At 43.6% G+C, this 128,480-nt stretch overlaps 1 protein-coding gene across 8 annotated transcripts; it reads left to right on the top strand.

Annotated features, from left to right (window-relative positions):
- Positions 1-6,888: 6,888 nt before the first annotated feature.
- On the top strand, positions 6,889-89,007 carry CMPK2 (cytidine/uridine monophosphate kinase 2). 8 transcript variants are annotated; one of them, XR_009209373.1, is made up of 9 exons: positions 6,889-7,793; positions 9,255-9,369; positions 11,438-11,639; positions 20,843-21,076; positions 22,109-22,193; positions 29,881-29,994; positions 31,446-31,832; positions 86,041-86,145; positions 88,911-89,007. XR_009209373.1 is itself a non-coding variant. In XM_032172131.2 (5 exons), the coding sequence occupies exons 1-5, from the start codon at positions 7,119-7,121 to the stop codon at positions 22,230-22,232; spliced, it is 1,350 nt and encodes a 449-aa protein (XP_032028022.1). In that variant the 5' UTR covers positions 6,889-7,118; the 3' UTR covers positions 22,233-23,912. The 8 variants fall into 8 exon arrangements, 1 of the variants encoding a protein (XP_032028022.1); XR_009209372.1 differs by lacking the exon at positions 86,041-86,145; XR_009209374.1 differs by lacking the exon at positions 86,041-86,145 and having other exon boundaries at positions 88,890-89,007.
- Positions 89,008-128,480: the final 39,473 nt, after the last annotated feature.

Raw genomic sequence — 128,480 nt, 5'->3', positions numbered from 1 at the left:
TTCTGTATCAGTGTATTTTTAACATCAACGTTTAATCCTGAGAAAGACTCATATACGATTTCTTTTCAATTGTAGCCAACCTGATTGCACAGAAAATTGCTTTTATAAACTTGATTTTCATGCAGCTTATGATTTACTTAGACCTTTGATGACATGCTTAGACTTTCTTCTCTGTTCCATACTTCCTTTCTTAAATAACCAGTCATTTTACTGTAAGACAAAAATTTATCACACAAGGTTCTTTCTCATTTCTCTTTTCTTTTCAACCTTCTTTATCAAAAACACATTCTACCCTCCTCAAACACTTGCAAACAGAATGCCCTCTGCCCTAGTAGCTTAATCACACACTCTAATCACCATACTATTTCTTAGCAATCCTAATTTTCAGCGAAAATCTGCCATACCAACAATCCAAGAATACACGTTTTACAATTTCAAGAGACACAAGCTTTCTAACAGAACATCTTTTTAATATGAAAAAGGACATTTTTACTAACAAATCCAAAGAACTTTTGTTCTTCTGAATTAAGAAGCCAAAAATATGTAAGCCTAAACTCATATTTAGCAATAATGTCTTAGCATTATCTTATTTCTAAATGATCTAGATATGCAATGAATATTAACCATTTAATTTAGCTCAGAAAAATTCTATAGCTATAGTTACTAAAAAGATTTGGAGAAGCCTTCCTAAGTAAATATATTACAAAACATAACCATTACCAAAAGTTCATTTAAAAACTTTTATCCCATCTGCATCCACCCCATCTATTCATTTTTAATAATTATGCCTGGAAAATTTCATGATACTTCAGGCAAATCTAGCATAATCTCAAGCTGTTTTCTATCAACCAACTTTATACTACTGAATGGCAGGCAAGTATAATAAAATTAAAAATCTTAATGTTAAATATATGCATATTTTTCGATAACTCAAAGACATAGCCATTCCCATCAAACGAACAATATTACACTAGTTTTATCCACCTAAAAATTACTAAGTGATATGAACTTGAAAAGCATTTTGACTTATTTGCTTAATTTATGAGTACCCATTTTTAGAAGCCAATCTGGTAGACGATATACTAACAGACATGTATACACACACACACACACACACAAATACAGGTAGGCACAAGTAATGATCTTTTAGCTTTAATTTTAAAACTTGAGCCATGAGTCAGGTAAAACCCCCTTGTTTAGAAGACAGTTGGATTCAACCAGCATTTCTGTAAATAAAATAAGTTGAAATGTATCTGTCCCACATAGCAAAATCCCTTACCAAATTTTAGAGAAAAGAGGGTGACAAATTTACATCTCAAATACAGAAAGAATTTAAGCTTTCTCAAGAAGGAGTCTGCGTGTGCTAGAGGAGGATTAAAATTAATGCCAAAGTAACATAAATCACAGGAATTCATCACAGGACAAGAAAACACACAGATGAGTCTAGAGAAATAGTTTAGAACCTTTTCTTAAAATAACTAGGTGAAAACCTGAAAGAGGAAGGAGGGAATGAAGGATAAAGCTGGTGAAGAAAGGTGCAGAAGACAGGTAGAGCAACAGGCAAGGCAGCTAGTGGAACAATGGTTTCAGTGGTGTTTCTACAGCTTTGGTGTTGGTCCTGCAAACGCTGATCTTTCTATCTCACTGATGTGCTCACTCACTTTGTAGTTATTTTCCCTAAGAGAGGTGATGACTGCCTTGATTCCACTGAGGACTTTCAAAGTACCAACAACTGAAAAAGGCTTCCCATTGTCTCTGGGAGGTTTGGTATTTTCTTTTTTCCAGTTGTGTGTGTAGACTGGCAAGTCTCGGAATTTTAAAGGAGTCCCACTTTGGCCAGTAAAGTTTCAGATTATTCTGGGTAATTTGTGTCCAGAGACTTAGCCAATTACAACACCTCAAACCGTAATTTTGGCTCATAAATCCAGCTGGAGTGCCAGAAGGCAGCTGACCAGATAGGAAGAACTGAAAGCATGGACTACTCATTGCAGTGACCTGACAAACTTGTTCCTTTCAGTGCCCTTACTGTGAGCATCCCCACAAAACCTTACAGACTGGCATAGCCTGACTGATAAGCCCTTCCTAAACCCTGGGCCAACAGGGAAAGTCCTCTCCAGGGCCTGGATGGAGGGAACTGGCTGGAAAGGCTCCCTCCTAAACTTGGGGTCAAGAGGAAATGTCCCCTTTGCAGTCTAGATGGGGGGAATGGCTGAGAATGCTCCCTTACTCAAGCCCATGGCTAAAAGAAGTTTCTCTTTGAGGTTCCAATACATGGGACCTATGGGGGAAAAATAGTCTCCGAGACCTCATCCAAAGCATGGAAGGTATAAATTCAGGAAGACTTACCAGAGGACCTCTCGACCCTCATTCCCCCAACGTCATGGTCCCAAAGTTGTAATCGTGTTTGTGTGTCTGTGTATTTACATGCATGAAATGAAATATCAAAATACTCTGAAATAACAGTGAGTACTGTTCCTTGAAATTATTTAAGACAATTGAGCTCAAAGACTTCTTGGAGGCACAAAGGAGTTGGTTAAGGACTGTGCTGGGAGAAAAATCAAGATTCTTTTCTTATTCCACTTCTGACACTATAAATGTGAACAAAAGTTCTCTGAAAAGGAATCTGTAAGAAAGAGATTTTATTTCAGTGAATAATTTGCACCAGCCTTCAGTGTGAAACAGAGGTGTTTTCCAGAGAACAAAAGGAAGTCTAGGGTTTTATAGCAAAAATCCCACCTAGGGTCCCAATCAGGTGTATTTATGCAAATGAAGGATTTAAACTCACTTAGTCCTGATTGGGTGACACGGCTGCATCCTGATTGTTTTATACAACTGAGCTCTGATTAATCAATACCATTGTGTTTTGATTGGTTGATCCAGGAGAGCTCTCAAAGCCCCAAAGTTAGAACGGGTGGGCTTTCCAGGAAGTCACAGTACTCGTGTGACCTCTAGTCAGCAAATGGCTACTTGGCTTTATTTTAAATTCAGACCTAGTTGGCCACTTGGGCTCCGTCTTGAAGGACTATTTCTGTTTCACATTTGTTCACATCACAAATTTGTAGGCCTGCTGTTCCTATCATTATGGTTGTAATTTCCAGTTCCCTTATGACCAATGATATTAAGTATCTTTTCCTCTGTTAGCCATTTGAATATTTTTTGTGTGTGATGTGCTTGTTCCAATCCTTTGCCTATTAGGTTTCCTGCATTTTATCACTAATTCGTAGAAATTCATCGTATATTATACACTTTGTTGGTGATTGTACACAGATGTTGGTTGCAGACAACTTCTTTAACCTCTTTGCCTTTCCCTTTCACTCCTTCATGGGCCCAACGTTGTATTTGTGTTTATGTGTGTGTGTATTTACATGCATAAAATGGAATATCAACATGCTCTGAAATAACAGTGGGCTCTAATCTTGGAAATTTTTTTTCTTTTCATGAGTGGGTATGTGTGTGTGCGCATGTGTGGACGTCTCAAGACCATCTTTATGCTTGCTAATTCACAAACAGGACTCATAAGACTCAGTAGCATGTTAGACTCCCATCTGGGCTTTATTCCTCTAAAAGGCTGTAGAGTAAGAATAGGAAAAAGGTGTAAGTCAAGCAGTCTGGAGAGGGTAGCCATAAGCTTTTGAGTCCTTCACCACCTGAGTTGCACAGGGTGTGCTCCCTCCAGCAGTGAACTACCAGGACGTGTTTGAAACCACTGGCCAGGAAAAGCCTGTTTGAGTCTCAGGGTCTGCCATTATATGAAGGGCTAGGCACGCAGGCACATCCTGCCACGTGCCTAGCTATGGTAACCAAATATCAGGACCCCAACAATGAATGAGGTGCACATCGTTAATCTTGACGTTTGTGCAAAATGATTGCAAGCTGGCATGTCATGGAGTATTGCCCCAGGTGTACATGACAGAATCACCAACCATTAATATAAAGAGCCTCTGGAGGGTCATCTTTCCAAAGTTTGGCCTAACAATCATGGTTAGAGGCTCCTGTGGAGATATGCAAGGGGTGAGCAGCTAGACCTGTTATGGCAATTCTTCCCTCAAAGGTAGCTGTATCAATAGCATTTCTTTGTGAGAAAACCAACTCCATGAGACAGTAGAATACTCTTCAAATTGTAAGCCCACAAATGTGCTACAATGAATTTTTATTTAAAAAAGAAACAGAAGGTTATGTGGGAGACAGCTTATCTGTTCCTCCATAACCAAGTGATCGCTGAAACTTCTTCAGTGCTTTTTAGCCCTTTCATTAATTTCTAGCCTAGGATTTGGGTTACAGAGTCATAGAATCAACATTCTATCCTGGGCTCATTTTATTAATTCTTATTTTCTGAGCTCATCATTTATTTTATAATATTCACTTTTATGAATGTGGAATTGTTTGTAATATTCTCTTTTGGGTATCCTTTTCAACTTGTGATTCTATCATCTCATTGATTCCTATTCTGATTTGCATTTTCTTTCTTTTTCCAATTGAATTAAACTACCTAGAAACATATCTGTTTAAACATGTTTTCAAAAACTAAGCTCTTTCTCAAAGTGTTATTTTTTCTTATTTATTAATTGCCATTTATATTTTTAATTCTCCCATTTTGTTTCTTTTTTTTCTTACGAGCAGAATGGCTAGAAAAGTTTCATTTTCTCTTGTTTAATACTGTGAGTGTTGAACATTATGGCTTTTCCTATGATACAGCTGTGCTATTCATTCATTTAAAGACACCTCTTTGAAGTATCTTCCCCAGCTGCAGCTTCTCTCCTTTCCACCTGCAAGGGTGGGTGGCTACAGGCATGTTTAGTCAATATAAACATCCAGCTGTGGCTCACAGAGTCTCTGTCCTACAAATTTGAAGGGGCTTGAAAATCTAACAGAAATTTTTCTTTATGAATGAAGATATATCTTCAACATCTTCAACACTTATATAATATTGACTAAGCCCAAATACTGCAGTGTTATTAACTTTACATCTCTTTGTAGGGCGAAGGTAGGTGAAAAATAGAGAGAAAACTTAAATTAAAAAAAGATAGGATGCTTCATTTAGCAAACTGTGTGTCAGGTTTTCTTTCAGTTGGAGGCTCAGAGAAAAGTTAGGAAGAAGCTGGTCTTCCTACTTACCCTGAAGGTGCTCAGTGGTGGGAAAGAGACTGGCAAGTGACTGTGGAGTGTCAAGGACAGAGGATACAAATAGCCTTGGTGGGGGACACAGGAGAGGCTACTAACCCAGATATGTGGGGAGTTATAGGCTATATCATGTCCCCCAAAATTCATGTTCAGCCCTAGTCCCCAGTGCCTCACAGTATGACTGTATTTCAAAATAAGGCTTTCAATAGGTGATTACATTAAAATGAGAACATTATGGTGGGCCCTAACCCAATCTGACTGGTGTCCTTCCTAGAAGAGGAAATTTGGACCTTCAAGGAGACGCCAAGGATGCAAGCACAGAGGAAAGGCCCTGTGAGAACACAGAGAGAAGGAGGCCGTCTGCATGCCAGAAAGAGAGGCGGTCTGCACGCTAGAAAGGGAGGCCTCAGAAAAAGCAAACCCTGCTGGCAACTTGATCTCCAGCTTCTCTGGCCACCTGAACATTGAGAAAACAAATTTTCTATAGTTTAGGCTGCCCTGTCCGTGGTATTTTGTTATGGTAGCCAGGATAGACTAATACATCCAGAGAGGTGGATGGCATAGGGAAAAGGTCAAGCAGGCTTGAGGATGCAGTACTGTCTTAGAGAAGAAAAGGGAGTGACTGGAAGACTCTTACTTTCATATACTACATACACATGAAACCACTGGCACATGCTAAATGTCCAAAAGTGAAAATCCTGATAGAGAATAAAAACAATTCTATTCTCAAAGAGCTAAAAAATTTTAAACTCCTAATTCTTCTTAGCCTATTAACCCTCATTCCAACCACCTATCTATATTTCACGTTTGTTAAGACTTTTTTTTCAGAATTAAACATAATCCCAAGTTTAAGTCCAATACTATTAAGACATAAAAAAAAAACTGCTTTCAGCTCATCTAATGTTTTCAATCTTTGTCTCAATTCTATTTTTTTGAAAGAGTTTCCCTGGAGAATATTGTCCTTTTGTTTCTTTTTGGTTTGCTTGACATCATTTTTAAAAGGCATCACTTAACGAGTAAACACAGAATAAAACATCCAAATAACTGGGCAAACACTGTTACACTGTTAGGCAGTTACACTGTTAGGCAGCAACAGTGCTGATGCTGGACCGTGGCAGGCAGAGGGTGCTATCCTGACACACTTCACCTTAGTGCAGGAAACTTCCATTTGGTGGAAGAAAGGCGATTTCGAGGTGCCAATCTGGGCGACACTTCCTAGTTGGAGAGTCAGCAAAAGGGAGAGGGCAATTCCAAGAAGAGGGAAAAGCTTGTGCACAGGTGAGTGTGTGCACAGGTGAGTGAGTGCACAGGTGAGATAAGGACACAGGAGAGGGAAGAGCCAGAACTGCGCCCTGTTCCCGCAGGAAAGCAGCTCTGCAGGATTAGAGGGGCGGGGACGCGTGGTCAGAGCTAGGAGTTGAGGTCGGGGAGGGCCATGGTCTGCAGGCTCTGGTCAGTCATCCAAGCGCAGTAGTGCGCCTGCACGTGGGCGTTGAAGAGCCAGTTACACCGGGAAGGGACTTCTCTGTCCCTCTGTCCCTCGCGCGTGCACCCCCGCCCCCCTCCATGCACCCGGCATAAGCCGCAGAAGAGGAACTCAAACCAGAGTCGGGGCCGCCAGCCACCCGCAGAACGCACACGGAGGTACCTTGGGGCCGACGGCGCGGGGCCTCATTCGGTGTCAGCCCCGGGAGCCGGCGCCTGGGGACCGCGCAGGCCGGCGGAGCCGCGCACCTGGGGCCCCGGGGCCGAGCGTTTGCTCCCGAGCGCCGGCCGTTTATCGCGCAAATCTCGCGGCGAGGAGGAGAGGCCGGAAGGGCGCCTCAGCCCCAGGGCTCCCGCCCCGCCGGGGCCTGCGGCTTTCGTTTCCCCGCAACGCTTCGCTTTCGTTTCCCGCTGGCGCCTGGCTCCCTCCAGGTTTCGTTTCCCGCCGGCGCCTGGCTGCCGCCGGGTTTCGTTTCCGAGGCGGGGCCGAGGGCGGTGTCGCTGAGGCGCCCATGGCCTTCGCCCGCCCGCTCCTGCGCAGGCCACTGTCGGGGCCGCTGCTCGGGCGGCGCGGGGTCTGCGCTGGGGCCATGGCTCCGCCGCGCCGCTTCGTCCTGGAGCTTCCCGACTGCACCCTGGCTCACTTCGCCCTAGGCGCCGACGCCCCCGGCGACGCAGACGCCCCCGACCCCCGCCTGGCGGCGCTGCTGGGGCCCCCGGAGCGCAGCTACTCGCTGTGCGTGCCGGTGACCCCGGACGCCGGCTGCGGGGCCCGGGTCCGGGCGGCGCGGCTGCACCAGCGCCTGCTGCACCAGCTTCGCCGCGGCCCCTTCCAGCGGTGCCAGCTGCTCAGGCTGCTCTGCTACTGCCCGGGCGGCCAGGCCGGCGGCGCGCAGCAAGGCTTCCTGCTGCGCGACCCCCTGGATGACCCTGACACCCGGCAAGCGCTGCTCGAGCTGCTGGGCGCCTGCCAGGAGGCACCACGCCCGCACCTGGGCGAGTTCGAGGCCGACCCACGCGGCCAGCTGTGGCAGCGCCTCTGGGAGGTGCAAGACGGCAGGCGGCTGCAGGTGGGCTGCGCACAGGTCGTGCCCGCCCCGGAGCCCCCGCTGCACCCGGTGGTGCCAGACTTGCCCAGTTCCGTGGTCTTCCCGGACCGGGAAGCCGCCCGGGCCGTTTTGGAGGAGGTAAGAGTTCTGTCCCTTTCCAGCTCCCAGCGTGGCATCTGAACCCTTCAGACCAGAGAGCTGGACCAAGAGGCTGGTCTGTAAAGCCGGTTCTTGCCTGGGTGGTTTGTTTATTTCCGTTAACAAATCAGGTAGGGAAGGTGTCCTGTAAGCCAGGCAACTCTTTTAAGATGCTTGTTTGCAAGGGTCTTCCAACCTGACGTGGAACATAGACTTACACCAAGCCGCGCGATGCTTGCTGTAAAAGCATCCCAACAGCAGTACAGAGGGAATAAAGGGGCTGCCGGGAGTGAGGGAAAATAATGTCAGCTGGGAAGTAATTTTATTTGCTGATGATCACCATTCAAGGATCTTGGGGTGAAAAAGAAAATGCATGAGTTTAGGGGGTTTTAGAAATTTAGACTTAAATAGTGTTTACCTACCGACTGGCCATGAACCTTGTGCAGGTTACTCAACTACTCTTAAGTTTTGCCCTTTGACATGTAAAATTCCCATCTTGTGGTGTTGTCCTGACGATTAAGGAAACATCTGACTCGCAGCAGGTACTTACAGAAAGAGACTGAAAATTCTTTCTGATCGCGGGCTAGGCAGATGTCTTCCTGTGACACAGATGACCCCTGAGGATGCCCCATGGAGCTTGGGAATATTTTCCAAGCTTACGGGACAGCGTTGTGGAGCAGTTAAGAGTGCAAGATCAACCACGTGCGTTTAAATTCAAACTCTGGCATTTATTAACTGTGTCACTTTGAGCAAGTTTCTTCAACTCTCTGCCTCGGTTTCCTTAATTCATATGATGGGAATAATAATAGTACCCCCCCCACACCCACCTCAAAGCTATCACAGAGATTGGCAACTGAATACTTGTAAAGCACTTAGAAGATTGCCTTGCTCAGAGCGAGCACATAAGTAAGTGTCTGAGCCTCGCTCTGAGATGCTGTGAGCATGCAGTGAGATAATGCACATTCAGGAACTGGGAATTCCCAGGGGGGCGCTGCTCTGCTGGCTTCATGATTGCACTGCTTGGCTCTTTATCTCAGCTCCCTGAATGGCTAGGAGAGGACACACTGCAGATGAAGACTGCTCTCTTCAACCCACTGTGTAGCTGATTTCCCATTCTTGTGACACAATGTTCCCAGCGGGCCTGTAGTTCCGTGGTTGCTGTGTCACAGGACATTGTGGTGATGTGCGTTGCCTGGCCTTTCTAAAAGCTGCTCAGTGAGGACTGCAGGCCACCAAGCGATCCAGACAGGGACAGCTGTTTCAAGCCTCGGCTACTCAATATAAAATAAAACACTCCAGTCCATCCTAGCATCGAAATACTCTGAATTCCCATGGCCTGGCACAGTGCTCAGTATAACTTAGGCCTTATTAGCATGCGGCAATATTATGCTCAGCCATTTAGGTGTGATTTCGGCAAAAGCCCCCTGGCTTCGTTGCTGATGGATAGACGTTGTTTTACAGTGTACCTCCTTTATTCCTGAAGCCCGGGCGGTGCTTGACCTGGTCGACCAGTGCCCAAAACAGGTCCAGAAAGGAAAGTTCCAGGTTGTTGCCATCGAAGGACTGGATGCCACGGGTAAGATAATATTACCTTTTAGTTATAGGCAATGACACTAACTGATTAGTTGCAGAAACAAATACTTCTTGCAAAACCAAACTTTATATGGAGCCTTATGTGTGCCCCTACTGTGTGGCAGGCCCTGTGCTAGGCAGGCCCTGGGATGCAGAGATGAATAAGACCTTCAATATGAAGCAGCATGATGTGTGGGCACGGACCCTCAGTGCTCTGGCAGAACACAGGAAGGGCACTGAATCTGGCCTCTGTGGGGCTTTGTCGGCTGGCGTGCATGGTCAGGGGTGATACCTGGATTGTATTTTAAATACAGATAGGAGTTGGTCAGGTGATGAAAGCAGGTAACATCCTCCAGACAGAAGAAATAGCATGGGCAAAGGTTCAGGGGCTTGAACCAGGGTGGTGTGTCCAGGAACCATAGGCAATTCAGAGATTCTTCTGGAGCAAAATGTGGAAGAACTAGGAAATGAAGAAAAAAAAGCCTTCTGAGCTGTCAAACTGAGTTCAAAATACAATGTGTGCTCACATTAGACCAAAGTACAAAAGGGGCAGACATGCTGCTCCTATGGCCCAGGATACACTGAGGAGAGGGTTGATGTTGGAGAACTAGCATCCGAGTGGTTCAGCACAGGAGTTTCTCCTCCTGTGTAAACTTGAGGAGTACAGACTTTTAATAATATAGAAGGCAATTTCCATATAGAGGCACTTGTGTACCCAGCGAGGGAGACGTGGCACAGGTGATGGCCCATGTTGACCATCCTGGCTCCATGTGAAGGATCGGGCCGTGTCCTGGCCTTCAGGGAGACCAGCTGTCATCACTCAAATGTACTGGCTGTGCCCAGGACCAATCATAGTTTCTTTCAGCTGCAGAGGGAATTGTAACACCATCGGTCCTTCAGCTGATGTGTTTTGTTGATCATTTATTTTGTACCCACAGCTAATTTAGGTTTGGTGGGATTACAGGAGACATAAAAATTCAGCCTCAACACAAACTCCACACATACAAATGTTACAAGGAGTTAGCACAGAGTGGCAGAAAGAACACAGGCTAGTGGTTCTGTCTGCCTTGCGTTTGCATCCTGCACCAAGGCCTGTCAGGAGGGTGAGTTTGGGTAAATTTGTTAACTTCTCCAGTGCTCAGTTTCTTCATCTGTAAGATGATTAAATAATAACTGTTTTGCAGGGTCACTGGGAGAATTAGGAGTATAACGTGCTGAGTACTTGGCTCCTAGTAGACACTGAGAAATGGTAGCTACTGTTAGGGTCTGTCCTGACAACCCAAGAAAAAAGGAAAATAGATAGTTGGCAATAAAGTGTTAAGTGTGTGATAGAGAAACTTAAAAATAAATCGAAACAGTAGGAGCTCAGAGAAACTAGTGCACAGTGTGCTGGAGTAGATCTTCTCATCACCACCTGTCCTGAGCTCCAGGCAGCAGCTGAGAATTGTGAGATGGGCTCTGGGAAGGGGCTAATCTGTCACCCGAGGCTGTGCAAGGCAGAGTCAGAAAGTCAATGAGGCCTAAGCAGTGCCTTTGAGGAGAAAGCTGAAGCCCAAAGCAGATACAAAAGCTCTAAAGGCCAAGCCCAAAGGGGCAAGCACAGGAGTGAGTGGTAGAACCAGGGCTGGAAATTGGAAAGGGATTGCACATAAGTGGAAGCAGGGTATGAAGAAGGTGGAAAGAGAGGAGGGGCGAGAAGAGTCGCTGTGGATGCCAGGCGTGGGTTCATCAGCTATAGACAGTAAGAGGAGAGAAAGTCTTCAGGGTGGGGAACGTGGTAAGCGGGTGAGCAGTAGCTGGGCTGCCAGGAATAAAAGTCACACGTAAAAGGGGCTCTTGTGTCCAGACTCCCAATATCAGATTTGATCACTAACCGAAATTTTTCCTCCAGGTTTCCTAATACCACACAGAGGAATCCGAACTTCCTATGGGTCTACAGCTTTTTATAAAGAATCCTGTTATTTGGTCTACTCATTTGATTTGCAGGTTGAGAGAATGTCTGTGCTCTTTCTCAGTCAATATTAACTTTTCGGCTGTGGTTAAGATGTATATACTTTGTGTATGACCTGCAGGTAAAACCACGGTGACCCAGTCAGTGGCAGATTCACTTAAGGCTGTCCTCTTAAAGTCACCACCCTCTTGCATTGGCCAGTGGAGGAAGATCTTTGATGATGAACCAACTATCATTAGAAGAGCTTTTTACTCTTTGGGCAATTATATCGTGGCCTCCGAAATAGCTAAAGAATCTGCCAAATCTCCTGTGATTGTGGACAGGTAGGTATAAAGATACCTTGAATTGGACATTTTCTCCCTAATATATGAGAGTGTGTGTGTGTGTGTGTGTGTGTGTGTGCGTGTACGTACATGTATATGCCAGGAAAAAATTGTATTATGATAATAATAGGAATTCTGCTTATGAATTGTTAATTACCTATACCAGGCACTGGCATTTGCTAGAGAATTACATATATAATACTAGTATCTGGAACTATAACTTGGGTAGGTGAATGTTACATGTTATTCCCAGTTTACTGATGAGAACTATAGATCTCAGAAAGGTAAAAAAACTTGCCAAGGGAAGCTGGAAATAGCATACTGGGGACATTAATGAGTCTATACTTTCAGTCGTTCATTTGTTCACTGGCTTATTCAACAAATACTTACTGGACACCTCCTGTGTGCCAAAGACTAGTTTCAATTCAGAGGATTCAATGATAAACCAGTGTATTCGTCCATTTTCATGCTATTGATAAAGATATACCCGAGATTGGGCAATTTACAAAAGAAAGAGGTTTAATGGACTTACAGTTCCATGGGGCTGGGGAGGCCTCACAATCATGGTGGAAGGTAAAAAGTATGTCTTACATGGCGGTAGACAAGAGTAGAGAGCATGTGCAGGGAAACTCCCCTTTTTAAAACCATCAGAACTTCTGAGACTTATTCACAATCATGAGAACAGCATGGTAAAGACCTGCCCCCGTGATTCAATTACCTCCCACTGGGTCCTTCCCCACAACACATGGGAATTCAAGATGAGATTTGGGTGGGGACACAGCCAAATCATATAACTCCACTCCCGGCCTCTCCCAAATCTCATGTCCTCACATTTCAAAACCAGTCATGCCTTCCCAACAGTCCCACAAACTCTTAACTCATTTCAGCATTAACTCAAAAGTCCACAGCCAAAGTCTCATCTGAGACAAGGTAAGTCTGTTCCACCTATGAGCCTGTAAAATCAAAAGCAAGTTAGTTACTTCCTAGATACAATGAGGCTACAGGCATTGGGTAAATACAGCCATTACAAATGAGAGAAATTGACCAAAACAAAGGGGCTACAGGCTCCTTGCAAGTCTGAAATTCAGCTGGGCAGTCAAATCTTAAAGCTCCAAAATTATCTCCTTTGACTCCATTTCTCATGTCCAGATCATGCTGATGCAAGAGGTGGGTCCTCATGGTCTTGGACAGCTCCATCCCTGTGGCTTTGCAGGGTATAGCCCCCACTCCTCGCTGCTCTCACAAGCTGGTGTTGTCTGCAGCTTGTCCAGGTGCATGGTGCAAGCTGTCAGTGGATCTGCCATTCTGGGATCTGGTGGACAGTGGCTGTCTTCAAACAGGTCCACTAGGCAGTGCCCCAGTAGGGACTCTGTGTCAGGGCTCCAACCCCACATTTCCCTTCCGCACTGCCCTACCAGAGCTTCTCCATGAGGGCCCCACTCCTGTAGCAAACTTCTGCCTGGACATCCAGGCGTTTCCATGCATCCTCTGAAATCTAGGCGGAGGTTCCCAACCTCAATTCTTGACTTCTGTGTACCTGTAGGCTCAACACCACATGGAAGCTGCCAAGGCTTGGGGCTTTCCCCCTCTGAATCAAGAGCCTGAGCTGTACCTTGGCCTCTTTTACTCAAGGCTAGAGTGGCTGGGACACAGGGCACCAAGTCTCTAGGCTGCACACAGCAGAGGGACCCTGGGCCCATAAAACCATTTTTTTCCTCCTAAACCTCTGGGTCTGTGATGGGAGGGGCAGCAGCAGAGGTCTCTGACATGCCCTCGAGACATTTTCCCCATTGTCTTGGTGATTAACATTTGGCTTCTCATTGCTTATGCAAACTTTTGCAGCCAGCTTGAATTTCTCCTCAGAAAATGGGATTTTCTTTTCTGTCACATTGTCACGCTGCAAATCTTCCAAACTTTTATGCTGTTTCCATTTTAAAACCGAATACCTTTAACAGCATCCAAGTCCCCTCTTGAATGCTTTGCTGCTTAGAAATTTCTTCCACCAATTACCCTAAATTATTCTCTCAAGTTCAAAGTTCCACAAATCTCTAGGGCAAGGGCTAAATGCTGCCAATCTCTTTGCTAAAGCATAACGAGTTACCTTTGCTCCAGTTTTCAACAAGTTCCTCATTTCCATCTGAGACCACCTCAGCCTGGATTTCATTGTCCATATCATTATCAGCATTTTGGTCAAAGCCATTGAACAAATCTCTAGGGAGTTCAACCTTTCTCACATTTTCCTGTCTTCTTCTGAGCCCTCTAAACTGCTTCAGCCTCTATCTGTTACCCAGTTCCAAAGTTGCTTCCACATTTTTGGGTATCTTTTCAGCAGCACCCCACTTCTGGTACCAATTTACTGGATTGGTTCATTTTCACACTGCTGATAAAGACATATACGAGACTGGGCAATTTACAAAAGAAAGAAGTTTAATGGATTTACAGTTCCATGTCGCTGAGGAGGTCTCACAGTCATGGTGGAAGTTACGGCATATCTCACATGGCAGCAGACAAGAGCAGAGAGCTTGTGTGAGGAAACTCCCCTTTTTAAAACCATCAGATCTTGTAAGACTTAGTCACTATCATGAGAACAGCATGGGAAAGACCTGCCCCTGTGATTCAATTACCTCCCACTGTGTCCCTCCAACAACATGTGGGAATTCAAGATGAGATTTGAGTGGGATCACAGCCAAACCATATCAATGAGATAGATAATACCCTACTTTCATGGAGCAAACTTAACATTATAGAAGAAGAAAAGTATCAAGTGAACAAATACATAAAATAATACATAAGATGAGGTAAGATAATATCAAAGCATGATAAATGCAGGGAAGAGGAAAAATCAAAGTGATGTGCTAAAAAATGGCTAACCCCCCGCTAGATATGGTTTAGGAAGTCCTGTCTGAGAAAGCACCATTAGTCAGAGCCGTGATTTAAAAAAAAAAAAAAAGCCAAATGTGAAAATTCCTGGATAACAGAAAGCACTGTGGAGAAAGAAATCTGCAAGAATGAAGCTAAGACTGAAATAAGCTAACAAATCTGACAACTAGAAAATGTTCTATGTTCTGGAATCATAGTAGATGAGGAGGTGCTTTGTGGATAAATGGGAAGAGGAAGGTTGGGGCAGGTCTATAGGGCTCGTACGCCGTGGCATAGAGTGGATTTTATTCTGAGTGCACGGGGGAGCCATTGGAATGTTTCTGATAAAGGAGAGACATAAACTGATTTATACTTTAAAAATTCACCTGTAAGAAATAGCTTTAGGTCAGGTGCAGTGGCTCACACCTGTAATCCAAGCACTTTGGAAGGCTGAGTTGGGAAAGGTGCTTAAGCCCAAGAATTCAAGACCAGCCTTGATAACATAGTGAGACCTCATCTCTACAAAAAATATTAAAAAAAATAGCTGGGTATGGTGGCACCCACTTGTAGTCCCAGCTACTTAGGAGACTCAAGAAGGAGAATCCCTTAAGCCCAGGAGGTCGTGGCTGCAATGACAAAGCAAGAGGATGACAGAGCAAGAGGGGCCTTGTTTCAAAAAAAAAAAAAATCCCAAAAACAATAAAACAAAAAACACAAAAAAGAAAAAAAATAGCTTTAAAAATACTATAAGAAAGGGGAAAGGATATGATAAGCAGGTCATACTGAACTTACATCACGATGGCAAAGGGATGAGAAGATTACAGTCACCGTGAGATTCCATTTTACTCCCATCTGGATTTCATTTTACTCCCATCCAGTCAGTGAAACTACTACAACTAAAAGTTTCCTCATATGATATGGATCAACAGAAACTCTCATAAGATGCTGGTCAGAGCATATCATATGATACTAGCATAATCACTTAGAGAGCAGTTTGAGAAGATGTAGCAAAGTGGAAGATTGCTCCTGCCCACTGAAGAAACACTCATGAAAGTTTCTTTCCGTTTCCTTTATACTCTTGCAAAATTTGAAGAACCTAAAGCCCATCAAAAGGAGAAAGCATAAATAAATACCAGCATATGTATAAGGTGGAGAACCATACAGCAGCAGTGTAAATATGTTGTGCAATGCATGAGGCCACACACATTACAAAACCATAATGTTGAATGAAAATGTCAAGTTGCCAAAAGATGTTTGTTCAGTAGAATACATGCACAGTTATCCATACTGCAAAGAGTAGGGAGATGAAAAGATGTTGAACAGCACATTTAACAAAGTTGTTCTCTGGGAAGTAGAGATAAATGTGGTTGATAATGAGTTCCGAAGGACTTTGATTGTGATTGGATTATTTCTTAACATTTCTTGAATGTTCATTTTCTCCAAAGATTTACTTATTTTTATAAATATAAGCAATTGCATTTAAGTACGGCATAGTTGGTAAAGAACATTAATCATAGATGTAAATCTCAAGGAATTTCAAGAAGTGAACACAGTCAAGTCACCTGTACCCAGATCAAGAATGAGAGCCTGCCACAGCCCCTACACCACTGTTCTGCCCCCCCACGCAGTCACTGCCCATTTCCTCCCCAGGGGTAGCGACTGTCCTAACTGCCATAGCCATATATTAGTTCTGCCTGTTTTTAAACTGCCTACAAATGCAACTGTTTGTTGGATATGGAGTTTTATTTGCACCTGACTTCTTTCATACCACATGTGTTTTGAAGATTTTCCTGTGTTGTTGTGAACTAAATTTTATGCATTTTTGGTGCACATATGGATGCAGTTCTGTTGCATAGGTTCCCAGGAGCAGAACTACAGGGGCATGGGGTTTGTGGCTGTTCAGGTTTGGTAGGTGTTGCAAAAAGTATTCTAAAGGGGTTGAAAGCATGTTGAGTCTCCTCCCCTCCCCACAGCAGTATTTGCCAATTCCCTGTGACTAACAGCCCTGTTGACATTTAGTATTACCAGGCTTTAATTTTGACTCCTCTAGCTTTTCCACTTGTTCCTGGTGGGTAAACTGGTCACTGAAAAGCCGATTTGTCCTATCTGGACACAGAACTACTACTCCTTTCTTGAAAGTATAACTTTTTCTGTACACTTTTCTGTATGTCTGAAATATTCCATCAAGAGACCACCCTGACTGTATGTGGAGAATAAAGTGTGTGGTGGGGGAGGGGCAAGAAAGGAAAAAGAATCAGCTAGAAGGCTGTTGCTGCAGTCTAGGCTGTGATGGCCCATGAGTAGTTTTAACCCTGGGATGACAATGGGGATGGCAATGGTTATAACACAATAATAATTTCAAGGTTGGCAAGTTATGTGGAATCTTAGGATGAACTGAGAAGGATACAAAATCTTGTTCCTTCATGGGAAGGCTTTGCCTGGAAAATGTTTTTGCCCTATTGTTAACAGGCCTGATGTTATCATACGTGATATCTGTATTAGTTCTTTCTCACACTGCTATAAAGACATACCTGAGACTGGGTAATCTATAAAGAAAAGAGGTTTAGTTGACTGACAGTTCCTCATGGCTATATGGGAGGCATGGCTGGGGAGGCCTCAGGAAACGTACAATCATGGCGGAAGTTGAAGAGAAAACAATGGCAACGAGAGGGAGAGAGAGAGAGAGAGGCAGGGGCAGGGGCAGAGGCAAGAGAGCAGGGGGAAGTGCTACACATTTTAAACACCCAGATCTCATGACAACTCACCATCATGAGAACAGAAAGGGAGATGTCTGCCCCCATGATACAATCAACTCCCACCAGGCCTTATCTCCAACAATGAGAATTATTAGGTTGCTGCAAAAGTCATTGTGGTTTTTGATATTATTCTTAATGGCAAAAACCGCAATGACTTTTGCACCAACCTAATACACTTTGGCATGAGATTTTGGTGGGGACAAAAAACCAAACCATACTGACATCTTTTTTGATACAGTCCCCTTTATGTCAAAGAGAAAGACTAAGGTTTTCCTAGTAGGGTATGACTTTCAAGGTCCATTATGTCCTAGGATGCCTATGGATCCTGAAGCAGCTGTGGTCACTGTGTGCAGGCAGGGATTTCTGCACTCTGTCCTCCAGTCTTCTGATCTGTTAAGTGGGGATACTCATGCCCCCTTCCCTGCCTACTGTCAAGAGTTGTGATGAAGATTCAGTGAGTGGATGTGTGTGGAAGTGCCTTGAAAATAGGAAATTGCTATTAAAAGATAAAGCGTTATTATATGAGCTGTGTATAATGTGTTGGCAAATTGCTTTTGATTTGAACTAATGTGGCTTCCCTGATGGCAGGATTGGAGAATACTAAATAGTGGGAAGCGTCTGAAATTGATGGGCTAAGGGTGTGATTATTTAAACAAGCAGCCGTATTGTCAATGGGAGAACTCTATAGGAAAGAGGTCCTTAATTCTTCCCTTGATTTGTCTTCTTTGTGTGTGTGAATTGTCTGCAATTTAGTTCTTTAAAGAAATGCTGTATCACCTTGTCAGATGAAAAGAAAAGAGCAGTTATTTGTTGTCTTTGTGGGTTTTGTTCATGTTTAAAGATTTTAATGAAATCCATTTTAGACAATACCATCATCTAGCTGAAAAATATGAGAGACAGTAATTTTTAATGGGGACTGTGGTAAAGGTTGGAGTCTTAATCACCCCTGTTACCTTTAAAAATCTATTCTTGCTGGTGATTTTTCTACAATAAAGAAGACTTTAAAAATAAGATAATATCAGACTCTGTATTCATAGGTGGGTATTTAATTCAGTGAATCTGGAGCATGTGCTGACCATGGTGTAAATTATAGTTTAAGTACCAGAAAAAGAAAACTGAGACCCTGATTGGCTTTTTTTGAGCTTGAGGGACAAAATCCATCCGGCAGAGAGAGTGAAAGTACAAGTTTGTGAGCAACAGGAGTTGGGTAAGTAACACGTAGGAAGGTGTCCAGGCAGAATTCACAGGAGCTGGCAGTGGCCTGAAGCTCTCAGAGCACACTTTTGGAGGTGAACAAGGGCTTTGAAGGATGGATGGTGTTGAGATTATCAACTCCCAAGTGAATTTTTTTTTTTTTAGATGGAGTCTCGCTCTGTCGCCCAGGCTGGAGTGCAGTGGCGTGATCTCAGCTCACTGCAAGCTCTGCCTTCCGGGTTCACGCCATTCTCCTGCCTCAGGCTACTGAATAGCTGGGACTACAGGCACCCGCCACCGCGCCTGGCTAATTTTTTGTATGTTTAGTAAAGACGGGGTTTCACCGTCTTAGCCAGGATGGTCTCGATCTCCTGACCTTGTGATCCGCCCACCTCGGCCTCCCAACCAAGTGAATTTTTTACTTGTGTCCTTTTCAGTGCTGTCCTGTGTTCTGTTATCATAATTTGCAATGATCCAGCTTTAGTTATAACCAGTGTCTGATAAGAATTAGATATTTATCTTATAGTAACACTGTGATACAGTTTTTTTTTAAGCACTTGTCTGTATTTGTAACAACTATGGAAGGAAAACAAACCTTGCATGATCTCTGTTTTCCAGATAAGGAGATGGAGGCTATATTAGCTTAGATGACTTTTACCTACATCTACAAAACAAGTGGGGCGGAGGGCACAGGCAGAATGATGTACAGTTCAGGTAACACAGGGAATTTATTATGTGGATACCACTGTGTACTTTTCACTGTGCGGAGGAGTTCAATTCTAAAATGATCAAAATTTTAGGATTTTAAAGAATTGGGCCGGGCATGGTACCTCACGCCTGTAATTCCAGCACTTTGGGAGGCCAAGGCGGGTGGATCACCTGAGGTCAGGAGTTTGAGACCAGCCTGGCCAACATGATGAAACCCCATCTCTATTAAAAATACAAAAATTAGCTGGGTGTGGTGGTGCATGCCTGTAATCCCAGCTACTTGGGAGGGTGGGGCAGGAGAAATGCTTGAACCTGGGAAGCAAAGGTTGCAGTGAGCTGAGATTGTGCCACTGCACTCCAGCCTGGGCAACAGAGTGAGACTCTATCTCAAAACAAACAAACAAACAAAAACAAAGAATTGAAGGTGGTAATTTGAAAGTACAAATGAGGAGGGGCCCCTGGGTATCTCTACGTTGGAAGGTTTATATCATAAATATTTATTGTGAGTGATGGTCCTTTTATATTGGATCTGAATTGTCCATTTAGTCCTTTAAAATTGGAAGATGGCGTGAACAGGGCAAGAACAGATTTCATTTATGCTGATAAATGAAATCATTCTAATTCATTTATTCATTTATACACCCAAAGAACATTCATTCATTGCATATCTATTATGTGCCAGACATGCATTACTAAAAAAGATTTCCCACTCAAGAAATTACCTAATGGAGGAGACAATAGATATTACACTTACAACAAGTAGCTCTAATTTGCAATGAGGAGTTTTTCAGTAGAGTCACGTAGAAAGGGTTTTGAGAGCACAGAAGAGAAAACAATCAATTCTGCTTGGGGGCTTCCTAGGAGTCTGAAGGGAGAGGAGAGTTTTGCTGGCTGAGAACCTCACTCTCACCAGAGGAAAAGGTAAGCAGGTGCAGACTAGGAGGGATGTTCTGGGTCTTACTAGAAGACCAAGCATTTCCCGTAGGTAGTAGGAAGCCACTAGGCATTTTTAAATAGAGACTGATTTGACTTTTGTTTATGGTAATAACTTTGTTTTCCTACCCCAAAATAACTTTTTAAAACAGCCAGCAGAAGGAACGACTGACTTGCTTAGGGAGGACTTTCATGGAGCTGGGCAGGGCGTATTTGTCTCCCTGTCTCTTACTGAGGCACCATCAGCAGACTGGATAGTTGGGAGAAACAAAGAGGCTTCTACCTCAGGGGTCCCAGAACGTGAATTTCAATGCCAAGTTCAAGGTGAAAACAGTGTAGGAACTGACATGGGCTTTCCAGAATTTTAGTCTGCCAAGACACAGCCCTTAAACACAAATGAACTGCCAAACAGGTTCATCGTCCCCATCCCCCTCCATTCTTTCATAGAGGAATGCGGACAGCAGGGCCAAAAAGATGCGATGACAGAGGGGAGGCCACACTAAATGGTAGTTTGAGATGGGTCAATGGAGCTGTGTGAAGAACACACTGCATTATTACTGTTGTCAATTTTATTTTTTAAATAATATTGTATAACTTTTTTTAGTTTATAAAATTTAATTTTATTTAACTTATGCAATACTAGAGAAACTTCTGTAGCGCCAACCCTGGTTTCATCATTCCCGGCTGCTGATTTTAAGATGCTACTTTGACTTCTTCTGCAGACAGAGAACTCACTACCCCATTCCTTCTCAGGTACTGGCACAGCACGGCCACCTATGCCATAGCCACTGAGGTGAGTGGGGGTCTCCAGCACCTGCCCCCAGCCCATCACCCTGTATACCAGTGGCCAGAGGACCTGCTCAAACCTGACCTCATCCTGCTGCTCACCGTGAATCCTGAGGAAAGGTTGCAGAGGCTGCAGGGCCGGGGCATGGAGAAGACCAGGGAAGAAGCAGAACTCGAGGCCAACAGCGTGTTTCGTCAAAAGTAGGTGTCCCGATGCAATGTGAGCGGCAGGCGTTCCTGAAGGGAGATGAACCACTGGCATTGGCTTTAGGATTGTGAGGAAGTGATATTGTTTCCAGTTTTCAAACACAAGACGCAACATCCTCTAAGTTACTTCAGCCCCTTCCAATGGGCTTGTCACCACAGGGCTGCAGCGTTGTTATCTTAAAGCAAAGGTCATCGGACTAGGGATCAGACCCTGCCACTGATCCTGGCTGTACTAGGAGCAGCTGCACCTGGGTAAGACAGTAAGTGTCTCTGTGCCTCAGTTTCCCCAGTCATAGTACAATCACACAGAGCACTAGATAACGAGCTCATAGTAACATTTACCTATTAGATGCTTCCCGTGTGTCAGGCATTTTACTGATGTTATGTCATCCTTGTGACAAAAACATTAGCCGTATTTTACAGTTTACAACTTTAAGGCTCAAAGGATTAAGTGATTTGTCTAAATGTACGTAATTATTCAGTAGTAAAACTGGGATTAAAATCTTTCTGATTTTGCAGCCAGTGTTTTTGTTTTAATTAGAAAGTTATAAACACGACGGCAGAAGGGAGTCTGGCTGGGCCTCCTGCCTCATGACTGAGTATGAATCAGTTCTACACCACTGCATTTAAAAACTGAAGCAGAAATATTTTCTCTGACTCAACAATGATAGCCCTGTTATCATAACATAGTAATGTTATAAATAATGGTAGCTGCTGCAAAACAGGGATGACAACAGTCTTCCCTCCTAAGGTTACTTTGAGAATTAAATGAGAAAAATCATGCAAAATGCTAATGCTTGGCAGAAAACAGGTATTCAACAAGTACTAGCTATTAAACATTATTATTCATTTATTATTTATTAAACAAAATGCATGAATGTCTTCTGTGGGCAAAGCTAGTTACAGTGAGATAAATGACATGGGAAGCTTGCTTCAAGCTATTTATACTATGGTAGGAAAAGAACATTAATGCAAATAGCTGTGTGAAAAAAATAGACCAACTCTTTGTGTTTTGCCTGTCTCCAGGGTAGAAATGTCCTACCAGCGGATGGAGAATCCTGGCTGCCACGTGGTTGATGCCAGCCCCTCCAGAGAAAAGGTCCTGCAGACGGTATTAAGCCTAATCCAAAATAGCTTTAATGAACCGTAGTTACTCTGGCCAGGTGCCACGTCTAACTAGATTAGATGTTGTTTGAAACATCTACATCCACCATTTGTTGTGCGGTGTTCCCAAATTTCTGTTGTACAAGCATGTTGTGTGGCAGAAAACTGGAGACCAGGCATCTTAATTTTACTTCAGCCATCATACCCTCTTCTGACTGATGGAGCCGTCATCACAAAGGACCCTCTCATCATATTCCAGTGAGAGGCCAGCGACTGCTTTCTTCCTGGCATAGTAAACATTTTCTTGGAACATATGTTTCACTTAATCACTACCAAATATCTGGAAGACCTGTCTTACTCAGGCAGCGCCAGGTGTACAGAAGCAGCAGAGAGATCTTCCAGATCAGCAGGGAGGCCCCGGAGCCTCTCCTTCTCCTACACTGGCATGCTGATGAGATCGTGACGTGCCCACATTGGCTTCTTCCACATCTGGTTGCACTCGTCATGATGGGCTCGCTGCATCTTCCTCAGTCCCAAATTCTAGAGCCAAGTGTTCCTGCAGAGGCTGTCTATGTGTCCTGGCTGTCCAAGGACACTCCTGCAGAGCCATTTTTGGGTAAGGAACACTTACAAAGAATGCATTGATTTTGTGTCTGAGGCTCAGCGCCCTTTTGACAGGCTTCTGAGTCATATATAAAGACATTCAAGCCAAGATGTTCCAACTGCAAATATACCAACCTTCCCTGAGTTATATTTTGCTTAATTCTATTCGTTTTCTTTTTTTCTAAAGTATGGCTCTGAATAGAAGGCACATTTTCCATTGAACTGGATGCATTTCATTTAGCCAATCCAGTAATTTATTTATATTGATCTATACATAATATGTTTCCTCAGCATAGGAGCTATGATTCATTAATTAAAAGTGGAGTCAAAACGCTGAATGCAACGTTTGTTGTGTATTTTCATTACACAAACTTAATTTGTCTTGTTCAATAAGTACAGTGGATCTTGGAGTAGGATTTCTTGATAAATTATCTTGCACTTGAATGTCTCATGATTACGTATGAAATTGCTTTGAGATATCTTTAGACAGAAAAAAGTAGCTGAGTGAAGGGGAAATTATAGAGCTATGTGACTTTAGGGAGTAGATTGAACCAGGTGATTACCTAAAATTCCTTCCAGTTCAAAGGCAGATAAATCCATAAATTATTTTATCCTATCTACCATTTCTTAAGAAGACATTACCCCAAAATAATTAAATTTAAGGCTTTATCAGGTTTGCATATAGAATCTTAAATTCTAATAAAGTTTCATGTTAATGTCATAGGATTTTTAAAAGGACTATAGGTAATTTCTATATATGTATATAAAAATGTAATTAATTTCAGTTGAAAGTATTTTAAAGCTGATAAATAGCATTAGGGTTCTTTGCAATGTGGTATCTAGCTGTATTATTGGTTTTATTTACTTTAAACAAAGCTTATACTGGCAGCCTAGGAAAACAAACAATTAATGTATCTTTATGTCCCTTGCACATGAATAAACTTTGCTGTGGTTTACTAATCTATGCTGTCATCCTGGGTACATATTGATTTGTCTGAAAAGTGCTTTCTCAGTTCCCCTTTTAATATTGTGATGTAAAGGAGGGAAATTTTGGTAAAGGAAGTTGAAAGGTGTGAGCTGGCAGGCTAAGTGGAATTTGTGATCAGAGTGCTTTCAGAGAAAGGGGAGGGCTATTGTTTTATTTTAAATATCATTTCCTCATTACAAATATTAAAGACTTTTTGTAATTCATTCTTTGTACACCTGGACTTTTTATATACTGATAGGTATATATGATTTACAAGTATTCAGTAAAATAGCACCTTCCACCCTAAAACTGATGGCAAGTAATCCTTTGCTTGGCTCTGCTCGTTGCAAGATGAGCTTTGTTTTTGTTCCTGTGATAGACCATTAGTTACCCCAAAATTTATTCTTCCTTTCTTCCATGGTAATGTAATATTTAGCTTGGTACATGGGCGCCAGTAATTCCTAGTGCATTTCCAAGGCTCCATTAACAGCTAGAGGTGGGCGACTGGCTAGTTTCTTGCCGATAGTATGTGAGCAGAAGGAATACCTGAAATGTCAAGGGGATATTATCACTTTCCCCTTTAACTCTTCATATCAGCTGCATTCAGAGGTGATAGTGAGCCATCTAAGGACCAAGAGATGAGGATTACACTAAAAGGAATTAGCTTGCCTTAGGTAAATAGCAAGGGAAGGCTCCTCAGAGAGCCCTTGGCCCACTTGGCCCACCAGTCAGTGCCTCACCCCACATAATGTAAAAAGCAGCCTGGGGAAAAAAATCAAGCTGCAGGCACTGATAAGGGAACTAGCACAGGGTGTTGTGCCTGGAGACATGCCTATAGCTGCACAGATAGGAGAGCCTCTGGCCCATTCAGATAAAAGCTTGCACAAACCTCTGGCTCACTCAGATGAGGGAACAAGTCCTGACGTAAAAACGCCTTTGTCCTTTGTATAGTCAGCAGGCTCCCAGGAAAAAGTTTTTTCTCCTTTTGTGGGTGTGGGCACAGTGGGCTCCAGTGAGTTCCAGTGGGCACTTTCATTGCCAGTTTTTGGACTGTGAGTCTGGCCTCTGTGGGTCATAACTTCAGCCCCTGATTGGTCCTAGGCAAAGGTCCTGGGCCAGGCTTTCTGATTGGTCCTGGGCCAGGGTGCCTGGCCAAGCTGAGTCACACCTTCTCCAAGACAGCCGGTAGACTAAGCACATTCATTCCCCTTTCCAGCCCATAAAACCCCCACAACTGGCCTCATAGTGGGCACCCCATTAGAGCTCCCCCTTTAGCTGGCAGAGAGCTTTCTTTTTTTGCTTATTAAAGTTTCACTCCAACTTCACCCTTGTTGTCTGCACTCCTTAATCTTCTTGGAATTAGGACAAAGAACTCTGGATATTATCTCAGACAATGAGAGACTGTTACATCTTGGTGCGTTGGTAAGACTACAACACATTCTGGTGAACTGGCCGGGAAGAAGGGAATTCATCAGAAGGATGATTAAGAGTTGACCTTTAACTTTCATCCTTTACTTGCATTTCTGAGGCTTCTTGTCTATTCCAGTCTAGTTTCCTTTCACAGAGGGCCTAGCTGTCATGTGGGATTGGAAGGTCCCAGGGCAACTGAAGGTTTCTGGCTGGGGCTACCCTTCAGTGTTATCTGAAGGCCCTTGGACTAACTCCAGTCCCCTACAGCCCATCAGGGAGTCAGCATAAAGACTTGCAATCTTTTCCTATTGCATTTTCCTTTCTTCTTGTGGCTATCATGTCTCCAACCTCTTCTTTCTATGCAATGTTGTGGGTGTTTTTGTAACCTAGGGATATGATCTTGCTGAGTAGAGTTAGTTGGTGTCTTAATAATCAAGAATGTAATTCAAAGAGTTGTTGTTTTTGTGATTTCCTGGAAACAGGGAATTCAAGACTTCAGTCTAAATTTTCACCTAGTAAGCGCCTTTCTATCCCTCAATAATAGACATTCATGGCACCATATGGGAGGATCTTTCACCCCAAGTGAATATCCTGGTCTCCTTTTGGGTTGTTTTTTTCCTCCATTTAATAGTTCAGCATTGTCCAGTGAATTTAAACAGTTCTTTTATGAGAGAAGTTAATTTTCTTATGGTGGGGGCTTGCTATGGGGGCAACCTATCAAACCCCAAATCTCTCTTTGTAACTTCTGCCTGAAAATAATTTGGAGTCAGAGTTTTTACCTAACATTTCTAACCCTACAATGCCACCTAGTAGAAAGGAATTTTTCTCCCTGGGGAGCCTTGTCATCCCTCTGCCTCAAACTTCTTGTTTCCCAATTCTTTTCCCTTTTACGTTCCTCTGTCAGTGATCAGACCCCATGTCTTATTTGTAGACCAAAAACAAAAAAAAAAAAACAAGAAAAAACCCTCCACTTTCAACAGCTGGGAGGTAGCCATCCTGATAAGACAAATCTTAGCTTTAATACTGTCCCCATCAAAGGAATGGCAGCCATTCAATTCTTACGTTCATTTGAGGCACCTGTTCTGCATTCAACTACAATGGGATTTTTTTTAAAAGGAATTTTACGTTTGGAAGTTAATCAGTCCCATTCTGTGGAATTCTGATTTTTCACTGGGGCCATAGCAAGGGAAGCCACAGATGGTATTAGGACATTCCCTACATTAAAGAGTCTTTCCCAAACCCTACTACTACATAATCTCTCCTAGGCCTCTTGGGGTACCTTGGGAGCCTTTTGGGCTGAGTGAGTCTAGGAATCCAGCAGGGCGGAAAGCTAGAGCCTTATGCAGGTGAGCATGACTAGTTCTGCCCTACTGGCTCCTCTGGATCCATGGGTGAAGGATATGCTTGCATCCATGGGGCAGCACCTATGATGGCTGCAGGGACCCAGAGGAGAGAAGGAAGGAGAAGAGGAATGCCTTTTCTCTCTTTCCTCCACCCTGGGTAACACAGAAATGAGGAAGAGGACTGAGGGATGCCTTGTCTCCCATCTCTTATTAGATGGGTAACAAACCATCTGCATTCTGTAATCCCCTCTAGTGCATTCTGAATCACTGGAACTCCTTTGACCCTGAGGCTCTGATGATAAAATGGCTCATATTCTTTTGTACAAGGACATGGCCTTTTTACCATCTTGAGGATGAAAAAACCTGGCTTTCTGAGGGAAGTCTTTTTTTATATACTATTCAACAACTAGATATTTTCTGTAGGCAGGAGGGTAAATGGTCCAAGGTTTACTATATACAAGATTTCTTTGCCTTGAGAGACAACCCAAATCTTTGTAAGCATTGTACAGTTGACCCCACACTCTTGGCAGCCATGTCAGACTAGCCTACAATAGATACTTCCCCAAAATCAGAGAGTCAAACCCTTTGGGGAATCCTCAAATGCAACTTCTGGGTGCCCTACCTGCCTCACTTATTCAGGGCTCCCAATAGCCAAATCATTTGTTCCTCTGGTTGTGCCACTTAAGAAATTCCCAACTTTGGACAGGTTCTCTGATGACCCTGATAGATGTATAGAGTCTTTCCAAAATTTAATGTAAGTGTTTTATCTTACATGGAGAGATGCTATGCTACTTTTAAGCCAAACCCTAACTGTTTCAGAAAAGCAGGCAGGCTTACAGGAAGCACAAACATTCAGAGATGAACAATATATCTCCTATAGCCAGTCTAAAAGTCTGGAAGGGAAGAAGTCTAAAAGAAGGGAGGGCAAAAGAGAAAAAGGAGGTGAACAAGTAGCAGAATCTCTATTACCAATAGGGAGGGAGGCGGTATTCCTTGAAAATCCCAATTGGAATGCCGGTGATCCTATAGATGCATTGAATAGAAAACACTTTTGGATGTGCATACTGGAAGGCTTGAGAAGGACCAGTACCAAACCTCTTAATTATTGTAAGTTGTCCATGATAGATCAAAAACCAGGTGAAAATTTCTCAGCCTTTATAGAAAGGCTGAGAGAGGCATTAGTGAAACATATCTCCCTATCTCCTGATTCAGTTGATGGAAAGCTAATCTTAAAAGACAAGTTTATTACCCAGGCAGCCACCGATGTCAAAAGGAAGTTGCAGAAACTGGCCATAGGTCCAGATAGTACTCTAGAGAACCTCTTGAAAGTGGCTACTTTGGTCTTTTACAATAGAGTCCAGAAGGAAGCCCAGGAGAAGAAGAGGAAATATGAGAAAAAACAGAGGCTCTACTGGTCACATTAGAGGCCTATAAAATCCAGAATCCCCAAGGTGCATTTGCTAATCACTACCACTGTGGCAAACTGGGGCACTTAAAAGGGGTTGCCCAGACAGCAAGAAGAAGGCACCTCAACCCTGTCCACCCTGTGGTGGAGACAACTGGAAGTCAAACTGTCCCTGGAGACATAGGTCGCTAGGTCCAGAGCCAGTTTCCCAGATGGTCCAGCAGGACTGATGGGTCCTGGGGCTCAATTTCTTGGCTCCAGCAACTCACACTGCCATTACTATCCAGGATCCCTGGGTGATTCTGGACGTAGAAAGGAGAAAGGTAAACTTCCTTCTGGATACCAGAGCCGGCCTATCTGTTCTCCTCTCCAGTCCTGGCCTTCTGTCCTCCCATAACACAATCATGGTGAGCGTCTAAGGAAAGTCTTTAACTCAATATTTTTCATAGCCCCTCAGTTGTAGTAGGGGGGAATTGCTATTTACTCATGCCTTTTTAATCATGGCTGAGCGTCCTGGTCTTTTACTAGAGATATTCCGGCCTATATGGGAACTACCATCCTTATGGTTCCAGGACAGACTTTTTTCTCCCCTTAGTAGAAATCAGTATTAGCCCAGAGGTGTGGGCAAGTCACAGGAAAATTGGCCAGGCTGCAACTGCTATCCTGGTCCAGATTCACCTTAAGGATCCCGCCTCCTTCCCTAACTAGAAGCAGTACCCCCTAATGCAGTACCCCCTCAAGGACTCTAAGCCATCATTAATAATTTAAAAGCACAGGACCTTCTTGGACCTTGCAACAACCCTTGTAACACCCCACTATTAGGGGTACAGAAACCCAGTGGGGAATGGATACTAGTTCAGGACCTCCATCTCATTAATGAAGCTGTAATTCCAATCCATCCAGTGGTTCATAATCCTGATACTTTGCTAACTCAAATCCCTGAGGGAGCTAAATGGTTCACAGTGTGGGACCTAAAGGAAGTCTTTTTCTGCATGTTATTGCACCCTGACTCCCAATACTTATTTGCTTTAGAGGATCCCTCCAATCAGGCTACCAAGTTGACTTGGACAGTACTGCCTCAGGGGTTCAGAGACAGCCCCCACTTGTTTGGGCAAGCATTATCAAAAGACCTATCTGAATTCTCTCATCCTCAGATTAAAGTTTTACAATATGTAGATGATATTCCCCTCTGTGTCCCAACTGAGGGACTTTCTCAAAAATGCACTGAGGCTCTTCTCAATTTTCTAGCAGGTAGTGGATACAAAATTTCCAAATCTAAAGTTTGGCTCTGTCGAACTTCAGTGAGGTACCTAGGTCTAGTCTTATCAGAAGGAACCAGCACATTATATGAGAAGAGGATTCAGCCTATCTCCTCCTTTCCCCTTCCCAAAACCCTCAAACAGCTAAGAGGATTTTGGGGTTTTTTGCAGATTGTGGATACCTGGGTACAGTGAAATAGTTCACTCTTTATATCACCTTATAAAAGAAACTCAAGTAGCTAAAACTCACTCCCTGATCTGGGAACCTAAGGCTCAGAAGGCCTTTAATCAGCTAAAGCAAGCTTTACTTAAAGCATCAACCCTCAGTCTTTCCATAGGGAGGGCATTTAATCTGCACATCTCAGAAAGGAAGGGGATAGCTTTGGGAGTCTTAATTCAGGCCTGAGGCCCAGCCCAGCAGCCATCCAGTAGCCTAAGCAAGGAATTTGACTTGGTAGCTAAAGGATGGCCAGCTTGCCTCTGAACAGTTGCGGTGGTGGCTTTGCTGGTGCCAGAAGTGACTAAGTTGACCATGAGGAATGACCTGACTGTTTACACCCCCTATAATGTAGAGGGACTGTTATCCTCTAAAGGAAGTCTCTGGCTAACAGATAATTGCCTCCTCAAATATTAAGTTTTGCTGCCGGAGGGATCTGCAGTTCTGTTAAAGGCCTGTCCTTTCCTGAACTCAGCCACTTTCCTTCCAGATGAAATTGGAGAACCTGAACATGATTGTGAAAAAATCGTGATGCAAACCTATGCAGCCAGAGAGGACGTCCAGGAAACTCCTCTAGAAAACTGAGACTGGGCCCTCTTTACAGGTAAAGCTCTATTATAGAACAAGGAACCTATAGGGCAGGGTGTGCAATAGTCACCCTGGATGACATCATTAAAAGCACACCTCTCTCACCAGGTACAGTGCTCAATTAGCTGAATTAATTGCTGTCATGAGGGTGCTTGAACTAAGCAAAGCTAAGGCGGTTAAAATATATATGGATTCTAAGTATGCTTTCCTGGTTCTTCATGCTCATGCCACTATTTGGAAAGAAAGACACTTCCTGACTGCTAATGGGTCTTTCATTAAATACCATTAGGAAATAGATTGTTGTCCTCAGTTTTCCTTCTGCAGGAAGTGGCAATAATACATTGCAAAGGACACCATAAGGGGATGGATGAAATAGCTGAAAGAAATAGGCTAGCAGACCAAACAGCTAAGTCAGCAGTAAAAAAACCCCAAAGTCCCAGCACACTTGAAGCCTCTCTAATTTGGGAGGGCTCTGTAAGGGAAATAAAGCCTCAGTATTCTCCTGCAGAGATAGAATGGGCCACCTCTCAAGGATACACTTTTCAGCCCTCAGGATGGTTACAATCAGAGGATGGCAAATGTTATTTGTCAGTCTCCAGTCAGTGGAAAGTTCTTAAGATCCTTCACCAAACTTTTCACTTGGGAAAGAATAAAACTCATCAACTAGCCCAGAGGTTGTTCTCAGGTAAATATCTACCAAACACAGTTAAACAAATTGTTAATGCTCGTAAGATCTGCCTCAAAAACAATCCCCTCAACAAATGGCATCTCCCCATCCCCAGCAACACAAAGAATGGGAAATTGCCCAGGGGAGGACTGGAAAATGGATTTTACCCATTTTCCAAAGATAAGGGGAATTCAGCACCTCCTGGTGTGGGTGGATACCTTCCCTAGCTGGGTAGAGGCATTTCTATGTCAAACAGAAAGTGCTCTAAGGTGATAAAAGCACTAGTCAATGAAATAATTCCTCATTTTGGACTCCCTAAATACCTCCAAAGTGACAGTGGCCCCTCATTTAAGGCAACTGTTACCCAGGGGGTCTCAAAAGCACTGAGCATACAATACCATCTTCATTGTGCTTGGAGACCACAGTCTTCAGGGAAGGTGGAGAAAACAAATGATATCATTAAGAGACACCTCAGGAAGTGGTCTCAAGAAACTCACCTCCTCTAAACTGCTTATCTTCCTATAGCCTTAGTGTAGGTGAGGAGCACCCCTTCAAATTTGGGGTGGAAGGGGTGTTCCTTTGCCATTTTGAAATGGTGTATGGATGGTCTTTCCTTACCAATGATTTTATATTAGATCAGAGAACTTCTGAACTGGTTAAACATGTAACCTCCCTGGCCCTGTTCTAGCAGGAATTAAAACAGCTATCAGAATTCCAGCCCCAAGAACTAGGGCCACCTCTGTTCAACCAAGGAGACTCGGTACTGGTGAAGGCTTTCTCCTCTCTTTTCCCCTCCCTAGGTCCCAGCTGGGAGGCACCTTATGCCGTCCTTCTCTCCACCCGCTTGGCAGTGAAGTTTGTGGGACTGGAATCTTGGATCCATCACACTCGAGTCAAGACCTGGAATGACCCCTGAAATCGCAGAAGAACATCTCAGATATCAGTGTGAAAAATTCGGGGATTTCAAACTGAAAATACAAAAGATAAGTAAATGAGTGGGAACTCTCTGTTCAGTTCAATCCCACCCTTACCTTACCAGATACTAAAGCCATTTCTACCTTTCCTCTTGAGATTTGCTGTTAGATATTAGAACGTCTCTTTGTCACATACTTACGGAGATTTTGATTATCCATGGGATTCCATTCATAACCTCATAAACCGCCCCCACGAAGAAATTATATATCTTGGTGAGTAAGATTTAAAGTGGAAGTTTATTACTTCACACATATGGGAATTGTATTCACCTTGCTCTTTGTAGTAGGAGTATATACTGTGGCATCTTCTAAGTGGAATATTGGGAAAAGAGTCTCAATTGCCATAATCTTTTGCTTAGTTGTTATTCATATAGCAGGGATAGTAGTCACAGATAAGAGGTAAACATGAAGATTTTGTTACTATCAAGTTTACTAGCATTCACTGTCAGATGTAGCAATGCCTCACATTCTTTGGCCCCTACAATATCAGATATTACTGGTCTGTACAACAAGACTGATTACTGGGTTTGTCCTGAACAATTTACTCAGTTTAATAACACGGGTGGACTCTTTGATGATTCAGAAATCACTATCTTAGGGTTTCCCTCTGATGGCTTTACCTTAAATCATTAAGGACCTAATAGGTATAAAGGGAACATGGTATGGGAGCATTTTTAACTCCTCCCAGAAAGACACACCCCCTGAGGGTAAAACTCACACCCTTAGACTAGGTGAAGTTGATAGAATGATAGCCAATGCCTGTCTCTGCTTTAAGAGTAAAGGAAAAGGACCATACTTGGGAAACCTTAAATATTGCAACAGTATCCTTGTAACTTCTGAGACCACAGAGATCTGGAGACTAAGAAGGAACAAGGGTGACACCAAACATTGGGAGGGACTGGAAAAATTTTAACAATCTAGCCAGACCTCCCAGGTGGAGTTCCCAATGGGAATGTCTATCCCGGGCAGAAATGCCACCCCTCGCCAACCTTATTATCAGGTAATAAATAACACATGGTCCTTCCCAAACATGCCCACACATGGAATCCTGGACCCTGGTATGATATTTGATAATGACAGTGATTGCAAATTTGTGGATGAACAGGCGATGTCTGGACAATAGCCCCTGTAAGGAGGGTTGTCTAAGATACTGGCTGGAACATATTGTGTCTCTGATCTTTGGAAACTATATTTGCCAAAAAGATTCTTCCTTCCCAGCATGTAAAGTTCCAAACGATACTGTGGATGACTATATTAAGTATGGATATCCTTATTCTAAAGATGCTTGAATTAGATGTAGGGAAGGCAACCTCATAAGGCCTGGACTAAACTTAGCTGGAACCCTCATAAATCACAACATAGAACCATCCCTTCAGGGAACAGGGCTTTACTTTCTCTGTGGCTCCAGGCTATGCTTATTCCTGCCCAGGCACTGGAGAGGAACATGCAGTATAGTGGCAATGGTCCCCAATTTGTAATTTTTAAACCCCACTGACAGGGTAGCATCTTTGGGTGACATCCCCAATTTGGGCTCTTTTACAGAAAGTGCATTCCCTCACACATACCAAAACAGGAGATCACTTATCTCTATGCCATCATGTGGAGATTAAACTGAGAGAGAGAACTGGCAAGAATATGCACATGGCAATCCTATATTAGAAAAACCAGGAATAAAATGTGCAATAGCCAGAGGCCTATTTTGGCTTGGCAGTATTCCCCTTCTTGAAAGATCAGTGCTTAATATTTCTATCAGGATGTAACAAGGGTGAAAGGTAACTGTAGGAGCCATAAAAGCCCAACAGCAGTCCATAAATTCTCTGGCCTCAGTGGTCATGCAAAATACACAAACTCTTTATGTCCTTAGGGCCGAAGTAGGGGGTGCTTGTGCATTTGTAAATGAAACATGCTGTTTCTGGATCAACACTTCCAGTCAGGTGGAGGAGAATTTACAAGTGCTTAAAGACTCAATTAGAATCATTGACAAATTAGGTGAAAATGCAAACTCAGTTGGCTACAATCCCTTTTTAATGGATTCCAGTCTTTGTTTTGGACCTGGTTATCTCCTCTACTAGGACGTCTTTTTCCTGTATGCCTTGTGATAATGTCTGGACCTTGCATACTCAATGCTATAACCAGAGAGATGGAGAAAAAGATGAATGGTACTCCCATGTGGAGGGCCACCACAGCCCTGGGCCCTGCCTCCTTGTCCATGTGATGAGCACATTTCTACCTGGTTTAAGCCATTCTTGATTTGGGTTTCTGATCCACACGGAGTTGAATGTATATTCTTCTACTTTTTGCACCAAGAACCTAGGACAGCTTCACTAACATATGGGACTAAAATGTTGTTGTTGTTGTTTGAGACAGAGTCTCACTGTCATCCAGGCTGGAGTGCAGTAGCCTGATGTCGGCTCACTGCATCCTCCACCTCCCAGGCTCAAGCAATTCTTGTGCCTCAGCCTCCCAATTAGCTGGGATTACAGGCATGCGCCACCATGCCTGGCTAATTTTTATATTTTCTGTAGAGATGGAGTTTCACTATATTGCCCAGGCTGGTCTTGAACTCCTTGGGTCAAACAATCCTTCCACCTCAGCCTCCCAAAGTGCTGGGATTACAGGTGTGAGCCATTGTGCCCAGCCAGTATTAAAACTATTTAAAAAGAACCCATGAGGCTGGGTGTAGTGGCTCACATCTGTAATCCCAGCAATTTGGGGGGCCAAGGTGGGTGGATCACTTGAGGTCAGGAGTTCAACTTGTAGTCCCAACTACTTGGGAGGCTGAGGCAGGAGAATCGCTTGAACCTGGGAGGTGGAGGTTGCAGTGAGCCGAGATGGTGCCACTGCACTCCAGCGTGGGCAACAGAGCAAGACTCCATCTCAAATAAAATAAAATAAAAAATAAAAAGAACCCATGAGATATAAAATGCTATGTATATTGAAGAAAATACTGAAATCAATTATATGCAATTATTGATTGATTGCTTAGAGCTTAATAGATTAGATCCTGTGGAGTTTTCTTTCTGTCTGCTAGACTGGGGTGCCTCGAGAGAAGGAACCATGACACTTTCCTATGTAAAAGTTGTCATACCCCGAAAGTGCCAGGTACAAAGATGACAGTCAATTCATATTTCTTGTTTAATTCTCAAAGTTATAGTCTAGACATAAGTTACACTAGAGGATTAGAATATATAATAAAGTACGAATTATGTGATATGAACAGTGAATCAGTTTAAAATATTTTTGAAGCCGGGAGACATGCCCAATGCTTTTTGATGTCTCCCACAGCCAACATGGAGTTTGAATGTCTTAGCTCAGTGGTTCCCAACTCTGGTTGTACATTAGAATCACCTGTGCAAGTTTTACAAAAAGGGATGCCATGACCCTGCTATAGATCCATTAAGTCAGACTATTCAGGAATGGTGTGTGTGTGTGTGTGTGTGTGTGTGTGTGTGTGTGTGTGTGTGTGTTTGTGTGTGTGTGTTTTCCATTTGATCTGATGAACAGTTGGGATCAGGCACTGATCTGCTTACATAGTTTCAAATATTCCTAAGCAAGTTGAAGGCACATGGCCAGCTACTAACTCACCATTTTCCAAAGCATGAAGTTAAATCACAGTCTGTGAGGCAGACATGGAAAATAGCCAACCACTCCTTTGTGGAAAGGGCTGGGCCAGCTGAGTCCAGCACCACAATGTCAGTGCAATTCTGTGATTATCTCTTGTTCAATGTGCATTTTAAGGTATATGTTATATGGGAGAGAGGTATTTGCAAATTTAAAGAGTCAAGAATATGTCAGGATTTAGTCCTCATAAATTTCATGTATTTAGAGAGTGACATAATGCTGTTTGTCCCACAGTATCTACTTACCACTTATTCTTGGTGACAGAATTTTAGCTGGATGCATGACTTTCTAGATTATGACTGCATTTCTTGGACTGTCTTGCAACCATATGTGCCACTGAAGTATGGTCTGGCCAATGGGGTGTGAGCAGATAAATATGTACCTCTTCAGGACTGTTTTTGCTCTCACAGAGGGTTGTGCTCAGATCCCATAGTCCTTTTCTGCCTTTCTGTTCATTGGAAGATAATAAGAATTGAAGAAGTCACTTTGACTGTGAGAGGAAAGTTATAGGTTGAGATGGTAGAGTCAGCTCACCTGCCCTTGCTGCTTACCTTGAACTGTTATGGGAAAGGAACATTCATCTCTATGTTGTTCAAGACATGGTGATTTGGTAGTCTCTCTCTCTCTCTCTCTCAGAGAAAATAATGTTATATCTTAACACATACTTAATATGCTCATTTATGGTGAGTTTATATAACTGATCTCTTAGTTTCTAACTTTATTTTTCTCAAATATAAAAGTAAATATATAACAAAGGACTATTGGGTATGGCATAGGCAGTTGTGAAATGAGTTAATATTGATATGAGCACACATTAGAAAAAAAATTTATAGGGAAGGGAATGGAGCTCAGCTTTGAGAAATGGGCAGACATCCTTCAAATTTATTTTTGTTATATACAACTTTGTAAGTGACAGTTTAAATTATCTTAGAAAACAGACCTGGTCTTCAGAAGGCTCTGAAATATATGTCTTTCTTTTTCTGATGGGATCCCAAATGGAGTTTCTTGATTCTTGCCAATGTTAAGTCAGTATTCATTTTCATCCCTGAATTTTGAGATATAGAATGCATTAATCACTTGTACAGAAGCAGAAAAGATATGAACAAACTCGGATTGAAAAGTTGACTTCATGGCAATTTTTTTTCTGAGTCATATTTTTCCGTTATTTTATCTGGGTTCAAATATGTCATTATATAATTTAGAAACAGATGTAATTCCTCAGCTACAGTGTCTTCTGCTCAGTGCCATGTTGTTTCTGCACCTGGTATGACTAAGTAAGCTCTTATCATAGCTGTACTTCCTGTGGAAAACAACTGTCAACTCTGGAGAAAAAAAAATGTTCTGCAGGCAGCATAAAGAAGAGAGGAGGATATTAGAGTGGACTTGAAACTTGGAAGAAAGGAATGTCTTAGGTTTTTATTCTAATGATAGGCCCATGTCAGCTCCACCTTGGTGACTAAACCCTGATAGAAAAGACAGAAGGGTCTTTCTGTTATGAAATGAGACCACTGGGAAATGAAAGACAATCTTGCAAAAAAGACAGCCAAAAGGGGGAAGGCCTAAATTTTGAGTATATACTCTGCCCAAATATCTGACTATTTCACAAATCATAGATGTGCAGGATAGACTTCAGCAAAAGTTAAAATATTTGTATGAGATTTGAGCTGACATCCAAAAGAAGGTGTGCAGTTTTTGTCAAATGAAGCTAATTGCGCCCTAGAACTCAATTCTTTTTAGAGGACTGTAACAGAATCCAGAGTCTCCACAATGTAATATACACAATATCCAATATACAATCCAATATTATGCAACATACAAGGAACCAAGAAAATATAAAACATTATCAAGCGAAAGAAATTGATCAATTGAGAATAACCCCAAGGTGACCCTGTTTTTGGAGTTAGCAGATAAGAAATTTAAAGCAGCTATTATAATTGTGCTCAAGGATGTAAGGGATATGTGTGTCATAAATGAAAAGATAGGAAAGCTCATGGAGAAGTAGAAACTCTAAAAAAGTATCAAATGGAAATTATAGAACTGAAAATTACAACAGCTGAAATTAAAAGCCATCACTGGATGGCTTTAGTGGTGTAATAGAATTGACAAAGGGAAGAGTCCGTATACTTGAGGATAGATTAGTGGAAATTATCTGCTCCAAAATATAAACAAAGGATTGGAGACTTGTGATACAATATGAAAAGATCTAACATACATGTAATTGGAATTCTAGAATGAAAAGAGAATGAGAATGAAATGTTTTTTAAAAGTGAAGGAACCATATTTCCCCTTTTATGGGTAAATGTTTTCAAAAAATGTTTCTCCAATATAGTGAAACATAAATTTACAGATTCAAAACATCTCAGTGAACCCCCATCATTGTAAATCCAAAGAAAACCATGCCTAGGCATATCATAGTTGTATTGGACAGTGACCTTCTAAAACTGATGTCCTTTCTGGAACTTCAGAATGTGACGTTATTTGGAAATATAGTTGTGCAGATGTAATCAAGTTAAGATGACATCATATTGGATTAGAGTGAACCTTAATCCAATATGACTAGTGTCTTCATAATAAGAAGAGGAGATAGAGACATGAGACACAATGTCATGTGATGATAGAGGTAGAGATTGGACTGATGCAGCTGAAAGCCAAGAACACCAAAATATGATCATCACTACCAAAAGATGGAAGAGGTAAGGAAGGATTCTATTCAGAATCTCAGAGGGAGGACACCTTGATTTTGGACTTCTAGTTTTCAGAACTGTGAAAAAATAAATCTCTGTTGTTTAAAGCGGCCTAATTTTGAGTATTCTGTCACAGCACAACTAGAAAATTAATGCACTCATCTAAACACTTAAACCAAAGATAAAATCTTGAAAGCAGCTGAAGAAAAAATACATTATAAATGTTTATGTGAAAACAAAGATGTAAGTTATTGCTGACTTTATTTTAGAAACTATGGGCAAGAGAGTGCAACAAGATCTTTAAAGTACTGAAAGAAAAATATGCCAACATAGAATTCTATGTACAGTAAAAATGTGCGAAAATAAGATGAAGTAATGACATTTAAAAAAAAAAACAAAGGTAAGAGAATTAATCACATATAATGCTACATTAAAATGTATGATGTGGCACATTATCAACATGTAAATTAATGTGATTCATCAAAATGTTTTAGATTTTGAGCCCCACTCTGAGTTACTCAAAGAGTTGAATGTTTGTTATGGACTGAATGTTTGTGTCCCCCCCACCTCCAAATTCTTATGTTGAATCCCTATCCCCTAGAGTGGCTGCATTTGGAGATGGACCTCTAAGGAAGTAATTAAGATCAGTGAGGTCACAAGGGTTGGGTCCTGATCCAATAGGATTTGTGTCTTTATAAGAACAGGCACAAGAGTGTTCTCTCCCTTGCATGCGTGCACTCTCTCTCTTCCCCTCCTTTCACCTGCATAAAGAAGAGGTTATGTGGGCACATAGTGAGATGGTGGCCTCCCATGAGCCAAGAAAAGAGGGCTTAAAATGAATCCTACCTGGCTGGCACCTTGATCTTGGACTTCCTAGCATCCAGAAATGTGAGAAATAAATTCTTTCCCTTTCTTTTTCTCTTTCTCTTTCTCTTTCTCTTTCCCTTTCCCTTTCTCTTTCCCTTTCCCTTTCTCTTTCTTTCTCTTCCTCTTTCTCTTTCTCTTTCCCTTTCCCTTTCCCTTCCCTTTCTGTTTTCCTTTTCCCTTTTCTTTCCTCCTTTTTCTTCCTTTCTCTTTCTTTCTCCCTCCCTCTCTCTCTTTCTTTCTCTTTTTCTTTTCTTTCTTCTTATTGGGATGGTTCTCTATTTCCCAGGCTGAAATAGATCACTGCAGCCTCAAACTCCTAGGCTTAAGCAATCCTCCTGCCGCAGGATCCTGAGTTGCTGGGATGGCAGTTGTGAGCCACCATGCCCAGCTTGTGAGAAATTTCTGTTTAAGCCACTAGCCTGTGGTATTTTGTTATGGCAGCCTGAGCAGATTACTGCAATGTCCTTTAAATTAAAATAAATTTTCCCTAAGCACAGCAAGCATTTCTATTAGTAAGTGGGAGGCTCAGTCAGTCTTCACGTATGCAAAAGTATTAATAGAATAGGCCTGGGAATGAAAGTGCCTAGTGTTCTATCTCAAACAGTCTACCCACTCAGGGAAACAGCTGTGAAGCAGACACAGCACTTCTCCATTGTCTTCCTTCCTCAGTGGTACATGCCTGGTTTTGTTTATTTTTTTCTTAGACTAGACTAATCTCCTTTTGTGCTGATCCTTCTCTCTGTAAAATCTCTTCTCTAGGAGCATTTATATAGTATCTTAAAAGTGTTTGGATGCTTGGATCATTTTGGAACATACACCAAGAAAGTAATCAGTGGTACACATAAAAAGGTTTTATTATAACTATTATCTTTAAATAATCAGAATATATTTATGTATGTGTATAATGTGTTTATTTATAATACATACTGGTTAAATACATTGAGATAAATCCTTTTAATATAATGCTAAGCAGAATGCTGAGCATCTAAGAAGATGTAAATTATCAAAAATACATTTTTTCTCAGTGATAATCTGTGACTTTTTTAACATCTTAAAAATTTTCCCTATTTCCTACAACAGCATGGAAAATTAGAAATGCCATCTTTAGCAGCTTTATTGAGGTATAAATGGCTTGGAGAAAAGTACACACATTTAAAATGTACAAGTTAATTAATTTTGACATATGTATAATCTCATGAAACCATCACCACCGTAAAGACAGTGAACTGTAATATCACCTCTAGAAATGTCCTTGGGTCTTTTTGCAGTCCCACCCTTCTGCCCTCCTTGACCTTTTTATTCCCAGGCAAACACAGGTCTGACTGTACAGAAAATTAGTTTTTATTTTCTAGAATTTTAGATAAATGGAATCATACAGTTTGTGCCATTTTTATTAGACTTTCTTCAATTAGCAGCAAAATTATTTTGAGATTCATACATGTTGGTTTGTGGATCGATAATTTATTCCATCCTCTATATTTCTTTTTTAATTTTGTTGGGTAGTATTTCATCTTCTGGACATGTTATCCTTAACCTGGGTTGATCCCAGATTTTAACTGTTGCAAATAAAGCTGCTTTGGGCACGGTGTGCAACGCTTTCTGTTGTTTTTCATGTCTTTGTGTAAATCTCTATTTCCGTCTAATATTTTTTCTTCTTCTGAACAACTTTCTTTAACATTTCTTATGGTGAGTCTGCTGGTGGGTGATGAATTCTTTCAGCTCTTGTATATGTAAAAAAGTCTATATTTTACCTCAGTTTTTGAGAGAGATTTTCCCTTTGTGTAGCATTCTAGGTTTCAGAGTTTGTTTATTTATTTCTTTTAGTACTTTAACAATGTTGCTCCAGTGTCTTCCCACTTGCATTATCTCTGACGGGAAATCTGCTGTCCTTTTCTGGTTGTTCCTCTGTATGTAACCTGTATCATTTCTGGGCTGCTTTTTTTCTTTACCTCTGATTTGAATCATTTGATTATGATGTACTTTGGTGTACAGTTATTCATGTGCTTGAAGTTTGTTGATCGTGTTTCATCTGTGGATTTATAGTTTACATTAAATTTTGTAAAAGAAAAAAGCTCAAATCCCACAACTCACCGATGGTCTTTTATTTATTTTGTTGCATTCTTTTTTGCCCTGTGTTTTTTTCTGGGTAGTTTCTATTGCTGTGTGTTCAAGTTCACTAATCTTTTGTAGTGCTCAATTGCAATGGATCAACCTAATGGACTATAAAGTTGTATAGTCTGGCTAGTAAGAACAGACACTAGGCAGTGTCTGACTCTGACCGTGGCTTCTAGTTCCTCTAATCTTTTTGGATGTTTCTTCACCTGGCCTTAGGTAGCATTTCTCACTCTCACGGTTCAATGCTCACGGAAGACTCTCTATAGAACTCAAACATTCTCTCTGTGCATCTCTAGCTCCAACTGCCTTGGTCTCCTGGGACTCCCAGCTCTATCCCTCAACTCAGGGGGTCTGTTGGATTCTTCCTGTTTATTCTTTCAGTCTGCAAACTCCCCGAAGTCAGTGTGCTCAGGCACTTGTAGGGCTCACCTCATTTCTCTCTGGTCACAGGGACATTTTCAATTGTTACTATCGTTTCATAACCTTGTCTGATTATTTGGTTTCTTCATGTTGGGGGATAAAACTTGCTATTACTCCATCTTGGCAAGATGCAGAAGTCCCTAGTGTGGTATTTTAAACAAGCAAAACCACCCTATCTTTCCCTCATATGTCACTTTTTATATCTTTATTTTGTAAGATTTCTTTAACTTTGTGTTTAAATCTTCTACTAAGATTTTCATTTCTGCTATCAACTTTCTAAATTCCAAAGCCCCTCCTTTCCCCCCTTTTCTTCTTTCCTTTCTGTCTTCCTTTTCTTTCTTCCTCTCTCCCTTCCTCCCTTCTTTACTCTTTTCTTCCCTTCTCCATTTACTCCTCCTCTGCATTCTCTCCCTGCCTTTCTTCTTTTCCTCCTTCCTTTTTTATTCTTTCTTTTCTCATTATTTAAGTTTCTTTTAAAATATTTTTTTCTTGGATATAATATCTGTACTTATTTTTCTGCCACTATTAATTATTGCTTCACTTACAGTGATTCCTGCAAACTTTCAGTCTTCTCTAAGGTGGGGCTTTGTTTATTCATTTTATTCACATCTTCCAGGTGACATGGTTTTCTGGTGCCTTGGCAACTGCTCACGATGCATGGGAAGACTAAACACTTTGTGCACAGCATTCTGTCTCATCCAGTGTAGCCTTCGTCTGCATTATTGCAACAGACACCTCCAGCCTCTTAATCTGTGTATGTAACCTAATAACTCTTTTTTTTTTTTTTTTTTTTTTTGAGACAGAGGTTCACTCTGTCATCCAGGCTGGAGTGCAGTAGCATGATCTTGGCTCACTGCAACCTCTGCCTCCTGGGTTCAAGCGATTCTCCTGCCTCTGCCTCCCGAGTAGCTGAGATTATAGGCATACGCCACCATGCCCGGCTAATTTTTTGTGTATTTTTAGTAGAGATGGGGTTTCACCATGTTGGTCAGGCTGGTCTCAAACTCTGACCTTGTGATCCACCCGCCTCGGCCTCCCAAAGTGCTGGGATTACAGGTGTGAGCCACCACGCCCGGCCGAATGTTTGATATTTTTAAGAACCTTTTAGGTATGGTTTTGCTTTTTCACTCTTTTCATCCTTTAAAGCACACATCTTGTTACAACTCTTCCATGGAAAATCTCTGTCTTCCAGGGCTAAGCAAGGCTGTCCTTGGTGTGGCTCACAGACTGAATACAGCCAGCATGGTGCTATTTGATTTTACTTACAACAAACAAACAACTGTTCAGATTATTAGACAATGGAATGTGAATACCTTTGGAGTCACAATTTCTCCAATTTGCCGTGTCTCTCTGTTGCTCTACAACTGTAAGGAGAGAAAAATAATAGTAAGAAGAGCCTCCCTCAATAGAGAGACAAACATACACACCTGGTGATCATCACGGTGGGCCTGCCCACCCTGGCACAGGTGGGTCAGACAAACCTGGTCTGATTCTGATTTACTTTGCCTGAGAGAGTCAGCAAAGGTTTCAGAGAGAGGGAATCAGAAAACCCTCATGTAAAACAGATATAATACGTGTTAGACCAAATTACAGTGGAGTAAACATTTCTTTCTTATTAGTGTCGTTAGTGCTGTGTTTCTTGTCCTATTCAGTGACATGCTTTGACCTAGTAATTTTTATACGTGGACTGATTTTCAGATGCATGTGGGCATAAATTAAATACCAAGCATCTAATGTGGACTCGTGTATTTCTTTTATATTTATTTTTTATTTTTATTTTTTTTGTAGACCGAATCTTGCTCTGTCGCCAGGCTGGAGTGCGGTGGTGCGATATTGGCTCACTGCAACCGCCGCCTCTCGGGTTCAAGCAATTATCCTGCCTCAGCCTTTTGAGTAGCTGGGACTACAGGCACATGGTACCATGCCAGGCTAATTTTTGTATTTTTAGTAGAGACGGGATTATCACTATGTTGGCCAGGATGGTTTTGATCTCTTGACTTCGTGATCTGCCCTCCTCAGCCTCCCAAAGTGCTAGGATTACAGGCGTGAGCCACCGTGCCCGGCCTGGACTTGTCTATTTCATTTGGAGACCTACAATTGATCTAAATCTACTTTGCAGCTTTTCATTGTTAATTTTAAATTTATTTAAACAAGTAAAATATTTAAGACATTTGTGTGGAAAACCTGTAACAAATTGCATTTGGTTCAATCCCTGATTATGTTTTAGATATGCCAACTTTTTCTCTTTTTTTTTTTAAATTTGATAAAAGCTGAAACCAATTCAATTTAGAGCGAATACATTACATTTCCACTAGAGGGAGGAAAAGCGCTAATTTTGAACCTTTATGAAGGAACTGTGCTTTTGCTGAGATAATCACTTCCCTCATTACACACAAACTGTGCCTGGAAAAACAACAGTAGTTCCTTTCATTTTTATGTAAATGTCTGCTCTAATGGGAAAACAAAGGACAAAACAGGGAACATTTCTAGGTCAAAGTAGCAAATCTTTAAAAGTGGCTAATTTCTTGCTTCAAGAATTCTAAATACAGCCCTAGGGTCAGAAAAATATTCAAAGGAAAACCTTAGTGATCATGGAACGCAATCTCTTTCTTTAATAGTTGTGAAAAATGAGGCCCAAGGAAAGGCCTGCCCTGCCTAGGGTCATATAATTTGTTAGTAGCAGATGCACGCGAGAATAGAAGTTCTGCAGTTCTTTCTCTAGTGCTCTTTATAATGCAGTATGGTCTCAGCATATCTGATGCAGTAAGTGATATGTATATACACACACTTTTTTTAGGTACATATATATGGATGCATATATTTTCTTCCATGTGAGGTAATGATTTGAAATTTGGCTTTAAGAGACATTATGGGGATTTTATGTGTCCTTGTTTATTTGCTCTTAAAACCTCCCTACCCCCTCGTCGTTGTAGAACTCTGGATGCACTGCTTATGTTGGATACAGCTAATGGGTCCTGCAAGGCTCAGGCTCTTGTAATTATTGAGCAATCGCCAAAATACTGTGGTTTAGAAAACACATCATAAACTTTTCTGTGAAGTCTCCAAAATTTTTATTAACATGCATGACATTAATGGTTGTGCTTATTTTGCCATAATTGAGGGTGTGTCCCATTTCTCTCAAATAAGAAGGCATTCAAGGGAGCTATCAAATTTCACTTTTGGCTGAACCTGGTCTGTAAGCTTTTCCAAACCTAATGCATTTATGCTCATCTTTGAGATTGAAAATCTTATTTTCTGTGTTTTAGTTGAAGAAAAAAAATCCAAACACTCAAGGTCTCCATTCTGAAGCTGTAATTAAGAAAATATCCATCAATAAATGTGTTATTATTTTAAGCCATAATTTTTTTTCAGTATGTCTTGTTGTAATAACTAACGATTGAAGAGTTTTCCTCATGCCTCCAAATATCCTCACTAGTATCTCTAGACTATTTCTACCTGAAGAGAGCTTGCATTAAAAACAAGGGTTAGGGTTAGGGAATTTGGAGATACATTTATAAGGTGAACTTTGGGCGGAACTGTGGTCATTTTATTAATTTTAAAAATTATTAATTCTTCCTCTTCTATGTGCATACGTGCAAAGTAATGAATGAAGGAACTTCTGGCTGCAAGCAGATGTAGGTCCCACTTCTAACTGAGTTTGTGACCTCTGACAAGTTATTCATCTTTGGACTTTAGTTTTTTATTTGCAAAATAAGAAGATCAGACATGAGGAGGACCAAGAGCCCCTTTCTAGTGGGCCATGGCTTTAATTGGCCATGACAAGTGGAAGTCACTTATAGTCTTAAATGTCTTATAATTTTTAACAGGATCATAACACAAGATATGCTGTTTTATGCCATTCTGTTACTACTCTAATAACTTGAGAAAGCATGGTATTGGTATATAATGTGTTCCATAATGCATTGGTTCCCACAAAACCTTCAAGTAAATCAGTCTTTTGTAAAAAGACTTCACTTTATGTTCCTAGGGAAATCGAAGTGACTTCTATGATGACTAAGGAGTGACCATTTCTATCACTCCCTTAGTCCAGCTCCCTTCAACTCCCATGAGAACCAACTAATTTCCTCTCTGATCTTCCTGCTGACACAATGCTCTACCGCCCCCTACAGTCTATTCTTTGAGCAGCACCCAATACCATCCCTACTAAACTTAATTAAAATCAACTCACCCACCTGTTCGTCATGCTTAGAGCTTCATTCAGGCCTTGGTTCAGGTCTCTATTCAGCATTGTTCTTACAAGGGGCTTTCTCCACTACTCAGTCTCAAATAGTGCCTTGCATCGTTCTCCTCCCCTTGGCTCCACCTCCTTACTATTAATACCTACCTCTGTCTATGTCTATGTCTGTATCACATCCATCATCATAACTGCAACTCTGTCTCTGATTACACTTTACCTCTGTCTATATGCATAGCTCTGCCTGTACCCACGTACATATCAATAACCATACCTATATCTGTAATATGCCTGTGTTGATTTCTACTCCTGAACTGGAGTCTGCACTCCATGAAGGCATGGACTTTGTTTTGCTCATTACTGTCATTTCAGTGTTTGGAACAATGCCTGGTATATACCAGGTTGGTGCAAAAGTCATTGTGGTGTTTAGCCATTACTTTTAATGGCAAAACCACCACAATGACTTTTGCAAAGGAGCTCAATAAATATTTCTCAAATATTTATTGAGGTACAAATGTGGAACATTGACTTGAAGTGTCAATCAGACTTGACTGAGATTCGGATTGGGGCCCTTTTAGCTGTGCGATTGTGGACAAGTTATTTAATTTCCATGAGACTTCATTTTCTCATTTATATATCAGAAATGTCATCATTTTTCTCAAAGGTCTTTTGTGAGGATAAAATTAGATATTATAATGAAAAAGAGCCATCTCAGGCCTGGCCAGGAAAAACTCCAAGTTGAGGTCAATCTCTTTCTCCTTCCTGCTGTCTTGTTGAGAACATCCAGAATTTTAATGCATTTTCTGGCTTCAAAGAGAAGCACACCTATTAATATTCACTGCTAGTTATCTTGAAAGTTGGAAAACCAAGACTTCCCAGCTGCAGGAGATGACAGTAGATAAACATAAACATGACGTTCCACAGGAGGGACTGTCCCAACGCAGAGCAGATTTACTCGCCTTTAAGCATGCCGAACGGGAAATATTCTCCCCCAAGGTCAAGAGCAACGGTGGTTTATTATGTAATTTTATGAGTAGACAAAAATGGACAGCTAAGGCCTGTATTTTTGCCACTAGAGAGCATCACCTTAAGCATTTTCCCCATCACCTGACATAAGTGACACTGTCTTATGAATTAAAACTTTGAAGGAGGCCTCTTTCTTTTTGTGGTTAAAAACCAAATACTTTTCCCATGGAGAATGCATCTCCCTTGGAAACAGTAAACATTCTAGTCAAGGAAAAGATGACCACTAAGCATCTGCTACGAGTTTCATACACATCATTGTGCATATTGTTCACATCAAACCAAGCATCAGCTGCTACACTGATGTCGCGTAACCAGCCCCAGGTCATGTGGCTAATTACCCATGGGTCCTGGAATCCATCTCATGTCTGTCTGACTCTAGAGCCAGGAAAGGAGTCTCGCTCTGTCGCCCAGGCTGGAGTGCAGTGGCACAATCTCGGCTCACTGCAAGCTCCGCCTCTCGGGTTCACGCCATTCTCCTGCCTCAGCCTCTCCGAGTAGCTGGGACTACAGGCGCCCGCCACCACACCCGGCTAATTTTTTATATTTTTAGTAGAGACGGGGTTTCACCGTGGTCTCGATCTCCTGACCTCGTGATCCGCCCGCCTCGGCCTCCCAAAGTGCTGGGATTACAAGCGTGAGCCACCGCGCCCGGCCTCCGTGGACTTTCTAGAAGAACTTTCATCCCGTAGTTACAGTCTGTCTTATGTTTTTGCTGAGTATTTTCTAATAGACAGTCACTCTAGCAGCTGCTGGGAACACACAGAGCCTAAACTAACGTGGACAAAGTCTCTGTCCTCGCACAGCTTTCGTTCTGAAGGACAGAGACAGGCAATAAACAAATAAATGTGTCTTTTTAGTAGAAGGATTTATAATCCTGTGGGTATATACCCAGTAATGGCATTGCTGGGCCAAATGGTATTTCTGATTCTAGATCCTTGAGGAATCGCCACACTGTCTTCCACAATGGTTGAACTAATTTACACTCCCAACAGTATAAAAGCGTTCCTATTTCTCCACAGCTTCACCAGCATCTGTTGTTTCCTGACTTTTTAATAATTGCCATTCTGACTGGTATGAGATGGTATCTCTTTGTGGTTTTGATTTGCATTTCTCTAATGACCAGTGCTGGTGCGCTTTTTAAAATATGTTTGTCGGCTGCGTAAATGGTTCATTTAATGTGTTTAAATGTACAGACTTTGTAACACTAAGAAGTTGTAATGCTATAATAAAAGCATATCTTAGGCTGGGCGCGGTGGCTCATGCCTGTAATCCCAGCACTTTGGGAGGCCAAGGCAGGTGGATCATTTGAAGTCAGGAGTTTGAGGCCAGACTGGCCAACAAGGCAAAACCCCATCTCTACTAAAAATACAAAAATTAGCCGGTTGTGGTGGTGGGCACTTGTAATCCCAGCTACTCAGAAGGCTGAGACAGAAGAATTGCCTGAACCTGGAAGGCGGAGGTTGCAGTGAGCCGAGATCATGCCACTCCAGCCTGGGCAATGGAGACTCTGTCTCAAAAAAAAAAAAAAAAAAAAAGCATATGTACATAATGTGCTTAGAATTTCAAAATTGTAAAAATTGTTTTCTTTCTTTTAATTCAAAGATATCTACATACTTTTAAAATCAGTAAAGTTGCAATTAGCTGAAAAAAAAAAAAAACAAATGCATAAGATATCAGGTGATGTAAATGCCACAGACAAGTCAAGTTCTGAGGGGATAGGAGTACTACAGGGAAAGGGTTGAGGTTTTCAATTGGGTGGTGGGAGAAAGCTGCTTTGCTGGAGATGTTTGGGCACCTGATGGAAGTGACGAAGCCAGCCAGGGGATGGCAGGGTTAGAGCAGCAACATCCGCACAATTATTTACAGCGTCAACAAAACATTTAAAGAGCCGATTCTGTTTCCTAAATGTGAAGAGCTCTCTGCTGCAGATCCAGTTGTGTTCTCTGAGAACAGCGAAGTGCAATGTAATGAACGTCAACCCCATTCCTTGAAGAAAAGCCCTCATCTGAGCATCAGGAAATGGCTGAGCTGGTGTGTGCTCTGAAAAGCGAATCTCACCCTGCCTGCTCTCTAAGACCCGGACAAAGCATGCTTTTGGTTTAAAGTAGTTTCTCTCAAAAGACTGCAATCTTCCTGGCAGATATCACGCATTTTTATCATATTTCCCAGAACAGCTCAGATTCTCAAGGACCATATACGTGAATTATCTATAGTGCAGTTAAATGTCATGAAGTTGTCTAAGCCTTTTTAATTAATAGGATTCATAAGTGCTCACTGGAAGTCAGTACAGTGGAATTCACTTTTTTCCTACTTCACATTTATGTAGCACTCTTTAACATTTAAATATATATTATCTCATTTTATTGTCGCAACAAGCCCATGAAGTAGTTGAATAGGAGATATATTATCTGTTTTTTCTACCTCCTTCCTTCCCTCCCTCCCTTCCTTCCTTCCTTCCCTCCCTCCCTCCCTTCTCTCCCTCCCTCCCTCCCTTCCTTCCTTGCTTCCTTCCTCCCTTCCTTCCTTCCCTCCCTCCCTCCCTCCCTCCCTTCCCTCCCTTCCTTCCTTCCTTCCTTCCTTTCTTCCTTCCTTCCTTCCCTCCCTCCCTTCTCTCCCTCCCTCCCTCCCTTCCTTCCTTGCTTCCTTCCTCCCTCCCTTCCAGAATGGAAAGTTAAATGGTATTTGATGGGAAGAAAACTGCTGGAATTCTACTGACTTAAAAATAACAGGATATACTTTCCAATCATCAAAATTAACAAACGTTTATAGAAAACATAATGTTTGCTTGCTGAGAAGAGTCTGGGAGACAGCATCCCCTGCCATGGGAATGTAAAAAGATACAAATCTTATGGAAGGCCACTTGGGAAAATGCACCAGGAATTTTAAAAATGTGTTTACCTTTTGACATCAAAATTGTACTCCCCAAAGGCATCATTAGAACTGCAATAAAAGTCAATAAGCCAAAAATATTTATCCCAGCATTACTTATGAGAGCAAAACTTTGAATAAAGCAAATTGCTTAACAATAGGGAAAGGTTAAGTAAGCTGTGATACCCGGCTTTGATGGAATAGGATGCAGTCACTGGGGACTACACTGGGGATATTCTCCTCTCTGGAGGAGAGGTTAGAGATAACTTGACTTTCTGGCCTCTTACTTTTTGCCAAAACAATCTCCAAATCCCAGCAGTGGGGGCCAGTTTGGAGATACACGTGGGCTACAAGTACTGTCAGCGGCCACAGCAGACTAGACTTAGAGACAGGGCAGCTTCCTCTGTTTAGTCTGGTGGAATTTCTCAAGAAAGAGATGTTAGCACGAGGCCAGGCAGTGATGGCTCCAGGCAGGATAGGGTGGGGGTCCTGGCTGCATCTGCAGGTGCTTCATGGAGTCTTGTTTTCCCCTACAGGGGAAGAATCTGGAGCCCAGGGTTCCAGGACCAGGCAGGTCATTAGCTCGCTGAATAAACATGAAGAAACTAGTTTACTGCACACCTCTGCCATTTTCTCCTCTGTTCTTGGAAAAGAGTGTTAATGTAAGCAATATTTCTACAGCTCTTAATTTCTGCTAGTCATAGTTCTAAACACATTACAAATAGCAGCTTGTTTAATCGTCAGGACAACCCTGCGAGGTAGGTAATGCTCTTCTTCCCACCTTACTGATCAGGACACTAAGATGGAAGGAGGTTAAGTAGCTTGCTGATGGGGTTCAAAGCCACACTTTTAAACTCTGTACTCCACTGCCTCTCAATAAAAGATTTGTAAGTTCCCTCTCAGCTCTCATATCCAATGACTATAATTTTATGAGGTGAGTTTTCAGCCAGTATAGAAGAGTCTTGTTCTAATCCCTTAAATCCAACTGCATTTTGATTTCACTCGTCTCTTGTTCTTCCTTCTCTTAGGACAGATTTCCCGTCTGAAATCCCATTGTATTAGTGACAGTGGATGTGGGTCTGCACGTGGAAGGGAAAAGTCAGGTTCTAGCTATACACAGAGGTCATGAAAGATATATTTTAGCTCCTCGAGGCCTGCAGGAGCTGAGGGGGTGACAGGCTGGCTCTGGGCTCCCCTCTCCTCGGGAGCTGAGGGGGTGAGCGGACTGGCTCTGGGCTCCCCACGCCTGAGGGACCCAGCTACTCTCCAAGTGCTTCTTGTCACCTCTGCTGAGTGACTCCAAACTGTTCTGTTCGCTCCGCCTTCCCTCAGGCTCACAGGAGCCCAGGTCAAGAAGGAAGCACAGACGATCTCACGCTGGGGTGAGCGTGCGCTCTGGCCTCTCTCCACTCCCTGGTTCCAGTCAGCCCTCTGGAGGGCCGTGGGGAAAACTATGATTTCTCCCCCCTGGATGACTTCTGGGGGCAACTGCTGGGGTGCTGAGACTTTCTTTTTTCTCTCTAGATGACAGCACCCATGCCTCCTCCATCTCCTGCTGCAGAGCTGCCTTTCCTCAGTACTGCTGTCCACTTCCAGCCCTGCTCTGATGCATCTGATGTCATTTCCTCGTCTTGTCTCTGGACCTGGTTCTCCCATGGCCTTAGTCCCTGTGAACATGGTCCCTCTGTTCCTGGGCTCCCTGGAGTCCATTGTGAATCTGAGTCCTCGCCTTCCGATCATCTGCTTCTGGAATGACCCTTGGGTTTGTCTTTCACTCTCTCTCCATTCTGCCACCTTCCCAGTGCTTTAATCGGGCATCAGTCTTGTAGCTGTCGCCAGGACCCACCAAGCCACTCCATTCTCTTCTCAGCTCCCGGAGTGTGACGGTTAATATTGACTCTGAACTTGATGAAACTGAAGGATGCAAAGTATTGTTCCTGGTGTAACTGTGAGGGTGCTGCCAAAGGAGATTCACATTTGAGTCAGTGGACTGGGAGAGGCAGACCCACCCTTAATCTGAGTGGGCACCAGCTAATCAGCTGCCAGCATGGCCGGAATAAAAGCAGGCAGAAGAACATGGAAAGACTAGACTGGCTTAGTCTTTTGGCCTCCATCTTTCTCCCATGCTGGATACTTCCTGTTCTCGAACATGGGACTCCAAGTTGTTCAGCTTGGGGCTCAGACTGGCTTCCGTGCTCCCCAGCTTGCAGGTGACCTGCTGTGGGACCTTATCTTGTGATTGTGTGAGTCAATTCTCCTTAATAAACTCCCCTTTATACATACATCTATCCTATTCTGTCTTCCTAGAGAACACTGACTAATACATGCAGCAATCCTGGAAACAGCCTCACTGCCTCACCACTCCCCCTGGGAGCCTTTTCTTTACTTCCCTCTTTGACTTGCTGTCTCCCCACTGGGCCAACCAGGCTTCCCACTGCCAGGGCTCCTCTGTTCCCCCAGGGACACTCAGGGTCTCACCCCTTAAGCCCGCGCCTCTCATTGTCCCTGCTCATCCCCACCTAGGCTGCCCGGCTTCTCCCACTCCTGCCTCGTGTTCTTTCGAATCCCTGATCAAGTTTGGCTTCTGAAATGGACCCTTCTTCAGTCCCCTGGGCCCACTCAGCCTTCCTTCCTCCCGGTGTTAGGGAGGAACTGAATCAGCCACAGTTTAACCTTTTGTTGGCCTTTGTTTCACATCTATTCATTATTTTAGAAATGTTGTGTTGTCGTGTGAAGTGATGCATCTACAGGCTAAAAATTAAAAGACAGTGTAAAAAGTATGCCGTGAGAAGTGAGTCTCCCTCTGCCTGAATATCCAGTGCCCATTCCCGGGGCTGACACGCACTGTTCCTTGTGTGCCCTTACAGAAAATGGCTATGTGTGAAGTCACTGTGCATATTCTATTTTTAGTTTGTTACTAAAGCACACAGCAGCTTACAATGCAATTTTTTTTCTATACCTTGTTTTTCTCTCTAGAATATTAAAATATTGCTTGGAAAATATATATATTTTGGGATTTTTTTTCACATGAACATATAGCTACTTCACCTGTTTTCACATCTGTGTAGTGTTTCATTGTATAGATCAATCTGAATTTATTGAGTGGATTATTGACTGTTGTTTCCAGTTATTAGCTAGAATCATCAGTGCTTCCAATGAACACCAGCATGTGTGTATGTGTGCCTATATGTGTGTATACATGTATTTGTGTATCCCTATGAGCATATCTGTAGGATAAATGCATTATAAAGTAACCACTGAGTCAAAGAATACATTCATTTTATTTTTCATTTGTTCACGATTGATCACCTTGGCATCCAAAAAATGTTACATTAACTTAGTCACACCAACAGTGGAAAATATCCTCCTGTTTTAATTTTCATGAGTTATATAAGCAAACAATCCCATAGCACTGTTTTAATTTGTATTTTTCAATATAAATGAGTCTGTACATTAGTGTCTGTTTCTAAGCCTTTCGTATGTCTTCTGTCTCTTTACATTCTCTGCTGATTACCCTACTGGGTCACTGTCCTTCTAGAGTATCGAATGGTAGAGATTCCTTTATATATTTACATACAAGTCCTGTGTCTTTTGGGTTGTACAAATTTTCCAAGCGTGGCTTTATGTTACTTTTTTTCCTGAAGAAGTGTTACATTTTTTATGTAGAATTGAAAGGTGCTAACCTTTTCCTTAATGGCGTCTGACTTTGATGCTTTGTTTAGAAAGTTTTCCCAATTCCAAGATACTTTTTTTAGTCTTAATTTTCTTCTAGTTCATGATTTCACTTTTTACTTCTATTTTGTAATCCATCCAAAATTGTTTGTGTTAAAATATATGCTAATTTTTCTCTTCACCTATCTCCCATGAGTTATTTTGATGGCAAGAGCTGCATTTTGCATTTGAAATCTACTGAAGATGCAGTAACATGTTTGGCGAGTACATGGCACTAAATACTTACTTGCTGCGATGACACATGTTTGCTTTAATTGGTATTAAGCAGTACCCCTCCGTGTAGGCACTGCTAGCATAGAGATAACTGTTGCTATTCACTGAAAACTTACCATGTGCTGAGCAAACTCTCTAGAAATTTTACCCATTTTAAATCCCTCAACCCTGTAAGGGGTGTACGTTTATCTCTATTTAATATATAAGAGAAAGGAAGATCCTGAGGTCACACATCTTAAAACTGGTCTCACAGAAACAAGACCTGAACATAAGTTGTGTGTCTTCGGAATGCTGAGGTTTTCCAGTCTCTGTTCCTGCCAGTAAGAGTGGAAGCAGGGGTTGGATGATGCATGGATACATGGAGTAACCTCTTTTCGGTCCACTAACTGGAATTTATAGTCCTAAAGATTCAGTCTTTACATTAAATATTTTTCTGAATTGGATTTAAACCTCTTCACCATCTACTGAGCCTGATGAGGTAAGACTCATAAATGTTACATGTTGGCTTCTGTCCCGGTGCAGTAGATATGGGCACTTCACAGTGATAATTTCCTCCTAATTGGTTGTAACTAATGCACTGCCATTCTGGAATTTGTCACTTACTGAAATGTACCTTAGCAAATGGACCGTGTTCTCCATCTAAATGTAAATTGACACACACTAAAACACAGCTCAGCAAGAGGCAAGTGGGATTGAGAAGAAAAAGGGGACCTGAAGGATCTGCCCGAGTGGGCAGTAGTTGACCTGGTGAGCGGGCTGCCTCCTGCTAAATCTCTTCTGGGTGAGAGAGGACAGCAGAAGAAGCCTGGAGTTGGGAATCCAGAGACTGCTGGAGAGGGAAGCCAGTGCTAAAAGTCAGTGTGGTCTCCTGCATTTGCCTTTCCTCTTCATGGGTCTATTTTCTCATAAGAAAAATGAAGAGGCTCCATTAAATCTATGGTTTGAAACTCTGCTCTGCAGAGGTCACTTGGGGTCACTGTAAAGAAGAAGGACCCCACGCTGGCAGAGATCGAGTCCTCTGCTCCGACCTACCCGCACAGCTCTCCGCTTTACCTGTTTTATATCTGAGGGCTGCGTGGATAACAATATCTTAAACACAAAAACTGGGGCTCTCCCTGGTGCCTCCAGCTCTGAAATCTGAGACCTTCCTGAACAAATGCTTGTGCTCCAGCCACAGCACCAAGCCCCACTGTGCTCCTGCCCTGATGAACAGTGAGCACGACAGACCCAGCGTGTGCCCTGCCTCCTGGTTTCCACACCCTCCTTGCCAGCCAGGAGATAAAACAGAGGTGCGGGAGAGGTATCAAAGTCAAGACAAGACAGTGGGGGCAGCCTTGGTTAGTCTTGGCACCCACAGGAGCAGGTCAACACACCCTCATGGGGCAGCCAGCCCATCCCCTGTGAAAGGAACTCATGTAGCAGAGGGTGATGGGGGCACCTGTGTCTCTGTGCAGAGCTTCCAGGCCTGGCGGAAGCTGAGGACATGTGCAGCACCTGCCTGCCCCATCTGGCGGACTGCGGGTTGCTGTCCTGGGTTGGAGAGGCATCCATATCCAGGCAGGGTAGGAGACGAGAGCAAGCATACCGAAGAATTGAGATGACACATGACACTTTTGGAAGGAGGGGATCTTTGCTTTCTTTTTGTTACACAAACCAGAATGTCAATGAACTCATCCCTCTCGTTCTCTCTCTGTCTCTGTCTCTGTCTGTCTCATCTCTATTCTCCTGAGCTGTGATTTAAGTGCTCCAAGGGTCTGAAGGTTTGCACACCAATGTGGTAAAATGGCACACATAGTATTTGTGTCGGGATGAATTCTCACTGCCTTGGGGCCAGGCTGAAACCCTCAAGCTTGAAAGAGGCAGACTTTGCAGGAGAAGCACACTTGGAAGTGAGAGAGTGAGAAGAAAATGAATTCAGAAAGATCTGCAAGGAATCTCATCTCTGCCTTTTACAAGCTGGTGGGAAGTTACAAGCTGAAGTAATTTACAGGCAAATTACTTCACCTGTCTAATTGTCATTTTCCATATTTGTGCAAAGGTGATGTAGATTAACTTTGGATCCCTAAGGCTAATACTAGTATCTACCTTCTAAATTTGTTCTAAGAATTGTTAGAAAACTACTTGTCTTAGCTAACACATCTGAAATATTTGTTCATTAGATGAAAGCAATTATTTTTCCCAGGTTAACATACCCTGTAATGGCTTTACACATGTGTGTTGCCATTGTTATTATTTAATATTGTATTCTACTTCCCCTCGGCAGACAGCACCCACCATGCGCACACGGGATGTATCAGCATGTAATTTCTGTAGACTTGTGAAATAGTCAAAGAATACAATTTTGGAGAAAAAGTTAAAATAACTATTTAAGTCTCAAAGGGCAGAAATTGAAGTCTACCTTCAAAGTCTTATCTTTCCTTGCTGCCTTTTCCATGAACTATCCAGTGTTTAAAGGAAACGTTTCCATATATCAGAATTCAGAAGTATGTGTGGGCACCAGAATGAGAGCTTGGGCTCCATCACTCATTTCTTTAGAAATGTCACTTCCTGTGGGTCATTTCCTCTCCTGAGAGGTCCACCTTTTGGATGTAATGATTCTGAAGTTCATTCATTTCCAAAATAAGTTCTTCGATTCTCTTCTATCTGCATCCTGAGTCCATGGTTTCTACATGAAAATTAAGAGACATGGTTTGACGAGTCCAAGCTTATGACGGAGAAAATGGGAAGAGATCTGAAGTTGAAGTGGTCTATGGTTGGGACCTTTCTCAGGATCTTTCTGATGACTTGAGTTCATTTCTCAGCCTATTGTAATGCCCTACATGCCAGTTTGTGTTTTTTTAACTTTTATTTTAAGTTCAGGTGTACATGTGCAGGTTTGTTATACGGGTAAACTTGTGTAATGGGGGTTTGTTGTATAGATTCTTTCATCACTCAGGAATTAAGCCCAGTACCCACTGGTTATTTTTGCTCATCCTCTCCCTCCTCCCACCCTTTTCCCTCCACCCTCTGACAGGCTCCAGTATGTGTTGTTCCCCTCTATGCGTCCATGTGTTCTTATCATTTAGCTCCCACTTACAAGTGAGAACATGCAGTGTTTGTTCTTCTGTTCTTGTGTTAGTTTGCTAACAATCATGTTCCCCAGCTGCATCCATGTTCCTGCAGAGGACATGATCTTGTTCTTTTTTATGGCTGCATAGTATTCCATGGTGTGGATGTACCACATTTTCTTTATCCAGTCTACCACTGATGGGCATTTAGGTTGATTCTATGTCTTTGCTAGTGTGACTAGTGCTGCAGTGAACATACAGGTGCATGTGTCTTTATGATACATGATTTATATTCCTTTGGGTATATATCCAGTAATGGGATTGCTGGGCCTAATGGCATTTCTGTTTTTAGGTCTTTGAGGAATCGCCACACTGTCTCTCATAATGGTTGAACTAATTTACACTCCCACCGGCAGTGTATAAGTGTTCCTTTTACCCCACAACCTCACCAGTAGGCTGTTTTTGACTTTTTAATAATCACTGATCGTTAGAGAAATGCAAATCAAAACCACAGTGAGATATTTATCTCACCCTAGCCAGTTTGTATTTTCTGTGTTGGAAATTCTATACTTCTAATTTTCCAAATGCTCTTTCTTTGGGCAGTGAGTGACGCAGCCCCAGCGACGTGTGTGTTGTGTAGTGCTGACACATGGTACTGACAGGCAGGCTCTGGAGGCAGGTGCTGGGGCTGCATTCAAGATGTCACCATTTTCTATGAAACCAAACTCATTTAAGACTGAGAAAATGTTTCTGCTAAGTTTTCAGTTTCGGCTATCATACATTTAGTATCCAAAGTTTAAGTGGCTCTCAGAATGCCCCCTGTCATTTTTAAATGAACTTTAATTGTGGTAAAACACACATGAAAAAATTACCATCTTAAGACTTTGTAGGTGTTATATTCAGTCGTGTTAAGTACATTTCACAGTGCTGTGCAACCAACCCCTGGAACTCTTTTCGTCTTGCAAAACTGAAACTCTGTACCCGTTAAGCACCAACACCCTACCCTCTCTCTATCCCCAGTCCAAGGTGACCACCATTATACTTTCTGTCTCTGAGAATTTACATCATATCAGTGGAATCACACAGCATTTGTCTTTTTGTGAGTGGCTTGCTTCACTTAGCATAATATTGTCCAGGTTCATTCATATCGTAACACGTGTGAGAATTTCCTCTTTTTGAGGCTGAATACTATTCCATTGCATGCATGTTGCATGTTTTGTTCAAGGATGAAAGCTTGGGTTGTGGCCAGTTCCTGCCACTGTGAGGGGTGCTATTTGAGCGTGGTGTGCACCTGCTCTGCTCCCCACCCTGCTCTTCCTCTGTGGATGCACCATCTGCTTTGCCTTCTCTTCTCTAACGGGGGATTTTGTGACCACCTTTCTGTCCTTTCAAAGAAGATATTTTTGTTGTCTTCATTCTCTCATTTTTTAAGTTTCCTTTTTTCCTCTTTTTTCTTCTTTCTGTCTTTCCTTGTTTCTTCTGTGTGGGTTGAATGGTGGCTTTCAGAAAGGGAAATTCGAGTCCTAACCCCCAGAACCTGTTACCGTATTTGGAAAAGGGGAATATGCAGACATTAAGCTAGGGCTATCAACAGAAGATTGTCCTGGATTATTAGGGTGGGTCCCAAATCCAATGACAATACCCTCAGAGGATGCATGGACAGCAAGGAGGAGGTCACGTGGAGACAGAGGCAAGGACTGGAAGTCATGGAACATCTGGAACCACCACAGATGGAAGAATCAAGAAACAGATTCTCCCTTAGAACCTTACAGTGGAGTTGGATTCTGGCCTCCAGACTGACACCCTGATTTAGGATTCTGGGCTACAAAACAGCAACAGAATATATTTCTATTTTTTCCTCTCCCTCTTTCCCTCCCTCTCTCCTTCCTTCCTTCCTCCCTCCCTTTCTTCCTCCCTCTCTCCCTCCCTTTCTTCCTTCTTCCTCCCCGCTCCCTCCCTCTTTTTTCCTCTCCCTCTTTCCCTCCCTCTTTTCCTTCCTTCCTTCCTTCCTTCCTTCCTTCCTTCCTTCCTTCCTTCTTTCCTTCCTTCTTTCCTTCCTCCCTTTTTCCATCCCTCCTTCTCTCCCTCTTCCTCCCTCTCTTCTTCTCTCCCTCCCTCCCTTTCTCCTTCTCTCTTTTCCTCCCTCCTTCTCTCCCCCCCGCTTCCTTCCTTCCTCACTCCCTCCCTTTCTCCCTCCCATACACGTCTAATCACGTGTAAGTGTTGGGTAAAGCAAGCAGACGGCAGCTCTCAGGATGGCTGTGTGTGCTCCTGTGTGGATGCAGTGGGGTTGTTTTGTGCTGCTGCTGGGGACTGGGCAGGAACCTAGCTGTTTTCTCCACAGAAGCATCCTCCATCTGTTGCCTGATCTCTGGTCAGGGCACGGATGGCGGGGCCCCTTGCTCTGTGGGCAGACTGTCGTGGGCTCCTCCCATTTTGTGCATGATGCCCTCTGCTCGGTGGAGCTGCTGTCCTGTCTCCAGATTCCTTGTGTTCAGCATCTCTAGAGACCCCCGTGTTTTCACAAGGGTGGGGCAGGGCAACTCCCCTGTAGCTGAGGTTGGAGGAAGGCACTGGGAGCCGCATTGCTGCTTCTATAAATTCCCAGCTCATCTGCCTCTCGCTGTAACTGCCCAACAGGGCTTCAAGTCCACGAGCCTCCTCGGGGGGTAAGTCCTGGCCAGTTGGCTGTGAGCTGGGGTCTCCGGTTTCCTGCTTTGCTGAGTCAGGTGCTGCTTGCTGATGCTTCTCAGCCTCTAAACTTTTCTCTTTCTGATGTTGTCTTCTCTCTGGTTCCCTTTGTCCTTTAAAGTCTATGCCTTTTAGTTTTATCTCTTTGTTGTCATTTTAATGGGATTTTAGGAGGGTAAGGATGTTCAATCTGCCTCTTTAACCCAAATCCCTGAGCTCTTTTTATAAAAGCTAATTTGAATCCTTTGAACTGAATAAAAGGAAGTAGCTAAAATAAATGTTGAATTTGATATGGGAACGATAACTGTACAGGAGGGGAAATGGCAAAAATCAAAAGCATCCGGCATTATGATTGCTTTACAAGCACGTTGGAATTCTCATCCCACTTAGGAAAGAGAAGCAGGGAGTGGAAAACGATACAAGGCAGAAAAAATAGATTCTCACTTGAACAAAATTGATAGGTCCAAAAATCGATAGGTCCTGCATAAGAGTATACCTTTAAAAAAGAATTCAAATGCTGCATACATATATCCACCTCGAAAGGTGTGTTAGGGGCCGGGTGCGGTGGCTCAAGCCTGTAATCCTAGCACTTTGGGAGGCCGAGGTGGGCGGATCACGAGGTCAGGAGTTCGAGACCATCCTGGCTAACATAGTGAAACCCCGTCTCTACTAAAAATACAAAAAATTAGCCGGGCATGGTGGCGGGCACCTGTAGTCCCAGCTACTCGGGAGGCTGAGGCAGGAGAATGGCATGAACCTGGGAGGCGGAGCTTGCAGTGAGCCGAGATGGTGCCACTACACTCCAGCCGGGGCAACAGAGCAAGACTCTGTCTCAAAAAAAAAAAAAAAGGAAAGGTGTGTTAGGGCTGGCTGGTGCTGGTGCAAGGCCACTGAGCACTGCCTGGCTCCTGACCTGGCACCTGGCGCATTTACCTCACAGCAGTGAACAAATGTGACAAAGGAGGGTTCTTCCATCCCCAGCCAGCTGTTAAACATTTACCAACACATAACTGCATGTAATGTGTAAACGGACAGACACACACACACACACTCGCACACACACACCGCTTATAGGGCTTGAGTGTAAGTCTGTGAGCATGATCTTTCTTGACGACTTCTGCTTTAATTGACGGGCTTTCTGGCCACATGGGCCCTCATCATTGACACCTCTGAGGACACCTTCTGTCCACCTCTGTGTGTTTCCAGCCAGTGCCCGGGCTTGCACTGACCTGGCAGGTTTCTCTGCATTGTTAGGGCCTGGCTCGGGGAGCTTTTTCTTCAGGGACCCTCCTTGTCATTTGCAGGCAGACTATGGGTCTCTCCTCTGTGTAGGCTCTGCTCGCCTCTCTCCGAGGCCCTGTATTCTGGAATCTTGTGGCTCTCTCTCGGATCCTGAGCTTCCTATGGCAGTTGTCCACAGTACTTGGCAGGGATCCTGTTTCTCAACAGTGCTAGGGGTGGGTTAGAGGAAGAAGTGAGCACACAGTGGTCCCATGGATCAATGGCAAATACAGAAGGACCCACCTCGCCCTGGGGTGGCCCCAGGCATTACAGAAGGAGGACCAACCTCGCCCTGGGGTGGCCCCAGGCATTACAGAAGGAGCACCCTCGCCCTGGGGTGGCCCCAGGCATTGATGCCAGCTTCTTCCCAGGAGATGCCTAGAAGTCTCAGGGGAGCCCATGCATCCCCAGTCTTGGTGATGGCCCCATCCCAGCTGGTCCCCAACAGCACAGCCTTTGGGCAGTTGGCACTGATTTCCTAGTCTGCGACCTTCTGTCCAGTGTGCAGTCTATGCCAGCCAGCTTGGCCAAGTCCCTCTCTGCAGGCTCTCCCTCTGGGGCCCCTGTTGTCCCCTGCAGCCTTTGCAGAGTGACACCAGCCAGGGCAAAGATATGGGAGAGGTGGTCGTGCAGCCCCTGCTGTCACACAGAGGCTGAGCCCCCTGAGAATGGTGGTCACGGGGAGACGGATCGGATAAGCAGTGACAAACCATCTCCAGATGTGGTGGGGAGCAGGAGCCTTGGTCCAAGGTGCACTGACCACTGTTCTCCTCTCTAAACGCTCCATTCAGACTTTGAAGTAAAACATTGCTAGGGATAGTTATTTGTAATGTGAAAACTGAAGATTAGCTCTGAACGGAAAGAAATACATGGAAAGCAACTTGCTGCTGACCTCACTTTTCTGGGTCTCTGCCTAGCAGGGCTTCCCAGATGGCCTGCCTCTCACGCAGCCTCGTCGCCAGGCTCACTGTGCTGCTCTGCCACTGCGCTGCTTATGAGATGCCCTGTACAGCAGCAGACAGCCAGGGCCCCAGGACAAGGCCACCTGCTGCCACGGCTCTGGAATAGAGTGTGAAGCCATTGGAACCAGTTGTCCCTTCAGAGACCTGGCACTCACCTGCATGCAGGTGACTACAGCATATGGGGTGCCTTTGCTGGAGGAACAAAGCGGACCTTTTTGGGGATCTCCAGAAGAGGCATTGGTGTTTGCCTCATGTTCTAAATCATTTTCTATAAACCCTGTTGTCATAATCTTTCTTCGCATCTTTCTCACTCATGAGTGTCCATAACCAGTCTTCATGGCCCCCTGCACACACAGACCCTCTCCGATGCACACGTGTATATGATTTTCCCCACACGGGGCTACCTATGAATATAGGGAGTGTATTTCAACTGGGAACATGACGATAGCTAACACTTGTGTAGCACTTTCCATGTGTCAGGCATTTTGGAAGCCCTTTACCTCTATATACTCACAAATTCTTCCAGCACCTCTACAAGCTAGTATGATTCTGATTCCCACGTTACAGATAAGACCCCTGAGGTGTGGAGAGGCCAAGTTATTTGCCAAAGGGCAGCGCAGCTCGGAGAGGCTGTGCTGGCTTCGAACTCGGGCTGTGTGGCCTCAGAGTTTCTGTTCTTCACGTCACATTTCTATGGTCATTCACTGAGTGTCCCAGCTGATTGTACCCCTCAAAACGATGTAGAAGCCCCAGCCCCTAGGACCTGTGCATGTGACCTTATTTGGAAATAGGGACTTTGTAGATGCAATTAGTTAGCATGAGGTAATTAGTGTGGGCCCTAATCCAGTAGGACTGTGTCCTTACAAGAAGAGAAGACAGAAGCACATAAGGAGAAGAGGGGCCGTGGGACAGCAAAGGCAGGAAATCAGGGGGAGGCAGCTGTGAGTTCACTGCCAGACAGGGAGAGGCAGCTGTGAGTGCGCTGCCAGTCGAATGACAATACAAATGTGATGTGAAGAATCCAGATTCCGAAGCCAGACAGCCCGGGTTCCAACGCACTCCCAGCTGTGCTGCCCTTGGCAAGTGACGTGACCTCTCCATACCTCAGATGTCTCACGCCAAGGATTTCCAGCAAACATCAGAGGCTAGGACAAGGCAAGGAATGACTGTCTCCCATGGCTTTCAGAAGGAGCATGGCCTGGCTGATTTCAGACTTCTGGCCTCCGGAATCATGAGAGGAAAGATTTCTGTTGCTTAAGCCATCCAGTTTGTGGGACTTTCTTACAGCCCTCCTGGGTAACTGACATACTGCAGGGTGCCCTGAGCCAGGTCCTTGCCCACTCACAAAGTCACCTGACCACCAGAACGCACCTGCAAGTCGAGTACGTCCTCAGCCCCATTTCACAGATGAGGAAGGTGAGGCACAAAGTCATCCAACTTTAAAAATTTAAACCAAAGCTTGACTGCTTCCAAGAACTGTGCTCTTTCTGTAACGTTCCTTCAAATTCTTGCTGTGTTACTCTCATTGAATGAAATAGCAATTTTATTATATGTGCTAGTAGAACACCCACTGAATTTTCATTCTCCAGGATAATTTCTTTACTCTTCACTTAAAATTTATTGATCATTTCTTATGTGCTAAGCCTGTTATGGGGATAAAAGAAGCCAAGTGATCGTCCTTTCCTTCAGGAGGTCATAACCTAGCTGGGAGACAGACCTAAAAGGCACTGACAGTGCCATGGCGATATTGCTCCCATGGAATCAGGAATAACTAACGCATGCTTAGAGGGAAGAGGAGGCAACTTTCACGAAAGATGGAGGACACACCCAGAAAAAGCCCTTGAGTTTTAGACAAGAAGATGGATTTAGGAAGACAGCCTGGAAAATGGACTTAGGGGATGCCAGTGGGTGGAGTCATGGGAGCTCATGGTGTCAGTGGGTGCCGGTGGTGCCTGGTGTGGCTGGAGAGGGGAAAGGTGAACGTGGAAATACCGCTGTGTCCTGGACGCCTTCCAGAGCCATGCAAGGTCATTCCCAGGTATTCTGTTGGTTGGGCTTTTCTGGGTGCACTACTCTCTGATCTCTCCTGGGGCTCCTAAGGAGGGAACGCAAGAGGTGTTTGGCAAAGAAGAGCCTTCAGGCAGGCAGAAAGTCAGGTCTCTGGCCCTCCTCCCCAGCCAAGCACAGCAGCCCCATCTGGATCCGATTTTTTCGAGCTTCCGTTGCAAATTTTCTCCTCTTCCTCCTTTTTTCATCCTCCTCCCTCTTATTCTTATTTCTCTCCATTCCTCATTCTTTCTCGTTGCACCTCTTCCCTTCCTCCTCCCTCCTCACTTCTCCCTCCCTCTCTCCTCCCTCCTCCTCCCCTCTCTTTTTTGCCCAAACACATTTTTGGTCTAATGGTCTAAATAAAAAATAGCATTCCTATAGTTTACAAACGAGTGTCACAGAGCATGACAGAAGACTTCCTGAGTAACAGAGATGTTCTAAGCAGCACTTTGAAGCTGCTCATTAAGCTTTTATGTCATGGTCCATTGTACACATAGATCACTACAGCTCCTCACGCTGGCCTCCCAGTTCTCTGCTTTTAACCCTAATATGTTCTGGCTTCTTTCTAGATGATAGTTTTTTGGTTGTCATGTGTGAATGACATCATTAGAAAAACTTTGACAAGAATTAAATTTCTATATCTGTCTTTACTGTGGCTTCTTTGACTACTGAAATGGCCCAGGACCATTTCAGGTTCCTGGACCGAGCAAGTGCAGGGCAAGGTTGGCCCTTCTGCTGTGGATCTCATGGGGAGGCCAGTTATCACATTCCGGACAAATCCTGGATGAGAGCATTTCTTTTGGACCAATGTAAGAACTCCATTTGTGTGCTTCCTATGTTCATGTACACTTTCTCATTTAACCCCATAGTGATAATGCTAACAGGGCTTTATTTTTGTTTTATGGATGTGGAAACTGGACACAGGAGTGCTCAGCAGTGGAGGTCAGATGCTGCATATAATAAGTGGGGAAGTGAGAACCGGAGACCATGGCTTTGAAGCTGAGTCTCTGCTCCCCCACATCCTGCTAGGCCTGATCTTTCTCTGTCCTCCCCTTCCTATTCACCCTAACCTGGTAGAAGAGTTCCATCATTGACATTAAGAGCACTTTTCACAGCTAATCAAATATTGTGACTCACTTTGATTACCCCTTACCAGATAGAAGTTTCACACTGGGAATGGCGAAAGGTGTCCTCATCTTGATAACAGGGTTGGGATGGGGGTGAGGCCTGGGGGCGTGGAGGTAAAGGGGGTCAGTTCTCGCTTCTCATATTTTACCTTATAGCAGGCAGACTATGCTGTGCTTTGGGGTTCAGAAAATTTGGGTCCCTTATTTCCAAGTAAGATTGTTAACCCACAGGGACTTCTTGATACCAAGACCCCTAAGGCCATTCCGAATAGTCTGAGCTACGCTTTGAAGTCCTGTGGACAAAACAGAGGCTTTGGGACCTGCAGAGCAAGGTTCCAGGGACCCCAGCTGGGTACTCTGGGTGAGTCATTTTATTCCCCTGAGGCCCCATTTTCTCATCTGTAAAGTTGGGAGAATGACACCTGTATTCCAGAAAAGCTCAAATGAGATGAGTTAGGGAACGTGTCTGGCCCAAAGTAGGCAAAAATACACTTTTCCTCCTGGTCATACTTGTAAACAGTATTACAGGGATGCCCCAGGTAGTGCGTATGGATCCAACCTCAGGAAACACATGATCTGTTTAATATGATTAGAATCTGCTCTGAGAATGTTTGAAATTACAGATTTGAGATCAGAAAGTTCAAGAGTCCACGTTATAAAATTTTTGCTTCTTTCCAAACTTGCCCACACAGGGACAAGTAATTATTTAAAAAGAGATTGGGATTCTGAGTTCAGAAGACACATTTCTTACTCCAGGGCGTACTGGGAGAGGAGCCGGTTACCTGCTAGCCACTGAGGTTTCAGGTCATTTGCCTTTGGAAGACGGCCCCATTGGGCTCTGCCAGTGGTTAGAGAGGGAGGTCCTTGTCCATCACAGCCTGGCTATCTGGGGAGGAGGGAGAGGCAAAGGGTGTCCCTCTGGGTCTGGGACAGGAAATGTGACCCAGGGTGGCTGAGCCAGCCCAGCACCAGCTCCTGTCTCCATGCCTCTTGCCCCCTCTTTGTAAGGAGGCATTCATGAAATCTGGGAGAGCCCGTTAGGCCAAAAATACTAGCAGTGGAACGCGAGGCTTAGAGAGTGAGTACTCTGTAACCTATGGAAAATAGGTGTGATCTGCGTCCTTCACATCCTCTGCCCTGACTGGGAGATTTGGGGCAACTCCCTTTAAACGCATATGCAAGACAGCCCACACAAGACAGCAGGGACCAAACGACTTGCTGGAGCCTGACCACGGTGCTGGCAGCCTCACTGGCTTTGTCTAATGAGTGAGCCGGCTCCAGTCTTGGGATACAGATACTCATTCGTTTATTCATTTCATTTCATCCATTTCCTTTCTTTAACAGATATTTTCCAATCACTCATTGTGACAGCACCTAGAAATAAGTGAGTAAAATAAATAAAACAGAGCCTGTGACCCCAGAAACTTACACTCAACTGGAGACGGCAGAAAGGCAAATAAATCCTCAGAAATCAATCTAAAAGTGGAATTTCATGCTACTTTGAAAAACAGGCAATGGAGCTGTAACTGTCTAGGGAGGAATGGGAAGACTTCACAGAAGAGGGGTAAACTGTCTCTGAAGGAGACCAGGGTGAAGGCAGAAGCAGGAAGACAGGCTGGACCATGTAGGGAATTTCAAATCACTGGGTGGTTCCCACCTGGGCCAAGGGTGCAGCCCTGCTGGAGAGGTAGACGAGAGATGCAGGGCAGGGTCAGATTCTGGAAACCTTTGTAAACCATGCTGAGGAGGTTATTCTTTGCTCCCAAAGAAATTCTTTAACAAGAGACACAGAGGAATAAATACAACTTCCCATTGAGCGTTGAGTGCTGTGGCTAAAGTGTGGCCATTTACAGGGTGGGCAGAGGACCTGAGAGCCCAGCGAGGAGCCAGTCACAGTCTAAGAATGGCAGGTGAGGCTGGGCCCCTCAAGGGAGGTACGGTGCTGATAAAGGCAGGCATATTCAAAATGTCTTAACTAAAAAAGGGCACATATGTCGACTCCACACTTTGCCCTTAGCTTTGAAATTTAGATGTGTGGATGTAACATTTGATCCAACGTAAAGAGTGTTGTCTATTTAATTTTTCTAGTTGGAAGTCCTTTTGGCTCTCAGCATCTGAAGAAATGACACAGGGACATGAAGCTGTTACTCCGATAGACTGCATACAAATCTCATTAATTTTGAACACAAGAGACCAGACAATGGATTTGAAGTTAATTAGGTTTGCAATACATGAAAATATTGCTCAGAAATATAGGACATCTTGTTGGCTGAGGAATCCCCATTTATTCTATTAATCAACATAATATTTTAGGTAAACTGATATTGACAATGATACTTCTTATACGTTTGGGCAAATGATTAGGTGATTTGGGAAATAGATTATTCCATGCTTGGTTACATTGGTGAAATTCATCAGATTCTTGCCTGTGTTGATAGCCTTAGCTTGTATCTTGGCACCCATCAAATTCTAGACTCTAACAATGTTTTTCTTTCCTGTTTGAATCTTGACTAACCTGATGGTTAGTGAGATACCCCATACCTTGCCCTTGCAATGACTGATTCCTAAAGATGCATTATTGTTATTATTATTTTTCACTTCAAGATCTTTCATCCTTCCTTCAAAAGTGGCTTGTGTTCATCAGAGAGTGCTTGACTTCATCTTTTTTTAAGACCTTGTCATTTGCATTCCATTTACCACTAATATAATCATTCTAATAGGTTTCCTTGACACTGGACTTCCCTTTAGGTGTGTTCTGGCAGCCTCAGCAGAACACCTCTCTCTCTCAGTTTTGGTTGCTGCAGCATGACTTATTGCACGTGGATAGATATAAGAGCAATTATCATGTCTGTGCTTATTAACCTTTTCTTTCTGTGTTAGAGTCAGTTTAACCCAAGGCTTTGAGATGATTAAGCTGTAATGAAATACTCAACATAGCAGGGAGGAAAGTGTAGCACTTTCAGAAGTGGAATAATGAAATCTAGAGAGGGAAGAGGAGGGTGGTAGAGAGTGCTTGGAGTTAGGGGACTGAGGGTGGGTTTTCTATTTTCTGACTGCTTTCCTAGAATCAGAAAGAAGGAGGGGGAAGAAGACCAAGGCAAAATAAAAGGTGGTTGATCTTCATTCTTTATTTTTTAAATTAACCAATGGATGGGGAAAATTTGCATAAAGTTTGCAAAGTGAGAAGAAAGGAGCTGAGAAAGGGAAAAAGCCTGGAGAGCAACAGAAAGAGAAGAGTTGAAGCCTGGTCTTGAGGAGCAGTGGAGAGGGATTGTGTGTTAGTCTGTTTTCACGCTGCTGTGTAGAAATACCCGAGACTGGGTAGTTTATTAAGGAAAGAGGTTTAATTGACTCACAGTTCCACAGGGCTGGGGAGGTGTCAGGAAACTTACAATCGTGGTGGAAGGAAAAGCAAACACATCTTTCTTCACATGGCGGCAGGAAGGAGAAGTGCCGAGTGAAGAGGGGGAAAGGCTTCTTATAAAACCATCAGGTCTCATGAGAACTCACTCACTATCATGAGGAGAAGTGCCGAGTGAAGAGGGGGAAAGGCTTCTTATAAAACCATCAGGTCTCATGAGAACTCACTCACTATCATGAGAACAGCATGGGGAGGACTGCCCCCATGATCTAATCACCTCTCACGAGGTCCCTTCCCTAACATGTGGGGATTACAATACGGATTACAAATTCAAGATGAGATTTGGGTGGGGACACAGAGCCACACCATATCAGGTAGGGTCCAGAAGGCTGGAAGGCGAGGTTAGGCTAAGCAGCAAGACACACACCTCCTATTGAGAGAAGAGAGAAGGAAACAGATAATCTTTATGCAGAGAAAATTGATGTTAGGCTTTATGTTTATCCTATTTTAAAACCTAGGCTACTTGATCACTTTATTAATTTATCCTGAATTGTCTTTCAAACACTTAACTCAAAATTAGTTAAATTTTTGATAATTTCCTTGCTGTGGGCTACTGGCTCTCAATAGGGGCCACTTGTTGTATCCTAGAGCAGGCTCTCACTGTTTTACCCAGGGCTAGAGAGGGAGGGATGCTTTCCTCTAGGTCTTCAATGACTATCCAGTGGCCCCTTTGATTCAGAAAGGGGAAAACAGGCTGCTGTCTTAGTCTGAAGAGAGCAGGGTTCTTATTGTTGTTAAAAAACATTCTATATTGAAATGCAAATTTCCCGTGCTTTTTCACAGCCTAGAAATAATATCTTTTGAAAGCAGAGAAAGAAAATCTATCAAGCTATTGATTAAATGTGCAGGCTCAAGCCCTCCCTGGGGACGGGAGGTCCACTGAAGAATGCAGGATGGTGATTTTAGCTTGCAGCACATGCCTCAGCTCCTCTTGCCTCAGTTTCCTTGCTTTGTAAAGGAGAGATGCATAGTTCTATGGGGACTTGAATAGACAATCCTGCTTATGTGTCATTAACTGAATGAATTTAAGCCTCCTTCTGGCAATGAGAAACTGTGATTACTGGCTCAAATTTAGTGTGAGAACAATTTCTCCTTAAATTTTCCAGAACCTATGACTGAGGGCTAGAAAAGAGCACTCCTTCTTCTACACTGAGACATCCTATCCTCTTCTTCACCAGTCCTCCCCCTCCTCCTCATCATGATCATCATTCCTGGCATCTTCAGCTCCATGGTCTGTGGCCACAGCCATGACTCCCCAGCATTGCCTGTACATTGCTAAGCAACCACCTTGGGTTGCTCTGAAGAGCATTTGTCATGTCTCCTGGCCTGCATCACTGCCTATGCCTGCCATCCATGGAGCTCCTTGCAGGAGGCTTATTGCTGCCTTGGCATCAAGTACCCATGGAAATAAGTCCCATGTCTGTGCAGATGAGCCAAGTGCTCCCGAGGCCACCAGCCAGGTGGAAGGGGTACCAGGCAGGTGTTGGGACCTGGGCTAAGGCAAAAGAATGATCTCTCCCCTGACCCAGTGCCAGTCTCCATTGGTTGGCCCCTAGCTGTATTTCTTGTTTCCAGACTCATAACATTTCTAGCAAAGATCTGTCTTTCTCTGGCTTTCCCTCTAACCACCAAGAGTCCCCCTCAACCACCTCTCTGTACTCCCAGTTCTCAGTTAAACCCAAACTCCTACCTCTTCTTTCTGCCTCTCGAGTCTAGATAAAAGCTCCACCTACATCAATTCAGACGCATAACCCCGGTCGGATTGCACTGTCTACGCTGGCAGCATCCAGGGATGCTCTGTAGACTTCTAGCACACAAAGCCAAAAAATTGGTAGTCCTTAAAGTTCCTTGAATAGGAAGAAATTGTTTTCTGAACAAGTAATCAGAAAACCTGCACAGATAAGTTGATTTATGGGACAATGAGGTAGAGTATTTGTAATTAGGAGTTTCCCAGAAAATTCTGAATACTGGACTGATGCAGCTGAAAATCCTGACTACTCTAGGGAAGGAACTAGGCTAAGGCATACTTGGAGAATGGGCTGAGTTTGGACACAGCGAGCCTTAAGACAACACCAATGATGTTGACATGCTGACAACATACACTCATCAGCTACATGCCAGATACTACAGGAGGCACTGTGTGTATGTTAACACCAATCTTGATAAAACTCACAGAGCTAGTACCATCTTCATATGAAACTCAGTGAAGTGATTTTCCCAAAACCACACTGCCAACATAGGGTGTTGATGTGATCGCAACCCTGTTCTGATAAGTTACAAAGCTGGGGTGCTTGTCACATAGCCACATGCGAAGGACATGTCCTGGCCACCTGGATCCCTTTCATGGTCCAGGTCATTGTCCCAGGACCATGTGGTCTGTACCCAATAAGGACAACATTTAGACATCTCAGCCCTCCTCCCAGCAACATTACTGACTCCTTGTGCCTCTTTCTTAACTTTGGTTCTCATCTTGATGTCCAGGTGTCCCCTGTTTTGGGTTTTGTACTTTGCCCTCTCCCTCAACTCTGTCTTACTCTTTTACCTGAGGACACATTCGCCTTTTCTGGTCTCTCTCAAAGTCTCAAAGATCCACCTATCCACCTGCAAGAAGGTTCTGGCTCACATTGGATGCCTCTGGCTCCTGTTGCCACAGCCCTGGGTTCCAGGAACCAAGCCTGTCATTAGCCACCGTGGCCTCCAGGCCCACCTGCATTCTCTCCCTGAGAGGCTTCTGCAGTATCAGGAGGCATTGGATGTGAAGTTGGATCCCTCCCAGAAGCATCTAGAAGACAAAAAAAAAACATAGAAAGCAGCCAGAGCTATGCTTGGAAGCACCGGGGTGATGCACTCAGCGATGAAGTGAGAGGAGAAGGGGCTGATTGCCCAAGCACATCCCTGTTCCTGGACCTCAGTCAGCATGGGAAGCACTCCGAGAAGGACAGAGTTGACAGTGACTGGGAAACAGTGTGAACCACCTTGGCTGCAGTTTTCAGTTTTATCAGTCACTTGTATTCCATGCGTCCTAGGAGGTGGCTGAGACAATGATGTCCTTGCTATGCCCCTGTAGATGTACTGCCCCAGCATAGCCTGTGATGTTATGAATGGCTCATGTTGAATCTGACCCCTTAAATGCCGACTTTTAGCTTTTGCAATCTGCCTAGTAGAAAGAGAGAAGACCAGCTATTTCAGAATATGCCAATAAAATTGCTCATGGACTAAAAGAACCACTGGTCCTTTTGATTTACATCAGCATACACTGCTGTTTGTCAAATGTACTTGGAGGTTCTCTTGAAATTTCATGCTGTAAATAAGATGGCCGCATTTGCCTAGGGAATATACCTGCCTCCATACACCCATTTTGATAATTAGTATAGTAAAATCAATATGGTGGAAACTGAGGGCCTGACAAGAATGAGGAATAGGGTGGCTAGTCCTCTGATTTAACTTTGGCTTACATATTGCATAGGAGGCCCTTAGATGACTAGGTAGAGGTGATTTTAACAGCTATTTGTAAACAACTGATAGATTACTATTTAAAAAACAATACAGAAAATACTCGGCCGGGCGCGGTGGCTCACACTTGTAATCCCAGCACTTTGGGAGGCGGAGGCGGGCGGATCATGAGGTCAGGAGATCGAGACCACGGTGAAACCCCGTCTCTACTAAAAATACAAAAAATTAGCCGGGCGTGGTGGCGGGCACCTGTAGTCCCAGCTACTCGGAGAGGCTGAGGCAGGAGAATGGCGTGAACCCGGGAGGCGGAGCTTGCAGTGAGCCGAGATTGCGCCACTGCATTCCAGCCTGGGTGACAGAGCAAGACTCCGTCTCAAAAAAAAAAAAAAAAAAAAAAACAAAAAGAAAATACTCATGTTCTCTGTGGCTGCAATGGGAAGAATAAAGCCAAATTTATGCAACAGTTGAGGGTCAAAAGTTTCAGCTCAACACAGTCTCCATTCAACAAGGGAGAGTTTGCATTTGAACTGGGTGACTTATCAGCAGAGATCTCTATGCTGGATGTTTCTAAGATGAGTCTATTGTGGGCAGTGCGTTTGGATAAGATGACCTCAAATGTCACTTTGATCTTTAAGATGCTTTAATTTTTTTTTCTAGTCACATTCCATAGATGAGAGGACAATGATGAGCAAGACATGAAGAGATGTGCTCTGTTTTTTCTTCCACATTTTTTAATCAAGAAAAGCAGAGCCACCCTGAGGAATTCTTAAAATATATATGTAATTAATAAATACATAACACCATGAAGGAAATATTTTAATCTCCTGTAATCTTACCTTCCTCACATGACAACTATTTTAATTTCTTTATATTCACATAAAACTTACAATTTTCATGGTGCTTGATTTTTGTGCAATTGTAATCGTGTTGCAGAGAAGGTTTGGTGAGAATCAGATTTTTAAAACTTGAATTCAGGTGATTAGGAATAGAATCATTCCTTAGATCTCACTTTAAGTGGGTAGAGTAATAATAACAAATATTATAGTACTTTCTAGTAAATGTATATAAATAATGAAATTTTGCACACACAGTAATGAATAAATAATGTTAATCTTAAGATGTGTCCATTTCCTGCTAGCAATCTTATTTGCTTAATGCTCTGCACTGCGTATTTTTATAAATATGTGGTCCATACATGGGCTTCAGAGACACTGCGAAAAATGTGAATTTGTCTGTGAATTTTTGCAAGGATGTCTGTATGCTATTTTTTCCCCTGGGAGAAAGATCAGTGTTTTATCAGTTTCTCAAAAGAGGCTATGACCCCTAATCTCTTATGCACTATTGCACCCAGAATGAAGCCCAAACTTCTTAGGTAATTTATTCAACACCTCCACACCTCTGCACAGGCACATGCACACACACTGTGCTCCTTGCTCTAATCTGTTTCTCATTTCTCATCTCCTCTTCCTTCGTTCTGGCTCCTTTGTAGCTTTAAAAAAGTTCTCTCTGTTCCCCCCAAAAGGTTACGATTTTCATAAAAGGCATGTTTCAGAGTTTTAACAAATGATTCCCCTAGCCTGGAGAAAATGCTTTCTCTTTGGGGATACCATCCTCAGCTTCCTTCAGCAGAGGGCCATCCTCTGCTGCCTGTGAGACAGCACTTATCCATGGGGGCATGGCTTGGGTGGAGTCTTATTCTACCAGGGAGCTATTTCCACAGCTACTGCTGTGCCTTAGGGACTCTAGTTGCTTAATCCATATTTGTGGAAGAAAGAAAGGATCTAACTAGATGGTCATGGTCACCATCCTCTAAGTGTTTTTACTGAAATGTACATCCCCTTTCCCTACCTGTTACTCAGCACAATCAGCACACCCTACCTCTACCTTTGTAAAATGATGAAGGGCAAATGGAGGGCAATCGGAAAGCCTTCTTACCTTCGAGAGTCCAAGCCACATTCCATCTCCTGACCACTCCACATAGCTATTTTTAAGTTTCATGAAGATTATTTGCTCAATCATTTAATAATTGGATGTGTGTTATTTTGCATGATTTTTATACATCCTCAATTTTCTATTTAGCATTTGTTCAGATACATCCCATTGGTTTGTAGTATTCAAAGCTCATTATCATGCCTTTTTTGAGAATAAAATATAATTTAATCATTACTCTATGATTCATGTTGATGGTATCCATTGTTTGGGACCATGCTTTAGCTTTGGCATTTACAAAACCTTCCCATTTCTTTATTTGGCAGAAACAGTCGACATGTCTTCTACATATACCCTTGATCCAGGCTTGACCAGCATTCCCTGAGGAATTTAGGAAGGGAAAAACAGAAGTTTAACAGTGAGGACCTGTGCCTGCAGATGGCTGGCATATAAACTACAGCCTTAGAAAAATGAATGAGGTCAAAGCCAAACCTAAATACAAAATAAGCTCACTGTGATTGGTGGTTGTGTGTTGATGTGTGGGTGTGTGTGCATGCGCATGTACACACGTGCACACTGGTGGTAGGGTTGTGTGAGACAGGACAAGAAAAATCATAGTAGCCTTGATTGGGAGAAAGCAGTGGCTGGTTGGTTCAATTGTACATTCTCTGTTAACATCTTACACACACAAAGGTGTGCGATTGCAAATGTTTTGCATTGCTGAATTCATCTCAGGGGATGAACAAAATTGGTTGCTGAGAGGAGAAAAATTAAGTCTAAGGATCGAATTGAGAGCTAAGAGACTATGAGGAGCTGGCTAATAGGCAACTGGGTAATTCGTGTGCCCCTCTCCACCTATAGACTCCTATTTTTACAGAAGTCACCTCCTTAGAGTCCTATTTTTACACAAGTCTAAAGACTCCTTACTAGGAAACTAGTCTTGGCATCGGTAAGCTAAAGCTAGTCAAGTGCTAATATTTACTGAGGATTCTAATTGGTGTTCTAATGCAGGGCCCAGCATGGCAACGTGATTGACAATGCTCAATGTGCCTGCATGTGCCGCACGTTCGGATTCTTTCCCATGGTGAACCTGTGTGAACCTAGTCAGTCTCCTTCCTCCCCTCTCATTTTGCTTTTCCTGGGAAGTGAGAACAGACAGGAAAATGGATCATGGGCATGGTTTTTTCCCTTAGTATGACATGTCAAACAGTTTGAATGTCACTCAGCTGACACAACCTCGCAACGACGTGAGAACAGTCTTGGGAGAATGGCAATACAAGCGGGGTTAGGCTAAAGCTGGCTAGAGGGAGCAGGAAACACATTCTTTCCACTGCTCTTCTCATGAAGCTGCAAAACATTTAATTCAGAATTCTGGACCTATAGGACGTATAGGTGCAGAATCATAAGAGCGGTGGAGGTTGGTCTTTGGAGAGAGGACACTGGGCCTCCTGTGGAATTTCGATAACCTCAGGATACTCTGTGGGTGAATGTGCTCTTCCAGGCTAAGGAAGCCATGCCTTCCCCACCACGCCTGGCCAGCTGGGGCCCAGCCTCTGTTTCTGACCTGCACCCTCGACCACTCTTTCTGCTCTGGCCTTTGACGTTGGGCTCCACCGAGGCCAGGCCTCTGTTTTGCTTTCTTTCCACGTCTTGTCGATCATCTAAGACTCACAGCACTCGGCTGTGGTGAGAATTAAAGGACATTACAGGTAAAGCACTTCTGGAGGGACTGGCAGTGTACGACCTTGATAAATGTCATCTGCTCTCCCCAAGTTTCTCATTTTTAAAATTTTTGGTGCTAAAGTGCAGAAAGGCCCCATCCCAGGTCGGGTGTTTGTGGCTCTTCTTTCTTTGTGCTTAGTGTCTTTAAAAGGGCATATGCTGTCCACAAAAATACATGTAGGAAGCCCATCAGAATCCAGCCCAGAATGCTTCCGTCGGATTCCTGTCCCTCTTCTGATCTGCAGTTCCTGCCCTGCGATGAGATTTTCAGACCCATCGGTTCTGCCCCTCTGCTTAAGAGAGTCTCTCCTGCACCCTGTTTTGATAACACGTTTGCATGTACTTGTTTAGCTCAGTCTTTGGCCTTTACCCCTAAGCGAAGTCAGCTGCTCATCACCTTGCTTGAAAGGCTCAGAGAGCCACAGCAATCTTCACCTGTTTCTATTTTTCTCTGATGTAAATTGTAGACATTTTCTCGTCTTCTGCAGAGAGCCCCGTGATAATGTCAAACCCCCTCTTCCAACCGGTTTGCCTCTTCCAAGGCCATCTTGCATAGGAAATTTGGAGCCAATCTCTGAGAAGTAGAAACTGATGGCCTCTATCTCGGTGGCAGGGGACTAACAAATATGCTTGCACCGACCCTGCATGCACACCTAGCTTCCCCAGACAGATGAGGCTGGACACCTTCTCTCCCTTCTGCACTTGCTGCTCTCATTGGGTTTCACTTTCATTCTCTCCTTCTGCCTCTTTCTTGGTGATGTGATCATAAACATCATGTGTTGGCTGTGACTAAGGCTCACAAACCTGGGATTCCATCAGGCGGAATCCTGCCTGCAGTAGGGGACAGGTGAGGATGCTGAGGGTGCCAGCATCTTCCTTTGTTGTCTCAGCATCTCTTTTTGAACCCAGGCATAAGTGAAGGCCCCTGTGTCATTGACAGGTAAGTTAAGACCACTAAAACTATAAACATAATGCATCTCGAAAACAGTGATATATCCTTTGTTTCTGAGAAAATATAGAGATGGCCTTAGAAAGGCTCTTGCACATAGGATGAAGGCTGAGCTGGTTTTAAAGCAAAGTGGTCTTTTAATCATTTGAGAGAAGGGTGCTATCATGGGCAGAGGAATGGTATGAGCAAAGACAGGGAGGCTGGAAGCTGAAATGTGTTGGGAAAGTGGAATAGGGAGCTGCAGGAAAAAGGTAAGTTGTTTGGTTCATGTACGTGAACCCAGAGTCTGCCACTCCCATGTTCCCTGATCTTCTGAAGATTTCCTTTCTTTAAGATCCACATGCAGTGACTGAAGCCTGAAGCCATGTCCTATGGGGAGCATCCCCTTCTGCCCGAGGATGACCTTATTCTCGTAGCCGGTGTTCAGGCCCCTGGATTCTTGTCCACTCACCTCATTGATTCCCTGCCCACAGCTAGCATTTTACTCCTCGCTCCCCTCATTCGTTAAGAGCCACCAACACAGGCTTTGGAGAAACAGACTTTGCTGACATTCGGGAGCCATAGAGTGGCCCCGTCAGAGAACAGGCAACAACTTACGAACGACCACTAGAAATCCAGTCCAATCCACCCCAGGGCATCCTGCCTGAGCTGCTCTCTCCTGAGCCTGCCTGACCCCATCACATCCTGGCCGACTGTCTCTCTCAAAACCTCTCTTCTCTCACTGTGTGTTTTCTCCTTTGTCTAATATCTCCACTGAGAGCAGGCAACAGTTTCTGTTATTTATGATCAGAAGAGTTCGTTTTTTTTTTCTCAACGTTTCTCAATGTGACCCAGTGGACCTTGACATTCACTGCCACACAGGCCCACTGAGGTCGCTTTCTGTTTTTTTTTTTTTTTTTTTTTTGAGATGGAGTCTCGCTCTGTCCCCCAGGCTGGAGTGCAGTGGCACAGTCTCAGCTCACTGCAAGCTCCGCCTCCCGGTTCACGCCGTTCTCCTGCCTCAGCCTCCCGAGTAGCTGGGACCACAGGCACCCGCCACCACACCCGGCTAATTTTTTTGTATTTTTAGTAGGGACGGGGTTTCACCATGTTGGCCAGGATGGTTTCGAACTCCTGACCTCGTGATCCACCCGCCTCGGCCTCCCAAAGTGCTGGGATTACAGGCTTGAGCCACCGCGCCCAGCCTGGTTGTTTTCTTAAATAAAACAGCAGCTTTTTCCTAAAGAGGCGTTTGTCTTTCTTCTCCATCCTGGGTGTGCATTACGGTCACCCGGGAACTTTTAGTGGCGTCACCACGTGGGCTGCCATCTCTAGTGATGCTGATTTACTTGGCCCCAGCTGGACTTGGGCATAGGCATATATTTTGTTTGTTTTGCTTTTGTTTTTATTGATTAATTTTTAAAAAAAGGGGATGGGCTTGTTATAAAACTTCCCCCAGGACATTCTAACATGCAGCCATAGCTCAGATCGGGACTCCGCATCCCTTCTCCGTGAAAGGCCAGATAGTGAATATTTTCAACTTTGTGGGCCACATCAGGTCTCCGTCATAGATTCTTCTCCTTCGTCTTTTTTGATTGCTTGTTTTTAAATCCTTTACAAATATAAAAACCATGTTTAACTTGGGCCATAGCAAAGATAGGCTTTGGGCTTTTCTGACTCCTATTTTAGACCAACAAGTTCCATCTTCGGCCTTTCGTCATATAGTTCCATTTTCTTCTCTTTATGGAAGGTGGGTTTCAGGAGACTGGGCATTTTTAATAATTTGTTTCCTTACTTTTAATGCAAAGGGATTGAATGTATGATCGCCTATACTCCCTCCAGCGCTGAACTTCTCTGATTCTATTTTGTGGAGATGGCTGTGGTGAGCCCTTCTCAGGCCATAAGGCACGTGTGTCCTAGGCCAGGAGTTCATCACAGCAGCCCACGAGGGGTGCATGAAAGATTCTAAGCTTTCAAGTGAAAAGATCTGGGTACCAATTCCAGCCTATTGTGTTTAAGGCTCCCTCACTGCCCCGTCTATGACTAGGATAATAACAGCGACTTAACAGGACTGTTGTGAAGGTTAAATAAGATGACGGAACCTGTGTAATAAAGCGGAAACAAGGCAGCTCCTTCGTCCAGGTGCCTCAGGTGCTTGCTAACTGTGTGAGTTTGGGCAAATGCACCGCCCCAAGCCACAGCTTGCTCATGTGTAAAATGGGGATGATCATATCACCGCTTCCTTCAGAAGGTTGTGACAGTTAAATGGAGCAACCCATGTAAAGTGCATTAGACAGAGGAGAAGGCACTTAACAAACAGCTGCCATTAGACTTGCTGAGATAAAGGAACCAGTTCAGTCACATGGTGATTGTGTAGGATCACAATCATGTGGTCAGAACATCAGCGAGAAGCTGAACAGTGCTTTTCTGTTGCTTCTCTGGGGTTTTTCCAATACATGTACAAAATCAGCAAAAATATCTATAGAACCAGGGAGGCTCAGGGAAAATGACAGCCAGATATGCAGCTATTGCAAACCCGTGATGTGCCAGGCCCTGGGTTTCTCCCTGGGAATAGAGACATAAATAAGACACAGATGATGATCGCCACCAAGGGTTCAAGGGCAGTGCATAGCTCTTTGTTAAAATCCACAGAAATATGACTCAAAAGAAGCATATGGCTAGTAGAAAGATCTTGCAAATCAGCCCTGTGCTCTTTTGTGTCACAGTTCAGGAATGTCTCTTCTCCATGCAGTTTCATGGCACATCAGTGAGTGTGACTGGGAAGTGCTGGCAAATCTACAGGTGAGCTGCCTAATAATTTGTGGCATCAGAAACGTGCAGGAGACAAACAAAATGCCTTAGACCTTCTGAGTGACCTTACGAGCGTCGTGTTGTAGGGCTCCTGTAATAAGGTGACTTATTGTATCTGTGTAGTGCCGGGCAACATGCCTGGGCCTGCGTGAGCTCCTCCTCTGTTCTTGGTCTCTCATTTGACATGAAGAGTGAGAAGCAGACCGTTCCTGCATGCATTCACATCTTCTGAGATCTATGGATCTCTGCTTTAGCTCTTCCCAGTTTACTATTTGATGAAGGAGAAAAGAAGAAAGGTACTAATAGGAACTAATCCTTTAACTTTTGACCAGTCTGTTTAACCACTAACACTGCTCCTTGGAGGTTCACGTCACCTCAGCATTTTACCTTTTTACTAATTTAGAAAAATAAAGTATAGAAGCTTTATTTTTTCGGGAGCCTCAGATCAGAAAGTGGGAGAAACAACTTTTAAACTCTGGACTGTCCGTATAAAAAATCAAAGCCCTTTCACAATCCTACACAACTCTCCCACTTACCTCACAAGTAATTGAGCTTTAACAATAGAGAATATTTGTAGAGTCTTTGCCTTGTGTACTGACTGTACTGGAGTTCTCATGGTCTCAGGAGGGAGGGTTTATAAGTGACCACCACGCCCATGCTGCTTCACAGGCTAGGGAATTGCGTCACAGAGCAGAGTTTAGAAGCTTGCTTAAGGTGATGCAGTTAATAGGTGGGAGAGTTAACGTTTGGAGCAGCCAACAGGCCTGTTGTTTCTAAGTGCTGTGCTATAGAATCTCTCTTTGCTTGATTTTTGTCTCAGATCTTCTTGGTCTGTTCACAAGTTGCATCTCTATCGACAAATTGAAGCAGTTATCTAGAGTTTTCTGCCCTCGATTTTTAATAATTCATGCAAAGACCTTAGTCTGTTACTGAGGATAACAGACTTGCCATGTGGAAAATGAAGTAGGAGTCCATTCTTTAAAAATATGTGCTTCAAAGAGCAGATCCTCAGTCTTTTCTTCCTGCATTCATCTGTGCAAGACTTGAGACTAGGGAAACCCTATTTAAAACACTTTATAGCTCCCTGTCTCTTGTATCGGTTGGCATTCCCTGGTTAAATAAAATTCCCAGATGGACTTTACTTTTTTCCTTCACCATTCCTCAAGTCAGAGAGTGACAGCACAAATTGAATGTGAGGCGTGATTGGAAAGATCCTCATTTCGTGTAATTTAGAAGCAGAGACAGTCTGAATGGCTCGCTGATTTAATTACAGGATGTAAAAGTGGGTGAGACATGGCACAGCACTGACGGCTGATGGAGGCCTCCGCTGTATATCCTTGTTTTCATCTCCCAAAATTATTCAGACAAATCTCATGGGGAAATTTTGATGTGGCGATAGTAAACAGATGCTTTTCTTTAACTGCCAGGGTAAATTACCAGGTAATTTTGGTGGAAACGTGTGTCAATACAACATGATCTCTCTTCCTGTCTGTGTTTCCTTCTTTCCTCCTTCCTCCTCCCTGTAGCCTTTCAAGACTGTCTCTGTTAGCAGAGAAATGGAGAGAAGCAGAAACCTTCTCTTTCATAAGGTATTTTCTGAGGATGCAATTTCTTCCTTTGCAGCCAAGTGGCATTTCTGAGCAGGATGTTAATGAGCCCAGTGCAGCCCTTGGTAGGCAGCAACTGACCAGCAGAGCTGGAAATGTGCCCTCGGCTTTCAGAGATATCTCCAGTGATGCTCGTAGCCACCAGTTTCCCAGTTTGGTGGTGAAGCTGTAACTCAGAATTGAAAGCCTATGGTAACTTTATCTCATCTTTTATTTTGGCCTCAGCCCTAAAAGTTCTGAAGAGTTTATTTCAGACTGTGGAAAATCAAAGAACAAAATCTCATTTTATTCTGGAAACCATAGCAGGACCATCCACACCACTGCCCTGGCACCTGACCTCATGCAACACTCCTGGCCTACATGCCTGGCCTGGCACTGCCGGCTGGTCCTTCTCACCACAGCAGGCTGGGTTGGTGACCTCAGCTGAGGCATTCCCTTAGCAGTGACTCAATGTGGTTCTGCAGTTTGCGCATTTATCCAGCAAGGAGGACATAGCTCTATGGATAACCTATGGATCAATGACTCCATGGACAATGGTGGTTATGGACTAAAGTCACCAATGCCACTGAATGAGAAGCACTGGGATGATGTAACACAAGGAACTTCCAGGGGAGCTGTGACAAATCGCAGAGGCTGTTGTCCTCATCTCACCCTGCACTTTATTTGCAGAATCTCCAGGATAGCTGACTGGCTCACTTTGCTTCTAGTAATTGCCTTCCTTCAGCCATCAACTTAAACTTGAGCATCTGACGGCTCCCTCTCCACGGGCAGCGGGTCTCCCTAGGCTGCCACCTGCGGGCCAGTGTGGGTCCAGTCCTCTCTGACTGTATCTCTTTGCTCCTGCCAAGCTGTGCTGCAGCCGCACCCTCTGTCCCATGATGTTGGCATCCCGGTTCTCTCTGGCCCCTTTCTAGGGCCTGCCTTCCACCCTCAGGTGCTGTCATCATAGCTGGAGAAGGCATCCGGAGCACTCTTCAGGATGCTCACTCTCCTGTTTGGTGAACACCAGTATCTTTCTCTTTCCTCAACAAGTCGCCAGAGTCTTCCATCCTCCTGGAAGCTTGCCTTAAGCTCTCCACCCACTTTTTCTCTTCTTCACTTTATCTTCTCTCTCTCTTTCTTTCCTTCCTTTCTTTCTTTCTCTCTTTCTTTCCTTCCTTCACCTCCCCTCTCCTTCTCTCCCCTTCCCTTCACTTATCTCCCTTTCTTTCTTTTTTCTTTCTTTCTTTCTTGCTTGCTTTCTTGCTTTTTTTTTTTTTCTCAGAGCCTCACTCTGTTGCCTAGGCTGGAGTGCAGTGGCACGATCTCAGCTCACTGCAACCTCCACCTCCTAGGTTCAAGCGATTCTCCTGCCTCAGCCTCCTGAGTAGCCAGGACTACAGGTGCCCACCACCACACCCAGCTCACTTTTGTATTTTTAGTAGAGACGGGGTTTCACCATGTTGGCCAGGATGGTTTCTTTCTTTCTTTTTTGATGGGGTCTCTCTCTGTCACCCAGCCTGGAGTGCAGTGGCGTCACCTCAACTCACTGCAGCCTCTGCCTCCCAGGCTCAAGTGATTCTCATGCCTCAGCCTCCCAAGTAGCTGGGACTATAGGAATGCACCACCACACTTGGCTAATTTTTATAATTTTTTGTAGAGATGGGGGTCTCACCATGTTTCCCCGGCTGGTCTTAAACTCCTCCTGCTTCAGCATCCCAAAGTGCTGGGATTACAGGTATGAGCCACCCTGCCCGGCTTCTCAACCCACTTAACAGTAGCAGCTGCCACCATTGCCATTTACTGTCCTCATAATAATACTGTGGCATAGGTATTATTATTCCCATTTTGTGGGTAAGAAAATAGAGGTTCAAAAAGACTATGATTTGCCTAAATTAATAATTCAGTAATAATTGAAAATAACAAGCTTTAAGTGCTTATGTGCCATCTAGTGGGTTAAGTTCTTCATATAGATCATCTCATTTAATTCTTTAAAAACCCCATGTCAGACCCCATTTGACAGATGAAGAAGTGAGTCTAAGAGAGATATAATTAATGATAGAGTGGGATTTGAACCTTATTGATTATATTTTAACTGCCAGCCTTGCTCCATATTTCATTTTCTGAAATATTATCCCAAGTAGTTCAGTAACTGGCAGTTATTATTATTGGCATTTTTTTAAAAGTGTTAAAATGTTGGGGAAAATCTCCACTTTATTCCCAGTCTGGCCCCTAAGGCTTGTTCTTTTATTTTTAATTGGCAAATAATAATCCCTCTTCTTTCTTGAAAGGAAACTAGATATTGTAGGAGGCAGCATCAGTTTGCCTGCCTTTCGCAGAGATAAGACCACTGAAACACATACTTTGTGCAGGTGAATACAGATTAAAAGCTGACTAGATGATAGTAAAAATGGAAATAAATAAAACGACAATTTGTCTCATTTCATATTTGTCTAATTACTCCAGTTGAGATATACAAAAATATAGCTTTGACTCACTCATATTTTGCATCTTAATTTCCCAGTTCAGCTTTTTCTGCCCCTAAGTATGTAACTCTTATATACTCCAGTGCTTTAGTAATAGCCTTATCCAAGCTATTGATGTGAAAATAAGGAGTAATGTATACTCGATTGTACACAATAGGGTTGTAACTCCATGGAGAGATGCCTGAGTGGTTTGCTAATGCCGTGAGAAATTCACCACGGAATTCCAGGCTTGAGTTAATGTGCAAGAGGATCGGGTTGGTTCGTGTGCAGCTAGATGAGCTGACTTTTCTGCAGGATGCTACTACCCATGCAGCCCCTCTAGAGAGCAATGCTGAAGGGGAAGTAGAGGCTACAGCGAGGCCATCCACTCTTCATGATGCATTAGGATGTCCTCTTCCTGACATAGTCTGGCTGGCTTCATTACGCTCATCCTGCTATAAAGAATAAGACTCCAGGGATCTTCCTGGTGTTAAATGCATTCAATGGAGACTGACATTTCCAAATCATAACAACACAGTGCTCTATTCAATATGAGATATTTGTCAAGATTTTTATTAGTGATTAGAAATTATGAGCTAGACATTCATACTCCAGCAGAACATCTTGCTCTAATTATTAAGGGCTCTCATTTTTGGCCACAGTTGTATCCAACCAATACTAAATGACTTCATGCGAATCACCGTGCTAAGCTGTGGTGGTCATCTAGGTGTCCCCTGTACAAGTACCTCAAAGAGAGCCCCACTGTGAATGTTTTGAGGGTACGTGGACCTGGGTATGTAGATCTGTGGGGGCTGGAGCAGTGTTGTTGGGTGGTAGAGCCAGAGCTTCTGTCAAGAGGAGCCAACATGCGAGGTAGAGCTGCATGAAAGGTTTGGTGGAGAGCTAGGAATGGATATGGAAGAAAAAGGAGCAAGGATAGAAGATGAGAGGGTTGGAATAAGGATGGACTATGTATTAGTCCATTCTCACACTGTTACAGAGAACTGCCCAAGACTGGGTAATTTACAAAGAAAAGAAGTTTAATTACTCACAGTTCTGCACAGCTGGGGAGGCCTCGGGAAACTTACAATCATGGGAAAAGTGGAAGAGCCACCTCTTTACATGGTGGCAGGTGAGAGAGAGAGTGGGTGAGCGAGCAGGGGAAACTGCCTTATAAAGTCATCTGGTCTCCTGAGAATTCACTATCACAAGAAAAGCATGGGGGAAACTGCTCCCATAATTCAATCATCTCCCTTCCTCGACACATGGGGATTACAATTTCAGGTGAGGTTTGGGTGAGGACACAGAGCCGAACCATGTCAGACTGACATGCCTTAAATAGCCTGGGATTATGATTCATGACCAAGGGTATGGAGGAACCCTGCAGCTTCCTTTAGGAGTACTTGATGTAAAGGAGTCCCATGAGGGCCAGGTACAAAGGAAAAAGTGATGATCCACAACAGTCATAATTTATATTTTATAATTTACAAAGTATTTTCACCTACATGATTTCCTGCAATTCTTACAAAACGCCATAAATTATAGGGATAGCACCTTAGGTCAAATAAGCTAGACTAACGTTTCTTAACATGGGATCCAAAAATATCTTGAAACTCCCAGCAGGCTTCAGGGTGGTGCTGTGTAGGCATTAGGAGCCTGGAGTTTGAGGCTGGGCCGTGTGCATCCTGGCTCAGTTGTGCTAGCCGTGTGATCTTGGGCAAGTTACTTAACCTCCCTGGCTCAGGATCCTCATCTTCAAAACTAGAATCTAAATAATACTTATTATGATAATTCCTCCTAGTGTTGTTTAGATAATGTAGGGCCAAGGGGAAACTTCCACTTTGCCCTATAAAGGTTCATTGAACATCAACTTTAAAAAGGCAGATTAATAGGAGAAAAGGCATACAAAACTTAATTTTAATGTGCATAGCATGGAGAATCACAAAAGAATGGTTGCCCAACAACCCAATGGGAACAGGAGCTTATATTCCCCTTTGCATAAGGGGAGGAGGAGATGGGGAATGGGGACTTTTTTTTGAGGGGCAGCAAATAATTATTACGGAGAATAAATGGACAGAAATTAACTTGTAAATGATTCTTTTTTTTGGAATTTCAATGAGCTAGAGACACGGAAACCAGGTGCTTTTGCGTTCCTCAGTCTTCTTTTCCTAGATAAACAATAAGATTTCAGGAAGGAAAAAAAAGCAATTGTGTTTCTTTTGGAAAGAAGCTTTCTTGATCAGATAAGGACATTCCAGGAGTCTCTCCATCCCTCCATGTGCTTGCTAGGGTCATGGGTGAATAAGGCAATGTTAGAAGGACCTTGATTCTGAAGCAGCATCTCAGGCCTCTCAGCATGGGAAAGCGCCATTTCTGAGGTACCACTTTCTGAGCTCCAACAATAATTAACTGACTTAATACTAAGGCACATAGTAATCCCTGCATGAGTTGTTCTCATTGCTCAATGCATTCTTCCTGCCCACTGCATGGACAAAACCAATTCACTGAGACCATGGTACTGAGGTAAAGAAAGAGTTTAATTAATGCTAGGCCAGCCACATGGAAGAACTGGAGTCTATTATTCAAATCAGCCTTTCCAAGAACTCAGAGGTTGGGTTTTTATGGCTAATTTGGTAGACAGGGTGCTGCTGATTGGCTGGGAGACAGTCATAGGGGTGTGGAAAGTGGTCCTCATGTACTGAGGTCCTCAGCTTCTGGATGGAGACCACAGGACTGGTTGAGTCATGAGTCACAGGTTCATAGTTGATTACTAGAGGCAAAAATCATAGAGTTGATTGCTAGAATGTAGAAATCTAAAAAATATCTCAAAATACCAATCTTAGGTTCTACAATGGTGACGTTATCTGTAGAAGCGATTGGGAAGTCACAGATCTCGTGACCTCTGGCCTCATGACTCCTGAGCAGTAAGGGATTACAGAAACTATGCCTACACTTGAGCAGATCTCAGGCCTCTCCCATAATCCTAATCTCGTGGCCTTTTATTAGCTTTCACTCACTGAGCAAGGAGGGGTTTAGTTTTAGGGAGGGACTGTTTTCCTTGCATCCAGGTTAAACTATCAACTAAATTCCTCCCATGGTTAGCTTGGTCTATACCCAGGAATGAGTGAGGACAGCCAGCCTGTAAGGCTAGAAACGAGAGGGAGTCAGCCGTGCTAGACCTCTGTCCTGTCATCATCTTCTTATGCAGAGGCAGTTTCGGTCTGAGGAGTTTCCAAGCCATGAGTGCAACTGTTGGAATCAAAGCCCATGTCATCTTTCTGTTTCTCATCAGAGAGACTGAGACAACTTCACGGTAGGGGCAGTGATTGAACAGGGCCTTGAAGGATCCTTCAGATCTGGAAATGAGGAGATATGGGATGCAGAAAGGGAGTGGGATAGTAGGAACAGGGATTGCAGGGATTTGCCGAGGGTGGTCCTTTAGCAAAGCCCAGAGATGTGAAAGTGACCTTCAAAGATGCGGGAGTCATCTGTGCTGGTTTGGGATGCAAGAGAGAGGAGAGAGTGGGGGAGCGGGCACCTCTTCTTTTCCTTCTTATTTTCTACTTTGCTTCTCTCTCAGTGTCATGATTTCATATTTCCTGCAAACATAACCCATCCTCCTAGGTCTTTGGGCTTTAGATTATGAAGGAGTTGAGGGGTGTTTATTTGGGGTGGGAAACTGAGAGAACAATGGGACTTGAGAATTTATTCCAAGATCAAGTTGCAATGGAAGGAGGCACTGGGACAAGGCTCCTGGGCTTCTGCTGTGTATGTTTTTTTTGAAAAGTAAGTCTTGGCATGGTCAGGGTGTCAGGGCCCCTCAGCATGTGGCCTTGTGCAACTAGGGAGGGGCTGGCCCTCCCCTGGCTGGGCTGCTGCCATCTGGACCAGGCATGTCCACACATGGGCTGTGGAGGTCTAGTCCTCAGCCGGTGTGTATTAGGTCACGTTTGCACTGCTATATAGAAATACCTGAGGCTGGGTAATTTATAAAGAAAAGAGATTTAATTGGCTCATGATTCTACAGGCTGTGTATAGAAAACATAGCACTGACATTGCTTCTGGCGAGGCCTTAGGAAGCTTAAAATCATGAGGGGAGTTGAATGGGGAGCAGGTGCATCACAGGGTGATAGCAGCAGCAAGAGAGCATGGGGGAGGTGCCATACACTCACAAGAACTCACTGACTATCGTGAGGACAGGACCAAGGGGATATTGCTAAACTATTTACAATAAATCTATCTCCATGGTCCAATTACCTCCCACCAGGCCCCACCTCCAATGCTGGGGATTAAAATTCAACATGAGATTTGGTGGGAACATGTATTCAAACTATATCACCATGTGAGCTCGGAAGGCCCCTGTGTGGAGCCAGCTGTGGCAGACGCAGACTTCCTGTCCCTGGCCCTCTCCTTGGGCCTTCCCTTACCACTTGGCATGTATCCTGCCGCCCTGCTTCCTCCTCACTGTGCTCTCACACAGGACTGTGGGGAGGGCTATGTGTCAGGGCTTCCCATACACTGCAGATGTTCATCCCAAACAGAACCCTAGGAACAGTCATGAACAGATGCTTTCTATCTGGGTATTGGCCAAGTATAATGGCTAAGTTTGTGTATCAACTTGACTGGGCTAAAAGACGCCCAGATAGCTGGTAAAACTATTTCTGGGTGTGTCTGTGAGGGTGTTTCCAGAAGAGATTCACCTTCACATTGGTGAACTGTATAAAGAAGACCCAGCCTCACCAAAGCGGATGGGCATCATGCAATCCACTGAGGGCCTGGCTAGAGCAAAAAGGAAGAGGCAGGGTGAGTTTGCTCTCTCTGCTTAAGTTGAGTCATCCATCTTCTGTCTTCCTTATGCATTCGAGCTCCTGGTTCTTGGGCCTTCGAACTCAGAGTCTTACACCAGCATCTCCCCAATTCTCAGGCCTTCAGACTCAACTGAAAGTTACACCATTGCCCCATCCCCCGGCCCTCTACCCATTTATCAGTACTCAGGCCTTTGAACTCAGATGAAATTACCTCATGATCTCATGAGTCCCTTCTAATAATCAATCAGTCTATCTATATTTATCTATCCATCTGTCTATATCTATCTATCTATTTATCTATCCATCTCTACATATCTATCATCTGTATTAGTCTGTTCTCATGCTGCTAATAAAGACATACCTGAGACTGGGTAATTTATAAAGGGAAGAGGCTTAATTGACTCACAGTTTAATTAGCTGGGGAGGTCTCACAATCATGGTGGAAGGCAAAGAGGAGAAAAATCTCATCTTACATGGTGGCAGGCAAGAGGGCATGTGCAGGGGAGCTCCCCTTTATAAAACCGTCAGATCTCATGAGACTTACTATCATGAGAACAGCCTGGGAAAAACCTGTCGTCGTGATTCAGTTACCACCCACTGGGTCTCTCCCACAACCCATGAGGATTATTACAATTCAAGGTGAGATTTGAGCGGGGAAACAGAGCCAAACCATATCATCCTCTATCTTTCCTATTGCTTCTGTTTCTCTGGAGAACGCTGACTGACATGCAAAGTTCAAGCTGTATGGATTAAGTCCTCTTAATTGCCTTCATCATGTTTGCCCAGATTGCCTCAAGCAATGATTTCATAATCTTTGTTGGTAAATGAGGTAATCCTTGGCGGGAAGTTTTAGCCTTACTGTCTGAATTTTCTTCTCAAATGCTGTATTGTCCCTTTTGTGGTGTTTGCCACCATTTTAGCTAACTCTTCTTGACATTTTAGAGTTTATACTGTGAGCTTTTACAGGGAGGAGAGGTTCCTCCCTTCTCTTTTTCTCTCCTGGCATTGTATTTGTAACTTGGCCTGTGAGAAAACCACCTCTTCCTATAGTACTCTAAATTTTTCAAATGTGTTAACATCTTCCCTTGGGCAGATGCATGAGGCAGAGGAGCACAACATTTTAAGGAGGTATAAAAGGTGGTCCACGGATCCGTGGTCAAGCTTGTCTGTTTCCCTGCTTTTTCCTGTGTGACTTTACATAGGTGATTTAATTTCACTTTCCTTGTATGTAAAATTAAAACCAAAGCAGTTTTACCACCTTGCATTGCAGTGCAGAGCAAGTGAGAGGCTACGTGGAAGACACGCACGCAGGTCTACACACTGAGCCAGCACCACACACCGTGGCCCCTTCCCTTCTCCTGCATCTTCACTGATATGTCCTAGCGGTTCCTCTTTCTCACTGTTTTTTTCTCTCTGGTTTTCATCAGTTTGTTTCTGTATAGTTGAGGAATAATGATAGAGCACTGATCTACCATTTCATTCAAGTATAAAATCAGAAAATCAGTTCTTACACTGATATACCAATTTCTTATATTGATATGCTGATTTATTACATTTGTTAAATATTTTATAATTTGCAAATGCACTCATTTCTTTGCTTATTCATTGAACTCTTCATTCAACAGAGGGTTGATGTTTGCACTGTGCCTGGCATCTGCTTCCTTACCGTACCCGGCAACACCTTCTGAAGTGCCAGAGTGAGGACGTTCCCTTTGCAAGTGTGGATGCCCAGATGAGGGATGCCTCAAGGTCACGCAGGACGTGAGGTCGGCTCTTCTGACTCCTGGTGCAGTGCTCTTTCATCTCCTACAGGCTTAATGAGTCTCAGCATCAGAGAGCACATTGGTCAGGGAACCAGGGGAAGCTAAGTGCTCTATAAAAAGCCTGTGTGCCTCCCAAGGAATCCTCTTTTCATTAGAGTGATTTACAGTGGGATTTTCATTCTAAAAACCTGCCACCTCCTGAATGATATTTGTAAAATGTTTAACCCCATGGGGATTCCTTCTGATATGCAGGAGAAGTTACCATAAATTGTTTTGTTTTCTTTTTCAAATGCGAAGACATTAATTATGTTCTTAGGAGGTATGCCAAACTAAGTGCGCAGGAAAAATGCATTTATAGTGAACATTTTGACTAAAAAATGCAATAGACCAGCAAGGTTACTATTTCTCTCTGTCCAGAGTTCCTTGGAGAGTGACTGGAGCTCCTGGCTGGGTCATAGGCCAACTAGGCTAATTTCAGGTGGTTTCTGAGCAGGAGGTGCAGGGCCTGAGTGCAGATGGAGCCTGATGGGGCAGGAGGAGGGGAGGTGCTCAGGTGCATGCTCGCACATACCTGCTGTCCAGTCAGAGAAGCCAGGTCTACTAACAACCAAAGAACAACCTTGGCCCCCAAGAGAAGGAAGCAAGGCCCACGTGAGAGCCTGGTACAACAGCATGAGAGACAGGGGCCAAGAAAGAAGCAAGGCCAGCATTCTCAGGCTCCTTACCTGGGCACCCGGCCTGGTGGGCTAAAGTGGCCTTTGCTGCACGCACTTTGCTAAGTGGTTGTTGTGAAATTTGACGGTAACTCATGGGCACAGAATTTAGGGCAACCTGTTCCTCTTTTTGGATGAAGCAGAATTTATTCATATGCCACTTTGAGAAACAGAAAAAGCACAAAGTTCCCAGAAAAAATTGTTCGTTCTTCCCTAAAGTCTGCTGAAATACTCCGCAAACATGAATCCTAAAGCCACCCTATCAGGGAACTGGATGCATCTCCAGGAGACAGCCCTTCTTTCCAGTCCTAAATGTGATGCTGATGCTTCTCTCCCAGGGCTGGGAAAGACCACATTTCCCGAGGTCCACATTTCCATTGATCTAGACAGATAAGTGGAAGGAATAAGGACGGACGGGGTTACCAGGCCTGGGTTCTCACCGGGTCTCAGTGCTGTGGGAAGTGAAATCAGTCCTTTATATGGGTCTCCTAGGGGCCGACTGTGGGCTTGATGCTGACACATGGTAATTTATTCAGCACTAACTCCAATCCCACAAGTTAGGAATTGTTATCCCTGCTGTGCTGTTGGTCAACTGGACTCAGATCAGTTTCCATACAGCACGTGTTTGACAGGCGTGTTTTAACTGGGGAAACGTGTAACCCAAGGGTTAGCAAGAAGGGTGGTGTGACACCCCCTGGGCTCCCACCTCACGGCAGGATGCTGGCCCGGACTCTACGGCATGTGCAGCATGTGTGGTACGTGTGTATTGTGTGTTTGTATGTGTATTGTGTGCATGTGTCGTATGTATGTATATGTGATATATATGTGTATATGTGTGTGGTGTGTATGTATTGTATATATGTGTGTACGGATGTACATATATGTGTGTATATGTGTGCATGTGCATATATATATAGTGTATAAGTTGTGTATGTGTGTATAGTGTGTATATTGGGTATGTGTGTATATTGTTGTCTAGAGAGTGTGTGTGTATTGTGTGTATATGTTGGTGTGCACATGTGTGCTTGCCAAGGAAGGGGCCGCTCTCCACTGCCCCATCCCCAGGTGCAAGTATAAGGAGGACTGAGTTGCTTGGAGTAAACAGGGAAGGGTCTGACCCAGGATGTCTGTGGGTAGGGAGCCCAGCTTTGCTGGAGTATTCTGTAACTGGTGACCTTTGGCGAAACGGGGTTCAGGCTGCTCCAGAATCTGCTCTTCCCTCCTCTCTCCCCTTTCTATGGGGGTCTGAGCTCAGGGCAGCCCTCTAGCCAATGCACCCATCCTGCTCTGCCACTGCTAAGTAATCTGGGCCCACAGGGCCAGGACCTCCCCACTGGGCTGGAGAGGACCTTGAGGCTCCCGAGGCAATGCCTGCTATCATGAGTCGAGTGCACGACGGAGTGAGGATGCACACTCAGGTCACTTAGATTGCACATTTTACACTCTTTTCATCATACTCTTTTTCTTTCTTCTAGTATCCCTTCTTTAGCAGCCTTTGTTTCTCAGTTCTAAAAAGCGGCTAATACTGAGTGATCTGTGTCATAGCAAAGTAACTTGGCTGGAACCTTCTTATGAAACTGTTGTCCAAAGGAGAGAGGAAACACACACACAGGATGGGGGATGTATTGATTGCTTTTTACAGTCATACTGTGTACATATTTTATCACAATTAATCTCTACAACAATGTTGAGAGGCATTCATTCTATTTTATGTAAGAGGAAACTGAAACTAAGAAAGTCACAGTAACTTCCTCACATATACACAGCCGGTGCCTGCTACCATGTGGAAAGATGATGCCAATCTGGCTGGCAGCCAGAGAGAGAACATCTGTTTTAATAGACAGGAAATGCTGGGATGCCGTGAGAGCCCCCGTAAGAGCCAGGTACTGGAAGCAGCTGTTTCCAGGCGTTGTTGCCTTCCTCAGAGCAATGCACACAGCTGCTTCTGATGGAAGCCACCCTTGGCAATGGCCCCGTGGTGCATGCAGCAGGAGGAACTGGTACTTGGAGCACTGCCAGTGGAACCACTGAGTGAGTGCCACTTAGGAGTGGATTCCACAGGAGCTGCCCCTTCCATGAACTTTGGGTAAAATGTGCCCCTTAGAGCCACCATGTGTCACTTCGAGGTAGGGGATGGAGTGCTTAGACCCATAGCTCAGAGGCCTCTATCCCACCATCTTGCTGGGCTTTGCTAGTGGATGTTTCTCTCCTTAGAGGAGGCAAGAGCTCACTGGTCTTTCAATGTACATCTTTCTGAGGAGTGGGACCCTGGATTTTTATTAGGTCCTCTGGTGGAGTGCAGACCGGGACACTCTGGTAGTGAGCCCTTCCAGCCACATGATGGAGTGGAAAGATTCTCAGCGTTGATGTTTCAATGGCTGCAAAAGCTGCCTGACCTTCAGTGAAGTCCTCGATGACGCCACACCTCCATTTCATGTGTATAAAATAAAGGCACTAATGCCTTGCTCATGGGATTGTTGTGAGGAGTATTTGAAATAATGCATCCAAAGCACCTGATGCAACATTGAGAGATTTACTGCCTTCTTGGCCAGAAGTCGTTTTCCTTCCCATCCTTCTGCTCTTGGCTTGGAGGCCACATTCTCCAATAATCTTTTCCTGGCTCCCAGGTCTAATTTGGGTTCCTGGAGAGTTAGGAACGCTTTTAGTTACAAGTGATGGAAGACATGAGAAAGAAGAAAGTTATATTGATGAGAAAGAAGAAAGTTACATTTTACAGTCAGTTCCACTGTAACAGGATGCAGATGCATCTAAAAATCCCCATCCTGTGCAGCACCGGACAATAGAAACCACAGGGTTGATGGGGAAAAATGGGACTAGGGACACATCATTCTAAGTTTTTTTCCATGACATGAAGAATAGTGACCTAATAAAAACAGTGGTATAGTTTTACACAGGTTAAATGATTAACATATGCATAAATACTACAGAAACTATGGTGCTTAACCTTGAAAAAGGCTTGAAGCTTGCTTGAGAGTGTGGGTACTGGGGTTGCAGCTTGTGCTCTGCAGTGAAATGGGGGGAGTAGGAGGCTATAGTCTGAATGTGTGTCCCTCCAAAATTCCTATATTAAAACCCTCACCCCCAATGTCGTGGTATTAGGGGGTGAGGTCTTTGGGAGGTGATTAGGTCATGAAGATTTCATGAAGATTCCAGCCTCATGAATGGGATGGTTGCGTTTATAAAAGAGGCCTGAGGGAGTTTGTCTGCTCCTCCCCCATGTGAGGTCACATAGGAGGGTGGCATCTATGAGGAACAGACCCTTCCAGACATCAGATCTGCTGGTGCTTTGATCTTGGACTTCCCAGTCTCCAGAACTGTGAGCAATAAATTAATTTTGTTTATAAATTACCCAGTCTAAGACATTTTGTTACAACAGCCTAAATGGATTAAGACAACCTAATATTAAATGACGAGTTGATGGGTGCAGCACACCAACATGGCACATGTATACATATGTAACTAACCTGTACATTGTGCACATGTACCCTAAAACTTAAAGTATAAAAAAAAAAAAACAGTGGGTGATCTGGATTGGGAGGGAAAGTTGTAGCACCAGAGGGAGGTGGTGAGGCTCCTAACACATGAGGTGAACTGGAGGTTGGAAAATACTGGGGTGTGTGTGCATGCACTTGTGCGTTCCTAGTCTCAGATCAGCTGCGTGCAGTTCTGTGTTCACCTGGTATTTCTTGCAAATGAAATCACACATACACAAACACAAAATTTGCCTTATTGTCAAATTGTTCCCTAATATCAACCTCGTTGCAACAAATGTGAATGTGAAATCAACATTAGAGCAGAACCACCTGCACCGGTGTGCCCTGGTGCTCTCCCTCCACTGGGGCAGATTATCTTCCCGGGAAGACAGAACTGACCCTGGGGCAGGTGTTGATGGTGGTGCCCCATGCTCTTCTGTGTGTTCAGTGTCATGAGCTACTGCAGTTTACTTGTCTCTGGCAAAGTGCATTTATACATTACTTTATTTTTAACTCTGTCATCCCTCCAAAATGGATAGATACCTTAAAAGTATCCTTGCAGTAAGCAATGGATTGAAATTAATAATAATAACAATAAACAATAATATTGCAAACACAAGTGAACACAAATAAGACAGCTGGTGTACGTTCTCCTTCTGAAGCAAGTTATCCACTAGTTATAACCGGGTTAAAACGAAAGTCATCTCATAAGATTTGACAAGAGCACAAACAAAGTTTAATATTATGTGAAGTTATTTGAAACAATATTTTCATCCACTATTATTAATTCACTCTGTTTGTGCATAGGACCTTGAGGTATTAGCTAAGAAAGTACAAATCCAACACAATTAGTAAGACCTTTAAAACCCCAGTATCCAAATATGAAGACAAACATGTATCACATTTTTGGAAATGCTAAAATTTTTACATGATTCAGCCCTATACGTTGCAAAATTCCGCTAAACTCAGTGGGAATTCTCTAGATGCCCCCTTTGAGTTTTCTTTCTTAATAGAAAAGAACAAAGAACAGTATCAATTTAAAACACCTTTCCTTCCTACTTTGCTGAAATAATTCACAAAACAAGGTGGCACGTACAAAATCGTGCCCTTCGCCTTCAAACGCTTTTGGAAGATGAACAAAAATATTACTGAAGATTGAAGGGCACCCATGTGTGAATAAATTATTCAGTTTGAGGGGCTTTCTACACAGCTGAATTAAAGTACAGATGTTTCTAACATGCCCAACATTCTGATACTTGCAAAGTTCAGTTTCAATAATGAAATACACAAAGAACAACTTCTTTGGGATCTACAAAAGAAAGACCTATCAGAAACAAGCTCCTTTCTGAACAGCAAAGCATTCATTTAACAAAATAATATTGCATGGAAAAAATTATAGAAGGGTAATCAGTGATGCTTTGTGCAATTAACAACAACAGTTATAATACAACAAGATCCCGTCAGGTATCAGTCATTCACAGGGTTATTCCTGATAAGGTGTCATTTAAAATGTTGCAATATCTTTTAAAGACAAGCGAAATACATATGCAAATATTTCACAGCACATATACGTTTGCTGCGGATCACATGGCAAAGTACTCAGAAGAGTTGTCAAATTTAGAAACAAGTTATGAAAATTATTATTATTTGAATGCAAGTGATCCATGGGGGACAGAGGTGCTGAGTGCTAGTTAACCGCAGATGCTACCAAGCAGGTATTTTTTAAGTTACTAAATTAAACATAAATAAATTCACATATGCAAAAATAATTACCTAAAGTATGTAATGTCATAGGTGATTTATAAACAACGAACGAGAAAGTGACTGCTTTTTTGAGAGAAACGTACGCTGTGGAGAGTAAATGGGCAATTCGAAATTACATGTCTGGAAGTGATTCTATGATAATGTGAATTTATCATCAAAACATATGTCAGCAATGACAACAAAACTCTCAAATCTGTACATTGTGAAAGTGTAAAAAAATGTTTAATCTATTTTAAATTTTCTAAAATAAGAGTTATGGCGTTTTGAATCCATTTGATAAAATTTAAAAAGTGCCCTAATTTCTTAATTTGCTCGCAAGAACAACTCACTTACATTGAAGAAAAAGAAAATTCAGTAGATGTATTTTAGTAACAGCAACAGGTCTAGGTATAAATGTTGAATGGAATTGAAATGTGACACCAAACGTAAAAGGCACAGTTGATAATGCCCTTCTGTTTGGATTTATGTACTTTTGTGATATGCACTTTTCAACTATGATTTAGTATAAAAAATGAACTGAATTTACAGCTTCACCTTTATTATATCCCAAAGTGTCAAAGCAATGTAAAAAATCATATTTTGTCATTAAAATTATTATTGATAAAATATTTCTTCATTAAGCACAGAGGTTTGTATTTTTAGTGATGAGCAAAAATTAAAAATTGATTTAAAACCTTATTCATTTTCCCTTAACTTATCCTTTAAGGCATTTTTTTCTTTTTTTTTTTTTTTTTGTTGTTGTTGTTCGTTTGTTTTTCCCTTTTGTTTTGTAAAGCAGTGATCCTTTTTGGCACCAGGGACTGGTTTTGTGGAAGACAGTTTTTCCAAGGACAGGGTTGGGGTGGTAGTGGTTTTGGGATGAAACTGTTCCTCCTCAGATCATCAGGCATTAGATTCTCATAAGGAGTGCGCAACCTAGATCCCTTGCATATGCAGTTCACAATAGGGTTTGTGCTACTATGAGGATCCAATGGTGCTGCTGATCTGACAAGAGGTGGAGTTCAGGTGGCAATGCTCGCCTGCCGCTCACCTGCTGCCATGTGGCCTGGTTTCTAACAGGTCAGAGTTTAGGAACCCATGTTGTAATGTATTCATCTTTTTCAGTAGCACGTGTATATAATTACATAATTATTAATACATAATACATAATAGGAGTAGATTCTTTATGTTCTCAGATTATCCTACTAAATAAATAATCAGAAAACAAGGGAAACCACTGTTTTAGACGATAAATGAGACCTACTGCAACACAACTGAATCATATCAGAGAGCCATTGTGAGGACAAAAAGCAAGTGAAAACGGAAAAACCCTTAGGGACATCAGATGTTCTCATCACCGTGAACTTGTTTTAACAAATATATAAACACTTGTAAAATGATCGGGGTGTGTTGGAAGTCTGCCAGATAGGAGTTCAAGAAATCATTTCTGGGTGTATTTGGAGGAGAAAATAATATTGATGCCACCGCAAATTCTGAACCCCAGCATCTGTAAAGACTTTCCTAACATTTTTTGCCTTCTTATTCTCCACACATTTTAAAATTGAAATGATTTCATTGCATTTAAAGATGAACCATTCATTCACAGAGACATTTTTTTAAAACCACTAATAATCCTCTCACCTTTACCCCTTTAAGATGCCTCCCTTCTGAGGTCATCAAATGGAAGTTCGCCCGGAGCTCACCGCTGCTGTGTTGGTCACTGTTTGTTCGTCTCCTGTGAAGAAGTGTGTCCTGTCAGAGTGTTGGGGGGCATTCTGCATTGGCACTGATTGAGCCTGCACTCATCCTGCAGGGCGGTGATCATTGTTCACATTTTACAGGTGGTCAGGTTGAGGCTTGGAGAAGCTGAGTTACCAAGTTACCAACCTTGTTCTGCCCCATAGGGGAGTGGTGCCAACCAAACTTAATCCAGGAGGGAGGGAAGGCACTCTTTTTTTTTTTTTGAGACGGAGTCTCACTCTCTCACCAGGTTGGAGTGCAGTGGCATGATCTTGGCTCACTGCAACCTCCGCCTCCTGGGTTCAAGCAAGTCTCCTGCCTCAGCCTCCCTAGCAGCTGGGATTACAGGCATGCACCGCCACACCAAGCTAACTTTCGTATTTTTAGTAGAGATGGGTTTTCACCGTGTTGGCCAGGATGGTCTTGATCTCCTGACCTCGTGATCCACCTGCCTCAGCCTCCCAAAGTGCTGGGATTGCAGGCATGAGCCACCGTGACCAGTTGGCACTCATCTCATTTTATCTTATCTGTGCTCTGTCTTAATGATCTCTCCTAATCATGGCGTAATTCTCTGACTCTGAGTTCATGTGTATTGGACTGTCCTGGTGTTTCCAGTACACTCATGTGCAATAGCACACTGTCTTCCTGGTGACATTAGTGTATGTATGCATATGTTTGAGTGAATGGCTGGAGCTGTACACGGGCCATGATGTAGGTGGTGATGTGTGTGTATGAAAGATAACAGCAGAATGAATCGGCTAAAGCCATGTGCTAGAACTCTGAAGAACGGGATCCTGGATCCAAGTATTTTGCCTTAAGAGTCAGGGCCTTTCTGCCTTAACATTCAGGTTTTTCTAATTTGAAAACAAGCCAATTCACTAATAAGGGTTTTTAAAGCATCTATAACGTGAGGAAAGAGCTGTGGGGAGAAGAATACAGGAAAATGCAGAGATCCAACTTGACAACGTGATCAATCAGAAAACCTAGAAGTAAGAATCACCAGCATTCACGGAGCGTTTGGAAAAGAGGCTTGTTGGCACACGAGGGCGGGGTCTGCATTGCGCTTGCAGGTCTGTAAAGAGAGAAAGGGGACATTTAGGGTGAAAGGTACAGTGGAAATGGCATTAGGAATAGAGGCAGGGGTTCAAAAGGAAGCTGGGTGGTTACAATACTCCCATTTCTTTCGAGTTCGTCAGTTAGAATCATTTTCTCTGCAAATTTGACTTCACAGGTGATCCGCTTCACAGATTAGGAGGCAGGAAAGCCCACAGGGGACTCACCCATCGTCATCAGCCACACGCGGTAGATGTAGGGCCAGATTTCTCCCTCCACCTGTGTGATCCCCAATCCTGTGACATTCCTGCTTCCTTTTCCCATCTTCAGGTGGGGGAGCTCCCCCCAAATGGAATTTCAGTTGCTTAGATCTTTGAATTGGATGGTACTACCTATGCTCACATTAATTAAACAATTAAGTAGGTGCATTTAATTTTATTTTCCCCTGGAAGATGTAATCACCAGTATCGTTATTGAGGAGGGAGGAGGGGAGAAGAAAACCCCAAACAGCAGAAAACACTTCTGAGTTCTGTGCGCACTGCCTTTGATGGGTGTGCTCAGATTTTTTCCATCGAGGTGGTTTTGAATCAGTTGCAGGCCTTCTTTCATGTGGGTAACTATTTAAAGATGTGATATTCAGGGCAAGCGTTTCTACCAGCTCATTTTCTCTCAGTCTTCTCCCAGGCGGCTGAGGACGGCACAGGGGAGCGGGCGGCGGCATTGCGAGGGGTGACCACTGGGTGGCACTGTTGCTCCATGGAGAGCTGCCAAAGGCGTCCTCGGGGACCCGGCCACGTTGAGCACGAAAGGTGGGATTTCTAAGGTGTGCACGGTGATGAGTTTCTTAATGAATTTACCTCTTCTATGGAATCTCCCTCTGCAGCGTCTCCCGTCGCCCGGGGCCGGTTTCTGACTGTGGACTCTGGGTTGAGCGCATGGGGTCAGTGCGCGTGGAGCTTGCACTGCCCAGACCCTCAGCCCCAGGAGCAGCCACCTCCCGTGTCACCCGGGCGGCGTCCTGACGACATCACTTAGAAGATTAAAAATAAATTGAAGCACATGTCACCTTAAAGGGGGCACAAAAAGGACATCTGCATGATTTGATGCATCCATGAGAAAGGGCTGCTGGCTTTTGATTTAAACTGTTTGGAAAGAGGATTTTAAATCTTGTAAGCTGCTAGTATTTCCAAAGGAATGACTATTTTTTATTTTTTATTATTTAAATTAAAAAAGCACTTCCCTGCTCCCCTGTCCCTACACTTTAATTCTTTGATTTGGGCGTTATTGTAGTTCAGGCAGCTTTCTGCTCCACGGTGAAGGCCTGCCCCATGAAGGACGGGGAGAATCTTGGGGAAGATGGGGGAGGCGGGGACCGATTTTCCAGCCCAGAACTGGGGGTCTGCAGAACCAGGAGCCTGGGCCAGGCTGGCCTATCAGCCATGACCATCTGTGCACCGTGGCCACCTACTCACAGCACAGCCTTAATCTGCAGATCCACCTAGGACTCATCCATTCCAGACTGGTCTTTTGTTTCAAAACCCAGCAGCCCGGGCCCCTCCCAAGCCTGAAGTCACACACACTCCCATCCTCCCATCAGTCACTTCCTGGCTAATGGGGACTGAGGCCCAATCATTCTCGTTTTTCATGCCTTGTCAGAGGCCTGAACACAGAGACAGAGGAAGGGAGAGAGAGAGGGCAGCTCTGGAGGAGGCGCAGAGCATGGGCAGATGTCCTCATGAAAAATTTACAAGGAATAATCAGAGGCCCCTTCTCTCCCCTCTGGCCAAAGTCCCCTAGGCTTGTTCCCCGGGCCGCTGTGAGAATATTGGAAAAGGCCCCCTCGTTTTGAAGGCAATCTGCTTCTGGGGGGTTAATGCCCAGCGTTGATGCACTTGGGCTGTCCTCTTGAGACCGGGTTGCAAATGCAGTTCAGGCAAAATTGATGAAGTATCAGTTAATCTGAGGCTGACAGTTTAGAGAGGTCACAGCTGCGAGGGGCTGCCAGGGTCTCCCAGAGACAGGAGAAAGAAGAGTTAAAGCCAGGGAGGGCCCGGTGAAAGGAAGCATTCATCTTCTTCGCCTGGGCATTTCTCGAACATTGCTGCCTGCCGGGATCCCTGAGTCTCTCTCCAGGTGAGCCGTGTGAGTGGGGAGGCTTTCACTCTGGTGCGCACGGTCATGCCTCCTTCCAGACAAATCCAAACCCACATGCCTGGTGTTCCTGGCTCCTTGGGAAGGAAGGAGGAGGGAGTTGCTTCTCCTAATTGAAACAGGCAGTTAGGTCTCCTATGCAAATCCGCTTGCTGTGATTGGCACTGTGAGCGCCGCCTGCTCATTCCTCCGTTTCCCGCTAGGGGAAGGTCATCTAGGTAAGAGATGTGTCCACACAGGGTGGGCTCCGAGCTGCTCAGAAGGAACTCTGCAGAAGTCGGAACCATTGACTCACACCCTTCCCATATACGGTTTCCTTCAGGCTAGAGCAATTTTTTACAAGGTGGTTCAATGAGAAAAATACCGCTCTGCTGTTAGACCACAGATTTCAATCCTTGTACTTCCTAAGAGTTCTGATAGTCCAAAGGCTGGGGGCTATGGCCATGTTTCTCGATCGAATTGCCCCGGTACTGAAATGCATCACGTGTAGGGGAGACTCAGTGTTTGTGGGCACACACGGAGTGACTATAAGTGAGTGATTTCAGAGAGAGAAGAAGGGGTGCAAAGGCACTTGTCTGGAGTTGTTTTCTAGGGGACGTGCTCAGGGCTCTGGGACCCACCTAGTCGTCTCACTGCCTGCAGAGGCGGCTGCTTGGCCACGTTATCTCCATGCCTTCTAAATCAGGATGCGGCTTTAGGTTTAGATTCATAAATAATTGGGTTTTATGGGATAGGAAGCAGCAAGGGCTTTGCGTTGATCAGCCCTGGGTTGGGTCCTGGCCTCCCTAAGCTTTGAGAATGATTTTATCATCACCATTGCCTGCTTATGGGAAAATAGGGCGGGAGTTAGTCGTGGAGTCCCTGTGACAAAGTGGCAGGTGGATGGCTGCGCCGGGGGTCTAACCTGCCCTGTCACACTCCGTTCCCTCTTCCTTTCAGTGACAAGAATGCAAGTAATAGTGGTGAGAATCGTGTGCTCAGCTGTGCTGGGCTGAGCATTTTATGTGCATGAACTCATCTCTCCCTGCAAACTTGTGAGAAAGGTATTATTATTATTATCAGTATTATTATTACCATATTATCTCTGCTTACAGAGAGACTGAGGCGTGGCAAGTAGGTAGTAAAATCCACCTTCTGCTTCTGTGAGGTTTCTCCTGTTCCCAGGGGTGTGGGGACTGTGAGTGGTGGATGGATGGGGTCTTACAATGCAAAACTGCTGATTTCTATATCCGAAAAAAAATCATGAATATGAAGGATTATAGCCAGATTGAAACTATCATTATTTTCAGTAAGAAAAAGTGCATCTATTAACAGAAAGTCAGGTACTTTTCCCCAAAATCACATGGGAAAAGTGTGCAAATACAGAACAGCCCTTCTAGGAAGGAACTATTTTCTCCGAAACAGGAAATTGTTGTACATTCAGACACACCATAAATACTCGTCTAGTTTGTACATGGCAATTCCAGGGTCTGAGGCTCTTCCTTCCTGGCCCTAGAATGGCGTCTCCTGCGCTGTGGGCTTCCTGTTGAGGCAGGCACTGAGGAGGTGGGAAGCAGAGGCCACGATTTTGCTTCACCACGATCACAGAAGATGCGCCGTTCCAGGGGCCTGGATGGGAGCACCCCAGGAGCCTGCGTCTCCCCTCCTCGGTCCTGGGAGGCGGCTGGACTGTGCCGCACGGGACGGGTGCTGAGGGACCGCTGGGTGCCCACCTCCCTGCACCTCTCCTGCGGGGGTCCCTGCCAAGCAGCCTGGGCACTGCTGTCTGGAAGATGCGCTGTGCCGGTTCTACCCGGTGTTCCCTTGCTCCAGGCAGAAAGGTCAGCCCAGGCTTCTCACTCCATCGCGGCCGGAAGCCAAGCCTCATGGCCTGAGATTCAACCAAAGAGAATCTCCTGGAACTTCTTTCCCTCATCAGACTTATATCCCACAACACACACACACCCATCCATAAACGTGTGTATGTATATACCACACACGCAAACACACATATGCCACACACGTGCACGCCACACACACACAGAATGAATACACATACACCACACACATAAACACACACGTGTGTATGTATATCTCACATATGTAAATGCACACATGCCACACACGTGCACACCACACACAAAATGAATACACATACACCACACACACAGAGATATCACACACATACACACACCATGCAACACACAAACATGCATACACATATTCCACACACGGAAACACACAGACACCACACATATACACACAGACATGCATACACACACCACACATATAAACACAAATATACCACACACCAACACATGCCACACACATACACAGACACTAACACACACACTACACAAACATGCACACACATACACTACACACAAAAGCACACAGATACTACACACATACACAGACACTAACACACACTACACAAACATGCATACACACACCACAGATGTAAACACACAGATACATACATACACACACACCAACACCCACACTACACACATAAACACATGCATCATATGCAACACACATTACACAGACTTATATCCCACACAACACACACACCCCCACATTCAACACACACACTTTCTCACACCCCTTCCCACACAACCCAACACACACACACACACACACACACATGCCTCCACGTACATCTTTTTACGGTAGTTATTTTTTGTAAGTAAAATACTTGTATAATATCAGCTTATTGTTTGCCATAGCATAACTTAAATCAAACTTGTCCAACTTGCAGCCCCTGTGGCCTGGGGTGGCTTTGAATGCAGCCCAACCCAAATTTGTAAACCTTTTAAAAACATTATGAGATTTCTTAGCTATTATTTTCTTTAGCTCATCAGCTATTGCTAGTGTGGTGTATTTTATGTGTGGCCCAAGACAATAATTCTTCTTCCAATGTGGCCCAGGGAAGCCGAAAGGCTGGACAGCCTTGACTTATGTGGTTCTCATCCTAGGTGGTTTTGCCCCTCGAGGTAGCTGGAAAGTCTGGGACATTTTTGGCAATCACAGCCGGAGGGGGCTCTTGGCATCTAAGAGTGGAGCCAGGGTTTAGGGTGTTTGCAGCACCCTAAAGGCTCGATGCCTCCCCAACACCAAAGAACCCTCTGAGCCCATAGTGTGGAGACCCAGAAACCCAAACGCAATTTCCTAGTAAAAGAAAAAGGAGATGAAAATGACGAAACAGTCCCATGTCTTCTCTCTTCTCGGTGCAGCTGTTTGGATGGGGCGACTCGGAATTCCGAGTCTAGGCCTTGCACTGATTTTCCCCCCGACATCTGGGAAGCCATTTCACTGTTTAAAAGCAGAGATGCTAAGTGGCAGCTGCCACCAATTGGAAGGGGACAGGAGAAAGGGATTTTTATGAAGAGCCTGTGTGCCGTGGATGCTGCAGGTGGAGACCTCTGTAGTTTGTCCAGCAACTGTCTGCTAGAGATGGGCCAGAGAAGGGCCAAGCAGCTCCCTCCTATCTGAGGGCCTGTCAGGTCCACAGACAGACCCCCACCCTAGTCTCCATCCCCAGTCTGTGCCCCAGTCCCTGCTGGTGGGGAAGCTGGGGAGCAGGCCATGCCTGTAATTCCAGGAGCTATTGCATGGCGAAGCCTACGTGCCCTCAAAGCCCGGGCACCTCCCTGGCCCCATAACTGCTTCACACAATCCTTGTGTTTCTGTATGTTCTATGTGAAGTTTCAGGAAAGAATCTGTAAGTGATGTCTAAAGCAAGTTTCTGAAGGTTTATGCTGTAATACACGACCATGAGCATGCTGGCTACTCATTTCTGATCCTACAACAAATGCACAAGGGCAGGTACTGGGAGAGTGAACCGTTCCCCTGGGCAGGGACCCAGCACCACTTGGGGCATCAGAAGGAAGCCCTCTGGTCTTGGCCAAGGAGAAGCTTGCGCTGTTTTACTAGGAACGTCCTATGTGAATCCATACTCTGTGATTCCACGACTTTGTATGACTTGCATGGTGCTTCCAAGGACGTTGGGGCTGAAGGGTGGGGCATGTTCTGTGCACTTTTGTCACGGGAAAGCTTGCTTTTGGGAACCCCCCTGGCCCCACAGTTGCTCCCAGAAGCCATACTGGGGGAAGGGCCTGGGGAATGTTCCCAGAGGGTCATGTTGCCTTGATTCATCCTGATGGGGATTTGGGGAAGGGCGAGTGACACCATCATGACTGGATGCGCCCAGACTGCCTGTCTGCCGTGCTATTTAGAAGCAATATTAGCTAAGGCTATAGTTTTTTTTGTTTCGTTTTGTTTTGTTTTTTAATCAGTAAAAATGAGTTCCTAACTTTAGTTCAGAGCCTTAGTTAGGTTTCAGTTTCAGAGAACTCTTTCAAAAAAGGGAATATATTAGAAGGCCCACGGTGGCCCTTAATAATTTTGAATTAGTGTTAGAATGAGACACCTGATGCCAGTGATTCTGAGCGGAGACCCTGGGCCAGCGTCCCCAGCACCGCCTGGGAACCTGTGAGAAGCGCAACTTCTGGGCCACACCCTAGAGCTGCCTTTACATTTTATAACTCTTCAAATACCACATATTCTCACTCATAAGTGGGAGTTGAACAATGAGAACACATGGACACAGGGAGGGAACATCACACACTGGGGCCTGTAGGGGGTGGGGGGCTAGGGGAGGAATAGCATTAGGAGAAATAACTAATGTAGATGAGGGGTTGATGGGTGCAGCAAACCACCATGGCACGTGTATACCTATGTAACAAACCTGCATGTTCTGCACATGTATCCCACAACTTAAAGTATAATAAAAAAAGAAAAAAAATTTTATAACTCTTCCAGCAGTTTCTATTCATAGCACATAGAGCTTGTGTTTTGGTTTGGTTTTGCTTAATTTTCACAAGCCTACAGTTGAAAGTGAAATGAGATGAGGTTGGCGAAAAGAGGCGGGAACTCTGGAACCTTAAGGTCCTACAACTTCAAATGTGTCTCTGGCAATAACCTGGCTGCCATTTTGGTTTTGTCTAAATGAAAGCAATGATCAGTTAGCGTTGTATAAGATATAAACATTAAAATGTTCAAAATTCCCTAATCTTTCAGAGATGTAAATTGAGACAAAGAAAGGTCAGAGGTTCTCCTGGGACCACCCATTGTCCCCAGATCAGACAAAAATCGTCTTCTGAATTCCCGTTGCAAAGTTATGTTTGCATCACTGCATCTTGATCCTCTTCCTACTGCAATGTTTTAACTATCTAAAGAATAAGGGCATTAGACATGAGGGATAACATCATGAAGGATTTCCAAACAATTCGGTAGCCAGCGAAGATCACTGTTTGCTTAATTTCAATTGAGAGAGACAGGTCCGTCTTCTACAATGAATGCATTTTACACATTTTAAAATATTTCCCTCATTTATGACATGTTTACCTTAAAAAAATTTAAAAAATGATTTCAGGCCAGGCACGGTGGTTCACGCCTGTAATCCCAGCACTTTGGGAGGCCAAGGTGGGTGAATCACGAGGTCAGCAGATAGAGACCATCCTGGCTAACATGGTGAAACCCCATCTCTATTAAACATACAAAAAATTAGCCAGGCGTGGTGGCACATGCCTGTAATCCCAGCTTCTCAGGAGGCTGAGGCAGGAGAATCGCTAAAACCTGGGAGGTGGAGGTTGCAGTGAGCCAAGATCGCGCCACTGCTCTCCAGCCTGAACAGAGAGAGACTCCAACTAAAAAAAAAAAAAAAAAAAAAATGATTTCATAAAGATGGGTTTTCTCTTATCCTGCCCAATCTTAACAGATGTTTGAAACCGACTCCTATAAAAGGTAGGCTTTGTAATCGAGTCCCAGAAAGTCTGAGGCTGCCTAGGTCTGCCAGATGCTCCCATTCAGTGACCTTGATACTAAACAGGAAAGGAAGGGGCAAGTCCATTTGCCTGAAGGCTTCTAACGGAGCTGGTGGGGGCTGCTCCACTGCCCCAGACCCTGGAAAAGAGTTGGGGTCCAAGCCTGGGCGGAGCCTTTCTGAAGTGAGAGGCTTTGTGGTAGGCACAGCCAGACACCATTGGCGGAACTGAATTTCTCATTTTACCTGGTCTAGAAATGAACCCTAAACAAAAATCTTCAAGTAGCAGTAACCTGAGGAGGAAGCCACTGGGGCCGTTGAAGTGCTTGGTGTTGAGACGTCTACATTGGAGGGTGACGCCGCCAGGTGTGCCTGTTGGCTTGGTTGATTCTTCTCGCCGATATGCAGCCTGGACTTTTCAGTGCTGAAAGCAGAGGCCCCTGACTCCAGAGATATCTTTCAGGCAGTGATTTCCTTTAAAAGAAAATAAATAGTTTCAAAATGTAGTGAATAAACGTGCATGTGAATAAACTTGGAAAGCACATTAGCCTATATTACCAAGTTGTATTTGAGCACACTCATTTCAGGGAGAAGATTTGTAACATGTGTTCCAGGGTGATAAGAATTGTGCCTGTTCTCTGACTCCTCTATGTACATAAGTTACAGGATAGTCAGGTATTGACATGGAGATCAGGGACAGAGCAAACTCAGTTTCATCATGGGCTCATTTACATGTCAATGCCAGACCAGGGCTGTTTGATTACTTTGCTCTTGTCTGAGATCCCAGGGCAAATAAGAACAAACAGACGTATTTGTGGATCTAGAATTTCTTTCTCTTACTCATATGTATATGCGTATGTGTACGTGTGTATAATTTAACAGATGATATATCAGAATATGAGCATTCTAGAACTCTTATAGTGCATTTTGTGCAGTAGTGACTGTAGCGATGGTTTAACACTTGGATAGCAATGTGAAATAATGAACAAATTGGTTTATGAGGCCTCGGGTGGAATGTCTCCAACTGTATTTATCAATTTCAAAGGAAAATATCTAAACCATTTCCACTGTGTTGATCGTTTTTAGGCCAAATCTTCTTCTGTCCCTGTTGGTTCTACCAAACCAGATCAACTCAAGGTGCAGCCTCAGATGGACGCTGTCTCCTTGCGGCCATGCTCCTGGGGAAAGGCATCTTCTTCAGCTGGGACAGTTGTCACTATTCACATTTGGTAGCAAGTGAGAAAACGGATTTGTCCTTTAATTGGACAAGCACTGGTGACACGGTGATAGATTTGCTGGCTGTCTAAAGTGCACATCTGGTATTTTCCACTGCCTGGCATCCCTTCCCATCCTCTTCTGGATGCCACACTTTTTTCCTAAGAAGCGATGCCTCTTCCACTGCATAGTGTGATCCAAGATTGGCCATTCCTTGTTTTCCGTCTTCCTGGCTGGAGTGGTTAACACAGGGGCAAGCATAGGCCCCAGGGGGACTATGCTCTGGGAGGACTGTGGACTCTGGGAGGAAGACCGTCTCTTTTTCTAGATTCACCAGGCTGAGATGATGAAAACTGGATCTTTTTGTGGTCATGTGTCACCCTTCCTTGCTGCACGAAAGAAGACTGTCCATATTATCAGAAAATAGTATCAGCCCGTTGAAAGAATGGATGCTAAGAGATACAGAGAAAATTTTGACTGGGTCATTTGAGTCCCTCGACTCTAGAAGTCAGCACCAACTTTAAACTTCCCACTTGGTGTGAGTGAATAAATTCTCTTTTTGGCTTAAGCTAGTTTGGGTTGTGCTGGGCACTTGCTACTGAAATAATTCAAGATAATACACCATGTTACAGTATCACTGATAGTTGTGCATATCATGTGTATGACACTATTTAAAATCATCAACTCTAAGTACACTGTGGACATTTCTAGAAACCTCTAGAAGAAATCAATAGCAAATTTTCCCATACTCTTCCTTCCCTTCTCTTCCTTTTTTCTCATGGTGGATATCAGAATATTGTCTGCAAGTATTACCAGCACTCACCACCCAATTCAGATCCATCTACTTAGAAATATATGTTCTTTTTTAATGTAGGATTTTATTTTATTTTATTATTTTATTTTATTTTAGAACAGTCTCGCTCTGTCGCCCAAGCTGGAGTGCAGTGGCGGGAGCTCGGCTCACTGCAAGCTCTGCCTCCCGGGTTCACGCCATTCTCCTGCCTCAGCCTCCGGAGTAGCTGGGACTACAGGCGCCCGCCACCACGCCCGGCTGATTTTTTGTATTTTTTAGTAGAGACGGGGTTTCACCATGTTAGCCAGGATGGTCTCAATCTCCTGACCTCATGATCCACCCGCCTCGGCCACCCAGAGTGCTGGGATTACAGGCGTGAGCCACCACACCCGGCCTAATGTAGGATTTTTAAAGACAGCAAAGAGAGTGGATTACCAAAAAAAACACAGTATATTAAGTCATTCCCTTAACAATTTTATAAATGCACACAGTAAAAAGCTGTTGTAAGATCCGAGCTTTTTCAATTGGTATTATGTCAGGGTGCCCCTAGAATACTAAGTCCTGCCGTGGCTCAGCTACTGCCCCACCTGTAAGTGAACTGCAAACTGGAGGAGGGTGAGAGGTGCACCTCACCACTCCATTATTATAGCCGCCACCACAGTGGAGTCAAACCTCAGCGCAGGAGCAGAGTAAACGGAAGAATTTACTTCCATTTTGTTAGTTTCTTTTTTTTTTTTTTCCAAAAGCACTGAGTGCCTGCTGCTGAATGTTGCCATGCCAAATTTAAAATTGAGCATTTTCACCTTGGATGATGTAAATTATATGCTTTTGAAAAGTGCCAGCTGAATTGCATTTCTGTTTAAATCTATTTTTCCCCTCATATTTGTTACACTTACAATCATTCATGAAAGTGTTCAGGGTTCTTGCAAGGTCGTGTGTTTGTGAAAATGGTGAAACTCTGCCTAGTATCTGTCCGTGTGTTGTATACAAGTTCTACCTCAATTAGAAACAACACAACAAGAGCAACTACAAATGCACACTTAGGGGCAGTGTGTCCTCTCACCCAAGAGCATCTATAAGAGAATTTGCAGCTGGCTTCTTTAATGACGTCACCCACAGCTTTTGGGTCTGGGAATCGAGGGAGGCATGTCATCGGGCCCTTTGCAGGTCTCCTCTGACTCCGGTTTGTGGAGTCTCCCTCTTCTCTCATGAATACACTGTAACTTAAACCATTGCTTCTCAAGAGCCTTGCAGTCAATGACACACCTATCTGGACCTCAGCAAGATTCCAAATTAGTCCATCGCGTATACTAGGAAGCTATAAAAGGGAAAATATTTAGTGAGCGTTGGAGAATTAAAAATCTTTTTTCTTTGTCCTCTGTATTAGTCAGGGTTCTCTAGGGGACAGAGCTAGTGGGATACACGTGTATTTAAAGGGGAGTTTATTAAGGAGTGTTGACTCACATGATCCCAAAGTGAAGTCCCGCAATAGGACATCTGCAACCTGAGGAGCCAGGAAGCCAGTCCGAGTCCCAAAATCTCAAAAGTAAGGAGACTGGCAGTGCAGCCTTGGACACTGTCTCCTTGTGGCCATGCTCCTGGGGAAAGGCACCTTCTTCAGCTGGGACAGTTGTCACTTCAGCTGGGACAGTCTGTTGCCGACAGCCCAAGAGCCCCTGGCAAACCACTGGTGGAAGTCCAAGAGTCCAAAAACTGAAGAACTTGGAGTTGGATGTTTGAGGGCAGGAAGCATCCAGCACGGGAGAAAGATCAGGCCAGAAAACTTAGCTAGTCTAGTCCTTCCACGTTCCTCTGCCTGCTTTTATCCTAGTTGCGCTGGCCGCTAATTAGAGTGTGCCCACCCGGACTGAAGGTGGGTCTGCCTCTTCCAGTCCATGGACTCAAATGTTAATCTCCTTTGGCAGCACCCTCACGGACACACCCAGGAACAATACTTTGCATCCTTCAGTCCAATTAAGTTGATACTCAATATTAACCATCACAGTCTTGTCTTCCTTCTTCTTGTTGCTTAAGCATTGTTCGTGAGACTTTAAAGTCCTCTGTCTTTCAATATCTATGAGGTTAGGCAACCTGGTGATTATGTGCAACCATTGTAGTCTTGAGACATGTTTTTCCTTCCTTCACTTGTTTGTGTAGGTGCTGTACCTGCAATGCTACTGAGAGCCAAAGAAGGGATTTTTGCCACACCTGCTATGTGTGGCACAGTAGACTCTTAGCTTTTCTAGACATCTAAGTGTAGGTGCTAGATATCTAAGTGTCTAGCACCTGCATTTAGATATCTAGACAAGCTAAAAGCCTACTGTGCTTATGGATGGATGCTAAGCTCCAAGAACTCAAATGCTGACAAACAGAATATAGAGAGGACTTCAGGTAACTAATCTTTCTACATGGGGAACAAGTTGCTGAGTCTCTTCTGTTGCAGTCATGATTGCGGTAAAGAGGGTCCTGAAACTGGGGGAATATTAGGAAGTATTGTGCAAGGGAAGGAGATGATTGGAAACTATTGATGTGGTGGACAAATATGTCCACCTTTAAGAAAAGTGTGAAGCTTCACGTTACCTGTCCCTCAAACAGCTCTTGGGTATCACTAGAATAAGAATATCTTGCAAATCTACAACCAGTTTGGCCGTAGCCTTTATGGGTTGCCCCACAGTTTAGATACAGTGCCCCAGCAGGGGTCCAGGGTGAGTCAACCATGAACATTATGTCTGTGAACACCTAGCCTCTACTATAAGAGCAAGACTAGAATAATTAGATTTTTTTAATAGATAAGCAAGACCACTTCACAGACATTGAAATAGTCTAACAGGGTTATTCAGTCTGCAGAATTAAATCCTTTTAAAATGAGATCCTGAAAGGAGCTTCAGGTAAGAAAGACCCCAAATCTGAATATCGTCAATGGTATAGTGAACAAACCTCTAAGTCTGAATGCAAGGGCCCTGGATCTTTCAAAATCTAGCTGCGTAACTTTGATTATGTCATGTTTTTGCTCCCCAGGACCTACTGTCTTATAATGTCCGGGCTTTCCCTTCTGTCCTTTTCTTTCTTTCTCTGGCAGCTTCTCTCCCCTCACCAGCTTACTCTTCTCTCCTCCATTGCCCCATTGCTGAAGGATGGGGCTACTCAGCCTAGTCTTGGACCCTGCTGTCTATCTGTCCTTTTTGCGCACTGTCTTGTTCACTCTTGTGTCTGGGAAGCATGCCTGGCACAAGCTGGCTTTCGAATACCTAGGGGAATGAATGAGTGAGTGAATAAAGGCAAGAGAGTTCCAGAGCTGGGTGATCATTAGGAGACAACGCAGCCATAGAGTATGTGCATGCACACGCACACACACCATGCGCGCACACACACACACATGCACACCACACAGATGTGCATACACATCACACATGCATGTGCACCACCTCCTCACACATCACACACCACACACACATCACTTCCACACACACATACATGTACACTCACACTATACACCTCCTCACACTTCACACACCACACACATGCAAACCACACACATGCACATACTCATCACACATGTGTGCATACCGCACAATCACACACAAGCACACACATGCATACATAAGCACACTCACACTACACACACACCACGCACCTCCTCACATATCACACACCACACACATCACACACGTGCACTCACACTATACACCACCACACACTGTACACACCACACGTATATGCACACATACACCATACACCTCCACACTTCATAAACCACACAGCCATCACACCCACACATACATGTGCACACACACCATGCAACTCCACACACACCACACACAACACACACACATGCACACCTACACTATGCACCTCCACACACACATAACACAGACATATACACACATACACACCATGCACCGCCACGCATATCACACACCACACACAGAGCGTACGCCCACATGCACACACACACCACACACACCCACAAACACACACGCACCACACCTCCATATATACCATATACACCACACACATGCACACAAACATACCCCTTCACCACCCACATACACACATCCCACACACCCACACCCACACCCACACATACCACAAACACACACCACAAACACACCACACACACAAATCCCTCCCCCCCATTCTCACCTCACACACACAGAGCTGTCACTTCATCACTAAGAAGAGAAGTTGTGTTTTCTGTACAGCCTTTCCTTTGCACTGTGGGAGTGCCACATCTAGAACTTTCAGACAGGGGACTCTCAATACCACATAAATCTGTTGACAGATCAGCGGAGCTTACAAAAGAAATCATGATGAAGGGACCAAAGAGATGGATGTATCAGCCAAATTAAACATGCTCGGTGCATCCAGCTTTCCCAGAACGCTGTGCAGCATGAGCGGGAGAGGCTGTACAGAACCTGGAACGTAGAGTTGGGACAGAGGTGAGTTCCTGAACGCTGTGCATGGATTGGTGAGTGGAGAGCAGAGCCTGAATGGAAGCTTGAGGAACTGCCCTCCCTGGGGCTCTAATGGTGGTGCTTTTCTTGTTGGATGGGAAAATCTACCCAAGGCAGATACGAGAATTAGAGTTTGCTGCTTCCAGCATTTCTTAATTTTCAAGTGAGGTCCATATTCTGAGTCTTTGAAAGAGGGGAGGAACTTGCTGGAAAAGTATTATTATTTTTTCATGTTTATTCTAATTTCTTATAATCATGTGGCTCAAATTCAAGTTTATATGAGCCTCAAATTCAGCATAGATGGTGAGAGGTTCAGATGAAATAAAGTTTTTCAGAGAATGAAATGTAAATGGGTAGTTTCCTCCATATCTGTACTGTATTAGTTTACTATTGCTGCTGTAATGAATTACTAGAAGCCTAGCAGTTTAAGCAACACAAATGCATTATCTTAGTAGTTCTATAGCGTAGAAATAGGGCACTGGTCACACCGGGCTAAAATCAAAGTGTTGCTACAGCCGTGTCCCGTTCTGGAGGCTCTGGGGAGAAATCCACTTTCCCACCTTTTCTAGCTGCTAGAAGCCGCCCATATTCCTGGGCTTCTTTGTTTGTCTCCATCCAAAGCCATCAAGCTGCAGCTCTCTGTGCCTTTCTTGGGTAGTCACATTTCCCTCTGCTCTCACCCTCTGTCTCCCTCTTCCACATTTAAGGGCCCTTGGGATTGCAACGGCCTCACCTGGATAGTCCAGAACAACCTCCCTTTTCTAACGTCAGCTGATCTGCATCCTTGATTCCATCTGCAACCGGAATTCTGCTTTGCCGTGTACCAACCTCTTCACAATTTCTGGGGATTAGGACGTGGGCACCTGTGGGAGAGGCATGATTCTATTGACCACATCCATTCTGGAAGTCTACGGGGAGGTGAGCAGATCGAGGCAGAACAGGGCCTTTCAGCAGCTTCCCAGCTCTGGACTGGAGGGCCAGGCTCTCCAGTGACCTGTGCCATTTTGAAACCCATATTGAGTTCATGTTAGTCTTGAATGCTGAGACTTGGCATACATTATCTTAGTTTATTTCACTCACACACTCACATCCACACAAAACAAAAACGAACAAACCATAAAAGCAGTGTGGGGCGGTTCTTCACAGTCAGAGTCCCAATAGGAAAGGAAGGCCGGTTCCAATCAGGAGTGAGTCTTTACCAACGGGCTAAGCTCTGATCTGCTCAGGGGGTGAAGGTTCCAGGTTCTAGAAGCAGCTGGGCTGCCAACACCCAGAAAGGCTGAGGTGAGGACAGATTGTCTCAGTTGTTCAGGAGAGAATGTCCTTTGATGCAGGGTGCCTTGAGAGAACAGTTTCTTTGAACGAACACATTGAGCCCAAGAACCTTCACAGGGAGGAAGCCAGAAAGCCGAATCCTCAGATGCCACTCTCCTGTTTCTCTCATCCATTTAATCCAGCTGGAAGCCAGGGCATGGCTTGGCCTGGAAGCAGAGTGGCCGCAGGCAGGGACCTGGGGGCACACGAGAGGCCTCGGGTACATCTCAGAGATGAGGAAACCCAGGGACAGAGAAGTGAGGTCCATCGCTAAGGTTCAATAGTCAGGGTGTCTGGAGGCTGGGCTTAGGGGCCCAGCGGTTTAATTCCAGAGCGTTGGTCTCTCTGGGATATCACATCAGCCATAGGAGGAGTCCTTTTTTGTGCATCTGTTATAACAATGGGAAGGCGACAGAGTGCGGCAGGAAGCACTCTTCCCCTGGGCAACTGAGAAGGTGCCCAGTGAAAGCCAGAAGCAGAGCGAGAGCTAAGGAGCCACGAATGCGGGGAAAGGGCACTTTGGGGAGAATCCCTGCATGGGAAATGCATGTGGCAATCAACAGAGGCAAAGGAGCCTGTGGGACTCACACTCCCCTCCAGTGATCGGAGCACATTGCAAACAAGGTGACGAAGGACGCCAGTTCTTCGGTTCTGCCTGGCAGCTGCAAGGGCAGGGATCGATGAATGCCCTCAGTTGCTCTGAGCCACAGCGTTCAGGGTGGGGTTGCCTGGGTGGCCAGGGCTGAGTGGGCCCAGAAGGGATTCCCTTTCTAGCAATGGCCCTGACTTAAATCTCGGGTGAGCAACTCTAGGAAGGTACCGAACCCACATGACTTTAATTGGCAGCAACCTAGGAAGTGCTTATGATGACTTGGGGTCCTCATATATTTACAATTCTTTAAACAGATTTGAAGCTCCCCAGCAAAACTTCTGCAACTGTACACAGTATTAATAAAATTGTATTCCGATCACAAATTAAACATGGGTTTGGATGGAAGAGCTCTAAATAATTCTCCATAATGACCTGATTAATTACGAAATGACCTGTTGTGATGTAGCTGGATAAATAGCACCTCTAGCTCCTGGAAACTTAACTTTCATCTTGATAAAATTAAAACAATTTAAAAAACTCCTGTACTTCTATGATCATGGATGTCAAATAAAAAATTTGAACATTTCGAATCTGAAAGGCAACATTTAAAATTTTGTGGAAGGGCCTTCCTCTTCCAGCTGATTTTATGAGTACATATTCCATAATGAAAAGAAAATGTCATGCTCCTATAACAACAATAATCTTTCTGCATATTTTCTTTTTTCTTGAGCCTGTTTGTTTAGATTGAAGGTGTTTCTAATAAGCTATGTTTGATATGAATATCTGGAAAGATCAATGCAGCTTATCTCCTTGCATTAAAATTCTATATATGTGTTCCCCCTTCTACTGAAATCTAAATGAGAGAAAAAATGAAAATCTAAAATGAAATCTAAAAAAGAGAAAAAAATTACTAAGATGTCCTTGTTTAGCTGCTGAATGCAGATGACTTTTCTTAAAGCAAGAGAACATTCTTAAAAATGGATTTGATTTCTAAAAGCAAATGTATGTATTTTTTAAGATGGAAAAAAATATCATTACCCAGCCAAGCCAATGACACTATAGTGCTATATTATTTATAAGATCATGTATCCATTTATTCTCATGAGCAAGGCAAAATATAATCTAAGGTGCTACTGCTCCTTAGGTTAAAAAGGGTGTATACACCAGCATGCATGGGGATTGTCTGAGACTATACAATGCCTGACATCTGTTTTCTTTCTTAAAAAATAAATTCAATATATTTTAAGACTTCAGCAGCATCAAATGCAAGAATGGCTCATATTTCAAGGTGAAAGCCCTCTGTTGACTAAAGATGCTTCCATTTTTATTGCAATTGTGGTTCTTGCCTTTTTTTTTGGTAAACTTTTTCCATCAGAAGCTGGTGCATGGAAGTATTTATAGTTCAGTTTCATTTAACTATGTTCGTTTGTACTGATCTGAGACAGATTTATATGATCATAGATTTCTGGTGTCACTGTTGTATTATTTATATTTCTATAAATTAAAGCCATTATTATCTAAGATGGTCTCTGACAATAGGAGGCGGCCGTCTTAGCCCTGATGAATTCTCTGTGGATTGTATCCTGATGCAGACTAAGAAATCGTTGTCTTTGCTGGAAAAAAGGAGGTCTTGAGTAATAATAATAAGTCACTAATGAAAGACAAAAATTTCAGGGCTATTTGTAGACACTGGTTTTTAATCTTCCTAATGATAGCCCCTGACGATAAATAGATGAGCGGGATAATGTATGACTGAGAACGCCGAGCTTCTCTCCCTCCCCCTGCCTGAGATTAGCCTCTAGGACACATTCACATCATGCATTTTCCATCTTCCTTTTATCTTTGTATTGGAGTGCGACGTCTCCACCAAGCAGTTTTAAGCAAGGGCTTTATGACAGATGGGGTACAGGAAAGGCTTCAGCTCTCTGGCACCAATAAAACAATCAAACTTAATTGGTGACTTCAGTATAAAACAGTTTATTTGTGACTTAAGGATACTGCAAATTAATAATTAGGTTTAGAGGATGCGTACAGAAGAGACTAAGGAAAAATGGTTCTCTCAGACTGCTTTTAAACATCTCTTGATAGAACCAGTCTGGCTGGAAAAGCTTGAATCTTGGTGCTCTCATGCCCTAGTTGTGTGATATTGGTAAGTTGCATAAACTCAGTGAGCCTCAGCTTTTCTATCTGTGAAGTCGGCATGTTGATGTCACAGGGTGAAGAGCTTAGATTCGAAAATAAATTAATATGATTAAATTAAGATTGCTAAAATACATTCATTTACCAGTTGTCTATCTAGCACACAGTAACACAATTAGCTTTTATGAAAACATGAGAATATTTGTCAGTGAAACAATTAGACTTGCCAGAGTAAAAATTGTACTGTATGTTTGTTAACTGTCACTAACAGTTATATCCTGAAAAAAAAAAATTTCTATATTATCCAAATTGGCTTTCTTTCCTATTTAGGTTAAGCTATGTGAGTGATCATTCATAAACATGCAGCAACACTCTCTAGTATAAATGTTGAGAACATCTCAACTCCGTAAATAAGAAAACCTAATATATTTAGTGTTTATGATTTAGTGTTCTTTAAAGCACACTTACCATTACATGAATTGCAAGCAGAATAGGAGGTGTGTACCCAGTGGGTCAAACGGCTCTGGGTTGAGACAGCAAAGACTAATGACGGCACAGGTGCTGTTGCCCAGGGAGACACAGAGGCTAAGGGAAAGGTCTGGGCTTTGGTGTGAGGTGTGACTGCATCGTAATCCCAGCTCTGCCTCTAGCAGCCTTGTGCCCCTGGAGCACATGCCAGGCCTGTGATGGATGCCTGCTCTCCCCGGCCTCTCCTCCCCCACTCCCCACCATCACAGCGCAGCGCCAGAAGGCTCTTGCAGTCCTGTTAGACCCAGAGGAAATTTGAATGTCCTGCAAAGGACGTGCCCAAGAGGTAAGAGGTGAGGGAGATCCCAGGGTCGCCAGAGTGCTGCCTTGCGGACACACCCTCTCCCAGTCCCAGATGTGGCCCCAGACTTTGTCATCTCAGGTGTACCCTAAGCTCAGAGTAAAAAAAATGATAGAAAGGAAAGGGGACCCTGAGTGACAGCCTGTCTCAAAAGAGACAGGTTTCGATTTTTATGTGGGAATTTGAGAGAAACTAAAATTTGTGTTGAAACATTCTTAGTATGGAAAGCTGGACCCCTGCTTGATGCTGGAAACTCATGGTTTTGAGACAGTAGCAGAAGAGACCCCCAGGTGGCCCTGGACTCCACCTGTCCTTCGCAGCTGTGCCCCAGAGCGGCCAAAGAGATGGCCATCTCTCTCATTCAGTCACACATACGTGTGAAGCATACGAGTGCCTTGGGAAATATGCTGTATGATGATATCTTTTTAAGTATAATTTATTTTCATCTTAACATTCTTCACAGTCTAAGACTTTCCTTCCCTATTAGGTTGTGGGTCAAGATCTGCTAGAATTAACTCTCTGGAGGATAAGTTAATATTTAGTCAGAAAAAAATTAGTAGAAAAATGGGTAAAGATATTGTAGGGCTTGCATTTAAGGGTAAGTTTTAGGAGGGTCGATCTATCAGAAGCTAAAAGTTAAATCAAGTAAATATTAGTTTCATAGTCTTATCCTGCCGTATGTGCCTAATCACTGTATAATTTTTTTGTATAAGAATTCATCTGTAGTAGCAGATGTGGAATTTGCCTTGTAGAACACTCAGGGCCTCATGGATCTTTGTGGGTTAAGGGGAAATGCAGGGATGTCTAGTTAGTAGGGGCTTGGAGGCAAACCATCTGGTTTTCACCTATCTTGTTCAAAAACATAATCTTGCAAAAAATCTGCAAGATATTCCATATCAGGTTGCTGAGAAAGATGCCCTGAGATCCAGCACATGATGCTAGGATAATCTTACGAAGCAATCTGATCATGACACCCCCACCTCACATTGTATACCTCTGGGGCTCAATATTTTTGAGAGAGCCCACTCTTGGTCTCACAAGGCACCCCACTCTCTCCAGAACAGGCTTCAGGTCTCCTCCTGGGGCCACCTGCAGAGAGCACAGTGGGCCTCCTGTTCTTGTCTCTGCCTTGCTATGCCTCCTGCGTCATCCCTTTCTGATCCAGGACTCTGATCTCTGTAGCTCCTGCCCTTGGACTGGCCCTTGGATCTGTCTCTGTCAGCATTTGACCTTTCCAGTGTTTGAAGCTCCACTTGAGTGCCTTAATCCATTTATGGTGCTATAACAAAATATCTGAGACTGGATAATTTATAGGGAACGGAAACTTACTTTCACACAGCCCTGGAAGCTGGGAAGTCCAAGATCATGGTGCTGGATGGTTTGTTTGTCAGGTGAGAGCCCAGTCTCTCTGTTGCCAAGATGGTGCCTTGAATGCTGTGTCTTCACGTGGTGGAAGGCAGAGGGCCAAAGAGGGCTGAATGCTATGTAAAGCCTCTGTTATTAATATAAAGGCCCTCATCCCATTGACAAGAAAGGAGCCCTCGTGACCTAATCATCTTCTAAAGGCCCCACCTCTTAATACTACTGCATTGGGGTTTAAGTTTCAATAGGAACTTTGGAGGGGACACAAGCATTCCAACCATAGCGTTGGTCAACTAGGCTCTGGTTTGGTTTTATTCCTGAATTTATTAACATCTCATGTTCCTAACCCCTGACATAAGCCTCCCCCTACTCCCAAGGAGAGGAACATTAACTGGGAAGTGTATGGAACAGCTGCAGTAGAAATGAATTCTCCTTTCTAAGTCCTCCTTTCATGAACATGGTTGTCATTGCTGTTCATGTTGGCTTCAGAGAATAAGGTCCACCGCTGAGCTCACACAAGCTATCCAGCTACGCTCACGTTGAAGGTTTTCTTTTCTGGTCTGGGGTCCATTTTCATCAAGGAAACTATTTAGGAAGATTGAAAGGAAAATAAAGCCATCTTCAATTTCTCATCTGTGTTTTCTGATTTTATAAATTCTTTCACAACGTCTTATTCTACTATTTTCTATGATTAGGTTGGAAATTACAGATTGAGAAAAAACCCTGAAGAATTGTGTGACTTTTGTTCAATTATGCATATAGTAATATCAATTGTACAGGCTTTTTTGTTGTTGTTGTTGACAGTAACTTGTTCTGTAGCCCAGGCTGGAGTACAGTGGCACTATCATGGCTCACTGTAGCCTTGAACTCCTGGGCTCAAGTGATCATCCTGCCTAACCCTCCTGAGTAGCTGGGACTATAAGTGCACACCACCATGCCCAGCTAATTACTTTTCTCTTTCTCTCTCTCTCTCTTTTTTTTTTTGGCAGAGACAGGGTTTCACTATGTTGCTCAGGCTGATCTCAAACTCCTGGCCTTCAGCTATTCTCGTGCCTCAGCCTCCCAAAGTGCTGGCATTACAAGAGCAAACCATCATGTTCAGCCCAATGATACATTTTTGTACGTGTTTTAAGTGCATTATTTTTGCATTTTTTATTTTTATTTAATAGTCTGTTTTCCTCAGGGTAAAATGTCAAATGAAATATAATAAGAGCTTTCTCTTTAGGAGAAATATTCTGCACAGGATCCTGAGATGTGAAGTATGAGAACAGCCTTCGACTTAGTCTAGGGGGCCTCTGATGGGTAGCACCATACGGAGCTCATGGTGAGCACTGAAAAAGCAGTGAATGCCTGAAAACCATACAGAATGTTTTGTGAATGAGCTTCCTTCACCCAGGGGCATATTTCATGGCTTTCATTGGAATTTCAGAGCAATCTGAGACACTCAAAGTTTAAAAACTACTAATCAAATACTTTGGATTTGCAGATGAGGGCTCCAGACTCACAAAAGGTTGAGTGGTGAGTTAATGTCACGGTGGACGTGGGATTCCATATTGTCACTGGACTCGTCAACATGCCGTAGACCTAAAGACGTACCTCTACCAGCAAACGTAGAGGCATTGGGAGTTAGAACAATCTGTGCTATGTCTCCCCGTTTTAGCTGGAAAGCGTTGAGCAAGTTCACCTAAAAGCCTCAGTTTTCTTGTTCTGTGAGTGAATATAATAATGATCGCACTCACATCCAAGAGTCGCTGTGACAATCAAAAAACACATGGTGTGTGAAAACAGACATAAGCTTCCAAGTCTCGAGTAAAGATTTCGAATCATCTTGGTAGTTTTCAGACCCATTGAAATATGAGAAAACTGAGGCTCCAAAGGATATGTAACCAAGCCCGTGCATCTTCCAACCCTGAGCCACAATCCTTTGCAGCCAGCGCTAAGCTGTCCCTGTTTATTTAATTCACTTCTATTTCCCCAGGAACTGGTATTGCTCACTTCATTAAAGAGAGCGGAGAAAGGATTCTGGCACACACACACTCTTTAACATGTGTTTTTTGTCCGTATCTTATTGACTCAACCTGCAGATATCCCTGCCAGAAATGTCCAATTGTACCTTTGTCTAAAGAAGATTTTATATTGATCTTCATCTAATTAGCTAGTTTGAACTATGGTTTGTGTCATGATTCCTGTCTTGATCTAATTAGCTACTGCAGTTGAAGCAGCATGGATCTGAAATCATAATTGCTGGTGTGCAGAAGGCTTTCTTGTGCAGGTCTATGTGCTACATGGAGGCATTTGTAAGCATTGCAAACCATCAACAGCTTACACTGTGCCTGCTAAATTGGCTCCAAATTCTAGAAGTGCCTTTGAATTTGACACCAGAAATAGCCTGGCATTCAAACCTTGGTGCAGTCACATCTAGCTGTGTGACCTTAGGCAACGGCCTTAATCTCTCTAAACCTCATTTTCCTTATCTGCAGAATAGGCAACGCTCTGAGGATGAAAGGGTGAGATAGCTGTCTGGGGAGCTACATACAGACACAGCACTAGCTTGGTACCCGGGCACATGCGAGGTCAAACCTTCTGTTTTCCTTCCCTTCGTGTGCATTCGAAGGGAACACACACGGCAATTTTGGCTGAGAAAACAGATTTCCTCTTCTCTGTGGCATTTCCCACTAAGACACAGATGTTCTCTTCTCTACTTCCCATTCTGACTTTTTTCCCTCCCTCTCTCCCTTCCTTCCTCCTTGCTTTCCTCCCTCCTTTCCTTCCCTCCCTCCTTTCCTTCTTCCCTTTTCTTATTTCCTTCCTTTGGTTTTGAATTTCACATGGAATTCCTTGATGTGTATTCACCAAACATGATCAAGGAAAGCCAGACAGGGGATGGCATGTGGTCCCACTTTGGAGGAGGGTAGAAGTGAGTTATGTCCAAGGCTTAAGAAGAATGAAAGCAAAACCAGAGAACTATTAAAGCCTGCAATTTGAAGAAATGGTAGAAAACCTAAGGCCAAATAGGAGTGTGCCTGTGAACCTCAGTGTGTGCGGTAAGAATGAGCAGGCCTCCAGGGGCTGAGGAGGGACAGATGGAGGATGGCTGGGTCTCCCCAGCTCCTTCCTCATGGCCGTAATTCTCCCCGTGGGGAATTTTAGTGACTTGTAACTTTCTTGGTTGGACAATAATTCCTATGAGTTATTCTGTAGTGTGAGCACTTAGCCTGAATTCATTTTCTTTTTTCCTATGCTACTGTTCTGGGGGCCCTGGAGCCTTATAATTCATTAATGGTTAGTGCTGCCTTTGAAATTCAGATTAGCTTTCCTGCAGGTTTACGCTTTAGAGTCTAGAAAGCTTTCTCTTTCTCTTTCTTTTCTTTTTTTCTTCTTCTTCTTTTTTTTTTTTGCCTATACTGCTTTATCATCAGGTCTTGAAAATAGCAGGTTGGCATTTATTGTCTAGCTTTAAATATGAGTTTTGAACCGTGGTTTACTTTTCCATGGGAGCCTGCAGGCTTTGCATATGTGTGAAGCAATCCCATGTGGTTGTGGAAGCACAGTTTCGAAGCCTGCCGAGCTCTATTCCCAGAGCTCATAGCTATGAAGTTGTCAGGAAAGCTCTTATAGTGAGGAAGCTGTCCCATCTCCTTCTGTGGATGTAGGATGAAATTAATTAATTCTGAAGAAATATAAATGTCATAGCTTACCATTATAATCAGGACAAACATTAATATCAGCTTCCTTAATCACCCCTAACCTAACTCTAAAGAAAATCTTTGCAGAGTTGAATTTGTGGGATATGACAAATTTCTAAGAACACAAAAACACATAAGTTGACATTTAAAAAATTTTTTTAACCATTTTGATACAACTTCATCTGACTTCCAAAATCTTCAGAGCTAGGAATGTTGTGGAACCAAATTAAAAGCACAGATATTGCAGCTTGCAGATAAGTCTTCTTTTCAGTAATGTGCTATTTTTGTCTCCTTAAAAAATCACACAGTCTATAAATTTAGAGAGTAGAGTTTATTTCTTGTAAAGGGTTATAGCCTGCAAGGTTGCATCCCACACGCCGCGAAGTGTAGCTTCTAGGAAAGACCAGAGACAGGCACTTCGGAGGAGAAGAGGTTGGGACAGGAGCTTTAAGCCAAACTGGTTGGCTAACATACATATTCAACAGGTTAAAGGAAGGGCCATGAGTATTCATGAAGGTAGTCCTAATGCATTCACACCAAATAAACATGCATGTTACATACAAGCCACGTTTACCTTGGGGTGTAGACTTAATATTTAAATGTATTTTAATTAGACCTCATATGTTGAAAGGTCATTTCAGGACACAAAGGCATTTAAGTGTGCAGCCTCTGTAAACCAGCCAGAACTAGCCCATGGTCGGTGGTCTTCTTATCAGAAGAAAGTGATTTAAATCAGTCTCCGGTCCAACAAAAGCCGGAGTTACAGCAGGTGGAACAGGGGTCTCAGTGTCTTATGGCTGGGGAGCTGCAGCTGCTTCAACATGGCTTATCTCGAGGCCAGTGATTGTTTAGCTGTTAGAGAAAAAGAAAAAAAAACCTGTGGCAGTTGGAACAGACTTTATGCTTTACGTCTGTGTGCCTGACTTAACCCTTGCCTGGCATGGCTTGTTTATAATTTGATATCTTATAGTCTCAAAGAGTTTGTTCTTTCAGTCTTTTGGTCTCTATTTTGAAATTAACACTGATCGGTTTGGGGTTCAAACTGCAAAATGGAGGGGGTAAAATGAGGTGTGTCCAGCTTCCTGTCTAGTCATGGATGTGAATTCACCTTCAAGGTTTCTCTGGGGTCCCATTGGCAAATAGGGGATCTGTTCAGTCAGTTGTGGGGGGTTAGGATTATATTTTTATATATACTTTATATATAATATAATACATATTTTATATTAGATTTCTATTATCTCTACAAGCTGCCATATGGCCCACATGGCATCTTCTGAAAAGCCTTCTTATTGCAAAGTTAGTAATGAGTGGAATTTGGGGAGTGAGGCACAGCTCACTTGCCCCAAATACCTTTACACACTGGAAATCACCACCACGAATTTCCTTCATTTTGCTGATTTTGTGTCTCCAGGAGGAACAGGCATGTCAGCACATTAGAACCCATGGGCCATCAAATTCATAAGGATGAGGGATCAAGATGGCAGAAAGAGTTTAATGGCCAAACTGTCTCTCACCCCAAACTTCGTGAAATGACAAAACTGTGGTATTTAAAAAGAACATATTAACTCTGGAAAATAAGAAAAAAATGGTCTTTAATTGTAGATTGTCTGAAAGTTTGAAAAACTCTAGAAACTAGAGAAAAGAAGGGACTGTATAAATAAGAGGCAGAAAACCACAGTCAAAAACACACAGCTCCTGGCTCCTGGTATGCCTTTGATTGCAAACATTCCTGCACTTCACTGCAGGCTCTTGGGGTGGGGTGTGTACTCTCCTCACACTTGTGTCTTCATTTCTTAGCCCTTCACCTCCACAGCCCTCCACAGTGCTTGGAAGTTAAAATGAATAAACACTTTCTCAAAATTTGTCCAAAGCTCTCCTGAATACTTACCTCAATCCTTTCTCCCTGGAAACTGTGTAGTGGGTTTTGCCCTAAATTCAGCTTAGATTTAAAAAAGTCTAGTCATGCGTCTGTACTTTCTTAAGAATTTTCTTTTCTCTTTTCTTTCTTTCTTTTTTATTTTTTGAGACAGGGTCTCCCTCTGTCGCCCAGGCTGGAATGCAGTGGTGTGATCTTGGGTCACTGCAACCTCCCCCTGCCAGGTTCAAGCGATTCTCCTGCTTCAGCCTCCTGAGTAGCTGGGATTATAGGCATGCACCATCACAGCCTGGCTAATTTTTGTATTTTTAGTAGAGATGGGGTTTCACCATATTGGTCAGGCTGGTCTCAAACTCCCGACCTCAGGTGATCCATCCACGTTGGCCTCTCAAAGTTTTGGGATTAAAGGTGTGAGCCACCATGCCAGCCTACTTTCCTAAGAATTTCCTAAAATTCTTTTTTCTTGTACTGGCTGTTGGAACTTTGGGTGTGATAAGTTATTTAGAACCTGAAAGCTAATACAGATATGCAATACAGAGGGCTAGTTATAATGGATGTGAAGCTCTCTTTGAAACAGATATCAATAATTTCTATTTTGCAAAATAATCTGACATGGTTCCTTGATTCCAGGATCTATGTAAGTTTTGCAAAATGCATCCCTGGTATTCAAAAGGCAACCAAATTACCTGCATTAGTTGCATACTTACTGCATGATTGATAAAGTGCTAGTTGAACAAACAAAACTTAACTACTGGTAAATGAAGGTGAGTCTGCTCTAACTGCAGACTAGAAGTTCCACAGCACATTTCAATACCAAAGTATCTTCAAATCGTCTTGGCCATCTCCCAAGTTCAAGTGCTGCCCTGGACCACAGGGTGCACTTGCGCTGCCACCCGCCTATTCCTTCTCTCTGGTTCCATGGCATAGCTCAGTATTCAGGGTGGCATCACCCAGCTGAGCATCTGTGAATTCTCCTAGATGATGTCCTCTGCCCATTCTTCTCTCGCAGCCATCACCGGCTAATGCTCCTTCCTTTAAAAAACCTTCCCATTTTCCTGTCTACCACTGTGGTACATCAGACCACATCCCTTGCTCAGACCATTTTGAGAACCAGTTAACCCGTTTCCCTACCTTTCTTCTGGCCCCTTAAATTAATCCCCCAAACTGTATCCTGTATAACCCTTCTAAAATGCAAATGTGATTTAAAATTATGCAGTGGCCGGTCCTTGCTGTGAGGGTTAAGTCTCTGACTTGGTCCCATCTCCTGCTGTAACCCATCTTGATTTTCACACTTCAGTTAACACTAAATTGTATTCCCCCTCCCCTACCACACACACACACATACACACACATACACACACACAATTTTATGCCCCTGTGCCTAGCTCTTGTTCCCTTTATTTAGAATTCATAGCCTTCCCCTTTGTTTTGTTTTGTTTTTGAGTAGAGGTTTTGTTCTGTCTTCCAAGCTGGAGTGCAGTGACACAATCATGGCTCACTCCAGCCTCAAACTCTTGGCCTCAAGCGATCCCCCCACTTCAGCCTCCTGAGTTCCTGGGACCACAGATGTAAGCCACTGCACCCGGCCCCTTTTGTTAATATTTACAAATTCTATTTCCTCCTGAGAGACTCAGATTTCTGGTTCTCTCTTCCAGGAAGCCTTCCCTGAACCAAAATAGGATAACAGCCCCTTCTCTGAGTTTTCATAGTGCCTGGGTTACCTGGTAACTTAACATTTGTCATTGTATGATTGAATTATTTCTTCTTCTTTTGTGTCCTGCAGTTCACTGTGAACTCCTCATGGAGCCTGGCTGATTTTTGCTTATTTGGGAATTTCCAGAACCTATCATACTGCTTGGATGAAAGATACTCTGAATATTTTGCTGAACTAAAGTAAATAGATTTTTTTGAACAAGTGTCATACCTGGATGCACCTTGTTTTATAACGATGGAAGTAAACTCGAATGCAGGCATCATTTCACTTGCTCGTCACACAGTGCTGTGAAATGGAAAGATGGTTTCTTGGTTTGGGGGAAGAGGGCTCTGAGAATTCAGAAGCAAATGTAGGATTTTAGCATCAACCTGTCAGACTATAGGCCAGGCTCTTATCTCACACCAGTAAGAATGGCTCTTATTAAAAAGTAAAAAGCAAAAAACCAAAAAACCAGCAGATGCTGACAAGGTTGCAGAGAAAAGAGAATGATTATACACTGCTGATGGGAGTATAAATTAGTTCAACCATTGTAAAATGTAGGGTGGCAGTTCCTCAAAGAAATAAAAACAGAAGTGCCATTCAACTCAGCAATCCCATTACTGGGTATATACCCAAAGGAATATAAATCATTCTACCATAAAGACACATGCACATGGATGTTCGTTGAAGCACTATTCACAATAGCAAAGATATGGAATCAACCCAGGTGCTCATCAATGGTAGCTTGATAACAAAAATGTGATACATACATATACCATGAAATACTACACAGCCATAAAAAAGAATAAGATCAAGTCCTTTGCAGGAACATGGATGGAGCTGGAGACCATTATCCTTATCACACTAATGCAGGAACAGAAAACCAAATACCACATATTCTCATTTCTAAGTGGGAACTAAATGATGAGAACCAATGAACACAAAGAGAAGAACAACAGACACTGGGGCCTACTCGAGGGAGGAAGATGACAGGAGGGAGAGGATCAGAAAAAATAACTATCAGGTACTATACTTAGTACCTGGGTGATCAGATAATCTTTACACCAAACACCCACAACATGAGTTTACCTATATAACAAACCTACATGTGTAACCCTGAACCTAAAATAAAAGTTAAAAAATATAAAAATAAAAAATTTCAAAACATAAATAATTTACATTAAAAATAATAACCCCATGAGGTCATTTCCCATTACACAGGTGAGGAAACTGAGGTGCAATCTTGCCCAAGGCCACTAAACCCTTGTATGCCAAAGCTGGACAGAAACCACAGCTCCCTAATACCGGGCCCTATGCAGTTCATTTTACCAACACACATCTTTCATACACTTCTCTCCCACAGAGTGTATTGCACATTTAGGGAATAAGTTTAACAACTTCATCCACACTATCAAAGCCAAGAAGTTTGACTGGCTTGTGTTCCTTTGGATAAATTTAATAAATTATATATATGTATACAAATGGAAAGCTGACTAGCAAGAGAAAAAACTGCAACTTTCAAATCATTCCACACGGGGCTAATTCCCAGCAAATGTGGAAGCCATCCCTCCAACATGCCCTTCCTACTGACGATTTCTTCCCACAGGCAATAAGTCATCATTCCAGGACATCCTGATGGTATCTGAAGCATGTGACATGTCATTATGCATATCGCCGTTAGCCTCCAAATGCTGGGATAGAAAGTGATGTATAATTTCATTAATCAGGGTTTTGCTGGTGTCTGTGGTTTGGTGCCATTTATTATTTGGATACAGTTAGAATTGAAAAAAATAAATCTTTCTCATAATCAAAAAACATGAATTGAGGGCCAAGCTGTGCCTAGAACTGTAACAGAAGCGGAGTAGAACAGTCAAATGAGTGTCTAGGATCTTTAGTTTAGTAATTGGTCAGAGTGGAAACTACTAATCTGGGTGACTATATAGAGACTTTAACAATAACAAAACACATTTCCCGAATTATCAGTGCATTACATAGTAATCACAGGTTCATTCCGGTATGGAGTCTGCCCTCTGTATCCATGGGTTTCATATTCGTAGATTCAACCACCTGTGGATTGAAAATATTAGGGGAAAATTACATTTGTAATGGAAAGTGTATATTCTTTTCCTTGTCATTATTCCCTAAACACAGCAGTTTAGCAACTGTTTACATAGCATTTACATTATATTAGGTATTATAACTAATCTAGAGATGACTAAAGGATATGAGGAGATGTGCAAATGCTATACCACTTTATAGCAGGGTCTTGAACATCTGTGATTGTTGATGTGGGGGTTTGTCCTGGAAGCAATCCCCCACTAATACCAAGGGTTGACTCTATTTACAAGTGGTCTGTATTTGGGAGACTGAAGAAAATTGCTTGAATTTTTAGGGGGCTGAGCAGGGTTGTATACATCATAGTTC

The sequence above is a fragment of the Hylobates moloch genome, unplaced genomic scaffold (genome assembly GCF_009828535.3).
Source record: "Hylobates moloch isolate HMO894 unplaced genomic scaffold, HMol_V3 SCAFFOLD_13, whole genome shotgun sequence".
NCBI classification, from domain to species: Eukaryota; Metazoa; Chordata; class Mammalia; order Primates; family Hylobatidae; genus Hylobates; species Hylobates moloch.
The sequence above is the reverse complement of the archived record's forward strand: the minus strand, read 5'-3'. Positions and strand labels throughout refer to the sequence as shown.

Coding starts and splice junctions, on each gene's coding strand:
- CMPK2 (XM_032172131.2), top strand. CDS start 7,119: ATGGCCTTCGCCCGCCCGCTCCTGCGCAGGCCACTGTCGGGGCCGCTG. Junction 9,370..11,437: donor CGAAGGACTGGATGCCACGG/GTAAGATAATAT, acceptor TATGACCTGCAG/GTAAAACCACGGTGACCCAG. Junction 11,640..20,842: donor TCTCCTGTGATTGTGGACAG/GTAGGTATAAAG, acceptor ATTCCTTCTCAG/GTACTGGCACAGCACGGCCA.